The sequence below is a fragment of the Eptesicus fuscus genome, chromosome 3, assembly GCF_027574615.1.
Source record: "Eptesicus fuscus isolate TK198812 chromosome 3, DD_ASM_mEF_20220401, whole genome shotgun sequence".
Lineage (NCBI taxonomy): Eukaryota > Metazoa > Chordata > Mammalia > Chiroptera > Vespertilionidae > Eptesicus > Eptesicus fuscus.
This window is the reverse complement of record NC_072475.1, coordinates 113891957-114036135: the sequence shown is the minus strand read 5'-3', so window position 1 is coordinate 114036135 and position 144179 is coordinate 113891957. Positions and strand designations below refer to the sequence as shown.

The 144179-nt window shown below is 42.0% G+C and overlaps 1 protein-coding gene, 1 long non-coding RNA gene and 1 pseudogene across 5 annotated transcripts; 2 read left to right on the top strand and 1 right to left on the bottom strand.

Annotated features, from left to right (window-relative positions):
* Positions 1–27380: 27380 nt before the first annotated feature.
* Positions 27381–41472, bottom strand: LOC114229517 (uncharacterized). Its single transcript, XR_008555625.1, has 2 exons — positions 40669–41472; positions 27381–27679 (listed from the first exon to the last, which is right to left on the bottom strand). It is a non-coding gene; the product is annotated as an uncharacterized LOC114229517 (long non-coding RNA).
* Positions 41473–41551: 79 nt separating this feature from the next.
* Positions 41552–118439, top strand: U2SURP (U2 snRNP associated SURP domain containing). Of its 4 annotated transcripts, none has more exons than XM_028138471.2 (28): positions 41552–41610; positions 63202–63246; positions 64899–65030; positions 70361–70459; positions 74375–74489; positions 74887–75020; positions 80489–80556; positions 81072–81166; positions 81249–81281; positions 81383–81465; positions 82357–82522; positions 82716–82927; positions 83874–83917; positions 87241–87345; positions 88821–88887; positions 88964–89127; positions 91605–91767; positions 92796–92875; positions 93787–93874; positions 96912–97034; positions 101558–101714; positions 103237–103332; positions 103991–104057; positions 107215–107374; positions 110344–110454; positions 113604–113722; positions 115758–115934; positions 117912–118439. In XM_028138471.2, the coding sequence occupies exons 1-28, from the start codon at positions 41566–41568 to the stop codon at positions 118048–118050; spliced, it is 3087 nt and encodes a 1028-aa protein (XP_027994272.2). In that variant the 5' UTR covers positions 41552–41565; the 3' UTR covers positions 118051–118439. The 4 variants fall into 4 exon arrangements, with proteins under 4 accessions (XP_027994272.2, XP_008159396.2, XP_054570100.1 ...); XM_008161174.3 differs by having other exon boundaries at positions 81249–81284; XM_054714125.1 differs by lacking the exon at positions 115758–115934 and having other exon boundaries at positions 81249–81284.
* Positions 89671–90192, top strand: LOC103304242 (60S ribosomal protein L13a-like; annotated as a pseudogene).
* Positions 118440–144179: the final 25740 nt, after the last annotated feature.

The window sequence follows — 144179 nt, the reverse complement described above, 5'->3', positions numbered from 1 at the left end:
TTTTCTATTTTTCCACTTCTATACCTTTGTTATTTTAAAGAAAAACCTAATTTTATTTCACATCTGGACTACAGACCAGGCTAATTTGTAAAAGAGAAAGATTCAGGCATTTATAAATCAGGCCTAGGAATGATAAACCTGAATAGACCAGATCAGAAAAAAAATTTTTTCATATTCTCTTTGTTACTCCACAAACAACCTGAGCAGTTACCTGTAAAAAATGTTGATCCTGTAATAATTGTCATATTTGCCAATCTGTTAGTTGCATAATCAGCTCACTTACATAATTGGGGAAAATATAATAGAAAGTTCACTTTAAGTAAAATAACAGAATTAACTGTAAATGAATGTGTAAAACTCTAGATAGAGAAAATAATATTTATCTTTATGACTAAGAGCGCCGAGACTTCCCTGACCGGTTTGGCTCAGTGGATAGAGCGTCAGCCTGCAGACTGAAGGGTCCCAGGTTCGATTCCGGTCAAGGGCATGTACCTTGGTTGCGGGCACATCCCCAGTAGGGGGTGTGCAAGAGGCGGCTGACCAATGTTTCTCTCTCATCGCTGTTTCTAACTCTCTATCCCTCTCCCTTCCTCTCTGTAAAAATCAATAAAATATATTTTAAAAAAAAGAGAGAGCCGAGACTGCTGTAATACGGTGTTCTTTAAAACACTCAGTATATTACAAAGTCAAAAATCTGTTGTAACCTTCTTATAAGTTTTCAGAAAAGCATTGAGATTTCTGCTTTTTTCTTTTCTCAAACTTCTCCCACCTCACATTAGGCACAGCTCAGCCAATGCCATGAAGTGGGGTAGGGTTCATGAAAGTTCTCTGGTGTCAACCTAGATAGCTGTTCTTGCTATACCTTGACAAATCCAAGTAAAAATAAACTGAGGAAACAGGAAAACTGATCTAACTTTATTTTTTATTCATTTTTAATCCTCACCTGAGGATATTTTTTCATTGATTTTTGAAGAGAGTGGAATGGATGGGGAGAGACAGAGAAACATCAATTAGTTGCCTCTCACATTCTCCCCAGGATCTAGCCTGCAACCAAGGAATCGAACTCAGACCCTTTAATCTGTGAGCCAACACTCTATCCACTGAGCAAACCAGCTAAGGTCTAATTTTATTTTTTAAAACTCCAGCAATATGACTTCCTTAATTGCTACCAATCTATAGAATTAATTTTTCTTAAGTTTTTTTTAATTTTTTAAAATATATTTTATTGATTTTTCACAGAGAGGAAGAGAGAGGGATAGAGAGTTAGAAACATCGATGAGAGAGAAACATCGATCAGCTGCCTCCTGCACACCCCCCACAGGGGATGTGCCCGCAACCAAGGTACATGCCCTTGACCGGAATCGAACCTGGGACCCTTGAGTCCACAGGCCGACGCTCTATCCACTGAGCCAAACCGGTTTCGGCAAATTTTTCTTAAGTTTTTTTGATATATAATAATGTGTCCTCCGAACCCTCAGGCTGGGGTTTGTAGTTTGTTGTAACTCCAGTAAACGAACTGCCTCTTGTCAGTGAGAACCATGCTCACCTCCCCTGGGCTTGGCTAAACAGATAGAAGCAGCAGGCTTGCTGCCATTCCCTGAAGGTGCACTAGGAGATAAAGCATCTCTGAGCTAACTAGGGCTGTCTACCAAGTTCTTGGCAGAGAAGAATAGCCAGGTGCCATTAAAAGCTAGTGCCAGCATTTAGAGGCAGAAACCAGCTAGTTATCTCAATTGAAAGCTTATTAAACCAAGACACAATTTGTGGTTTGGGTAGTTCTGTGGAGGCCCTGTACATTTGGGAGCTGAGGGGCCCTGCCTGCAAAATACAGTCATGTATAGGAACTAGAGTAAACAGGACAAATACTTTTGCCCATATAGTTTGCTTTGGTGATGTTCTTACAGACCAACGATAGGTTTATTTGTGCTTCTCTCTACAGTAATAACATACAGTACATATTAAAATTCCACAGCAAATTTGATGTTCTCTAATAGGAACAATGAGCTATATGTAAAACCTGCATTAAAAAATATGCTATGTAACATTTACAGATAATACACCTGTTTTAGGAGGAAATAATTTTTCTAGTCTCATTTATAGCCAAAACCAACCAACCAAACGAAACTCAGTGCTCTATTGCACCCACAGCTCTATACAGAGAGCTCTACAAGGTTCAGTCCCTCTTCTCAAAAGATAGTCCAAACAAAGTGCTTTTCTTCTCCCCAAATTGAAAACAGCCACCACCTGAATAATGTTATCATCCAAACTGTATCAGATCAGATATGATTACTACCAGATTATAGGGTCTGAGTTTCCTAACTGTAGAAAACCTCCTGGCAGTGGCATCAGGTATAACTATGGCAACCTTTGAGGAAAAGTGGAATCCAAAAGCCAGGTAGAGGGGCTGGAAGCTCGAAAGAGAGTGGTGGGCAATATTCCTGCCTGTTTACTGAAGTGGTTACAGGATTCTTTCTCTTTTGAAGAACAGCTAAGGAAAACTTGTTCGGATGTTTTTGCCTTTTGAAATTCTATGCAGGGAGTAACAACTCCATACCCCCTCCCTCCCAACAGTTCACTTGTTCTTTCCAAAGCGGGGTACACACAAAGACTGTTTAAGATGAAGAATAAAATGTTACAACTTCTGTTTCAATAGATATCTTTTTAAATTCTATAGTCTGTGAAGGTTTTCACTTAATATGCAGTATATGGAGATAACTTATAAATAATACGTTAGAGCAGGGGTGGGAGGCGTCAAAAACCTGGCGGATAAAAGGTGTGTGATCAAAACTTCATTGACTTCTCCCTACAGTCCATCGCTCTTGTTTGTCCGATCTGCTTCCATCTGCTCTCATGGATCCAAGATGGAATTCCCCTTTCCTGCCCCTCAGGTTGTTGTAAAGGGTGTTTTGGGATCACCATCTGTCAGCCAACAGTCCCTAAGCTCTGACCAGATCTGCCCCTGCTTTCAGCCTCTCCCATAGCTTTCCTTTTCTGCACATTCTTTTCTCTACATCCTTGCCAACACTTGTTTCTTGTCTCTTTGATGATAGCCATGCTGATGGTGTGAGGTGACATCTCATTGTGCTTTTGATTTGCCTTTCCCTGATGATTACTGATGTTGAGCATCTTTTCATGTGTCTATACATTTATACTTCAATATGATGATTTTCCTTTTCTTTGAGCTACAATATCTGTTGAAAAAGTTTATCAGCATAATTATCTAGGTGCCAATCACTAAGATAATTGAATGGTATATTATATACATTGAGTTAAAAAAAAAAAACAACCTTATGACAACACTGAGGGATAGAAACTTTTTTTAAAAATAATTTTTTATTTTTCAATTACAGTTGTACAATATTATATTAGTTTCTGTATATAGTGTACACCAGTGATTAGACATTATATAACTTATGAAATGATCACCCCGGCCTTGTACCCACCTGGCCTTGTACATAGTTATTGTAATATTGTTGACTATAATTCTCTATGTTGTACTTTATATCTCTATGACTGTTCTGTAACTACCAATTTGTGCTTCTTACTCCCAGTGTTGGGCATGCAGGAAGCAGCTGATCAATGATTCTCTCATCATTGATGTTTCTATCTTTCTCTCCCTCTCCCTTTCTTTTTTACCCCAACCCCAATACATCCCATTTTCAATTTTAGGGGTAATGGGTCCACAATGTTATGTTATTTTATTTTGACTGCATTTATTTTTCATCACCATTTATCCCCTCTACACAGTGATAGAATATAACCACTTTGAGATTACTTATTTAATATAGCCATTTTGAAATGAGGAACATTTCAATGCTACTTCAAATACCGTTAAGCTTTCAGTGGTTTTCTTTTAAGTAATGTGCTAGACAGACACCTTCACCCCATCTCTGACCCCCCCACCCAGGGAGTGCAGAGCTGGGGTGAGGGTTAAGCATCATCTGGCAAGCAAACCATGTAAAACTAAGCAAGTCAACCATGCTTGTTTCTCTCAGAGAATTGTCAGTCCTGAATTATTTATCTGTCCCTTGCCTTTTGTCTCACTTTTTCTGATTTCTCTTTCCCCATAACAATGCTGATGCTCACTGACTTTTGATTGACAAATAGATTTGAATGCCGGAGAATGGAACTTAACTTTGTTTTACATGTTAAACTGGGTGACTGGCCATGGCTGTATCTTGGAGGCTCCCTGATTGTACTAACTTGGTTCATTTGGGTCTGTGTGGGGAGTAGAAGGGAGTGGGAATGAAGCAGCTCTTCGGGCTACATTTCTATCTCATATGCCCAGCTCCAGACTGCATCAAAAATCCTCAAATAACATTTCTAACAGGCTTTTCAGCAATGTACATATCCTCTATCTACAGTCATCAACTCCTTTATAATAACCACTTAGGGAGACAGGCTAACTAACCCAGGTCTAGTAGATGTCAACACCATACAGCACAACAACTTTGTTTTCTCAAATTATCTTTTTAAAATAATATCAAGTACTCAAATGTGAGCTTGTCAAAGCAATAGATTTAGAAAACATTTTAAACAATCCAGAAATAAAGCAGAAAATAAAAGTCATAAAGAAAGACATTAAAGGTGGAAAAGGGGTGAGAAAAGTCTATTCACTGGTGAGGTGACAGCTGTCCCTGGACTATTGCACGGTTTCTCTCTGGCTCCTTCTGCCGCAAATGCTTTCTGCCCTGACATTCTTCCTTCATTTAGGTCTCTGCTCAACATCACCACTTCTCAGATAATTCTGCCACCACCTTTTCTAGAATAAGAGCTTTATTTTCTTCATATTTCATTATCTGACATTATATAATACATGATGTAATATATAGTTATTCATTCTTTTCCCCTGCTGAGACATACAGACTGTGAGGCCTTTGCTCACTGCTCTAGCCAAAGCACCCATTGGAGTGCCTGGCACAGTGTAGGCACTGAATAAGTATTTGTGGGATGTTTAAGAACAGCCACCCCCAAGGCTTTCTAAGCTCAGAGTTAAGCTCAACTCAGAATAGTTGTGTTGGCCCTGCTCAGGCAGAAGCTGACTGACCTCCACAACCCAGAGAAGCTGAACCAAAAATAGAAAACACAAAAGCTGCTGGCCCTGGACCTCAGTGACTGGGAAGTGGTTTCTGCACTTCAGAACCAATCACCCGGGATCCTAACAACAAAACAAAGCCCCCAAACGATGCTGCCCCCCTGTCCCAGAGCCTCTGAAATGGGCATGTTCACCAGTGGACTAGTAATTTTTCTGGAAAGAAACAATATATAACATGGGCTATTCTGATAGGAAAGATTTAACAATGCTTTGATTTGAATTTTAAATGTCAATTCTAACAGCGTAGTTTGTATCAGAGAACTCTTCAAATCTCTTCTATTAATAGCAGCATGTAGCAGTCCGAAGCCTAGCATGCTGCGGTCCATGGCCCAGGATGCTGTGGCCCAGCATGCAGCTCAACAGAGACGTCCAGATTGTCCCCCACGGTTTCACCTTAACCGAGATCCTGAGAAGCAATCAGTCCTGAGAATGTGCCTTGGAGCTAGAAAAAAAAACGTACACACCCTCTTTGCCTACTGTTTGAGCTTTTAGAATTTACCAGATCTTCCTCCTGCAGTCTGGTTTAGAAATGCTTTGAGTTTGGCAAATGTCCCGAGAACTTTCAGAGCACTGCACACTCATTATTGACCCGGGTGAGAGCGCCCGTGCCCGCGGCTTCTCCCGCCCCACTTGGCACCCGAGCACCCAGGCACGGGGTCCTGCCAGAGCCCGAGGACGCCCCTTGGGACAGAACAGAGGGAGTAGTCCAGCCCCCACTGCTTGCTGTCAGCTTTGTTGACACGTGCCCTCTCCTGGACCTGGCAGCTCCTGCAGATGACATGGGCCTGGACCCTCCATCCGAGCCAGGCTAAAGGTCCACGCCAGCCCAGTGCGTGCTGCAGAGACTCTGAAGGGTTCATGGCTTCATGAGAGGTGGAGGAAGGTTTGAGTTCAGCGACAGTAATTGATGGGTTGAACTGAATTTTAAATGCCTTCCAGCTTGATGGAGATTGGGTTTTGTCTAGTGTGCTTAATAAAACTTAGGAAAGTGTGGTCTGTGTTTTTAAGAGGGGTTATTATCGGTCTGTGATTGAGGATACAGGAAGGTTGCCCCTGGTAATAGTTCTTGGGGGAAAGAACAATTGTGCCCATGGCCTGACCTGTTCAGGGGGTTTTGTTGCAATTGTAATGCTTCCCTCTCATGCGCATTCTGCATGTTTTCTTCTATGGCAAAGCTTATATTGACATTATTTAGTCAGTCCTGGGTGCAAAAACTATATCCTGGTGTATTTCCTCCTTTAAACCCTTTCTGCAAATTCAGAGCCTGGTCCGCGAAGACCTCCTCATCTCTAGTTGTGCACCCACAGTGATGGTCAGTAGCATTCCATCAGGACTTTCCCCACATCATATGGGAAGGTATTTATATTACAGCTTAAAATTGCCAGCTCAGAGCTGTCTATCAGAAAGCATTCTCTTTCCAAATGTGTACTAGTAAGGGGTCCTGTGCTTGTTTCTTCAGGTCATAACTGGGATAATGTGACTGTGGTGATCACGCATGGCCCTTTCTCCTTTTCTCTCCAGTGAATGGATAACGTGCCACATGAGCACCTTTGATGTCCTGTCACTGGTCCCGAGGGTGAAATGGGAAAGGAAGGCCTTTGGGGATAACTAGACTTAAAAAGCTGCCCACTAGGAAGAAATAGAAATAAGCCATTTCTATTTCTTCCTAGTGGGCAGCTTTTTAAGTCTAGTTCCCTCACTTTACAGATGAGGAACCAGAACCTAGAGAAGTAAAACTGTGTACAATGCCACACAACTGGGCTTCTGACTCCCAGCCCTGTGTTTTCTCTGAAACTACATAAGGTACACAATGTGGGGTGGTTGAAAGAGCCCTGGCTTTCAAGTCAGATAGGCCTGGGCTTAAAGTCTGACTTTGTAGCATACCAGCTATATGGCCATGGACAAGTTGTTTAACCTCTCTGATCTACAAAGGGAAACCATAATGTTTTCTTGCAAGTTGTTGTGAATATTGATGTGAAAAAAGTGCTAGACACAGGCTAGGTATTAATAAAAGGTAGCTGTTTCTGTTATTCCTATGCCTCCTCCCTTCCCCTGCTTACTCCAGGAATGACAAACCCAGACACAATCTTGCAAAATACTGACTTAAGATGGTATAGCATTAAAGGATATTTATCTTTTAGTAGAGATATTTAAAAATGAAAAGCCATTGAGCTATGAAGGGATGAACTTTGGTCAGAAGAGGGCATCTGGGCATAAGCTAGCTCAATGCAATGGAATAGGTAAGTGTTAGGAGACAGCTCCACTTGAAGGTGCTGGGAGGAAGCCCATGTGAAAACATGAAAGGCATGAAGACAGACATGGTAGTGTTCTAAGCACACTGTCAGCCTCAGGGAAGGTTGCCATAGTCAGATAATTAGCTTTACTAGTCAAACTGAAGAGGGACAGAGGGCAGAACCAGAAATCCAGAGAAACTGATATGCATGCTTATAGATCTGACTGAGCAGCTAACATCTGCACCATTTGTGGCCAGGCCTCAGAACCTGGTCTCTGTTCAGTACCTGGAGAGGTCGGAGGTGAGCCGACTAACAAATCCCAGCATCCCAGCAACTGCTTTTGCTCTTTGCTTTTAATCTGGCCTGAATAGGTTGTGTATGTTGATGTCAGTTGCCATTTATTCTTATTAACATATTGAGTGGGTTTCTTAAGAAAAAAAAAAGAAAGAAAGAAAATTCTAGGGAAAATACTGGCTAAATTCTAAACCAACAGCAATATTCTAAATTCTCTTCTCACTTGCCTTGATATCCTACTGTTTCATACAATTATAATCCATGTGTGAATTCCATCTTATGTTCTTAATTCCATGAATTAACACATACTTTTCTTTACTTTACTTTTTATTTTTAATCCTCATCCAAGAGTATTTTTTTTCCATTAATTTGTAGAGAGAGTGAGAGAGAGAGATGAGAGGGAGAGAGAAAGAGAAACATTGGACACGGACACATCAATTGATTGCCCCCCACATACACCCACACTCCTATGGGGGCTGGGGAACCTGTAATGGAGGTACATGCCCTTGACCAAGAATCAAACCCTGGACCCTTTGGTCTGCAGGCCAACACTCCAACCACTGAGCCAAACCAGCCAGGACCCTTTTCATTTGTAATACCTCTGCAATGTTTCGTCCAAGTTACATTACAGTTCTCCACTGGAAGTATTTGGGATGCTAAGAATTTATCTACTTATTACACTATTATGATAATATCTTTGGACATTTTTTCTTTTAGGTCATTTTCTCAAAATAAATTCTGCAAAATGGAATTATGAGAAATCTATGAACAGTTTGATAGCTCCCATTATGATTAACAAATTTCTTTTGGGGGAAAAACACACAAGATAGTTCTCCTTATTACCCTGCGAACCCAGAGCCCACATGGATGTGCCCGCACTGTGCCTGGACCTTGGGCACCCACACTCCATGTGTGCGTCAAACTTTTAGCAAGGCCAGTCTCCTGGCAGGGGGGTGAGTCCCGGCTGGACAAGCTGACTCATGCTGGCCTTGGCCCAAGGCTGACCTCAGCCCAGAGAAGGCAAAGAGGAAGTGCTGCTTCTCTTTCTGCTTAGAAACCATGTGACTCATGCAGTAGAGGGGAGCTGACACAGAACTGAACTGAAAAAGGACTTTCCTATGGGGGCTATTAGAATTGACTGTAGTATACTAGTATACTATTATCTGGTCTTTTCATTTAAAAAGACTGTATTTGTTCTGTTAGAAGTGGAGATAACTATTTCTTATTCACCCCTTGGTCTCCTTTTTGTTGTTCCAAAGGAAAGTGGCAAGTCTGTCACAAGTTCTGTGGAGCACTGTCCTCAGCCCACTAGTCTGTAAGCTCCACACAGGCCTGACCTGTGGTGCTGCTACCACGCTCTCCCCAGCACAGGTGCAGTGCAGGCGTGCAATAAACATCTGTTAAACCCTTAAACAGATAAATGCCTTCCTGGAAATAGGAAACTTCCAAAAAGTAAAAAAACCCAGTTTTTTCTTTCCAGGGAACTTTCTATCCATGCTATATCTGAAGTGTTGTTTGTTTGTTTGTTTGTTTGTTTCTTTTAAAATAGTTAACAGTGACAACACAATGTTTAGCTGATTTAGTGAACATCAGCTGTGCCCTGATGTAAAGACCAGCCTATACAAAAGGAAATTAATTCAGAAATTCTCTTGGGGAGTGCAATTTAATCAGAAAATTTCAGGGACACTAAAGGGCTGTTTGGAATTTGGGGGGTGGACTTGTTTGGATGATGAGGCAGCAGTGCACCCACTGCCCCGCCTCTAAGTGGTCTGGCACACACTAATCATTAGACAGCACCCAGGGCCCACCCATGTTTACTTTCCATTTTCAAGAGTATGTTTCAGAAATCCACAGATAACACTAAAAATAATTTTTCTTTCAAATATTTGGTTAAAAAAAACCCTATGGTATGAACAGGACAGGTTTTTTTCCCCCCCATTTCCAATTCTAACTGGCTACTGTTACTGTGTAGGAAAGCTATCATTTTTTGATATTATTAATTTTTTATATCCAGCCATTTTTTGAAATTCTTTTACTTATACTTTTTGTTGTTGTTCTTGAATATCTTAGGTCTTCTAATTATACTTCATATAATTTGCTATCATTTTGTAACACAGTTAGATTTAATTTGCTAATATTTGAGAATTGTTTATATCTTCACTAGAGGCCCAGTGCACAAAATTGACGTGCATGGGTAGGGTCCCTAGTGGCTGCTGGCTGCCGACCTGGGCCTCCCTTCCCCTGGCTGCCTACCATCGCCACAGGCCAGGGACTCCCTTTCCACCCATCTTGGCCTGGTGCCGCCCGCTCACCTACTCCAGTATCCTGCCATAGTACCGCTCTCATTGGGGCCCATCAGGGCTGGCAGCACCTCCACTGCCACCCACTGCCTGCGCTGTGTTGCCGACACCTGCCATGTTCTGTGCTGCCCCTGGCAGTCAGAGCAGATCTAACCCCTGAGTGGTCGAACTCCCACCTGTAGGGACAATTTGCATATTAGCCTTTTTTATATAGGACTAGAGGCCCGGTGCATGAAATTCGTGCACTGGGGGTGGTGTCCCTCAGCCCAGCCTGCACCCTCTCCAATCTGGGACCACTCGAGAAATGTCTGACTGCTGGTTTAGGCCCACCCCTGCAGGTCTGGGCCCTCCCCAACTGCCTTTCCCTGCAAGCCTGGGAACTTCCCTCCTCTGCCGGCCTGGTCACCCCTAACTGCCCTCCCCTGCTGGCCTAATCACCCAAAACTGCCCTCCCTTGCAGGCCTGGTCCCTCCCAACTGTCCTCCCCTGCTGGCCATCTTGTGGTGGCCATCTTGTGTCCACATGGGGGCAGCCATCTTGTGTGTTGCAGTGATGATCAATCTGCACATTACTCTTTTACTAGATAGGTGGAGGCCTGGTGCATGGGTGGCGGCCGACTGGTTTGCCCTGAAGGATGTCCTGGATCAGGGTGGGGGTTCCCTTGGGGCATGGGGCAGCCTGGGAGAGGGGCCTGTGGTGGTTTGCATGCCGTACATGCTCCCCAGTGACCCAAGAGGAGGCCCTGGTATCTGGGATTTATTTATCTTGTATAATTGAAACTTTGTAGCTTTGAGTGGAGCCAAGCCTCCTGCTTGCTCCGTGGCCACAGCCATTTTTGTTGGGATTTATTTATCTTCTATAATTGAAACTTTGCAGCCTTGAGTGGAGGCCTAGGCCAGCCAGGGTGTGTGGAAAGCTTGGCTTCCTCCATCGCTGGAGGCAACTAAAGCCTCCTGCTCTCTCCAGCTCCGTGGCTGCCGCCATTTTTGTTGGGATTTATTTATCTTCTATAATTGAAACTTTGTAGCCTTGAGTAGAGGCCTAGGCCGGCCAGGGTGTGCGGAAAGCTTAGCTTCCTCCATTACTGGGGAAACCCAAGCCTCCTGCTCGCTCCGTGGCCTCAGCCATCTTGGTTGGGTTAATTTGCATACTCGCTCCTGATTGGCTGGTGGGCATGGCTTGTGGTATAGCGGAGGTACAATCAATTTGCATATTACTCTTTCATTAGATAGGACTAGGAGCCCGGAGCACAAAATTTGTGCACTGGGGAGGGGTCCCTAAGCCCAGCCTGCCCCCTCACATACTGGTAGCCATCAGGGGATGTCCTATTGATGGCTTAGGCCCGGTCTCCATTGGGAGCAGACCTAAGCCACAGTCTGGCTTCCCTTTGCTTGAGGCAACCGGGCTGATCAGGGGAAGGTGCCTGCCCCATCACCCCTCTGCTGCAGCCACTGCCAGTCACTGCAGCCGCCCAGGTATTTTCATCAACACGGACCCCAGTCCCTTCACCATGAAAAAATGACAACTTTCTTTAGGCATTTTCAAGATGTGTCTTTCATAGAATATGACATTTCTTTATTTTTCTTTTTATCTCCACCTGAGGATATGTTTCCATTGATTTTTTTCCCCTTCCCTTTGATCCCAAGCTCTGCCCCTTCCCAAGCCAAAGGCCAGGTTTAGGCTTGGGAAGGGGTCCCCCCAACCTCCGATCTCAGACTCTGCCCCTTCTTAAGCCTAAAGCCTCCACCCCAGGCTTTAGGCTTTGGAAGGGGTTTCCCCCAGCACCTCCCCAAGCCTAAAGCCTCTGCCCCAGGCTTTAGGCTTGGGAAGGGGTTCCCCCCCCCCGGAACCTCCAATCACAGGCTCAGCCCCTACCCAAGCCTAAAGCCTCCGCCCCAAGTTTAGGCTTGGGAAGGGGTCCCTCCCCACCCCCCGCACCTCCGATAATAGGCTTGGCTCCTTCCTAAGCCTAAAGCCTCCACTCCAGGCTTTAGGCTTGGGAAGGGGTTCACGCCCCCCCACCCCCACCCCCGATCACAGGCTCGGCCCCTTCCCAAGCCTAAAGCTTCCGTCCAGGTTTAGGCTTGGGAAGGGGTCATCCCCCTCACCCCCTTCCTGGAACCTCCAATCTCAGGGTCCGCCCCAGGCTTTATGCTTGGGAAGGGGTTTCCCACCCGCACCTCTGATCACAGACTCAGCCCCTTTCCACGCCTAAAGCCTCTGCCTGATGGCCGGCTGGGAGTGACCTGGGTGCCGAGGAGGTTCCCCAGACCCAGGTATGGATGCAAATTAACCGCCATCTTGTCTGGGTTAATTTGCATACTCATCCTGATTGGCTGGTGGGCATGGCTTGGGTGTAGCGAAGGTGCAGTAAATTTTCATATTACTCTTTTATTACGTAGGATATGTAAAATTGTTCTATAATTTTTGTGTTACATATTTTGTAGCAGGTTTTGATATTAAGGACATGGCAACATATACAGTGAACTAAAGAGCTTTCTATCTTTTTCCTGGTCTAGGAATGGTTTGAAAAGCATAGGGGTAATCATGTAGTGCTTATTTCAGAATTGTAATGTTTTAGAACATTAGGAAAACATCAACGTAACTTAAAATATCATCAAATTTAAGGTAAAAATTATGTGATTATAGCAATAAGTGAAAAAATTTGATAAAGTAGGTTTTCTAATACAAATTCCAAGTATTATAGGAACAGAAGGAAACTATCTAAGCCTGTAAAAGACTGTGAAGTACAGTTAATAGGAGCATCTGATTGAGTGAAACATTAAAGCAACTGCTATTAAAATCAGTGACAAAGCTGGGATCTTTACATTCAATACTTTTTGAAAGTTTTAACTAATGTAATAGGACTCCTCCATAAATTTAACAAGTGGAATAAATATTGAAAATTAAGATAAACTTTTGGCAGTAGTGTGTCTGGATATCCAGAAAATGCAAAAGACTCCAATTAAAAAAACAATTAGAACACTTAGAAATTTTAGCTCAAATAATAAATATAAGATATATACACTCAAATCATTAACTTTCTTCTATATTAGCAATTACCTATTAGATATGGGGAAGGGGTAATCACATTCATAGTAGTGATAAAATAACTTAGAACAAATTCAGTGATAAAGGTACAAGACATATTTTTATAAAGTAACATTTTATTGAAAAACCTAGATAAATGGAGCATTACACCATATTTATGGATAGATTTAAAGATCAATTCTTAGTAAACTAATAGACTCATTTAATGCAATACAAACCAAAACATGAAGACACATTTTCTTAGAAATTAGGCAATGATTTAAATATTTGTATAGAATAAAAATATGTAAACATTTATTTGATAAATTTAGAAGAATAGTGAGGAAGCACTTGCCTTACCAGAGAGTGAACAAAACATCCTATGAAACTACTAAAACCAAAATAATATGGTTGCAACACAACACAACTACAATAGAATTCAGAGACATACTAACTATATTTGAGAACTTGTAACCTGAAATTTGTATTTTAATTATGTGGGAAAGGATGTTTATTAAATGGGGTTGGCATAATTAGCTGTTCATCTGGATAAGTAGAAGGATAAGATCTTGAGTGAGATTGCTTGGGTTCAAATCCCAGTTTTGCATCTTAGCTGTGTAAACATGGCTGGTTCCTTAAATTCTCTACTCCTTAATTTTCTTCTCTCTAATTCTGAAGTGCATGAAGTACTTACAGAGTGCTAGTTGTTATTGTTATGCATTATTATTATTAACTAGTAGCCCATTTGCAGGAAGAATCCTGCAAGCAGCCGCTTCGGCGGAGTGCACTGCCACTGCCACCGCCTTTGTGGCTGCCACGCCTGCACCTGCACACCGCTTCTGCCCGCCCCGCTCCATCCTGTCTCACCCAGCCTCGCCCCGCCCAGCCCTGATCCGTCCCGCCCCGCCCCACCCAGGCTTTCCCTCTGGCAGCCACCTTGCTTTCCACTTTTCCTCCCTCTTCCTTCTAAATTGTCTTCATTCTTCACTCCTCCCTCCCTCAGTGTATGCAAATTAACAGCCATCTTTGTTTGGTAATTTGCATACTCGCCCTGATTGGCTGGTGAGCATGGCTTTTGCTGGTGGGTGTGGCTTGGGCGTAGCGAAGGTGCGGTCAATTTGCATATTACTGTTTTATTAGGTAGGATTCTTCATATTATATAAAAACTAGGGCCAAAACCGGTTTGGCTCAGTGGATATAGCATCGGTCTGCGGACTGAAGGGTCCCAGGTTCGATTCCGGTCAAGGGCATGTACATTGGTTGTGGGCACATACCCGGTGTGGGGTGTGCAGGAGGCAGCTGGTCGATGTTTCTCTCTCATCGATGTTTCTAGCTCTCTATCCCTCTCCCTTCCTCTCTGTGGAAAATCAATAAAATATATTTAAAAAATAATAATAATAATTATTATAAAAAAAAACAATTAGGGGCCCAGTGCACAAATTCATGCACCTTGAAAGGAACTGTGGGCCACAAGGCTGCAGTGGGCAGAGGGGCTGGTCTTGGCCCATCCTCTGTGACCCCACTTGACCCCTCCCGGCAAGGCCCCCGGTCCCCTGTCTGCCAGCAGCCCCTCTCCCACCACCGCTGCTCCCACACGCTGACAGCGCCAACCCTGCTCGCACCCACTGACAGCGATTGGGACCGGTGCCAGCAGCAGGTGCAAACAGCAGCTGCCGGCCCTGATCACCCCTCAGGAGCAGGGGGAGGTGGAGAAGCCCTGAAGAGGGATCAGAGCCTGCAGCCACCATTCGCACTCACTGATGGCGTCAAGGGATTGGGGCTGGAGCCGGAAGCAGGTGTAAGCGCCAGACAGGACCACAGTGCATGGAGCAAAGAATTTTCAGTAACCACCAGAGGCTCACCCCAATGACAGCGCCCAGCGCCCCGCCTTGGTCTGGTGCCCCCACTCACCTGCTCCACCATCCCATCACAGCTGACACCAACCATGTTCCGCGTGCACCCCTGGTGGTCAATGCACATCATAGCAACTGGTTGTTCAGTTGTTTGGTTGTTCAGTTGTTCCACCATTTGGTCTATTTGCATATTAAGGTTTTTTATAATATATAAATCCCAGCTGATTAACAGTAGGAAATATAGGAGAGTATTCGTATGGTCTCAATTTGGGGGAGCTTTAACCTACAGCAGACAGAACACCCAGCCACCATAAAGTAAAAATTCGATGAGTTTAACAACATAACAATCAGAAACTTCTGCCTAGAAAACTGTGGTATATCCCTCATGAACATAGATGCCAAAATCCTCAACAAAATCCTAGCAAATCGGCTCCAGCAATACATCAGAAAGATCATACATCATGACCAAGTAGAATTTATCCCAGGAATGCAAGGATGGTACAATATCCGCAAATCAATAAATGTGATACATCACATAAACAAATTGAGAGATAAAAATCACATACTCATATCAATAGATGCAGAAAAAGCATTTGACAAAATCCAACACCCTTTCTTGATAAAAACTCTCAACAAGGTGGGAATAGAAGGAGCATACCTCAACATAATAAAAGCCATATATGATAAACCCACAGCAAACATCATACTCAATGGGCAAAAACTAAAACCATTTCCCCTAAGATAGTAAAGAACATTATAAAGTGGTGAACAAAAAGATAGATACAGAGACAGTAAAGCATCAAACAGACTTTCAAATTACAGGGGGAAAGTTTGGGAAAGGTGGGGGAGTTATGAAATCAAACGAAGGACTTGTATGCATGCATATAAGCATAAACAATGGACGCAAAACTCTGGGGGGGGAGGGCATGTGTGGGTGTGGGGTGGGGGGGGGTAATAGTAAGATATGTACACATATAATACCTCAATAAAAATATTAAAAAAAAATAAATAAATAAAAATAAAACCATTTCCCCTAAGAACAGGAACAAGACAGGGATGCCCACTCTCACCACTCCTGTTTGACATAGTACTGGAAGTATTAGCTATCGCAATTAGGCAAGAAGAAGAAATAAGAGGCATCCAAATTGGAAAAGAAGAAGTGAAGCTGTCCTTATTTGCAGATGACATGATATTGTACATAAAAAACCCAAAAGATTCCATCAAAAAACTAATAGACTTAATAAATGAATTCGGCAATGTAGCGGGATACAAAATTAACGCCAAGAAATCTATGGCATTTCTATACACCAATAATGAACTTACAGAAAGAGAGACTAAAAAAGCAATCCCATTTACCATCGCACCAAAAAAATTAAGATACCTAGGAATAAACTTAACTAAGGAGGTAAAAGACCTATATGCAGAAAACTACAGGACACTGAAAAAAGAGATAGAGGAAGACGTAAACAGATGGAAGAACATACCATGTTCATGGATTGGTAGAATCAACATCATTAAAATGTCCATACTACCCAAAGCAATCTACAGATTCAATGCACTCCCCATCAAAATACCAACAGCATATTTCACAGACCTAGAAAGACCTCTCCAAAAATTCATCTGGAATAAAAAAAGACCCCGAATAGCCACAGCAATCCTAAGAAAGAAGAATAAAGTAGGTGGGATCTCAATACCAGATTTCAAGCTGTATTACAAAGCCACTGTTCTCAAAACAGCCTGGTACTGGCACAAGAACAGACATATTGATCAATGGAACAGAACAGAGAATCCAGATATCGACCCAAACCACTATGCTCAATTAATATTTGACAAAGGAGGCATGAACATACAATGGAGTCAAGACAATCTCTTCAATACATGGTGTTGGGAAAATTGGACAGATACATGCAAAAAAATGAAACTAGACCACCAACTTACACCATACACAAAAATAAACTCAAAATGGATACAGGACTTAAACATAAGACAGGAAACCATAAAAATACTACAGGAATCCACAGGCAACAAAATCTCAGTCATATGCCGAATGAACTTCTTCACTGACACTGCCCCTAGGGCAATGGAAGCTAAAGAGAAAATTAACAAATGGGACTACACCAAAATAAAAAGCTTTTTTTACAGCAAAAGAAACCATCAACAAAACAACAAGAAAGCCCACTGTATGGGAGAACATATTTGCAAATGCTATCATTGATAAAGGTTTAATCACCAACATCTACAGGCAGCTTATGCAACTTAATAAAAGGAAGATAAATGATCCAATAAAAAAATGGGCAACAGACCTAAGTAGAATATTTTCAAAAGAAGACAGAAAGAAGGCCAAGAGACACATGAAAACATGTTCAAAGTCACTTATTATCTGAGAGATGCAAATCAAAACAACAATGAGGTACCATCTCACACCTGTCAGAATGGCTATCATCAACAAATCAACAAACGACAAGTGTTGGCGAGGATGCGGAGAAAAAGGAACCCTCATGCACTGCTGGTGGGAATGCAAACTGGTGCAGCCACTGTGGAGAACAGTATGGAGTTTCCTCAAAAAACTGAAAATGGAACTCCCATTTGACCCAGTAATCCCACTCCTGGGAATATATCCGAAGAAACTAGAAACACCAATCAGAAAGGATATATGCACCACTATGTTCATAGCAGCACAATTTACAACAGCTAAGATTTGGAAACAGCCTAGGTGCCCATCAGCAGATGACTGGATCAGAAAACTGTGGTACATCTACACAATGGAATACTATGCTGCCATAAAAAAGAAGGAATTCTCATCATTTGCAGCAACCTGGATGGAATTGGAGAGCATTATGCTAAGTGAAATAAGCCAGTCAATGAAAGAAAAATACCACATGATCTCACTGATTTATGGATAGTAAAGAACATTATAAACTGATGAACAAAAAGATAGATACAGAGACAGTAAAGCATCAAACAGACTTTCAAATTACAGGGGGAAAGTTAGGGAGAGGTGGGGGAGATAAGAAATTGAACCAAGGACTTGTATGCATTCATATAAGCATAAACAATGGACGCAAAACTCTGGGGGGTGAGGGCATGTATGGGTGGGGGGTGGGGGGGCAAATGGTAAGATATGTACACATATAATACCTCAATAAAAAATAAATAAATTAATTAATTAATTAAAAAAAAAGAAAACTGTGGTATCAAAGTAACATAGGACAGACAAGAAAATACCTGTAAAATACAAAGGACTCCTACAATTGATAATAAAGTAAAAAAAGAAAGAAAAAGAAAATGGGCAAAGGATATGAATAATCAACTTACAAGTGAATTTCATTCAGCTGATAAATGTATTAAAATGTTAAACTATACTAGGCAAGGGAAATGAAAATTACAATAGTAGTGAGCTTTTAAAACACCCATAAAACTGACATTAATTGGTAAATTTATTGATTTATGACATTGATAATATCCACCTCTGGCTAGAAAAACAGGCAGTTGTCAGCATTGTTGACCAGAGTGTGTCTGCTATAGTTCTTGAAAAGTTAATCAGTTGGCTAATCACTTAAAATAAAACTTGCACATACATTTTGACCCAGCAATCCCATTTTTGAAAATCTAGCCTATAGAAATAAAAGTGCCAATAATTAAAGGATAAATATATAAGGGAATTTGGATCACTTTTTTTTTTTTGTAGGCTACTCCTTCAAAAACAAAACAAACAAAAAAAAAGCAAAAAAAGAACCTGAAAATAATCTGAAGGTTTCTTAAATAAGGTAGAATGAACTGGTGTCAAAGCCTGTGCTCTGTTCTCTATTCCACTGGGCTGTTTCACACCAGTAGAAATGATTTGCTTCATCTCTGTATCCCTTGCTAGAGAGTAAGCACCTTAAGGGCAGAGGCTGTATCTGCCCTGCAGATTCATGTGCTCCTCACTGCACTCCACAGATTCTCTCCTGGGAGCTGGGCACTTCCTGTTCCATTTAGTTTCCATTTGGTGCAATCTGCTGAGGATTTTCCTTTCACTTCAGCCAGGCCTCTGGTGCCCCTTCTTACAGTCATCATTGCTTGGTCTCCGCTTCCACTTTCCCTCAAAACCATTTTCCATGAAGCAGATGGAGGGATCTTATAAAATGCAGATCAGGGCCCTTGCCAGGTATCTCAGTTGATTAGAACATTGTCTTGATATGCCAAGGATTCGAGTTCGATCCCTGGGGTCAGGGCACATACAAGAATCAACTAATGAATGCAAAAATAAGTGAAGCAACAAATTGATGTTTCTCTCTCTTTCAAAAATAAATGAATAAATAAAAATTTTAAAATCAAAGCAGATAACCTTGATCTTAGAATCAAAAAGCAAATCCTTACCAATGGCCATGGCCCTATTAGGGAGCTGCCCTAGCCGCCCCCCACCCCCATCCCCCACCCCCACATCGATGCGTGCCCTGTGGTCTCCAGCTTCTCCTGTGCTCCAGGCGCATCAGATCTCCCTTCATTTCACAGCACTCTGCGCTCCGTTCCACCTTGGAGCCTTTGTGCGACAGCTGCTCCCTTTGCTTTGTTTTATTTAATTGTCTTAGAGAAATAGAGGCACAAGGGAGCACGTACAAGGATGATTATTGCAGCATTGTTTGTAATGCAACAATGGAAACAACCTAATGGCCTGTGTCAAAAGGGCCTCTACACTATGATGTACATCCTCTGTGCTTCAGAATATTATGTAGCAGTTAAAAACGTGGACATATGCACCCATGGGAGTATGAATTGGTGTAGAACCTCCAGAAAACAATTTCACAATATCTATCAAAGTTAGCAGTGTAGATACTGTTTCACTGTGCAGTTTTCCTTTTGGAAATTAATCCTACAAACATACTTTCACACATGGAAGTCCTGGTGTATAGAACAATCAGTGGCCTCCACTGAAAATGCCTGAGGGTGGTACAGTGACCTTCAGAGAGGGCCTGGGCTTCCTCTTCCTGGAGGAGGAAGGAAAAGTGCTTTAGGGAAAGACTGACTGTATAGTAGGTTAGAGGGTATTTAGGGAACACAGATCTAACATTGCAGAAAGTTTTATTAAACAAGACAGGTCTAGCCATATGCCACTATTGGGCCATTAAAATGTGGCTTTAGGTGTGCTATGAGTTTAAATACACATTGGATTACAAAGACTGAATTCAAAAAGAATGTAAAATATTAATAATTTTAATGTTAATTGCATGTTGAAATCATATTTTGGGTTTATTATGATATATTAAAATATTAAAAGTAATTAAATTGTTTCTACTTTTTTAAAAATGTAGTTCCTAGAAAATTTTAAATTACCTATGTAGCTCATATTATATTTCTATTTGATGGAATTAATTTAATTATTTCATTGATTTGAGAAAGAGAAAGAGAGAAACATCGATGAGAGAGAATCATTGATTGGTTGCCTCCTGTATGCACCCAAACCTGGGATCAAGCCCACAACCTAGGTAGTTGCCTGACTGGGAATCAGCTGGCCACTTTTTGGTATACATGATTACACTCCAACCAATTGAGCCACACTAGCCAGGGCCAGACAGAGTTAATTTAAAAATTTCAGGGGCAAAGACAGAGAGGGGAATCAGGTCAGAGCAGGGATGAGGATTGAAGGGATGAGGCATTTTGGAAATGATGGCCTCACTTTGGTACATTTTGGTACCGGGTGATGTATGGAGTTATCTCAGTTTGATGGGCAAGATTCCTACAGCATCTGCTGAGAGCTGGGGCCCAGCATAGAGAGCAGTAGTGTGGATAGAGAGGTGATGTTGAGGGCCTTGTTTGTGGGGACAGGTCAGGACTTTTCCAGGTTCTCTTTCTCCCATGAAAATGTATTCTCTTCTGGTCTTACCTTGGCTAACATTCTACCCCTTTTTATATTAGAGTTCACCCTGATTAAGACCAATCCTTCTCTTAAACATGTAAAAAATGCTCAACTCACTCATAATAAGAGAAACACAAAGCAAAATCCCAGGAGATACTATTTTTCACCTAGTTGATTGGCCAAGATAAAAACAATATGCAGAAACTGGGTGGACAAGGTTTGGGAAAAGTTTAGTTAGTACAACATTTGTGGAAGACAAATTGACAGTGTCTATCAGAACTTTAATTGTGTATATTCTTTGACTCAATCCTGTTATTTTTCCTAGAGATATACACTATGTAAAATGGTATATATTAAAGGTTATTCATCACAATCTATAATAATAAAAGTACAATATGCAAATCAACTGAATGACCAAACGGCAGAACGACCGTCCAGATGACCTCCTGGAAAACCATGCTATGACACCCACTGGCACAAGGCCAGCCAAGGTGGGTGTGATGCAATTGGTCAGGGGCTCAGCCATCACCCCATGATCGCCCTGCAGTGGGAGGCCAAGGCCACTGACCAGCGGGGCGATCGATAAATCGGGGGGCTCCATGATAGCCCCAAAGCGGGAGGCCCAGGCTACGGACTGGCAGGCTGTGGTGGGTGGGCAGGGCCTCCCTCTATGGGGTGTGATCGATCACCCCAAAGAGGGAGGCCTAAGCTACCGGCTGGCGGCACTGCAGCAGGAAGCCTGGGCCTCCCTCTGCGGGGGAGATTCATTGTGGAGCCCTGCCAGGTGGGAAGGGCCTACCTCTTTGGGGCAATCGATCACGGGGCTCCCGGACTGTGAGAGGGCACAGGCCGGGCTAAGGGATTCCCCCCCCCCCTTCTCCCAAATCCACAAATTTTGTGCACCGGGCCTCTAGTCCTATGTAATAAAAGGCTAATATGCAAATAGACCAAATGGCGGAACAACTGAACAACCGGTTGCTTTGATAAGCACTGACCATGAGGGTGAATGCGTGAAACATGGTAGGCATTGGCAGCAGGCAGCAGAGCATGGAATATGGCAGGCATCGGCTGCGGCGGGATGGTGGAACAGGTGAGCGGGGTGCCAGACCAAGGCTGGGCACTGGTCATTGTCATCAGGGCCAGCCTCTGGTGGTTACTGAAAATTCTTTGCTCCCATGTGCCACAGTCCCGCCCAGCACTTGCACCTGCTGCCAGCGCCAGCCCTGCTTGAACCCGCTGCTGGTGCCAGAGCTGCCACTGGCACCCGCTGCTGGTGCCTGGCACTGGCCCTGATTGCTCAGTGCAGTCAGTGGGTGTGAGCGGCAGCTGCTGGCCCCAATTGCCCCTCAGAGCTTCTCCACCTCCCCCTGGTCCTGAGGAGTGATCATGGCAGCAGCCACCACTTGCACCTGCTGACAGTGCCAACCCCAATCACTCCGCGCCATCAGCAGGTGCGAGCAGGGCCTGCGCCATCAATGAATGGGAACGGCAGCAGTGGAAGCGGTGCTGCCGGCAGACAGGGGACTGGGGGCCATGGTGGGAGGGGGAGGTGGGGGTGCAGAGGATGGCCAAGACCCACCCTGTGCCCACTGCAGCCTCGTGGCCTATAGTGCCTTTATAGGTGCACAAATTCATGCACTGGGCCCCTGGTAGAGTTTATACAAGAAAAAAATTGAATATAACTTAAATGTCCATTAATAGAGAGTGATGAAATAAATGCTGGGTATAATTTCAATAGAATTATAAAATATTAACATACCTTCAATAGCAGGCAGTCACTAAAATAATAAGTCAGATCTGTATATACAGAGAAAGATCTCTAAGATATATCATTAAGTTCTTTAAAAAAGAAACAAAGTGAGATCAGTGTATGCAGCACACTGCCATTTCTGTGGGAGGAACACTCAATGTATTTGCTCACTTATCTATATATATAAAGAGGTAATATGCTAATTGGTCCTAATGGTGTCCCAGTCACGACCGGGCAACAGTCTGCACGTGCACAGGAACTGGTGGGTGGGGATGGGGGTGGGGATTCCTCCCCTAGCAAAGGCATGCGCAGGCCTGCCCAATGCTGACATCACGCTGCCTTGGTGGCAGAGGCCGCTCCTGACAGAGGCATGCACAGACAGGAGCTGGTGGGCAGGGACACAGACGGGGGGCCTGCTAGAGCTGCCGCGGCACGGCTTGAGCAGGCCCGGAACAGACACAGACATTTTTTCGTGGTGAAGGAACTGGAGTCCGTGTTGATGAAAACACCTTGGCGGCTGCAGTGGCCGGCAGTGGCAGCAGCAGTGGGGTGATCGGGGTGGCACCTTCCCCTGATCAGCCCAGTCGCCTCCCTCAGAGCTGTCAGTAGGACATCCCCTGAGGGCTCCCAGACTGTGAGAGGGGGCAGGGTGGGCTGAGGGATCCCCCCCCCCCAGTGTATGAATTTCATGCACCAGGCCCCTAGTATATTTATAAATGTATAGATTTGGGGTGAGGTTGGATCCCGGGCCCAGGTGAGGCCACACGCCCCCGGGTCCAGGTGAGGCCGCACGCCCCTGAGTCTGGGGGAGGCCGCGCGCCCCTGGGTCAGGGTGAGGCTGGAGCCCGGGTCTGGGTGAGGCTGTGCGCACCTGGGTCCGGTTGAGGCCACGCGCCCCGGGGCCCAGGTGATGCTGGGTCCCAGGTCCGGGTGAGGCCGCGCGCCCCTGTGTCCAGGCGAGACCAAACCAGAGGGAGTCAGACCTGCATTACCACCATTTGTCCACCATCTAGAGCTGAAAAGTCAGTGCCGACATGTACACATAAGGAACTGGTGGACATTGAGATTGGGTCTCAAAAGAACTGTTGGTCCAGAAAAAAACTCACTACAGACTGATTCATTTGCCTGTCAGCATAACTATTATTGTTCGTCTCACATTCGGTTCTTATAAGTATATTTCTAGTAACACATGATCTCACTCATCTAGGGGAAATGATGAACAACATAGACTGATGAACAAGAACAGACCCAGAAACAAGGAGGCATCAATCGGACTGTCAGGCCTCAGAGGGAGGGTAGGGGTGGGTGGAGGTAGGGGGGAGAGATCAACCAAAGGACTTGTGTGCATGCATACGAGCCTAACCAATGGTTAAGGACAACAGGGGGGTGAGGGCATCCGTGGGGAGGGGTGTGGGATGGGAATGGGGGGATGAGGACAAATATGTGACACCTTAATCAATAAAGAAATTAAAAAAAAATAAATGTATAGATTTTATTGAAGGGTATATAAGAAATCAGTAGTAGTGGTGGCTTCCAAGGAGGAGAAGTGTATTATGGGAGGAAGGAGCCTTTACTTTTCATTGTGCACTATTTTGTACCTTTCAAATTAAATGACTTACATATATTGTCAATCCAATAAAACTAAATAAAGCATTTAATGTCTTCTATTTAAGTAGGGTGTTTCTTCTTATCACAACTCTATAGCGCTTCTTTTGCCAACACTTCAAATTATATACCTTCCCTGGTCCTGCAACTCTCAGAATTATAGTATTTCCACTTATGTATTAAGGATATTTTTTTGTATTTATTTATTTGATTGCAAAGTACAGTATATGGATTTATTAAAATTTAGGTTTTAAGGATTTTTATTTTGTCCCTTGTACCATACTAAAACCATTTATTAAGTTAATGAAAGTTTTTAAAAAATTGAAAAATCAAAGTTCTCCTATTATTTGACATTCTCTTGAAATATACATTTAAATTATACAGAATTGGGGGGGGAAACCAAACACCTTCTGTTTATAAAAGAAAACTCTCAAGCTATTCACTAGTCCCTCATTTTTTCAAAAATCAAAGACTTCTGTGTTTTTAAAATCTGAGTGAAAACTCTGTTTAAACACAGCAGACACCACAGTCCATTAGGGCTGCTATAACAAAAACACTGTGGGCTGGGTGGCTTAAAAAACAAACGTTTATTTCTCATAGTTCTGGAGGCTTGGAAGTCCAAGACCAAGTCTAGCAGATTTGGGGTCTGGTGAAGACCCACTTTCTAGTTCATAAGTGGCTGCCTCCCTGCTGTGTCTTGCGTGGTGGGAGGGATGAGGGAGATTTTTGGGTCTCTTTTATAAGGGCATTAATCACATTCAGAAGGACTCTGCCCCCAAGGCCCCACATTCTAATACCATGCATTGAGGGTTAACATTTCAAAGTAGGAATTTTGTGGGGATAAAAACATTCTGCCCATAACAATAGGTACATTCCTAAAATCAGAAACAAATAGTAACTAAAGAAGAAATTGATAAAAAAATATATACTTAATTTGCTTTACCACCCACCTTTTTGAAGCCAAATACAAAGATTAAATTTGATTCTGCAAAGTCTAGATTTAGTTGTGTGGATAACTTAATTAAATTGAAAGCAGAAAACTAAACTGATTTTAATGTGCTCATAAAAGAAAGAAAGGATGCATCATAAAGTAAATAGCCATTGGGATTGGTTAATGAAAGAAATGGCTGATTTAGTAAATGATCTAAATTCATACAAAATTTTCAAAAACTGTCACAGAGTATGATGATCAAGGTCCTTCCTTTGCAAGGTGTCCTTTGGCCTGGTCATGGTAAACCAGGGTCTCTTTAATGAGGCCTGGGAAGCCTCTGGAGAGTGAGATTATCTTCTGAGGGAATTTTTTCCCCAATAGGACTGGAAGTTCAGGTCAGAGTAGGATAAGTCAAGAGATCAGAAGACTGGACTGCCCAGCCATGGCCAGTCCAAATTTTGAAGACACAGAATTGTGAGCTAAATGAAATGGTTGTTGTATTAAGCTACTAAGTTTTGGGTGCTCTGTTATGCAGCAGTAGGTGTGAAAACTCCCCATCAGCAGGGCCTGATATATCTCACATTCCCACCAACACTTGGCAGTATCAAGCTTTCTAATTTTTACTCATCTTACAGGTAGGCATATACTAGGTATACTAGTAAATGATATCTTAAGTTGGATTTCTTTAAGTTTATAAATGAAATTAAGTATCTTACCTTATAATAGACAAATATGCAAATTGACCGCACCTTCGCTACGCCCAAGCCACACCCACCAACCACGCCACGCCCATCAAACCACGCCCACCAGGAAACCGTTGCAGGGACGTTGGGGTGTGGCGGAGCCTGCGCCGATCACAGGAAACCACTGGGGGTCGGCTCCTGCGATCGGTAGCAGGGAGGCTGGGTGCGGCCGAGCCCAACGCCACCGCCCGGGGCCAAGCCCCGACCCTGAAAGAAGGCACAAGGCTGTGGCCATAGCCAAGGCCTGGGTCCCCGGTGCCGGCAGAAAACTGGTGCAGGCAGCCAGGTGAATGAAGGTCTATTGCACGAATCTTCGTGCAAACGGGCTACTAGTCTTTTTATATGGTTGGTGGACTTTGGGCTTCCTCTTCTTAAAGTTGCTGTCTTTTTCTTGATATATTCTAGATGTTAATACCTTTCCATTTTAGGTACAACAAATATCTTCTACTACCTGTAATCTATGGTCTTTGCCCATGATGGCCTTTGTTGAATAAAACTCTTGAATTTTTTATGTAATCAAATGTGTCAGATTTTTGCCTTATGGTTTGTGTTTGTAAAGTTTTATTTAAGAAATGCTTTCCAACTCCTAGGGTCACAAAGACACCTTATTACAATTTCTTCCGTCTTCCTTAGAGTTCCTAGACCATTAGATCTTTCATTAATTTTGATAGTTTGGAAAGTGCATTTTCAAAAGGGCATTTTCCACCATGTGGTCATGATCCCATGGCCTTGCCTTGGCACATGGTGTTTGATAGGGGTCAGGTTTTCTTTTTCTTCACAGTGAGTCAGTGTATCATCTATTGTACGATTCACCCTTTCCACCATTGATTTGTTGTGTATCAAGTTCCCTTGTGCAAATGGCACTATGTTAGAGATCTTTCTTCTCTGCAATTGGCAAATCTAAGGAGCTTATTGTCTAAACAGAAAAATGACAGTACAGTGGGTGCAGATCTATATGGAACTAAGTATAAAATACAGGCATAGTCCAAAGGAGTGAGAGACCAATTTACCTGGGATGCATATCCAGGAACAGAATTGCTGGATTCATGGGGCAGGAATGAGAGGGTGTTGGGGTAAGAGTGGGCTCTGTCAGAGGAAGAACCTGGAGTTGGGTCTTGTATTTTGCACAAGAATTAGGGAAGGGACCTGGGAGGGAAAATATTCAAGTTGAGAGGATGTTTGAGCTTAGGGACAGAGCTGGGAAACAACAGGCTCCAGTTGGGGCTTGGAACATGGGTGTGGGGGACCACGGGGTCGTAAGGCCAGGAGAGGCAGATGATGAGGCTGTCAAGAAGGCATTTTTCCTGTTTTCCCAAAAAAGTGAAAGAAGAGAGAGTCTCTTTTTTCATGTGAAGTGATGTGATATGTACCCAAGTTAAAGAAAGTTTGTAAAATTTTTTTTGTAATTAACCAATGCATATAGATATAGAAAAAAAATTAATATGTGAATGTTAGAAATAGGCCTTTAAAATTATTGTTTATTGAAGGGGATTTAAAAATGTAGTTTTTTGAATAAGCATTATATTAAAAAAGACTAAAGGGTATACAGTAAAAAGTAAGTTTCCTCTCACCTCTGATCCCCAGAATTTTAAATTTCCTTCCCCAGTGGCAAGCATAGTGGTCAGTTTTTAAGGACACATATTGCATAAACAAACATAAATCTTATACTAGTTACCTACTGCTGTGCAACAAATTGCCCCAAAACTTAGTGGTTTAAAACAACAAATATTTATTGTCACACATTTTCTGTGGTCAGAAATCCAGCAGCTTAGCTGAGCCCTCTGCTCAGGCTCTCCTAGGTCATGGCCAGTTGTTGGCTGGGGCTGCAGTCACCTCACAACTCCACTCAGGAGGCTCTGCTTTCAGGCTCACTTAAGGGGTATTGGGAGATTTGGTTTCTCACAGGCTATTGGCCTGAGGCCTCCTTCAGTTTCTTGCCACATGGGCCTCTCCACTGGGCGCCTCACAGCATGGTAACTGATGTCATCAGAATAAACAGCAAGAAGAGCTGGAAAAGTAAGGGAAGAAAAGAAGCCAATGTTTTTTTATAACCAAATCTCAGAAGTGACATCTCACCTTTGCTGCAATCTTTTAATGAGAAGCACTGTCACTAGATTGAGGCCACACTCAAGGAGGAATTACATAGGCCATGGTTACCAGGGCTGAGAGATCTTTGGGGCCACCTTAGAAGCTGCCTAACACACGTGTATGCTCTATTTCTACCTACAGGTACCTTTTTTTTTTTTAAGCTCAAAGATTCACACCTTGCTTTTATCATGAGCAGTGTATGTTGTGTAAGTCTGTACATAAAGATCTCTCTTTTCCGCCCCGCTTCCATACTGAGCATTCTTTGGATGGGCCATACACTGGTAAACAGCTCCTTTCTGAGAGACCTACGTTTATGGCTTTTTTGTGTGTTAATCCTCACCAGAGGATATTTTTTCCATTGATTTTTAGAAAGAGGGGAAAGGAGGGGGAGAGAGGAGAAAGGAGAGGAAAGGAGAGAAAGGAGAGAAAAGAGAGGAAAAAAGAGGGGAAAGGAGAGGAACATCAATGTGAGAGAGACATATAGATGGGTTGCCTCTCACATATGCCCTGATGGGGGCTGGGGATCCAGCCTGCGTGCCTTTGACTGAAAACAAAGCAGAGACCCTTCAGTCCATGGGCTAACGCTCTAACCACTGAGCAACTGGCCAGGGCAGTTAGGGCATTTTTGATCTTTTGCTGCAATGACTTGCTGTACATGTTCCTTATTGATGTGAGAATGCATCAGGAAGGCAAATCCCTACACAGAGTTGCTGAGTAAGTGCACTTCACATTTTGATAACTGGCTGAATTGCCTTCCAAGGGAGGTTGCACCAGCTTATTTTCCAACCCCAAAGTGTAAGCTTTGTCTAATTCACCACACCACCTTCAGACATTGTTTTCACAAGTTTTGATGAAAAAGAAAAAGAGGAACGAAAAAAACTGAAAACAGAAGTTTAATAAATAGCACAAATTGGAACAGGAGTCTGCTATTTGCTAATTTGATCTGGATTTACCAGGGTATTTTCCTAGTGTGATAGACAGATGAGATCAGGCCCCAGTGTATTTGGAGACCTGCTGTGGCTCCTATCACTGTTATCTCAGAGAGTATTTCCCTTCTGAGGCATGAGGTTCTCTAAGAGCTCTCAACAGCTCATCAGATTCCAACTTCTTCTGGAGGAGATGACACAAATGTCAAACGAAGTTTATACTGATTTACTTTGGAAACTAGCTTTGATCATTTTTGTCTTTTTCTACTGATATACTTCAAGCATCAGAAAGACAAAGACAGTCTTGGCGAAGTCGTGCTGTTTCCTGCTTCAACAGTGCTTGTAATGTTACTGGAAAAAACCATCGAAACCTGTAAACCATTTTTGTGAGTTTATTTGAGCCAAACAGTCGACATATGCCGGGAAGCAGAACCTCAATGAATTGAGATAATGCTCCGGAGAATGGAGGGTTACATCTGTATTTACACATTGCAATCAAAGGAAAGGGACGTAGGTGAGTTATAGGAAATCCTTTGGTGATAGATTAGGGAGGTGGGACAAAGCAAAGCGGGGAAACCTCTGGGATAGGGTGAAAAGTGAAATGATGGACATATGCTTCTTTTACAGAGATGGATACAGGATACTTTAACGTAATTAACAGTTGATAATTAACTTGATAATAATAACAGTGAGGGAATGTTCCGGTGCCATTTGTTGTGCCCTGAGGGGCCTGGGGTAAAAAGGAAGTTACAAGTTACCCAGACATCTCACAGATATGTTATCTTAGAGGCAAAAAGGCAAATGGCTCAGTAAAGATCTAATTTGATCTTTGTCAGGGAAAATATCGGCCTAGGACATGACTACCCACTATGACCTGTTTATAGTTAAATATTTAATTTTCAAACCATCTTTTGTGGTTATTTCAGGTCTCTGAGTTTGCAAGACTGCCACGCAGGCCTCCCCTGAGCTTGTCAGGTTAGCATGTGGCTCCTTTCGTTCACAGGACCAACCGGAGCTCAACCCATCCCAGCCAGCTACCCCGATCAGCCTACACCACCTCCTCACAGCACCCTTGGATGCCCCAAGCCCCTGGCATGAGGACGGTGTCCTCCTTGCAGGTGCACCAGAACTGCCAGCAAGACTCACAGATCAGCCGAAACCGGTTTGGCTCAGTGGATAGAGCGTGGGTCTGCGGACTGAAGGGTCCCAGGTTCGATTCCGGTCAAGGGCATGTACATTGGTTGCGGGCACATCCCTGGTGGGGGTGTGCAGGAGGCAGCTGGTCGATGTCTCTCTCTCATCAATGTTTCTAGCTCTGTCCCTCTCTCTTCCTCTCTGTAAAAAAATCAATAAAATACATTAAAAAAAAAAAAAAGACTCACAGATCAACCTGCAGCTCCTATATCTACTTGTCCAGATCTTACTGCTTTAACTATGATGATATAGCTTTTCTGAAGACCTTTGCCAAATATTTTCTTCACCAATCTCATGAGGAATATGTGAGAAACTGAAGAAGCTGCAGGATCACTGTTGTGGTGAACCTTCCTTCAGGCTCTCAGGAAACCAGGCCCCAGGACTGGAAAAGGGGCTGGATGTCATGGGGTGTGCGTTACAATAAATCAAATAGAATAGAAAGACAGTGTTGGGATAAAAGCAGTCTTAGAGCCCAAGGATAGCTCTCCTCCAACTCCCCTCACAACTCTGGAAACTTTTCGGTAATCACCCAGCTTCTGTCTGTGTATTTTCACTGAAATACTGATTTCATGAAGGTAGATTGTTCCACTGTTAAACAGTGTAGAGGTTAAAAGTTATTTTGTACATTGAGTTGGAATGAGAGAAATCTTTGCTCTTTGTCTGCATCCAGTGCTCCCTCCCCTGCCCAAGCGCAGGGAAGTCTTTGTTCTCTGAAACAGCTCCCAGAGCCTCCTCCAGACTGCCCTCCCCCAAGCTGCCTTCTCCCAGGTGGCCCACTTTACTCTTCGTTATTCCTTCTTCCCAGGAATTGATTTTCTGCTGATCCCCACAGGATAGACGTGTACTTTTAGGGCCATTGGTTGAGTGTTTGCATGACAAAGAGCTGGTGTGATTAAAAAAAATGTTATGACAATATTCATAGCAGCACGATTCACAATAGCCAAGAGCTGTAAGCAACCCAAATGTTCGACGCATAAACAGATAAACAAATAGTGTCATAAACATAGAATGGAATATTATTTAACCTTAAAAAGGAAATTCTCACATATGCTACATCACAGATGAAGCTTGAGGCCATTATGCTAAGTGAAATAAACCAGTCACAAAGGGACAAATCCTGTATGATTACACTTATATGAGATATATAGAATTATCAAATTTATAGAGACGGAAAGTTTAGAATGGTTTCCTGGGGCAGTGGGCAAGGATGAGGATGAGAATGGGGAGTTAGTGTTTGAGGGGAACAGAGTCTTTTTGTGTTTGTTTTTAAAAAATCTTTATTATTGAATTATTACATATGTCCTCCTTTTTTCCCCATTGACCCCTTCTAGCCCGCACCTGCTCTCCACCCCAGGCCTTTACCACCCTATTGTTTGCTTAATCTCTGTCACCTACCCACTCACCCGGGCCTTCCCTCTGAGATTCATCAGTGGGAACAGTTTTAGTTTGGGAAAGATGAAAAAGTTCTGGAGATGGATGGTGGTGATGATTGCACAATAATGTGTGTGTACTTAACCCACTAAACTGGACACTTACAAATTATTAAAATGGAAAATTAAATTGTATATGTATTTGAGACCCATTATTCATATACTGAGTAATTTTGGCTCACATTCCCTGTCCCCAAAATCTTCATTCATCCTGGGATGAATGTCTCTGGGAGCCACTTCCCTGGGCTCAGATGATTAGACCAAGGACAAGCATCTAACCTGAGCTGGATTATTCAGAATCCATGGCTGCGATTTTGGAATTTGATTTCAGGAACTTCTTGTTAGTTTGTGTGAGGTGAGACAGAATGTGTTTTGTATAGGTGAGAGCTGCAAGGTTGCCATCTCCATGTTGATTTATTTTTTATTTCACAATGTTTACTGTTCACCTGTTGTATGCCAGGCATGCTAATATGTGCTGGGATTCAGCCCCATTCCTGCCTTCCTGGAGAAGCAGAGTAAGCCTGGGTCAAAGGTATTATCTCTAATATTATCTAATATTTCTATTATCTCAAATATTTTGTTCTCACCTAAGTGAACATCATAGTATTACCTCCTTTTTTTCACATTTAACTTCCCCTTCTAAATTATTTTAGCACATTTTTCAGACCAGCACTAGCACAATCAATGTATTGGTTGACAATGACAGGATATTAGACTTAATTGTAATAATAAATGTGACAAGAGCACCAAGATCATTCATAGAAGCTCTGCTTGTATTCACTGGACACCAATAAAGGATGGTGGGTGTTTTTTGTTTACCAATGGCAGCAGCACCACCACGTGGCAAAATAATAAACAACATTTGCAGTCGCTGGAACCTGCCTGCTTAGAAATTACACAATTAGTTATTTTTTTAATTTGAAGATCTAATTATTTTTTTAAAGTGATTCATGAATTGGGCTACATCTCATCTAGCAACTAAAAGGGCACTCCCAAAATTACACAATTCTTGGGGGAAAAGTTTTTCATTGGGGGGTTGAGAAAAGCACATTATTTTAAAATTTGTACAGAAGGGAGACTTTAAATTTAGCAAAATTTTAATTTTCTTAAAACTAGACAACACTGTGCCAAGGTTTCCAGCCTGCTCTCTGAGAAGTCTCTAGTGACTCTGAGAGTCAGCCCCAAAGGGAGACTCTTGTGAGCAGCACACACCCCTCAAAGGTTCTGCAGCATCCTGACTTTTCCTAAGCAGTACCAATCTTTTGTGCTCCCCAAAACCTGCCTCTGGTGTAGGATTTATTCATCAACAAATATTTATTGAGTGCCTACATGGTGCTTACTCTGCTCTAGACTCTGCAGATACAGCAGTACACAAACTGGACTAAAATTTCTCTTCACTGCTTACTCTCTGATTGTGACACATCTGTTTCCTTTACACCTTGGAAGTCAACAGAGACCTGTTTCATCCCACCTTCACTGGAACCACACCATCTACCCACTGAATAATTTCAGAACTTGGCTGATTTGAAATCATTGTATTTATTAGGAGCATCCACATATCAGTTTTACTGTGGGATCAAAGCTGTGCCTGTGAGCCAGGGACAAAATACAGAAGTAGAAAGTTCATTTTAGATCCTGTGGCCAGTAAATAATGGCCCTTCAAAGAGGTCCACATTCTTATCCCCAGAACCTTTGAACATGTTAATTTACATGGCAAAGGGACTATGTGAGTGTGATTAAATTAAAAGTCTTGAGATGGGGAGATTATCCTGAATTGCCCTGATGAACCCAATGTAATCACAGGGTTCTTTCTAAGAGGAGGGAGTAGAGTTAAGAGTCAGAGAGCAGACAGAAGGATGAGGCAGAGTCAGAGAAGAGAGGAGATACTATGTTGCTGGCTTTGAGATGAAGAAGAGGACTACGAGCCAGTGAACTCTAGAAGCTGGAAAAGGCATGGAAATGGATTCTCCTCTAGAGCCTCCAAAATAAACAGGCCTGCCTGCACATTTGGATCTCTGACCTCCAGAACTAAGTCAATTTGTAATGTAATGCACATAAATCCTATATAATAAAAGCCTAATATGCTAAGTGTCCGATTGACCGGTTGGCCGTTCAACCAATCAAAGTGTAATATGCTAAGGCCGCTCAACTGCTCACTATGACATGCACTGACCACCAGGGGGCAGACACTCCAACTGGTAGCTTAGCTTGCTGCTGGGGTCTGGCCATTTGGGATTGGGATTGGGCTAGACAGGCCAGACACACCCTGGAGCCCTCCCGTGGTCCCTCCCCAGCCAGCCAACCTCCTGCATCTCTCCCTGGCCCTGGTCGTGTACCGGTGGGGTCCCTCAGCCTGGCCTGTGCCTTCTTGCAATCTGGGATCCCTCAGGGGATGTCAGAGAGCTGGTTTCAGCCCAATCCCACAGTGGGAGCACCGCTCAGCCAGAAGCCAGGCTCACAGCTGGCGAGCGCAACAGTGGTGGCGGGAGCCTCTCCCGCCTCCATGGCAGCACTAAGGATGTCTGACTGATGGCTTAGGCCTGCTTCCCAGGGAGCAGGCCAAACCCATCAGTTGGACATCCCCTAAGGGCTCCCGGACTTCGAGAGGACACAGGCCGGGCTGAGGGACCCCACACCCCCATAACATGAGTTTTGTGCACCGGGCCTCTAGTGTTTATATATAAGCCACTAACTTGGTGGTAATTTGTCATGGCAGTAACATTACACTAATACAGATATTTACCTGTCCTCCCCTAATCAGTCCGTCCTGCTGCCTACTTTCTCTGGTGCACAGAGCAGGACACTTCTAATATGTTCCTATTTTCCAAAGTAATGGAGTTTTTCTCAACACAAGCCAATAACTGCTTCTCTAACAGGGTTGTCCTTTGGCATTCTTTGGCATATCCTAGAGTCTTTGAGTTTTCTATGAGAATTAAAAATTCTGTATATTCACTTCCAAAGTTAGCTAAAAAATTAATATATAATTCAACTTAAAATCCAGAGGTCAGCCTCACCTTCATAAGAACACTCAAAGCATTCTCATGAAAGTCAGGAACAAGATAAGGTAGCATAAGCAGCAGTCTTACAGCCATGCTGGAGGTGTTGGCAAATGTCATCACCCAAGAAAAAAACAAAAGATAGAATGGGACAAGACGAGGTAAACTTGTATTTGTTTGCAAATGATATGATTGTATACCTGAAGGTCCAAGAGAAAAAACTAAAAAACTACACAAACAATAAAAGAACTCAGAGAATGGCTTGGCACAACACTAATGTATAGTAATCCTATCTAATAAAGAGGGAACATGCTAATTGACCCTCACACTGTCACAAAGATGGCCGGCGCCCACAGCCAATAAGGAGGGAATATGCTAATTGATTGCCCTGCCCTCAAAGATGGTGGTGCCCACAGCCAGTAAGGAGGGAATATGCTAATTTACACCCTCAAAGATGGAGGCACCCACAGCCATAAGATGGCGGGGCTCAGTTCCCTCAGCCCCACCAGGGTGGCAGGCATGCGGCAAAGCTGGGCTCAGCCTTGCCGCGCACCTGCCTCTGGAGTCCCCCAGTTCTCTCAGCCCCCCAACCACCCAGGGCCAGCCCAAGGTGCAAGCAAGCCTTAGATGGTGACTGCCCAGCCAATGCCTGAGGGGCAGGCAAACCTCGGATGGCAGCTGCCCAGCTGCCCAGGGCTGCCCGAGGCTCAGGTAACCAGGGCCAGCCAAGGCTTGCACTGCCAGCAGTGGCAGCAGCAGAGGTATGATGGGGTGTCACCTTCCCCTGGTCACCTCCTGCTCTTGAGGGCTCCCAGACTGTGAGAGGGGGCAGGCCGGGCTGAGGGACCTCCCCTCCAGTGCATGAATTTTCATGCACCAGGCCTCTAGTCAATATATAAACAACAATTACTTAGGGCATATAAATAATGGAAAAAATTATTCTATTCTATTCTAACAACAGAAACAAGAAAAGTAACAAAAAACATGCAAAATCAATATGAAGGAAATAAGCTAAACTTGAAAAAGAAGGAAAGTATGCTATGGTGTTTGATACAAAGATATGTTTAAGAACACTACAGTTAGATATGTTATTGGCAACCAAATAAAACTGATGAGAAATTTTTGTCTTGTTCAAAAGTTTATTGTACATCCAGCCTTTTATATTACCTGGTATTGTCTCAAGAATTTCAGTCTTCATGAAGATATGTAGGCTCACCACTGGTGGAAGGCAGGGCACAGGTTAAGTGAGGCCTGATCTCTGTTTGGTCCAAGCCAAGCCCACCTTTGGACTATCAGGCCATGGTGGGAACTCCTTAGATATTGCCCTCTGCTAGTTGTAATGATTTGCCATGGGCAACTTCAGTCCTCCTCTGTCTCCTTCCTCTCTCACTCAAACACACATACACACTCTACTCCATCTGGACCATGCTAGGTTTCATTATCTTATTGATATAACAATTGCTACATGGTAAGGGTAATCTTCTCACCAGGATCATAACTAAAATAGCAATTTTTATTATCTTCAACATGTCTCTAGCCCATCCTTGGGCTATAGGTTTTTTGACATCATTTTTACTTGTCTCATTTCCCAGGCATCTGTAGTTTAACAAAAATGTCACTGCTAATTACTATTGTCAAAAGAACTCTAGATATGATCAATAAGTAAACTGGGTATTTTTTTGTGTGGGGGACATGAGGGGAGAAAAGGGAGAATCTGCTATTACCACTGAAATCTTGTCAGGCTGGCTTTGTGGGATGGACTGGGGCAGGCAATTAAGTTCCACAGAAAGAATCTTCCATTCCACATAGACCACACTCTTCTTAAAAGCTGTTTCCTGACTATTCCTAGAAGCAGCTAGACTCTCTCAGCAGAAGAGCTAAGGTTGATTTTTAGTTGTCTCTTCCTTTCTCTTTACCTTCCTGGCACATGCTAGAAATTCAGTAACTGCCAAAAGAACAAGTGGATGGAACCATGCTTTCACCAAGCTATATGCTGAAGGCTAAAGAGCAGGGAGGAGCTGCTTAAAAATTCTTGAGAATGAAAGTACCACCACGTAGGAGCAGTCTGTTGGCACAGAAGATTTTAGCTTTGTTTAAGGTCTCTTTTATTGTGTACTAGTGGCCCAGTGCACAAATTCGTGCCCATTCAAAGGAAATTAATTAGAAGAAATATTTTAATATCGCTATTCACCCTTTCTCTATAATAGAAGTGTCAACCAAATTCAAGATTGACAATAACAGATTAAAACACACCTGTGTGATTGGCGCCAGCAAGAGCTTTATATATATATAGGTAAACTTGCTTAATTAGACTTGCTTTCTGATTTAAGGAAACTTTTTCCAACCCAGTGAAGCACCCCAACTTCTTTTTCAGGTAATTGTCAGCAACACAGCAGTAAATATCAACACAAAGCAGATTATTATCGTAGATCACACAGGGAGAACAAAGGTTAAAATATTTTACCGCAGCAGTGTTTGAGTATATTCTGCGCAGTGAAAAAACCTGAAATCATTTCTTACTTCTTTTTAGTCGGGTCAAGTTTCTAAGCTTTCTAAATGTCCATTTTCTGGCTAATGAAAAGAAAGCAGGATTCTACCAAGTCTTCTATCTACCTACTCTAGGATTTCTGAGAGGTTCAAATGAGATAAGGCATGGGAAAATGCTTCACAGATATTTGGTTAAAGTGTAAAATGTTTCCACCTGGCTATAATGCAAGTTGTGATCCTGGGCTGAAAAAACTCCAAGGAGGCTAGTTGCTAGGGAGAGAAAGCCGGGCATTGCTATGTGACGTCATTGCCCGGCACCCACAGCCACCATTTTAGGGCTGGGCTGGGCTGTGGGCCACATTTTGCACCATGGCAGCATTGGCTTCGATTTGGTGGACTGTCACTCTGGGGTGGTGGTGGGGCCTGTGTCCCACCTGGGGGAGGCCGAGTGTTGCTTTGTGGACAACAGGTCCACGCTGCCATTTCTCTGTAAATGGCCAGTGTGCGTCACAGCAGCTCCCATGTTGTGCAGCTGCCCCCTGGTGGTCAGTGCATGCCATAGCGACTGGTTGGACAGTCGGACACTTCGTGTATTAGCCTTTTATATATATAGATATTTAACAATATCTATATTGTTATATATATGCCTTTGTTGTAGCCTTTCCACTCCTCCTTTCTCCCCCGCTCCCTCACTTATTTTAAAATAAATCAATACATTTTGGGAGATTTTAAAAGTATCTGTGGGCCCTGGGTTCAGAACCTTCCTTGCCAAATGGACGTTAGTTCTCCTTGGTGGCTGGGAGCTGACTGTTAAATGTTTTTGATCATCACCCTTGATAAGACTTAAATTTGTATCTGAGAAGTATGTGGATGGAAAAAAAAAGGGATCCTTTGGAAAGTAACTTCACAGGGTGATCTAATCATAAAATCCTAACTGGGCAGGTCATGGTGGGTAGTCTCATCCCAGGCATAAAACTTCTTTAGTGAAGTTTTTAGCCAGCCCTGTCCATAGTTCTTATGCCTCTAGATTAACACATTTGTGAAATACCAGAATTCCACTTAAAGGAGATATTAATCCTCAAGAGATTACATATCTTATCACTATCCTGTAATCCAATTAATTCCTGCCTTGCTTTCTCCTATCTCCATGTAATCGTCCTTACATCCCCTCCTTAATTTCAAATGCAGAAGCTGCAACTGTTATTCACAGAAGCATTTGAGATCTTGCTCCCTGGCATATGTAGTCAGTTTGGATCAAAAAAGCTTACAAAAATTCTCTAAAGGTTGGGATGTTGCTTACACTGACAAGTAGGAAACTCAAATGATTTCAAGCAGTCTGGCTGTGGGACATTTATTTGTTCACAGCATGTGTGTGGTGACAGCCTGGTGAACTGGAGTGCTCAGTCCGATTTTCCCATTTTTCAAGAAAAGTTGGAAATCCTGAGTATTAAAACAAGTAAATTCTCCCAATTTAAAAATGCCAACTCAGATTTCAAAGAAACCAAAATCTCCCTGCTTGAGCCAAGCAAAACCTCTGGGCCCCAGAGGTTTTGGGAGGACTGCATCTGGCACTGCTCTGTGGTTGATGTTGAGCACAGCTGCAGGGAGAACCCTGAACAGATAGATGGCAGGTGTGGGACAGAAAAGTGACTTGGTTTTAGTATGATTGTGAAAAAGTAATGCTAATTGCAGTAAATTGTATTATGTCCTTACTATTTGTGTATAGTCCCTTGGCAAGAGTAATTTTGAGTCTAATTAAAAATTTAAGATTCTGTAAAAATTCCACTTGTATATTCATGCTCTCTCATCCTCCTTAATTTGTGGTTTGAGTAATAGGGCCAAGATTTCATGATATATATATCCAGGGGAACTATGCTCATTGCCGACTATGAGTTTTTATAAGTATACTTAATTAGGCCTTAATAAAGGCCTAGGTCAGTGTTGGGCAACCTTTTGAGCTTGGTGTGTCAAACTTCGCCAAAAAACTGAGCATAACTCGGGTAGTGTGTCACTTTGAGGAAAAAACATTATTTCACAAATGTTTCATCCTCAGGAGCAGCAAATGTTTCATCCTCGGCATGCGGCCGCCTCAGCAGCCGCGTGTCATCAGAAATGGCTACGCGTGTCAGTGCTGACACGCGTGTCTTAGGTTCGCCTTCACTGGCCTAGGTATGACTTCTAGTCAGATCACGTGTCTGACTTCCTTCAGGGCTTTATTTTATGAAAAAGAGAGGGAAGAAGTCTGCATTGACTTTAACTCTTTTGGGGTACACATTTAGTAAAAATTATTTTTATGAGAAGCAGGACTTTAGGAATTGAATGAAAAGCATGCATATTATATATTCACTTTATAGAGACTAACTCATCTTCAGTGGAAAAGTGTAGGTTCCTGTGGATCAGAAGCTTGATGGGGGAAGAAGGTCTGTAAAGTCCTGGAGGAAATACAATCTTCAATAACAGTAGCCTTCAATTAGAGGCCAGCATGAGGATGGGAGAAGAAGCACAAAACTGAAAAAGCAAGATCTGAGATTGAAAATAAATTCAATTGGACTGGAGGTTGCAAAGCATTGCTCCATTTTAATTTCAATGTATAGCAATTGTCACTTTCTAATTATTTGCAAGTCTATTTTGAAGAAGTGATATTAGAAGAAGTTTAAGTTTAAAAAATTGGGCTCTCAAAAGAAATTTCAATCGTTGTACTATTGATATTTGGCTCTGTTGACTAATGAGTTTGCCGACCACTGCTTTAGGTCTCTCTGAGTTTGCAAGACTGCCATGCAGGCCTCCCCTAAGCTTGTCAGGTCAGCATGTGGCCCCTTTCGTCCACAGCATAAATGAATTAGAGTGAAGTCATGAACTTGTACTCTTCCCTTCCCCCAGTCCTCAGAGCCATCTTTAAAAACTTAAAATCTGCCCACGTCACGGTCCCAAGTTAACTCTGTTGAAGGCTCTCTATATCCTCAGAACATACTTCTAAATCCTAAGCACCTGGTTGCCTCAGGGCCCTGTATTAACTTATTTAGAATATAGTATCTTTATGATTTTCTCTTATCCTGTCTCTGTAGACCCCCTAAATAGATTCTATCCAATCTCCCATTGCCAGAACCTCAGGGTGGGTCAAAAGCTCCTCTTCTCCGCCTTCTGTGCACAATTCTATACTCAAGTACCTTGGGCAGACTGTAAGTTTCCCACCAGGGTGTGAGCTCGCAAGTGGTGCGAACAAGTCTGCACCAGGTTCCCCTAGGACAGTGATGGCGAACCTATGACACACGTGTCAGCACTGACACGCATAGCCATTTCTGATGACACGCGGCCGCATGCCGAGGATGAAACATTTGCGACTATAGTCTTGGAGTTAGTTTTTTCCTCAAAGTGACACACTATCTGAGTTATGCTCAGTTTTTTGGCGAAGTTTGACACACCAAGCTCAAAAGGTTGCCCATCACTGCCCTAGGTGACCAGATTCTAACATTGGTAAAGCGGGACACCATTGACCGGGGGAGTGGCGGGGGGTGGGGGTGGTTCTTGATTAAAAATTTGGTCTATATGGAGCAACAAAAATTTTCATAGAACGCAAAAATAGTATTGTAATATATTTTTTAAAATTTCAACATAAGTACAATTTACAAATATAATAAATAAAAAATTATGTATAGTATTATTTTATTCTTTGGCATATTTCTCATTTGAGTGAATTTTTATTAGTAGATTGCTGTAGTTGTTAAAAGGTCATGAATTTGCCGTAAGTCATAAGTGTCACTTTCAAGGCCGGTGCTAGACTTTTTGCTGCCACTATAAAATATAAATAATACGAGTACTGTCTGCTAAATTCAAGAAAATTCATGTATTTATGAAATAAATAAATAAATTACTTACCTAAATTATCTGAACAGCTGATTTGTAATGACATCACTTGTTTAACTAGCTTACTAGCACGCAGTACGATGTGTATCGTCTGAGAGACAGTTACAAAATGTTTTCGTCGTTGCCAATCCCCAAAAATGCCATTGTTCATTAAGTCCAAACAAGGGTGGTCGAATTCTAACAACTGATCAACAATGCGAACTTTGATAAGCAGTTCTCGATAACCAGTTCTCAACAATTATTTGTTATTATTAAAGTTTAACATTATAAAATTAACAAAAATAACATAAAACTCATATCCTGGCTAAATAGCCACATGGCCGCCGAAAACCGTCTATTCCCTTCCCGTTCTCCCGCCGTTCCCTAGCTTGTCGTGCATTCTTTCCAAAAATCGGGACTTTTTTAAAACGCCGCGGGACGCGGGACAAATTGTAAAAAATCGGGACTGTCCCGCCAAAAGCGGGACGTCTGGTCACCTCAGCCTAGGGCCTAGGCCGTTCCAGACCTATTTCCGGAATTGAAGTAAAATCCTGCCCAGCTGATGAGTGCCTTCTTCTTTAAGGAGACGTCTCCGCCTCTCCAGGAAGCAGAACCCGCTCGCACCCATCAGGGATTGGCACTTGAAAAATAGTTAAGTATCCGCAGCCCCTGAAAGCCAGGGCCAGAAGCTTCTTTAAATCCCCGGGTCCAAAAACACACCCAGCAACCCAGACAACCGGAAAAACCAGCGTAGGGGGCGGGGCCGGGAAAAGGAGACTCCGGAAGTCCTGTGCACACGAGATTGAATACCATCTCGGCAGTTGACTAGCCAGCCTTGCAGACCTTCCGGCGGGCTCCGCTGCGATCCACTCTTTCGGCGCTCGACTCGCCGGCGCTGCCGCCGCCGCCGAAGGAGGAGCAAAGCTCAAGATGGCGGACAAAACGCCAGGCGGCTCTCAGAAGGCCAGTTCAAAGGTAATTTCTCAGAGGACTGCGTAAGTCAGCGAGTCTCCCCCGGTCGCCTGGGGCCTGCAGATGCTCCTGGGCGGCGGGAGGGGTTGGGTGGGAGTCCGCATTTCGGTTGCGATGGCAGGCCGGGTGCCGACGCTCCGTGGTGCGCAGGTTGAGAGGCCTGGCGTCCCTCCTAGTCCCAGCCCGGACTCGGCTGGAGACTGGCGGGCCCGGGGTGGCGAGGGCTGCCGTGAGGAGGCCGGCCCGCGCTTGGCATTGTCATGAAGCCAGAGGTGTAGATTGGGGTCCGAAGCGGCGAAAAGGCGCCACGGTGTCTCACCTTGTTGCGCGCTGAGGCCGCTGATCACAGCTTGGGCGATTGCGTCCCTGCCCATCTTTTCTCGGTTCTTCGGTTTTGGGTCTCACGGTGCCGGCCTCCCTCCATTTCCTTCAAGTCCGCTTGGGAATAAATAACCCGTGGGGCGGGCAGTTGCGAGCGGAGGGCCCGCCGGAGGGCGCGGGGCGGGCGCGGCGGGGCTGCCTCCCGAGGTTCACGCGCGGCACGTGGCCTCGCCGCCGAGCAGAACCGAGCGAGGGTCGGGTGCGCCCGGCCTGCGCGGCGCGGTCCGGCTTCCGCGTGCGCTTCCCTGAAAGGGGGACTTCCGGGGCGCGAGGCCGCCTGGGTTAGAAAGTCGCCGTGGAGTTTGCCGAGCTGCGTGCGCCCGGCGGGAGACCTCTGAGCTGGAGAGGTGGTTTGGGGTTAGGTCGGGTCTTCGCTGCCACCGTGGGCGGGCCCTGTAACGGGGGGTTGGCTGTTTGCGTTCCTCACTTGGAACAGGGTGTAGGTATCGCCTGCAGTAGCTGTTAAGGTTTAACGGAGGTGGAAGACGTTTAACACGTAAACGCTGTTGCATCTAAAGCCGCTTGTTAGGAAGCTAAGTGTATGGTGGACCGGCCGACGGGCCTTGCGTTTAGTTCGTTGTGACAGACATTAATAACCAGCTTTGTAGTTGCTGTCTCCGTTTGTAATAAGTCATAGTCTTGTGCCATTTGCGGAATGATGTTCACAATCAGTTTGTAATTACAATGGCTTTACCAGACATCTTTTCGCTCTGTAAAACTATGGTAGAGGGCCAGTTTTGGCTGCTTTACATTATGTATTTACTCTGTCATTTTCTTCCCTCCCCGGTACATTTCCCCTTGGGGATTAGGGGATAAGTTGGATACCTCACTCTACCCACTTTCTAGAAACAGACTCCTGACAAAAACAGCCTTGCTTACTATCGGGAACTGTTGCTAAAGCTAGTTAAATCTATAATAATTCACGCATAAACGTCACAATTTTTTGTTTCTCCTCAAATAATATTTTAAAGTATCTCCTAGTTTGAGGCCTTGGATACATTTTAATGTCTGTTTAGTCTTCCTTTTATAATAGGACTTCTCGTGATTGTGTGTGACTGTTACCTATAATTAAATTATTGGATCTTCCAGTAAATTCTTTTGTTTGTTTTGTTAATCCTCACCCGAGGATATTTTTCCATTGGTTTTTAGAGAGAGTGGAAGGGAGGGGGAGAGACAGAAACATCGAACTCACCTCGATTGGTTGCCTCTTGCAAGCTGGGCCTGCTGGGGATCAAGCAAGGGTCATGCCCTTGAACAGAATTGAACCCACGGCCCTTAAGTCCGTGGTTCAGATGCTCTATCCACACCAGCTAGGGCAAATCTTTTTAGATATATTGTTTTTTATTATTATCAGTTGATGGCATTAAGAGATATTCTGATGACTGTAAAAGGAATTAATATCTCAGGATTCAAATAATATTAACATGATTTTCTCTATTAATATAGAGGCTACATGATGTAGAAAGATCTGGGATTTTGATAAATAAACTAGATTTGGTTCAGATCCTGTGTTGGTAATTAATTATATTTGCAATTTTAGGCAGATTTTATAACCCCCCATTTTTTTTTTTTAATTGACCTTAAGGAGGAAGGGAGAGAGAAACATCAATGTGAGAGAGATACATTAATGTGTTGTCTCCTGAATCCTCCCTGACGGGATTGAATCTGAAACCTAGGTATGTACCCTGATGGAATCAAACCCACAACCTTCGAGGACGCTTCAACCAATAGCCATACCTGGCCAGGCCAGTTGCATAAACTCTTTGTGAGTCTCAGTTTTTTTTGTAATATGGATACAATTCTTCGCTCTTTTACAGGGTTGATGTAAGGATTAAATGAGCTAATGTTTATCAAGTACACTAGAGGCTGGATGCACGAAATTCAATGCAAGAGTAGGCCCTCCTTTCCCTGGCTGTTGGCACCTGGGACCAGCCAGGGCTTCCCTCGTAGCCCCAGCTTTGTCTGGAAGGTCGTCTGGACATCTGGTCTAATTAGCATATTATGCTTTTATTATTATAGATAATACTAGAGGCCTGGTGCACGAAATTTGTGCATGGGGAGGGGGTCCCCTCACCCAGCCTGCACCCTCTCCAATCCCGGACCCCTTGGGGGATGTCAGACTGTCGGTTTCGGCCCGATCCTTGGGACCACTGGCTCCTAACTGCTCACTTGCCTGCCTGCCTGATTGCCCCTCACTGCCCCCCCCTGCTGGCCTGTTTTCCCGCAACTGCCCCCCTCTGCTAGCCTGGTCGCCCCCAACTGCCCCCCCCCCTGCTGACCTGGTTGCCCCTCACTGTCCCCCTCTGCCAGCCTGGTTGCCCCTCACTGACTCCCCTGCCAGCCTGGTTGCCCCCAACTGCCTCCCTTGCTGGCCTGATTGCCCCTAACTGTCGCCCTGCTGGCCTGGTCACCCCTTAGTGCCCCCCTGCCAGCCTGTTTTTCTGCAACTTCCCCCCCATTCTTAGCCTGGTTGCCCCCAACTGCCCCCTCCCCTCCTGCTGGCCTGGTTGCCCCTCACTGACCCCCTCTGCCGGCCTGGTCACCCCTCACTGCCCCCCCCCCCGCCAGCCAGCCTGGTTGTCCCAAATTGTCCACCCCCCCCCCCCCCGCCCGCAGGCCTGGTCGCCCCCAACTGCCTCCCCTGCTGGCCTGATTGCTCCTCGCTAACCCCCCTGCTGGCCTGGTCACCCCACGCAGCCTGCTGTTCAGTTGTTTGGTCATCCCTCACTAACCCCCCTGCTGGCCTGGTCGCCCCATGCAACCTGCTCGTGAGTCGTTTTGTCATCCCTCGCTAACCCCCCTGCCAGCCTTGTCGCCCCATGCAGCCTGCTGTTTGGTTGTTACTGTGAGGGTGTTGTGACCAATTTGCATATTGCCCTTTTATTAGTATAGATTAGTTCTTTTCCCTTATGTTAGTTCATATTCTCCTTTTTATGCTTTAGAGGAAATTAAAAGTACTTTTCAAAATGCCAGGATAATGTCTAATCCTGAGATTTAGACTCTTAAGACATGAACTATCATAATGACTGCCTAGGTTGTTGCTTTTTATTTTTAACACAAGTCCAGAAATGATTGGAGGGAGGATTAGACCGTTTTGGCTAATACTACAGTATTTAGAGTCTCTAGCCTTTGATTTCTGGTTTGATTTCACTTCCTCTTGTGACAGCAGGTGAGTGACATTCTACAATACAGACAAGATTATTCTGTTTCATGTTCATTCATCTTCTTTGCTACTTAAATTCCCATTGATATGTGAAGGGATGTTTGTAAATCATATTTCTAGACATTGAGAAAAATTTTAATTTAAAAATGTACAATATACAAGATTTTTGCATAGATAATGGCAAAATTATTTGACATGACTTGTTATAAAATACAGAAGTTATGTTAGATAACTTCTACCATTCCTTATAGCTTTAAAAATTACATTTTATGTATGCATAAAATGACTCACCTTTATGTGTAGTTGTGCCTAGTGAAGAGATCCCATGCCCTTTTGTCTTCTGTTTAATTTTTTGAAAGTATATTTTTATTGATTTCAGAGAGGAAGGGAGAGGGAGAGGGAGAGACAGAAACATCCTTGATGGGAGAGAACCATTGATTGGCTGCCTCCTGCATGTCCCCTTCTGGGGATGGAGCCTGCAGCCTGGGCATGTGCCCTTGACCGGAATCAAACCCGGGACCCTTCAGTCCACAGGCAATGCTCTATCCACTGAGCCAAACTGGCTAGGGCTCTTCAGTTTAATTTTAATTAAAGCCTGGCAAATATAGAAATTCAGAAATGTTTTAGGAATGAGCTAAGGTTTTCCTATGCATTATTCCTGTTTATCACCGGACTAAAATACTACTTTGGGGGAGAGGGACATTGATGCTATATTTGATTTTGGGAGGAGAGACAAAGACAAGTTTATAATTATTTGCTTATAAACTTGTTAAACATTTTCTTAGAATTTACCAAATTATCATATTAAGAGGTTTTTTTCTTTGCTTCTGCATCTCCTGTGCTGGTAATAATATCAATATTGAATTGTGTGCCCTGCTACTGCACTCTAACAATGCTTATTTTTTCCCACATTTCAAAAATTGGGTTATATAGGTAAATCAACAAAATATTGCTGGCTTCCTTGACGTTAAGTACTAAGTTGGTTTGGGAACAATTTTGATTGGTTGCTGATTAACCAAGTATTTCACTTATAAGAAATAAGTAAAATGAGCATTCAGCCAAGGCTTGTGATCCTTAGGTATTTATTACTGCCTACGTACACGTTTTTTTGTGGTTCCTGAAAATATGTAAGATTTAAATACGAAAATCTGCAAACAAAACACAAACCTTGAAAATTAGGCTCTGCAAAATTTCCAGTTTTAGATTAAACTGAATTTTCATTATAATATGGTCATAATCTTAAAATATAAGGTGATTAGCTTTATGTGTGGAAGCTTGTGTTTTGAGTGGAGAGTCGAATTATGAACTTCATATTTTTTTATCAGTGTTTTTTAGAAATGAATATTTGCAGCATTGGTGCTTGAATATGAATGTTGAAATGAATAAAAAAAATTCCTATCTTAATTGGATTGAATTATTTTCAGAAAGTCTTTTTTAACATTTTTTTATTCCTGAAGCTTTGTTTTTCCCTGGGAAGTATACTAATAAAAGATACCCATTTGCCTTACTACATCCCATTTGGGATGTGAGATGAAGACTCCTGCCTTTCTAATCCTTTTTACAGAAAGCATAAGTTTTGAAATAAAAATTAAAACTTGATACAGGAGAGTAAACTAAAAAACATTGATATTACAAATAATTTGTCTCATGTGCTATTATTAAATACCTTTAACATTTTATTACACACCAGGTATGTGCTAGAAATTTTGTGGAAATAACCTTTTTGAAAGCAAGAAACATTTGCCTGTAGCACTTGAGACTATTTGGTAGTAAGATGTCTCTTTGAGAAGTTTAAATTTTTTTCACTAGGCTCTTCCTCAGTTTAGATAAATTGCGGGACACTCAAAATGTAGTTACAACTTTTCATGTATTGGTATTGTTTTGGATGTAATTTTAAAGATTACTTCAGGTTTGTTATTTAACTTTATTGTACACTAGAGGCTCGATGCATGAAAATTCATGCACTGGAGGGGGGGGGTCCCTCACCCTGGCCTGCCCCCTCTCATAGTCCAGGGACTCTCTGGGGCAGGAGGCAACCCAGCAATCAGGGGAAGGCGATGCCCCCATCACACCTCTGCTGCTGCCACTGCCGGCAGTGCAAGCCTCGGCTGGTCCTGGGCTTGCCTGCATCTCGGCCCTGCCCTGGGTGGCTGGGGGGCTGAGGGACCTGGGGGACTCCTGAGGCAGGCACGTGGAACGGCTGGACCTGCCTAGGGGAAGGCCTGGCTGTGCCGCGCCTGCCGCCCCAGCGGGGCTGAGGGGACTGGGTGCTGCCATCTTTGAGGGCGTGGCAGTCAGTTAGCATAGTCCCTCTTTATTGACTGTGGGCGCTGCCATCTTTGTGAGGGTGTGATGGTCAATTAGCATATTCCCTATTTATTATATAGGACTAGAGGCCCGGTGAATGAAATTCGTGCACGGGGGGGCGGTGTTCCTCAGCCCAGCCTGAACCCTCTCCAATCTGGGACCCCTTGAGGGATGTCCGACTGCCCGGGATCGGGCCTAAACGGGCAGTCGGACATCCCTCTCACAATCCAGGACTGCTGGCTCCCAACTGCTCGCTTGCCTGCCTTCCTCATTGCCCCTAACCGCTTCTGCCTGCCAGCCTGATCACCCCCTAACCACTCCATGCTAGCCTGATTGATGTCTACTGGTCCCCTGCCAGCCTGTTTGCCCCTAACTGCCATCCCCTGCAGGCCTGGTCACCCCTAACTGCCCTCCCCTGCAGGCCTGGTCCCCCACAACTGCTCTCCATTGCAGGCCTGGTTCCCCCCCATCTGCCCTTCCCTGCATGCCCGGTCACCCCCAACTTCCCTCTGCTGGCCTGGTCCCTCCCAACTGCCCTCCCCTGCTGGCTGGCCATCTTGTGTCCACATGGGGGCAGGATTTTTGACCACATGGGGGCAGCCATATTGTGTGTTGCAGTGATGGTCAATCTGCATATTACCCTTTTATTAGATAGGATAGAGGCCTGGTGCAAGGGTAGGGGCCGGCTGGTTTGCCCTGAAGGGTTTCCTGGATCAGGGTGGGGGTTCCCTTGGGGTGTGGGGCAGCCTGAGCGAGGGGCCTGTGGTGGTTTGCAGGCTGGCCACGCCCCCTGGCGACCTAAGCAGAGGTCCTGGTATCTGGGGTTTATTTATCTTCTACAATTGAAACTTTGTAGCCTGGAGCGGAGCCAAGCCTTCTGCTTGCTTTGTGGCAGCAGCCGTTTCTTTTGGAACTTATGTATCTTCTATAATTGAAACTTTGTAGCCTTAAGAGGAGGCCTGGGCTGGCCAGGGTGTGTGGAAAGCTTGGCTTCCTGCATTGCCGGGGGCAACCCTAGCCTCCTGCTCTTTCCAGCTCCGTGGCTGCCGCCATTTCTGTTTGGATTTGTTTACCTTCTATAATTGAAACTTTGCAGCCTTGAGTGGAGGCCTAGGCCAGCAAGGGCAGGCGGAAAGCTTGGCTTCCTCCATTGCTGGGGAAACCCAAGCCTTCCTCCTGCTCTCTGTGGCCACAGCCATCTTGGTTGGGTTAATTTGCATACTCGCTCTGAGTGGCTGGTGGGCGTGGCTTATGGGTGTAGCGGAGTGATGGTTAATTTGCATATTACTCTTTTATTAGATAGGATGGCGCATGTCTCAGTGATCATATGGAGTTTTTTGGGTTTGGCTTAGAAAGTGGTATTAAGCTAGATAGCTGTTCCATGTTAGTGAGTGGACAGCATAGTATGTAAACAGTGTGTTGCAATTTTGTTATACAGGTTAAGCCAACAACTGTATCAAGTTCCTGTCACTTGCCAGATCTTGTGCTTGGTTTTGAGAAAGAAAACATTAAATAAGACCCTAGCCACTTTTGGGGCAGCATGCTATGCAGTGAAAGATGAGAGTCAACATCAAAAGTACCTATAAGTTGGGTGAAAGAAGTGACAGCTGGTTGAATGGAGGGTGGGTGGGGGAATCTTGAACCCTTTGCACTCGCTTGCCTTTTTCTCGATTCCTTTATTCTACTCGGGATTTAATTTTTTAAATACCCCAGATTTTACAAAGCGTGGCAGTAGAATAAAAAACTGGAGTTTCTTTTCATACAAACTTATTTGTTTGGATTTTTTTATATTTCAAATTATTGATACATTTAAAGAGTAATTTGCACTCGACATCTGAGTGCAAAAGGTTAAGAGCATAGAAGAATTTGACTGATTGAGTCATTTTGAACAATGAGAGTTTTGAACAATAGAGATAAGGGGTGTAAAAAAGATGGGTGAGGTGAAGAAAAAGAAATCTCAAGGAAGTGGATTGATAAGTGGTCTTGTTTAGATACGGTGCTTGCATACTATCTAATAAAAGAGTAATATGCAAATTAACCATCACTCCGCTACTTCACAAGCCGCAGCCAGTCAGGAGCGAGTATGCAAATTAACCCAACCAAGATGGCTGCGGCCACAGAGCAAGCAGGAGGCTTGAGTTGCCCCCGGAAATGGAGGAAGCCAAGCTTTCTGCACACCCTGTTGGGCCCAAGCCTCCACTCAAGGCTACAAACTTTCAATTATAGAAGATAAATAAATCCCAGATATCAGGGCCTCTGCTTGGGTCGCCGGTGGCCGTGGCCGGCCTGCAAACCACCACAGCGCCCTCGCCCAGGCCGTTCCGTGCCCCAAGGGAACCCCTACCCTGATCCGGGACACCCTTCAGGGCAAACCAGTTGGCCCCCACCCGTGCACCAGGTGGTTTTATTACTCTATCCTATGTAATAAAAGAGTAATATGCAAATTGACTGTCACTCCAACACACAAGATGGCTGCCCCTATGTGGTCAAAGATCCTGCCCCCATGTGGTCACAAGATGGCCACCACAAGATGGCCAGCAGGGGAGGGCAGTTGGGAGGGACCAGTCCTACAGGGGAGGGCAGTTAGGGATCACCAGGCCAGCAGAGGAGGGAAGTTGGGGGCGACCGGGCCTGCAGGGAAGGGCAGTTGGGGGGGATCCAGGCCTGCAGGGGAGGGTAGTTAGGGGCAACAGGCTGGCAGGGGAGTGGTTAGGGTGTGATCAGGATGGCAGGCAGAATTAGTTAGGGACAATCAGAAAGGCAGGCAGGCAAGCAGTTGGGAGCCAGCAGTCCTGGATTGTGAGAGGGATGTCCGACTGTTCAGGCCCCATCCCTTGAGGGGTCCCAGATTGGAGAGGGTGTAGGCTGGGCTGAGAGACACTCCCCCCCCCTCACCCTCCCCCACCCCCATGCACGAATTTCATGCACTGGGCCTCTAGTATGACATAAAAGGAGCTGAGATGGAAAGATTACGTTTTAGCTAAATTGTGGAGGGCTATGAATGCTACAGAATACAATTTAAAAGCCATTTTGGGGGCATAGTTTAGGAAAGATTTGGAAGTGAGGAGGACCAATTTGAAGATTATTGCAGTCCTGATATTAAGGATTGCTTCAAAAATCTCACCTCAGATTGTTTCTGGGAAGCTCTTCCTGACATCTTCCTCACTCCCATTAAGATTTGCCTCTGCTCTTGTGGCATAGCCACATTTTCACTTGTCTCTTTTATTAGCTCCTAATTACAGGAGCTGTGCCTTACTTTACTTTATATCTATAATGCAAGGCATAGTACCAGGAGATGGTTGCCCAGTAAACGGTTGAATAAAGGGGAGATTTGAACCACAATGGTGGTCTTTAGCAAGGGAAAGGTGTCTTTGTAGAAGAGCTATATTAGAGGCAGGGTGAACAGAATTTGACGCAGTTGGTTATAGGGGATAAGGAAGGAGTCCAGGATGACCCTGTTATTATGCTGCTGCTGGCTAACACTTACTGATTAATTATTTACCAAACACTGAGTGCTTCATTTGTATTTATCCTTCACATTATTGCGGAGGCAGGTGCTATTCAGCTTTACCCATGAAGGAACTAGTCCCAAGGCTACAGATCTGGTAAATCTGATTCCAGAATTTGCGCTTTTAACATTTTACTATTTCCAGATTATGAGTTATTGTGAGTTACCACCTAGTGTTGGAAGTAAGGTCCAGAGGATAAGATAGTTTGTGAGTTATTTCACATCTATTGGATTTGAGAATGACGATCCAGGGAGCAGTTTGAGAACAGACTGGAACCTATGAGGGGACCGAGGTTAAGATCAGGAATTGGCAGTCATCTCAGTACAGTAAAGGTGTTGATTTGCTTCTTGTGGGAGAGATTGTTAAACTTGGGGGAGATGTAAGTGGATGCTTTAGAGGATGAGAGGACAAAGACATCTGGGAGATAGAAATGAGAATGGAGAACTGAGTAGGCAGAATGGCAGCGCTGGAGGGGTGTTACTGTGGATAGCTTGCTAATTTGAAAACTCAGGTGTGGAGGCCTTTCACTTAAAGTAAAATAGTAGCAGCTAGGAAGAGAAAAAAGTTTTTATTCTCAGTCACCAAGATACAGGGTCATATGGCATGAGTATAGTTGGCCTCACCTTTATCTTGTATCCTCAGCAGCCATCAGAATGATCCTTTTTCCTTTTGGATTTTCTTGCTGTCCTTCTCCACATCTGTACTGTCCCTTGATAAGTTCCTCTTTATCTGCATCTTTATTTCCTCAAACCTCCCTTATTCTGCCCTTGCTTTTGGGTGTTTTCATTTGGATGAGGAATTGTTCTGTAACTTCAGAAGATCTTTAAGCATTAATTTGTTGTTTTTAGGTTCAAGAGAAAATAAAAACCCAAGCCCAAGACAAATAATATGGTTCAGTTCTAGGTTAAGAAGAGGGAGAAGCTCAACTTTTGAAGTAGCATTATATTTAAAGTTTACCTGGACCACTAGCTTAAGAAGTTGGCTATTCTTTTAAAAATTCTATTAACTACTATTTGAATTTAACTTGTCTTAAATGTCTGGTTTGCACTAAATATGATCAGTGCCATCTTCGGATAATTGAAATCAGCTAATGGCTCTTCTTAAGCCAGGCTGTTATTTTTAAATCTTAGAAACGATTTGGATGTGGTGGCATAGAAAATTAAAGACATGCTAGCACATTCTTAGGTACTCTCTTGTATGCTTATTCTTATTTTTGGCAATCCCCTTGCCCCCTTGCAAAGATTTCCCTTTGGGATTTTGAGCTGTTGAATGAAATTGTGTTAGAAATGTGAATAAATTTGCATATAATGGACATTTTCTTAATGAGTTTTCTCATGCAGGAATTTGATGAGTCTTTTCAAAAGGTGACTTGAATAACTGAGTCCTGTAAAGTTTGTGTTTTCACACAGGCTGTATACATTTTCTTTAGTTGGTTTCTAGGTGTTTTATGTTTCTGTTACTATTATGATTAGGATATTATTTTTATTACTTAGCAGATTAATAAATACGGCTATATTGGAAGGCAGTTGATTTTTTTTCCCCCCAGACCATTCAGTCTTGACTGAACATTTTTCTTTTCTAAGAGGAATTATTTATTTTCTTGGATTTTCTCAATGTCTGTAAATGGGCACATTTCAAATTGTTTTTGAAAGAGTGTTCCACAGAGTTAATCTATCCTATCTAATAATAGACAAATATGCAAATTGACCATACCTCTGACACACCCACAAGCCATGCCCACCATCCAATCAGAGCGAGTATGCAAATTAACCCAAACCAAGATGGCTACAGCCACAGAGAGCAAGGTTTCCTAGGTAACAGAGGAAGCCAAGCTTTCTGCCAGCTGTTGCAGGCCTAAGCTTCCACTCAAGCTACAAAGTTTCAATTATAGAAGGTAAACAAATTCAAACAAATGGCGGCAGAATGGAGCTTGAGAGAGCAGGCCAGGGTTGCCGCCTGCAACAGGGGTAGCAAAGCTTTCTGCACACCCTGGCCGGGCCCACCCGCTTAAGGCAACAAAGTTTCAATTATAACCCCAACACAAATGGCTGCGGGCCTGGGAGGGAGCCCGAGGCTTGGCTCTGCTCCAGGCTACAAAGTTTCAATTGTAGAAGGAAAATAAATTCCAGATACCAGGGCCTCCGCTTGCGTTGCCAGGGGGCGTGGCCAGCCTGCAAACCACCACAGGCCACTCGCTCAGGCCGCCCCACGCCCCAAGGGAATCCCACCTTGATCAGGGACACCCTTCAGGGCAAACCAGCTGGCCCCCACCCCTGTACCAGGCCTCTATCCTACCTAATAAAAGAGTACTATGCAGGTTGATCATCACTGCAACACACAATATAGCTGCCCCCATGTGGTCAAAGATCTTGCCCCCATGTGGACACAGGATGGCCACCACAAGATGGCCAGCAGGAGAGGGCAGTTGGGAGGCACCCGGCCTGGAAGGGAGGGCAGTTGAGAAGGACCAGGCCTGCAAGGGAGGGCAGTTGGAGGTGATCAACCCTGCAGGAGAGGGCAGTTAGGGGTAACCAGGCCGGCAGAGGAGAGAAGTTGGGGGCAAAGAGGCTGGCAGCAGAGTGGTTAGGGGGTGATCAGGCTGGCAGGCAGAAGCGGTTAGGGGCAATCAGGAAGGCAGGCAGGCAAGCAGTTGGGAGCCAGCAGTCCTGGATTGTGAGAGGGATTTCCGACTGCCCGTTTAGGGGTCCCAGATTGGAGAGGGTACAGGCTGGGCTGAGGGACAACTCCCCTCCGTGCACGAATTTCGTGCACCGGGCCTCTAGTATATATATAAAAGCCTAAGCAACTGAAACAACCGAATGGACGACTGAATAGGCTGCGTGGGGTGACCAGGCCGGCAGGGGGATTAGTGAGGGACAACCAAATGACTGAGCAGCAGGCTGCGTGGGGTGATCAGGCCAGCAGGGGGTTAGTGAGGGATGACCAAACGACTGAGCAGCAGGCTGCGTGGGGTAACCAGGCCGGCAGGGGCACAGCTGGGGGCGACCAGGCCGGCAGGGGCACAGCTGGGGGCGACCAGGCCAGCAGAGATGGGCAGTGAGGGGCAACCAGGCTGGCGGGCGGGGGGGCAGTTAGTGGCGACCAGGCCAGCAGAGGAGCAGTTAGGGGTGATCAAGCAGGCAGGCATGTGAGCAGTTAGGATCCAGTGGTCCCGGATTTTGAGAGGGATGTCTGACTGCCGGTTTAGGCCTGATCCTGCTCAGTCGTTTGGTCATCCCTCACTAGCCCCCCTGCCGGCCTGGTCACCCTACGCAGCCTGTTCGGTTGTTTCGGTTGCAACGGTCGCTTAAGCTTTTATATATATAGATTAACTGCGAAAAACACTTTCAAAAACAATTTGAAATGTGCCCATTTGCAGACATTGAGACAATCCAAGGAAATAAATAATTCCTCTTAGAAAAGAAAAATGTTCAGTCAAAAGACTGAATGGTCTGGGGGGAAAAAATCAACTGCCCTTCAGTATAGCTGTATTTATTAATCTGCTAAGTAATAAAAATAATATCCTAATCATAATAGTAACAAAAATACAAAACACCTAGAAACCAACTAAAGAAAATATATACAGCCTGTGTGATCGGGCCTAAACCGGCAGTCGGACATCCCCCAAGGGGTCCCGGATTGGAGAGGGTGCAGGCTGGGCTGAGGGGACCTGCTACCAATGCACGAATTTCATGCACGGGGCCTCTATTTTAAATGTAAAAAATTGCTTCTTCCATACCATCTTGCCATTTAAGAAAGGTTAGCTGGGAGAAGAAAGTAAATGAGGATCACAATAAAAGTTGGAAAAAGAAAACTGATGGATGGAAAGAACAGAGGTAGGAAGTATCTCCATGGTTGGTTGTTTTGGGCTGATTTTAACTAGGACCCAGTAAAGTAGAGTTCAGAGCAATAAACTGATTCAGTATGAAAATATGACCTGCTGTTCTTTTTTTATTTATTTATTTATTTTTATTTATTTATTTTTTATTGAGTTATTATATGTGTACATATCTTACCATTACCCCCCCACACCCCCCACCCATACATGCCCTCACCCCCCAGAGTTTTGCGTCCATTTTTTATGCTTATATGCATGCATACAAGTCCTTCGTTTGATTTCATATCTCCCCCACCTCTCCCTAACTTTCCCCCTGTAATTTGAAAGTCTGTTTGATGCTTTACTGTCTCTGTATCTATCTTTTCGTTCATCACTTTATAATGTTCTTTACTATCCATAAATCAGTGAGATCATGTGGTATTTTTTCTTTCATTGACTGGCTTATTTCACTTAACATAATGTTCTCCAATTCCATCCAGGTTGCTGCAAATGATGAGAATTCCTTCTTTTTTATGGCAGCATAGTATTCCATTGTGTAGATGTACCACAGTTTTCTGATCCAGTCATCTGCTGACGGGCACCTAGGCTGTTTGCAAATCTTAGCTATGGTGAATTGTGCTGCTATGAACAAAGGGGTGCATATATCCTTTCTGATTGGTGTTTCTAGTTTCTTCGGATATATTCCCAGGAGTGGGATTACTGGGTCAAATGGGAGTTCCATTTTCAGTTTTTTGAGGAAACTCCATACTGTTCTCCACAGTGGCTGCACCAGTCTGCATTCCCACCAGCAGTGCACGAGGGTTCCTTTTTCTCCGCATCCTCGCCAACACTTGTCGTTTGTTGATTTGTTGATGATAGCCATTCTGACAGGTGTGAGATGGTACTGCATTGTTGTTTTGATTTGCATCTCTCGGATAATTAGTGATGTTGAGCATGTTTTCATGTGTCTCTTGGCCTTCCTTCTGTCTTCTTTTGAAAATATTCTACTTAGGTCTGTTGCCCATTTTTTTATTGGATCATTTATCTTCCTTTTATTAAGTTGCATAAGCTGCCTGTAGATGTTGGAGATTAAACCTTTATCAGTGATAGCATTTGCAAATATGTTCTCCCATGCAGTGGGCTTTCTTGTTGTTTTGTTGATTGTTTCTTTTGCTGTAAAAAAGCTTTTTATTTTGATGTAGTCCCATTTGTTAATTTTCTCTTTAGCTTCCATTGCCCTAGGGGCAGTGTCAGTGAAGAAGTTCTTTTGGCATATGTCTGAGATTTTGTTGCCTGTGGATTCCTCTAGTATTTTTATGGTTTCCCATCTTATGTTTAAGTCCTGTATCCATTTTGAGTTTATTTTTGTGTATGGTGTAAGTTGGTGATCTAGTTTCATTTTTTTGCATGTATCTGTCCAATTTTCCCAACACCATTTATTGAAGAGACTGTCTTGACTCCATTGTATGTTCATGCCTCCTTTGTCAAATATTAATTGAGCATAGTGGTTTGGGTCAATATCTGGGTTCTCTATTCTGTTCCATTGATCAATATGTCTGTTCTTGTGCCAGTACCAGGCTGTTCTGAGAACAGTGGCTTTGTAATACAGCTTGAAATCTGGTATTGAGATCCCTCCTACTTTATTCTTCTTTCTCAGGATTGCTGTGGCTATTTGGGGTCTTTTTTTATTCCAGATGAATTTTTGGAGAGTGCTTTCTAGGTCTGTGAAATATGCTGTTGGTATTTTGATGGGGAGTGCATTGAATCTGTAGATTGCTTTGGGTAGTATGGACATTTTAATGATGTTGATTCTACCAATCCATGAACATGGTATGTTCTTCCATCTGTTTACGTCTTCCTCTATCTCTTTTTTCAGTGTCCTGTAGTTTTCTGCATATAGGTCTTTTACCTCCTTAGTTAAGTTTATTCCTAGGTATCTTAATTTTTTTGGTGCGATGGTAAATGGGATTGCTTTTTTAGTCTCTCTTTCTGTAAGTTCATTATTGGTGTATAGAAATGCCATAGATTTCTTGGCGTTAATTTTGTATCCCGCTACATTGCCGAATTCATTTATTAAGTCTATTAGTTTTTTTATGGAATCTTTTGGGTTTTTTATGTACAATGTCATGTCATCTGCAAATAAGGACAGCTTCACTTCTTCTTTTCCAATTTGGATGCCTCTTATTTCTTCTTCTTGCCTAATTGCGATAGCTAATACTTCCAGTACTATGTCAAACAGGAGTGGTGAGAGTGGGCATCCCTGTCTTGTTCCTGTTCTTAGGGGAAATGGTTTTAGTTTTTGCCCATTGAGTATGATGTTTGCTGTGGGTTTATCATATATGGCTTTTATTATGTTGAGGTATGCTCCTTCTATTCCCACCTTGTTGAGAGTTTTTATCAAGAAAGGGTGTTGGATTTTGTCAAATGCTTTTTCTGCATCTATTGATATGAGTATGTGATTTTTATCTCTCAATTTGTTTATGTGATGTATCACGTTTATTGATTTGTGGATATTGTACCATCCTTGCATTCCTGGGATAAATCCTACTTGGTCATGGTGTATGATCTTTCTGATGTACTGCTGGAGCCGATTTGCTAGAATTTTGTTGATGATTTTGGCATCTATGTTCATGAGTGATATTGGCCTGTAATTCTCTTTCATTGTGTTGTCTTTATCTGGTTTTGGTATTAGAGTGATGCTGGCTTTATTGAAGGAGCCTGGAAGTGTTCCTTCCTCTTGAATTTTTTGGAATAGTCTGAGGAGGATAGGTTTTAGTTCTTCCTTGAAAGTTTGGTAAAACTCTCCTGTGAAGCCGTCTGGCCCCGGGCTTTTGTTTGCCGGAAGCTTTTTGATGACTGCTTCAATTTCTTCCATAGTTACTGGCGTGTTGAGCTGTTTAGATTCTTCCTGATTGAGTTTTGGAAGGTTGTATTTTTCTTGGAATATGTTGATTTCCTCCAGGTTGTCCAGTTTGTTGGAATAGAGTTGTTCGTAGTATTTTGTAACAATCCTTTGTATTTCGTCGGGGTCTGTTGTTATTTCACCTCTTTCATTTCTGATTTTGTTTATTTGGGTCCTCTCTCTTTGCTTCTTGGTGAGCCTGGCTAGAGGTTCATCAATCTTGTTTATCCTTTCAAAGAACCAGCTCTTGGTTTTGTTGATCTTTTGTATTGTTTCTTTGGTCTCTATGTCGTTTATCTCCGCTCTGATCTTTATTATTTCTTTCCTTCTGCTTACACTGGGCTTATCTTGTTGCTCTCTCTCTAACTCTTTGAGTTGTTGGGTTAGGTAATTTATTACCATTGTTTCTTGTTTTTTGCAGTAGGCTTGTAGAGCTATGAAGTTCCCTCTCAGGACTGCTTTCAATGTGTCCCATAGATTTTGGATTGTTGTGTTTTCATTGTCTTTTGTTGCCATGATGTTTTTTATTTCTTCCTTGATGTCTTTGGTAACCCAGTCATGGTTTAGTAGCATGCTGTTTAGTCTCCAAGTGTTTGATTTCTTTGGGTTGTTTTTATTGTAGTTGATTTCCAGTTTTATGCCACTGTGATCTGAGAAGATACTTGATATGATTTCTATCTTCTTGAATTTGGAGAGATTTTGCCTATGTCCTAACATATGGTCTATCTTTGAAAATGACCCATGTGCACTTGAGAAGAATGTATATTCTGTGGCTTTGGGGTGAAATGTTCTGAAGATGTCGATTAATTCCATCTGTTATAGTGAGTCATTTAGGATTGATGTTTCTTTGCTGATTTTTTGTTTAGAGGATTTGTCCAATGGTGATAGTGGGGTATTGAAGTCTCCCACTATGATTGTATTGCTGTCAATCTCCCTTTGATATCTTCCAGGAGTTTTTTAATGTATCTTGGTGCTCCTGTTTTGGGTGCATATATGTTTACCAGAGTTATTTCTTCTTGTTGGATTTCTCCCTTTAGTATTATGAAGTGGCCTTCATTTTCTCTTGTTATGTCCTTCACTTTGAGATCTAATTTGTCAGATATAAGTTTTGCTACCCCAGCTTTTTTTTTCATTTCCATTCGCCTGGAAAACCTTTTTCCAGCCCTTTACTCTCAGTCTGTATGCGTCCTTTTTTTTGAGGTGGGTTTCCTGTAGACAGCAGATATATGGGTTTTGTTTTCTTATCTAATCTGTTACCCTGTGTCTTTTGATTGGGGCATTCAATCCATTTACATTTAAAGTTATTATTGATAGGTACTTATTTGACGCCATTTTTATTCTATACCCCTGTGTTCCTTCTTTGCTTCCTATTTCTTTCTCTTTTTTTTTTTTACAGCAGACCCTTTAGCATTTCTTTCATTGCTGGTTTGGTGGTGATAAACTCCCTTAGTCCTTTTTTGTCTGTGAAGCTCCTGATTTCACCTTCAATTTTGATTGATAGCCTTGCTGGGTACAGTATTCTTGGATTTAGACCCTTCCTTTGCATGACTTTGTATATTTCATTCCATTCCCTTCTGGCCTGATGAGTTTCTGTTGAGAAATCAGTTGCTAGTCTGATGGGGGTTCCTTTGTATGTAACTGTCTGTCTCTCTCTGGCCGCTTTTAAGATTCTTACTTTGTCGTTGGTGTTTGCCAACTTAATTATAATGTGCCTTGGCGTCGGTCTTTTGGGGTTCATTTTGCTTGGAACTCTGTGAGCTTCTTGGATTTGTGTGGGTTTTCCCCATAGCAGGGAAGTTTTCTGTTATTATTTCTTCAAACAGCTTTTCTATTCCTTGCTCAGTTTCCTTTCCTTCTGGTACCCCTATTATCCTGATGTTGTTTTGTTTTGTGTTGTCCCGAAGTTCCCTTAGGCTCTCCTCATGCTTTCTAATTTTTGTTTCTAGAAGCTATTGTAATTGGTATTTTTTTCCATCTTGTCTTCTAGCTCACTTATGCGGTCCTCTGCTTCTTCTAGTCTACTTTTGATGCTTTCTATTGAGTTCTTTACAGCAGCGATGTCATTTTTCATATCTTCTTGGTTCTTCTTCATTTCTTCTTGGTTCTTACTCATATTGTCGAATTTGTCTTCCATCCTTTTCAGCCACCTTATGACCATTTCTCTGAATTCTTTCTCTGATAGGTTGTTTGCCTCTAAATCGTTTACTTCCTTTTCTGGTGATGCCTGCTTTTCTTTTCTGTGGGGGCTATTTCTTTGTCTCCCCATGGTCTCTCTTCTCCGGATGTCTGGTTATATAGATCTCTCTCTCAGGCGTTGATTTAAAGGTACAAAATACAACACAACCAGGCACAACAGACAAGGCACTGAACAGAATTGTATTCACGATATTAATAACCTCCAATAAAGGTAACCACCAGAGAAAGACAAATTAGGGAATAGGAGTGGAAGAGGGAGGGTAAAAAGAAAGAACAAAAAAAAAAAAAAGAAAAAGAGTGTGAATCTGAACTTGGAAAAAGAGCAGAAAAAAAAGAAAAGAAAAAGAAAAGAAAAAAAAGTAAGAGAGACAAGACCGATACTAAGAGAGAAAAGGGGAACAAACTATATTTATGTGGAGTAAACTCCACTAGAACAACCACTATTCCCAGCAAATTCCAGCAACACAAGCCTGGAGATTAATACAAACTGCAACACGAGCTAATATCAAGTGAGGCAAGGGAAAACAAAATTAAAAACAAACAAAACAAAGCAAACAAAAGAACCAACCAAACAAACAAAAAGAATAATCAAAACAATCTCATAAAAAAGCATAAAAATTCAATCTAATCAACATTCAAGCAGACAACAACAAAAGGCCAGAGAGAAAAATAATTTTTTTTTTTGGTAGCGTATAGAGAGGTTTGTATGGATTTGGAGCAGGGGGTTGGGAATTAGATATATAAGTAGGGTGAACTTTTAGCAGAGAGTAATCTGAAAAAGTAGGGAAAATCTAAAGCCAGAAAGGGTTAAGATAAACAGGAGATCAAAAGGGGAAAGGTTAGGAGGAGAGTGATGGCATAATGTTAGCTTTGATATAGGGTAAAACAATTGTAAGGGAAAGATGCAAATAGAATGTAGGACACTAATCCCAAAATAAAAGAAAGAGAAAATCAAATGACATTAAAAAAAAAAAAGTAAAATAGTAGTACTAATAATCTTGATTGAAAATAAAAATGTAATAATTAAAAAGGTGAAAATCGAGTGGGGAAAAAGAAAAAAATTAGTTTCTTAAGTAAAAGACGCAAAAAATGAAAATAAAAAAATAAGAATAAAAAATTAAAAAAATTGAAAAAAGAATTTAAAATTAAAAAATAGGAAGACTAAAATGTGCAGTAGCGGCTGTCATTCACTTCCTCTATTATTCTGTTTGGTACGCCTGTTTCCCAGTCTGGGCGGTATTTCAGTTCAGCTTCATTCCAGGGCTCCTTAGTGTTGTAAGCCAGTCCTGCTTTTTAAGCTGGCCGTGTTTTAATTTCTCGTATTTATTTTTGATTACACCAGAGACAATTAGCGTTTCAGCCCCTGGGTGGCAGTGTTTCTGAATTGACTTCTGGGCCTCTCTAGCTTTTTTTTTTTTTTTTGTTCCCCCTCTATGGCACTCACTACCGGTTTGTGGAGGTGTGTGCCTCAGAGCTTGTGGAGGTGTGCGCCTCAGAGATGCCTCCCCCCTCCCCCCCCCATGGTCACACCCAGCTCTGCTCCCCAGGCTCCGAAAAAACAACTTCCCCTGCAGTATTTCAGGGATTTCCACCTGGGTTTTCCTATGTATTGGGCTTAGCAATCAGAGTCGGAAAGAGCCCAAGTGTGCCGACAGTGGGTCTGTGCGCCAGACTGAGGATCCTGCACTCCTTTGAAAATTCTTAGTCTGACCCTCCTCGTCAGATTAAAATGAGTTGCTTTCAAGAGGTCACTTCTGTTAGCAGCTCAGAGGACCCCCCTCCACATCACGGATCACGGCAGTTCCAACTGCCTCCGATTTTTCTAGGCACAGACCTCCCGGTTCCTGCCGGTCCTGCGGCTGCCGCGCTTCCCTCACCCAGTGCTTCCCTCACCCACCACGGGGATTAGAAACCACTCCTTTTTCAGGCGAAATCTGACCTTTACGTGGTGCAGTGAAGAGTTCCTTTGAATCCGAATGTTTGCGCCGATAGGGGACCGGTGGTCTGGTGATCGCAGCAGTTCAGTGTTTGCAGTTGTCGCGGAAAGTCAGGTTTCCAATAAAATCCTCCTTTCCTTGCAAGATGGCGAGGCGCCCGGTGAGCCCGCAGCTCCGGGAGGGGACCCAGCCCCTGTGGGTGCTGCGTGGTCAGAGGAACACTGCCCAGCACTCCCCCGCCTTCTCCTGGAGTTTAGCTGTCCCTTGGCTTGCCCACGTACACTCCCTCTGCGAGCCTCTGCCTTTCCTGCTCTCCGCCCCAGGACCAGCCTCCAAACACGACTCTATTCCGTCGCCATTTTTCTAATCTCCTGACCTGCTGTTCTTAGCCTTATGTTTAGATAAGATAAATAAAGAAGTATTGTGTGGATCCGTATGAATCTTATTTAAATAGTCTTGCAGCTTGGCTTTTTTGTCTTTAACCTTTTGCACTCGGATGTCAAGTGTGACTCGACACGGTTAGCATTAGAATAAAGGAATCGAGAAAAAAGCAAGCGAGTGCAAAAGGTTAATAGTACAAAACCAATAAAATGTCTGCTGAATGTAAACTGTAGATTAATGGGGGGAAAAAAGATAAAATTTTGAGAGTTGAAGACTACTTGTGCAATAGTCAGCAACAGTGGCATGCCAAAGTTGAAGCAGCCCCCTTAAAATGAGTTGCAGGGCCCTGGCCAGGTATTTAGTTGGTTAGAGCATCGTCCCTATATGCCAACATTGTGGGTTCGTTCCCGGGTCAGAGCACATACAAGAAATAACTAGTGAATGCATAAATGAGTGGAATAACAAAGAGGTAGATCTCTCTCTCTCTCTCTCTCTCTCTCTCTCTCTCTCTCTCTCTAATCAGTCAATCAATAAAGAATTTTAAAAAGCTGCAAATGGAGGCCTAGTGGGGATTTGATAATAGGATTTTGTTTTTCTTTAAAATTATTCTGCAGAATTGTAACTTTTGCTATATATCAAGAGTTTATATGTGTATTTTCTTGCTATTAGACTCTGCTTATATGATTTTTATGGGGTTGGAGAAAGGAGAAGTTTTTTTGCTGTGTAGTAAGTTGCTGCTAGGTCAGTGTTACAGCCGTGATGTATCATTTGTATCATATTTTGGGAAATACACATTCTGAATTTTAAAGAATGGACTTTCACATTTATTTTGGATCACAACTTTTTCATATTAGAGATTGCCCTTTGGTTTTATTAGTTGAAGAAATTGCTACAAATTTGGAAAAATTAAGTCAAAAATTGAGTATGAGAAACACTTGTTTTGTTAGTATAGTAAGACATTTTCTGATTGTTTAATATTGACTTACTTTTCATACTTGCAGACAAGATCATCAGATGTTCATTCATCTGGATCTTCAGAGGCACATGTGAGTATAAAAGGCAATTTTTGTATGATTTTTTAAAAATTTAATTTCTCTTTGTTTATATATCTACCCTTATGATTTTACTTGATAAGTACAATTATAATGTACTAGTGGCCTGATGCACGAATGAAGATTTGTGCAAGAATGGGCCTTCGTTCCCCTGGCTGCTGGCACCGCCTTTGCTCTGGCCGAAGCAGCCTTTCCGCTCCAGAGCTACCTTTCTGCCTTCCCATGCTGCCCAGAGGCCCGGAGTGGCTGGGGTGGTGCGGAATGCCTGCGTCGTTGCCATGGTGATGACGCAAACGTCCCACCCCATCCCTGGCCGCTCAGCACCTGTGTATGCAAATTAACCTGGCTTCTTTGTTGGGTTAATTTGCATACTCACTCCAGATTGGCTGGTGGGCGTTGCAAAGGTATGGTCAATTAGCATGTCACTCTTTTATTAGGTATATGTGCCTATTTGTTTTTATCTTATTTGTTAGATGCCCTTCTCTTTTTGTTCTGTTCAGATAAGTTGGAACAGAACATGTTAGAAACCCAGTATGTATATTTCCTTTTTTTTATTATGCTTATAAAATTCTATGCATACATAAAGGTGTATACTTGTACGTTAACTATGGCATTGCACTATATACTGTCATTCTTTTCTTATTGCACAATATACCTATTGAAATCCCTATAAGTTAACAGGCATAGTTCTAGTCTAGTTTTTCTAATGGCTCAAATTTGAGCATCATAATGTTCCACAGAAGAAGTACAATTATTTATTATGGTATTTCTCTGTTGATGGGCATATACTTTTTGTTGAAAGGGTTTTGGTATTTTGTATAGTACTGCAATGAACATTCTTTACATGTTATTACAGCAGTACTCAAAGTATGGTCTTCAGACCCCTGAGAGTCGAGAATCTTTCAGGGGGTCTGTGAGTTCAAAACTATTTTATAATAACACTAACACATTATTTGCCTTTTTCACTGTGTTGACATTTGCACTTATGGTGAAAAAAACAATTGATGGGTAAAATGTTGGCACCTGAACACGAATCAAGGCAGTGTTTCCAAAATGTATTAGTAGTCATTGTATTATTTTTCTTAGGCACAGAAAAATATGCTCGTTTCTCTTAAGACTGTTTTTGATGAAGCAGTAAAATTATTAGTAGATTTTGTCCTTTTATATGAGTCTTTTTAATGTCATATACGATGAAATGGAGAGTACCTATAAGGCAGTTCAACTTACCAAAGTGTAATGTTTATCTTGAAGAGAAAAATACTTGTGGGATTTTTTAAATTGAGAAATGAAACTGGCTTTTTGTTTTTTTTTTTTTCATGGAATACTATTTTTATTTGAAGGAGCAACTGAGAAAGCATGGTTGGGTGTTTGGCAGATATTGTCTTGAAAATGAAAGAACTGAACCTGTTACTTAATATTAAAAGTAAATAGCTATTTGTTACTGATATAAAATTTGAGCTTTCATTAAAAACTTTCCCCATAACTAAGGACCTTTCTGATGAAATTAGTGGTGATATTAAGGGATGAGTGTTTTGATAGTGTATAATTAAATTTGTCAGTATTTGGACAATGGGGTTATTTCTAGTTTTCAACACTACATATATGTTGAAACATATGAAAAAACTTACTTTCCTTTTCCTATAAAGATGGATGCATCTGGACCCTCAGAAAGTGATATGCCAAGTCGGACACGACCTAAGAGCCCAAGAAAACATAATTATAGGAATGAAAGTGCCCGTGAAAGCCTTTGTGATTCTCCTCACCAGAATACTTCAAGAGTAAGTTCTTGATAAAAGTAATAAAGTATAGTTAATGAATTTTTTTTTTAAGTTGATTTCAGAGAGGAAGGGAGAGGGAGAGAGAGATAGAAACATCAATGATGAGAACCATTGACAGGCTGCCTCCGGCACACCCCCCAGCAGGGATCGAACCCACAACCTGGAATCAAACCCGGGATCCTTCAGGCCACAGGCCAACGCTCTGTCCACTGAGCAAAACCAGCCAGGGCTAGTTAATGATTTTAATCTGTCCTTTAATTTGGTGCTTGGATATCTTGGTTTTGTACTTGTTTCATCTTGTACTGTTTGAAAATAGCATTTTTTGTTGTATTTGAGTTAACGATAAACTTAAGTTCATCCAAGGAAATGTTTTTTAGTTTTAAGTGAGGTATGTTTTATTTAAAATTTTCTTTTAAAAATCAACGGGTGTTTTGGATGTAAAATGGTTAAATGGTCACATTTATTGTCCCCTCCCCATCCCCCCATTTATACCACACATTTACTGAACCAAGTGCAAATGCCAGTCACATACACAGATGTTTAAAAAATAGATGGCTCTTGCTCTCAGAGAGCTTATAGTCTTGCCTTGGGAAGAAGACAGACAGGTGCTATTCACACTGGTTAGTGCATTGTCCGGGGCAATACGAGAACCCAGAGAAGGAGCTTCCTTACTGCATGTGTCTGAAAAGTGCTCTTTTTTCAGTTTTAAATGTTTTCTTGTGATTAAATTTGGAAAACATAATAATGAAGATAATCAGCACCAGCCAGTATTAACATTGATAATGCTTAAAAAGTTTTCCATGAATATTTCTCAGCATAAAAATATTTTTACTTTGTTGAGATCCATTTTACAGGAACACACTTAAAAATATTCTGTTTAGTTCAAATTTTTTTAATTTCGCAAAATAAAGTTTTTTATTTATTTATTTTTATTTTTATAATGGTAGTCAATAATATTATTTATTTCACTCCTGTTGTGTGGTCAGACATATTTTAGGCTCCCGATATACATATTAGAAACAGTGAAACTTAGTGGTTGGAGTGAGAGTCGGTAAACGACAGACTATGGACCAAATCCAGCCAGCCACCTGTTTTATTTTTTTTTAATTTCTTTATTGATTAAGGTATCACATATTTGTCCTCATCCCCCCATTCCCATCCCACACCCCTCCCCACGCATGCCCCCACCCCCCTGTTGTCCTTAACCGCTGGTTAGGCTCATATGCATGCACACAAGTCCTTTGGTTGATCTCTCCCCACTACCCCCTCCCTCCCCTCCCCTCCCTCTGAGGCCCGACAGTCTTATCCATTCCTCCTTCTTTCTGGGTCTGTTCTTGTTCATCAGTCTATGTTGTTCATCGTTTCCCCTAGATGAGTGAGATCATGTGCTACTAGAAATACACTTATAGGAACCAAAAATGAGACAAGCAATAATGGTTATGCTGAAAGGCAAATGAATCTATCTGTAGTGAGTTTCTTTCTGGGCCAACAGTTCTTTTGAGACCCAATTTCAATGTCCAACAGTTCCTTATGTGCACATGTCAGCACTGACATTACAGTTCTGGATGGTGGACAAATGGTGGTAATGCAGGTCCGACTCTCTGGTTTGGTCCTGGGCAACCTGCAGTGACACAAAGCTGCTGATTGCTAAAATAAAAATTTTTAATGGATGATTTTATTTCTTTGCGTGAATAGTCCTTAAGTACCTTAACCATTTCCATTTTGGGTTTAGCTCTTAGGCTATAAATAAAAATTGAGCCCAAACATTTTGTTTTATAAAATTATGTCTTCCATTGAATTTACATGCAATTTCATAATTTGTTTAAACTTTTTAAGTTGAAACCAAAGATGTTGACTGAATGATGGCAAAACATTTCTCTTCCTATTTCAGAGAAAAAATTTATCTTGAATCTGTTCCTGAAATCCAATATTGACTTTTGGGTTATAAGCTGCTTTATTTTATTTTTTTTTTTCAAAAGGAATTGAATGTAACTTTAAAATAGTTTGCAGTAATATTACTCTTTCATTTTGCATATTGCAAGGGGAAGCCTTTTTAACTGGGATTGATAAAGTCTAATTTTGCAGTTGGTTAACTTCTCATTTTAGTAGGTGCTAGGAAACCTTCAGATTTAATGGCAGATTAATATTTTCAGTTGTATTTAATAAACATTTTAAGTTATGAATCATAAGCTAACATTCAAATTAATAACTGAACAACTAAAGGTCTATAATTTATTCAAACCATATTTCAGAAGAAAAAGCTATTTCCTCACATTCAAAAGTAATTGATGAATGTTTACTTGTGCAAAAACCTGAAATATTGTTTATGATATATTCCCACCAAATAAAATGATGTTTATAAACATCACTATTGTTGATGAGGTGATTTCAGGTGGAGAAAAATTAGTAGTACATATAAACAAGAGAATATTACTGAGCCATAAAAAAGAATGAAATTTTATCATTTGTGACAGCATGGATGAACCTAGAGGATATTATGCTAAGTTAAATAAGTCAGTCAGAGAAAGACAAATACCATATGCACTTGTATGGAATCTAAAGAACAGAATAAATTAACCTTTTGCACTTGGATGTCGAGTGTGACTCGACATGGTTAGCATCGGTAGCAGCTCATATGTATTTGAAATATAAAAAAATCCAAATAAATAAGTTTGTATGAAAAGAAACTCCAGTTTTTTATTCTACTGCCACGCTTTGTAAAATCTGGGGTATTTAAAAAATTAAATCCCAAGTAGAATAAAGGAATCGAGAAAAAAGCAAGCAAGTGCAAAGGGTTAATAAGCAAAATTAAAATAGACCCATAGATAACTTAGAACAGACTGATGCTTGCCAGAAGGGAGGAGGGTTGAGGAACTGGGTGAAAAAGGTGAAGGGGTTTAGAAGTACAAATTGGTAGTTAATCTTATACTAGAGTCCCGGTGCACGAAATTCGTGCATGGCGGGGGGTGGGCGGGCAGGTGTATGTGTCCCTCAGCCCAGCCTGCACCATCTCCAATCTGATCGACGCCTAACTGCTCCCCTGCTGGCCCGATTGCACCTAATTGCCCTCCCCTGCCGGCGTGGTCATCCCTAACTGCCCTCCCCTGCCAGCCTGGTGACCCCAACTGCCCTCCCCTGCAGGCCAGGTCCCCCCCAACTGCCCTCCCCTGCAGGCCTGGTCCCTCCCAACTGCCCTCCCCTGCTGGCCATCTTGTGTCCACATGGGGGTCGCCATCTTGTGTGTTGGAGTGATGGTCAGTTTGCATATTACTCTTTTATTAGGTAATCCTATCTAATAAAGAGATAATATACAAATTGACCCTCACACCCTTGCCGGCAGGGGAGGGCAGTTGGGTGTGACCGGGCCGGCAGGGGAGCAGTTAGGGGGTGACCAGGCTGCAGGGGAGGACAACCCGCAGTGCACAAATTTCATGCACTGGGCTTCTGCCCTATATTATAAAGAGGAAATATGCAAATTGACCATCACTCCAGCACATAATATGGCCGTCCCCATGTGGTCAATGGTGGCTGCCCCCATGTAGACACAGGATAGCTGCCACATGATGGCCAGCAGGGGAGGGCAGTTGTGGGCAATCAGGTCAGCAGGGGAGGGCAGTTGGGAGGGACCAGGCCTGCAAGGGAGGGCAGTTAGGGGGGAACAGGCCTGCAGGGGATGACAGTTGGGGGCAACCTGGCCAGCAGGGGAGGGCAGTTAGGGGTGACCAGGCTGGCAAGGGAGGGCAGCTAGGGGTGACCGGGTCAGCAGGGCAGGATATTTGGCGGCGACCAAGCCTGAAGGGGAGGACAGTTAGGAGCGACCAGGCCGGCTGGGGAGCGGTTAGGCGTTGATCGGGCTGGCTGGGGAGTGGTTAGGGGTTGATCAGACTGGCAGGCAGAAGTGGTTAGGGACAATCAGGCAGGCAGGCAAGTGGTTGGGAGCCAATAGTCCTGGATTGTGAGAGGGTGCAGGCTGGGCTGAGGGACACACTACCTTCTCACACTCCCCCCCACCCCCACCCCCCGTGCACAAATTTCATGCACTGGGCCTCTAGTAATATAATAATGGGAATGTAAAGTACACTATAGGAAATATAGTCAATAATTTATAATAATAAAAGTGTAATATGCTAATTAGACCAGACGTCAGACGTCCTTCCAGACGAAGCCAGGGCTGCGAGGGAAGCCCGGGTCCCGGGTGCCTGCCAGCAGCCGGAGGGAAGCCCGGGTCCTGGGTGCCAGAGGGAAGCCGGTGCTGGCAGCTGGAGGAAGGAAGGCCTACTCTTGCAGGAATTTTGTGCATTGAGCCTCTAGTACTGTAATAATGATGTATGGTGCTAGGTGGGTACTAACAATATCAGGGGGGAGGGGAACACTTTGTAAAGTATATGATTAATTGCTATACTGCTATACTCTACACCTGAAACTAACCTATATATATAAAAGCCTAAGTGACCATCCGACTGTCTGACCGGTAGCTATGACGTGCAATGACCACCAGGGGGCAGACGCTCCAACTGGTAGCTATGGCGCACACTGACCACCAGGGGGCAGACGCTCAACACAGGAGCTGCCGAGCTGCAGTGACTTGGCAGCTGCGGTTCTCAGGTGACGCACCGGAACCAGAGAGGAGGGAGCCCGATTCCAGGGTGCATCACCCAAGAACCACCCTCTTGCACTCCGGGACCCTTAAGGCGATTTCAGAGAACCAGTTTTGGCCCAGTCCCCGCAGGTCAGGCCAAGGGACCCCACCAGTGTACTTACCTCTAGTAAAAGGTAATATTGAATGTAAGCTGTAAGTGAAAAAAAAAAAAAAAAAATAGAAAAGCATTGAGAAAAAAAAAGAATGAGGTAATTTACTGAATTATACAAGGAAGTGATGCAATTTGTGGTACCTGAACTGTTGGTTATAAAATTTCTGCTTAACCATGGAAACGTATGCCTCTTTCTCTTTATTCGAAATGTCTATGTTCTATACTGCTTCTTTTACTGGGAAACATTTGTGCTTTCCCTCCTCGGTTGCTTTTTCATTCTTGCTGCCAACAAGCAAGTTGAATGAGTTCGAAGCCTTTTTTTAAAAACCTTTTGTATGTTGGTAACCTTCAGCTAACAAATGAAGGTATTCTTTGCTAGCTGAAGGAAATGTATATTTACATCAGATTTAACCTTTAAGGTATGCAGGTACCTGATGCTTAGTGTATTCTCAACTTTTTTTTTACAATGATTTTTTTTTAAGTTGTTCTGAAGATTTGGTTATCAGTTTAGGTCTATTAGTTAAGTTATAGATAGTATTAAGACTATGTAAAGGTATGCTTTTTCTTTTCTTTTCATAGCCTCTTCTAGAAAACAAACTGAAAGCATTCAGTATTGGAAAAATGAGTACAGCTAAGCGAACTTTAAGTAAGAAGGAGCAAGAAGAATTGAAGAAAAAGGTAATGTTTAAAATGTATTTTGAGTGACCCTTGGACATAAATGTATCCAAAGGGACAGTAAGTGTATGGGCAGTAGAGACACGTTTTTCAGAGATTTTTGACTTCCAGGGTATTCTCAGCTGCTGCCTCCAATTCAAGTCTGTGACACAAGGTCTATTTAGAGGAGTCCGGCTTCTGTCCCTGTCTCCTACACTGTTTTCTTTCTGGTCTATTCTTTTCTATAAGCAAGTGTGTACATGTATATCGTACCCCACTCCTCTTTCTTAGGTGCACAGTAGCATATAATTTACCTTTTTCATCTTGCTTTTTTCACTTAACATTATGTCTCAGAGATTACTAACAAGTATATTGAGGTATTTCTTTCTTTTTTTTTTTTTAAAGTATTTGTGTAGATATGCAATTGTTTATTCAATGAAAATCCTATTTGTTTTGGTCTTTTGCCATTTCAGATAGTGCTGCTATGGATAGTTAATGTGCATATGTTTTTTTCTTTGCTAGTGTATCATTGGGACATATTCTATAAGTGAGATTATTGGGTTGATGGTAAACACGTAAATGTAGCTCTGCTAAATATTGTCAAATTGCTCTCTCTCAAGGCAGGGCCAATTTGCTTTCCTGTCAGCAATTACTGAGAGTTTCCTCATAGCCTATCAACAAAGGATGTTATCAAAGTTGTTTTGCCAACCTGGCTAGATGAAAATAGTATTTCAGTATAGTTTTAAATTTGCATTTCTTGTATAAATAAATAAGGTTGAACAACTTTTCTTGTGTTTGTTTCTGTGACGGTCTGCTCCTAACTAAACCAATCTTTCTGTAAGATAGTAGGTTACCTATATTTTTAGAAACCTTGTATATTATGTATATTAACACTTGGTCTATGATATATGGTGCAGTGTTTTGTCCCAGTTCCTCGATTGTCTTTTTATTTTGCTTCCAGTGTTTTCTCATGTATAAAGTACTTATTATGTAATTAGATTTATGGGTCCTTCCTTTAGGGTTCTTTTTTTTCCATTCCCATCTTATAAAGGAATTTCCTCATTTTTTCCTAATACTCACATGGTTTTATTTTTTAAAAAATTAAATCTGTGTATAATGTGAATAATTGGTTCATTTTTATCTCTTTTAAAATAGCTATTAAGGTAGCCCCCACCATCATTCATTGAAAAGTCCATCTCTTCTTGGCTGTTTTGAGATGCCACTTTTAATGAATACTAAATTTGCACATGCTGTTGGATTTATTTCTCTACTTTCTATTCTGTTCCAGTGGCCTTTCTATCCATACATTTTGAAGACATTTGGCATAGTTTTAATGGAAATTGTCAAGGTTCTGAGCTTTTTTTTTTTTTTTAATGCCAACTGTCTAGATATAATGCTGCTTCAATTTCTAATATTTTTTTATTAAGGTATTATATGTGTACATACCTTACCATTGCCCCCCCCCACCCCACTCCCATACATGCCCTCACCCCCCAATATTTTGCATCCGTTGGTTATTCTTATATGCATGCATTCAAGTCCTTTAGTTGATCTCTTATCTCCCCGATCTCTCCCTAACCTTCCCACTGTAATTTGACAGTCTGTTTGATGCTTTACTGCCTCTGTATCTATCTTTGTGTTCATCAGATTATAATGTTCTTTACTATCCATAAATCAGTGAGATCATGTGGTATTTTTCCTTCATTGACTGGCTTATTTCACTTAGCATAATGTCCTCCAATTCTATCCAGGTTGCTGCAAATGGTAAGAATTCCTTCTTTTTTATGGCAGCATAATATTCCATTGTGTGGATGTACCATAGTTTTCTGATCCAGTCATCTGCTGACGGGCACCTAGGCTGTTTCCAAATCTTAGCTGTTGTAAATTGTGCTGCTATGAACATAGGGGTGTATATATCCGTTCTGATTGATGTTCCCAGTTTCTTAGGATATATTCCCAGGAGTGGGATTACTGGGTCAAATGGGAGTTCCATTTTCAGTTTTTTGAGGAAACTCCATACTGTTCTCCACAGTGGCTGCACCAGTCTGCATTCCCACCAGCAGTGCACGAGGGTTCCTTTTTCTCCGCATCCTCGCCAACACTTGTCGTTTGTTGATTTGTTGATGATAGCCATTCTGACAGGTGTGAGATGGTACCGCATTGTCGTTTTGATTTGCATCTCTCGGATAATTAGTGAGGTTGAACATGTTTTCATGTGTCTCTGGGCCTTCCTTCTGTCTTCTTTTGAAAAGATTCTATTTAGGTCCGTTGCCCATTTTTTTTATTGGATCATTTATCTTCCTTTTATTAAGTTGTACAAGTTGCCTGTAGATGTTGGAGATTAAACCTTTATCAGCGATAACATTTGCAAGTATGTTCTCCCATGCAGTGGGGTTTCTTGTTGTTTTGTTGATGGTTTCTTTTGCTGTGAAAACGCTTTTTATTTTGATGTAGTCCCATTTGTTAATTTTCTCTTTAGCTTCCATTGCCCTAGGAGCAGTATCAGTGAAGAAGTTCCTTCGGCATATGTCTGAGATTTTGCTGCCTGTGGATTCCTATAGTATTTTTATGGTTTCCTGTCTTATGTTTAAGTCCTTTATCCATTTTGAGTTTATTTTTGTGTATGGTGTAAGTTGGTGGTCTAGTTTCATTTTTTTGCATGTATCTGTCCAATTTTCCCAACACCATTTATTGAAGAGACTGTCTTGACTCCATTGTATGTTCATGCCCCCTTTGTCAAATATTAATTGAGCCTAGTGGTTTGGGTCCATATCTGGATTCTCTATTCTATTTCATTGATCTATATGTCTGTTCTTGTGCCAGTACCAGGCTGTTTTGAGAACAGTGGCTTTGTAATACAGCTTGAAATCTAGTATTGAGATCCCTCCTACTTTATTCTTCTTTCTCAGGATTGCTGTGGCTATTTGGTGTCCAATTTCTAATATTTTTATCTTCAGTGGTTTGGAAAGGAAATCTTTGTATTTGTATCCACTGAATTAAATCATTGTGCCTTGGAAACAATATAAACATTAATAGAGTAATGTATTTTCTGAAGTCAATTGTCATACAGTTTGACCTTAGAATTGTCTCTAAACAAATTTACTTAGTGGGTCCTTTTCTACTTGTACCAATTATAGTCAAACCTCGTTTCATAAATGTCTCCCATCTCTAAGAATTCGGTTCTCAATCAAGTTGTTCACAGAAAAGATGTGGACCAAAATTTCAGTTTTCCACCTGACAAACCCTTTCATGCTGATACCTCAGCATAACAGAAAGCTTCCCTCAGGCAACAAAGGGAAGAATGCTTTTGTTGCTGGCCAAATCAGTTGATGATTAGCACAATTTTAAAACATGATGACACCATCAAGAGTGCTAATGTTGCTAAAGGTGTGAAAGTGCTCACAAAACAACTATCACAGGCTTTTGAATAGGTAGAAAACCAGTTGATTAAATAAATGAAAAGCAGAAAGCAGGTAGCAGCCATATATGAAAATTTCGTTTAAGGCTAATAGGGGATTGTTTGATAAATTTAAGAAAAGAATTATTTATTTGTAGATTATACAGCATATTAGACATGTACTGTGTATAAGAAAGGTTAAAATGGAATAATTTGAGGGTCTGAAAATGATTAATTCAATTTACATTATTTCTAATGGGAAAGAATGATTCTATTTCTGAACAAATCACTTCTTAATCTTTTGGAATGAATTATATTTGAGAACTGAGGTTCCACTGTACCAGTAGAAGAGCAAAGCCTCTTAGTTTCAGTGTTAATTAATATGTAATATCTATGTCTTAAATTACCCATTAAGACTGCTTAACCTACTTTCCCCATCAAAGGGAGAGGTTTTGTTTATATTATTCCTTGATGAGTTTAAGCCTATGTACAATAATAATTTTTTTGTATTAGGCTATATTAAAGTATTCATGTGTATTTAGGAGGATGAAAAGGCTGCTGCTGAGATTTATGAGGAATTTCTTGCTGCTTTTGAAGGAAGTGATGGTAATAAAGTGAAGACATTTGTGCGTGGAGGTGTTGTTAATGCAGCTAAAGGTAAGCATGAATATTATAGCCCTTGTGTAAACCTAAAAGCCTTGGTTGAATGACCAAGATAATTATGAAAGAAGTTTGGTTGCTTTTGAATTTAATGTTTCCTTTCTATCAGCACCCTCTAGTGGTGATATTAATTATCAAAATAAGTGGCCAAATGTGGATTAATGAGAATTGGAGCCAGATAAGTTTTAAAAATATTTACTACCTTCCAAATTTTAATACAGCAGAACACTCTGCAAAAACATTAATATACTTCAGTTTTACTATAAAATTATAAACTTAGTATTTTTGAGACTATTGTGTATCAGTACTAAAAGCATTTTTAAATACAAATAGCAAGTAAACAAAATTTAAATAATGTGAAATTAATATTGAAACTTAGTATTTTAAATTTCAGAAGAACATGAAACAGATGAAAAAAGAGGCAAAATCTATAAGCCATCTTCAAGATTTGCAGATCAAAAAAACCCTCCAAATCAGTCATCCAATGAAAGACCACCATCTCTTCTTGTGATAGAAACCAAAAAACCTGTAAGTCCTTCTTAAATAAGTGATCGTTGAGATGACACTGTCAATGGTACTTTTAGTACTTCCACTGTAAGCAGGACTTTGGTTTCTTTTTAATTCTTTTGGGACTAGATGTTGAGTTTTGGACCTTAATCTTCCTAGATGAGAGAGAATAATTTAGAATAGGACGTGTAGATAATAGTTCGTGCTCTTTGAGTACTGAGCATTTGCTATTGCAATAGTCATAGCATTGAAAAGCAAGTGAAAAGTTGACTATATTTTAGTTGTAAATATAAAATAATGGGATTGTATTTTTAAACAATTCTGAACTGAGATATTTGTATACCTTGGAAGACTAAATATGTCCCATGTCCCACGGTGTGTCTGGTGCTTGGTACATTTTTGGAATTTATTTGGAATTACTACCAGAATTAGTGACACTTGTAAGTATCCTCAATGCTAGAAAAGTTTTTATTTTTTGAGGGTGAGCTTTTTATGTGGGAAGGTAGATAGATGTCATTTACAAGTCATCCTTATAAACTATACAATTCAGTGATTTTATTTTTTTATTATCTTTAGTTGTACAGCAATCACTGATCTCTAATTTCAGAATATTGTTATTATTCCAGAAAGAAACTTTATACCTATTTTTAGTCATCACCAATCCCTGGCAACCACGAATATACATCCTGTCTCTTTGGATCTGCCATTTCTGGACATTTTACACAGATGGAATCATACAACACAAAAAACTCAGCCTTTTGTGTCTGGTTTCTTACATTGTGGGTTCATCTATGTTGTGGCATATATCAGTACTTCATTCCTTTTTATGGTTTGATGATATTCCATATTATGGATATATCACATACTGTTTATCCATTTATCTCTCTTTTTTTTAAAACATATTTTTATTGATTTCAGAGAGGAAGAGAGAGATAGAAGTATCAATGACGAGAGAGAATCATTGATCGGCTGCCTCCTGCATGCCCCACCCTGGGGACCAAGCCCACAACCCAGGCATGTGACCCCAACTGGAATCGAACCTGGGACCTTTCAGTCTGCAGGCTGTTGCTGTATCCACTGAGCCAAAACAGCTAGGGCTCCATTTATCTCTTGATGGACATTTGGATTGTTTTCACTTTTGGCTATTATAATAGAACTAGAGGCCTGGTGCATGAAATTTGTGCCTGGGGGAGGGTGGTCTCTCAGCCTGGCCTGCACCCTCTCCAATATGGGACCCCTTGGGGGAAGTCCGACTGCCAGTTTAGGCCCGATCCCAGTCGGACATTCCTCTCACAATCCGGGACTGCTGGCTCCTAACTGCTTGCCTGCCTGCCTGCCTGCCTGCCTGCCTGCCTGGCTGCCTGATCACCCCCTAACTGCTCCCCTGCCAGCCCAATCGCCCCCAACTGCCCTTCCCTGCAGGCCCGGTCGCATCCAACTGCCCTCCCCCTGCAGGCCTGGTTGCCCTCAACTGCTCTCCCCTGCCAGCCATCTTGTGGTGGCCATCTTTTGATGACATGGGGGCGGCCATCTTGTGGCAGCCATCTTGTGACAGTATCTTGGCGGCCATCTTGTGATGACGTCCTGCAACACCACCTAGGCTTTTATTATATAGGATAATGCTAATGTAAACATTCACATATAGCCGAAACCGGTGTGGCTCAGTGGGATAGAGCGTCGGCCGGCGGACTCAAGGGTCCCAGGTTTCGATTCCGGTCAAGGGCATGTACCTTGGTTGTGGGCACATCCCCAGTAGGGGGTGTGCAGGAGGCAGCTGATCGATGTTTCTCTCTCATCATTGTTTCTAACTCTCTATCTCTCTCTCTTCCTCTCTGTAAACAATCAATAAAATATATTTAAAAAAAGAAAAAAAACATTCACATATAGGCTTTTGTGTGGACATGTGCTTTCAATTCTTTTAAGTATACCTGGAAGTGGATTTGCTGGGTTATATGGTAAATATTTGTTTAACTTTTAGAGGAACTGCCAAACTCTTTTCCAAAGTAGCTGTATCAGCAATGTATGAAGATTCCATTTTTCTATATCTTTATCAACACGTGTTGAAGTGTCTGTCTTTAAATTTATTATAGTCATCTTAGTGGGTGTGAAGTTGTACCTAATTGTATTTTTTTAATTTAGATTTCCCTGATGATGCAAAACATTTTACATGTTTATCATTTATTTATAACCTTCTGTGGAAATGTCTTTACAGATTCTTGGCCCATTTTTTAATTTGCTTATTTACCTTTTTTTGTTTGATTGTAAGAATATTCTACACCTTTTGGAGTCAAGTTTGGTTTATCCGTTTTTTTCTTTTGTCATTTGTGCTTTTGGTGTCATGTCTAAAAATTGTTGCCTAAGGTCATGAAGATTCACTCCTGTGTATTTCTCTAAGAATGTTATAGTTTTAGCTCCTATGTTTAGGTGTGTGAAACAGTTGAGTGAAATTTTTTATACAGTGGTGGGCAAAAGTCGGTTTACATTTGTGTGTATGTGAAACACAGTTTATTCTTGTATTTTTATTTATTGTATTCTAACTATACACCTACTTTTGTTCACCCCTGTATGGTGTGCAGTAGAATTCCAACTTCATTCTTTTTTGCATGTGCATATTCAGTTGTTCTAGTACCATTTATTAAAAAGACTATCCTCCTTTGAATTATTTTGGCTCTTATAAAAGGTTATTCTAAAAGCACTTTTGAAAATAATTTTTTTTAGGACTGTTACATGCAACTTTATTTATACACACACACACACACGCACGCACACACACAGACATATTTTTTTAAATAATTCTTTATTGTTGAAAGTATTACATATGTCCCCTTTCCCCCCCATTGACTCCCTCCAGCCCACCAGCCCCAGGCCTTCAGCACCCTATTGTCTGTGTGCATGGATTATGCATATGTGTATACAAGGTCTTTAGATTACCATCCAACCTCCCACCCTCCCCCATCTTCCCTCTGAGATTCTGCACTGTCTTCCATGGTTCGATGTTTCTAGACCCACTTTGTTCAGCAGTTTATTTTGTTACTTAGATTCCACATATGAGTGTGATCAAGTGATACTTGTCTTTCTCTAACTGACTTTTTTCACTTAGCATGATACTTTCCAGGTCCCTCCCTGCTATCTTAAAGGGTAACATACTCTTTTTTTACAGCTGCATAGTATCCCATGGTATAAATGAACCACAGCTTTTTTTATCCACTCACCTACTTGTCTGTTTCTAGATCTTAGCTATTATAAATTGTGCTGCTATGAACATAGGTAGGGGTACATACATTCTTTCTGATTGGTGCTTTGGGTTTCTTAGGATATATTCCTAGAAGTAGGATCACGGGGTCAAATAGCAGTTCCATATTTAATTTTTTTGAGGAAATTCCATACTGTTTTCCATAATGGTTGCACCAGTCTGCATTCCCCCTGGCAGTGTCCTAGGGTTCCCTTTTCTCCACATCCTCACCAGCACTTGTCAGTTGTTGATTTGTTGATGGTAGCCATTCTGACAGGTGTGAGGTGATACCTCATTGTCGTTGTGATTTGCATCTCTCGGATAATTAGTGACTTTGAGCATTTTTTCATATGTTTCTTGGCTATCTATGTGCCCTCTTTGAAAAAGTGTCTATTTAGGTCCTTTGTCCATTTTTTTTATTGGATTTTTTGTCTTCCGTTAAGTTGTATGAGTTCCTTATATATTTTCAATATTAACCCCTTATGAGATGTATCATTGCCAAATATGTTCTTCCTTACAATGGGCTCTCTTTTCGTTTTATCGATGGTTTCTTTTGCTCTGCAGAAGCTTTTAAATTTGATCTAGTCCCATTTGTTTATTTTCTCCTTTGTTTCCTTTAGCTTAAGAGATGTATCTGTAAACATATTGCTATGAGAGAAGTCTGAGATTTTGCTGTGTATGATTTCTTCTAGGATTTTTATGGTTTCCGACTTACATTTAAGTCTTTTATCATTTGAGTTTATTAGTGTGTATGGTGTCTAGTTTCATCTTTTTTGCATGTATCTGTCCAATTTTCCCAACACCATTTATTGAAGAGACTGTCTTGACTCCATTGTATGTCCTCGCTTCCTTTGTCAAATACTAATTGAGTGTAGTGGCTTGGGTCGATTTCTGGGTTCTCTGTTCTATTCCATTGGTCTATATACCTGTACTTGTGGCAGTACCAGGCTGTTTTGATTACGGTGGGTTTGTAGTATAACTTGAAATCTGGTATTGTGATTCTCCAACTTTTTTCTTTCTCAAGATTGCTGCAGCTATTCAAGCTCTTTTTTAATTCCATATAAATTTTTGGAGTATTTGTTCTAGGTTTGTGAAATATGCCATTGGTATTTTAATAGGGATTGCGTTGAATCTGTAAATTGCCTTGGGTAGTATGGACATTTTAATGATGTTGGTTCTACCAATCCATGAACACAGAATATTCTTCCACTTGTTTATATCTTCTTCCATCTCTTTTTTTCAACATCCTATAGTTTTCTGAGTACAGGTCTTTTGCCTCCTTGGTTTAGTTTATTTCTACGTATCTTAGTTTTTTTTTTGTTGCAATGGTAAATGGGATTGTTTCTTTAGTTTCTCTTTCTGAGAATTCATTATTGGTGTATAAAAAAGCCATCAATTTTTGGGTGTTGATTTTGTATCCTGCTACATTGCCAAATTCATTTATTAAATCTAGTAGTTTTATGATGGAGTCTTAGGGTTTTCTTTATACAATATCATTTCATCTGTTGAAAATAATTTTTTAAAAGGAAGTCTAAAGATATTAATGATTGTTTTTAGTAATTCATATCCTCCCAAGGTAATTGTTTTGAAGAGTGCATATATTTGGTAGTTTTGTTCATGGAAGTTCAGTTACTTTTGCACCTCCTCCCCCTCCCCTCATAGCTCAGTTGTTTATAGCCTTATCCTAATACCCCAAGGTTGTGGGTTTCATTCCCCCCCCCCCAAACCCCCAGTCAGGACACATTAAAAAATCAACCAATGAATGTGAATGCATAAATAAGTGGAACAATATACCCCTCCCCCCCAAATCAATAAATTAAAAATAAAAGAACTTATTAAATTTTTTTTACCCTACTTCTTCCAACAATACTCAGGCTTGATTATTGCAGGCTTTTGAGGGCTAATATTAGTGGCTCCTTTACTTTAAGACTGATAGTTGTCATTTTGTTTAGTTGTTTTTATTTGTTTTTTAAATTTAATTTAATTTTTTCCATCACCATTTATCACCTCTATATCCTCTTCCAACTCCCTTTACCCTCCTCCCTCCACAATCACCAACCTGTTTAATTGTTTTTAAAATTGTTAAATACTTAGTTTGAGAGAACAGAAAGGGAAACTGATAAGAGAAGCATTCATTCTAATTTAAACAATTAAAACATAATGGCACTAAAATAAAAATTATTTAAAATGATTATTGAACCATTGGTTTTGCTTAACCGTCTTTTGTTTGAAGTATAACTTGTCATATCCTTCATAGCCACTGAAGAAAGGGGAGAAAGAAAAGAAAAAAAGCAATTTGGAACTCTTCAAAGAAGAATTGAAACAGTAAGTTTACTAGTGCTGAGAATGGCTATCAGAGGTATACTGAGCTGATACCTACAGATGGCAGGTATGAAGAATGGAGCATACCAGTTAGCTGCTGCTAACTGGTTTACCATGAGGTTTCTTTAAATATTATAGTGGTGTTTTGTGGAGTATGTTTGAAAATGTATCATCCAGCATTTGGGTTGCTTGCATTATGTGGATGCAATTAAATTAATTAATGTCCGGAGTCCTGTTTGCAGTGGAAACAAAAGTTACTAAAGAGTGGGGATAAGGAATGGTCAGACTTAGCCAAGAAAGAACAAATTCTTGGTTTTAATGTTGAATTTCTTCCTCACCTTCAAAGTGGGCTTTGTAGTTCATTGATTATATGATATATCAGAAATTTTCTCATAACTCTGTTATAGCTGAGGGACTCTAATCTTATTTGAAGGTAATATCTGGGTAAGTTCTGATTTTATTAAATGTGAACAAACAAATTTTGGCTCATTATTAGTGATTTTAAATATTTTCAACAGAATTCAAGAAGAGCGTGATGAGAGACATAAAACAAAAGGCAGGTTAAGTCGATTTGAGCCTCCTCAGTCAGATTCTGATGGTCAGCGGCGTTCCAGTAAGTGACATTTATTTTAATGTTTATATTTGTGATTAATTATTCTGAAAACTAAGAACTGTGTTTTGTTTTGTTTTTAAAGTGGATGCGCCTTCAAGAAGAAATAGATCATCTGGTGGTAATACAGTTTTTTGCTCTTTTAATTAATCAAAATTGTCTAGACTTTGTATTTTTCAAATTATAATTTTTATTTTATAATTTTTGCTCTTTGCTTAGTTCTCGATGATTATGCACCTGGGTCACATGATGTGGGAGATCCAAGCACTACTAATTTATACCTTGGGAATATTAATCCACAGGTAATATTAGAAAAGTACAATGAATGTTGGTTTATTTGCTTTTATACTTTTTTGAAGAAAACTGCTTTGTGAATCAGTAAAAAAAGTAAAGTCAAGAATCTGCTGTAAGCAGATTTGATAGAACTAGAGTCTTTAAGGTTATCTTGCTGTTATGGGCTGAATTGTCTTGCTGTTCTTATTAAGGGCTTGTTTCCTCTCTATAATTGCATTATGTGCACTCTGACTTTGAACTGTTTTACTAGGCGCTGATTTTCATTATTTATCACATGAGCATATGGCCAGTGGTGGACAATATCTTCCTGATGCATATTTGTATTTTTTGTCTTTTATATGTTAATTCTTTTTCCCACATCCGTGTTAATTATATTATGAGGGATTTATAATATAATTATATATATAGTACACTCTTTCTTAAAAATTACATATCTTCTGGGACCCATTGCATATTTATCCTTTTCTCTGTTCTTGATGACACTGGTAGCTGGGTGCTGGAAAAAGAAAAGGTGATGAGATCCTTTTTTTTTCTTTCTTTCATTGCCAACAAATAAAAAATTCTTAACCTAAATGTGGTAATTACTGCTGCCTGAGAAAACATTCAGCAATGCCCAAACAGACTTATTTTAGATGCAGGGATCTCCAAAGGAGAAACGGGAGGTAGAGGTGTGCTTTGACTTCTACTTGTTTACATAAAATAGTGAATGTCTGGTATGAAAAGATTTGGGAATGCCCCATAAGGGCAGGATTTTATTTGTATAGCACTCCTAGTGAATGGAAAAATGTAGCATTAATATGTCTCTCTTCATTCTGCAAAAACTACTTTGCCTTCTGTTGCGTAGAATTCTTTCTTCCCTTTCTTTTTGGCATTCAAAAAACTCTTATGCTTTTGAATAGATGAATGAAGAAATGCTGTGCCAAGAATTTGGAAGATTTGGACCATTAGCCAGTGTGAAAATTATGTGGCCTAGAACTGATGAAGAAAGAGCAAGGGAGAGAAATTGTGGCTTTGTGGCCTTTATGAATAGAAGAGATGCTGAAAGAGCTTTAAAAAATTTAAATGGTAAGAAGGTTTTTATTTTTCATTTATAGAATTCAGACCTTTTCTTTTGGTTCTGGAAAGTATGATATAAAGATTTTGGAGAAATAAATGAACCAGAAATGGAAAGGTTAAAAAATTCATTTAAATCCCTGAAATCTTTTATTTTCTTTTGTGAGTTATTACCAAGGTGATCTTTCTTTCTTTTTTCTTGTAGGAAAGATGATTATGTCTTTTGAAATGAAGTTAGGTTGGGGTAAAGCTGTGCCTATTCCTCCACATCCAATATACATTCCGCCTTCTATGATGGAACATACGCTTCCCCCACCTCCATCAGGACTGCCTTTTAATGCGCAGCCTAGAGAGCGGTTAAAAAACCCCAATGCTCCCATGTTACCACCACCTAAAAACAAGGAGGATTTTGAGAAGGTAATTTAAAAAAATGTACATAGGGCGCATATATTTGTAAATACAAATCTGTGGTAGTATTTCTTTTCAACAATTATATAGAAAATGTGTAATTCTGTTTGGCAACTCTTAAGTAGATGTGTGTTCCCTGCCTTAGCCCATGGATACCCTGTTTGAAATACTAGGTCCTATTTTTATTGTGGCTACCATTTCTTTTTGACCACTTATTAAGTCCAGCTCCCCCCACTTCCTCATTTGTCCATTCTTGTATCCTGGTTTGCTTAAGTGCAATATATAAATTTACTTTGTTCTGAGAAAGTGATACTTTGTATTTAGTTAAGTGACTTTTCAGTTAGAAATACCTCCTAAATAGCTAAACTGTTTGGATGGCAGCTAGCTAACATAGTTCTCAAGATGAGGTATTAGAATATTTAAGAGCATATGTGATTTTTAAAAACATTAACTACTCTAGTAAAAGCAAAGGGTGAGTTTTTAATTAAACATAAAACCAACTTAATTTCAAGTTATAAGAATTTGTTGGTTGCATTATGAGTTAATTGCAACTGGCTGGTTTTAAAGGCTTGGGAATTTAAAATGACAGGGCTGGTTTTAAAGGCTTGGGAACAAAGTAGCAAACTATATTATGGTCAGAAGCAAAAGTTAATTATTTCGCAAATTAAAATCTTTATCTGATAATTCTCAGTGTAGTACCTAATCAGTGCATTGATGTGCATTCTGGCAGGAATGTTCTGATTCTTTGCATTTGGTGAACATTTATTGTTCACTGGACACATCCATTTGATTTTATGTAATTGCTTAGTGTATAATTACTTCAAAAGCAGTGATTGCCTGCAAAACTTGTGATTAGATGTGTAGTATTTTCATTGCATATGTATATTTTTGCTTGTTACTTGTTAACAATACTCACATATTCTATGTTTATTATCTGATGTGACTTCATATACAGACTCTGTCGCAAGCCATAGTCAAAGTGGTTATCCCAACAGAAAGGTACATGTTTTTCTTTATTATTACTGATCTAAATATAGACAATATCCCCTTCTGAATTAAAAGAAAAAATGGTGTTGAGGAAAAGGTGATATCTTGACTGAGCAATGGTTCCTTCCCAGTACTTTTTTGGGGGATATGTGAAATTTAACTAACAAGTATACTGTGCAGTTTTATGCCATTATCTGTTTTGCTTTTGTTACCATTGTAGGGAATTTTATAGCTTTGGTAGTTAGAATGTGTTTAATAGATTTGATCTGGTATTTTTAGTTGAATCGCATTAGATTATTGTGATGGGAAAATAAGGATTTTAAATGTATCTTAAATCTTAGATAACTTTCTAGTTTGACCTAATCTGTTATTTTTCTTTGTTTTTGTGTTTAATATGCAACCTTAGTTTGAGTTTCCTTATTGAAGACATAGCTTTGTTTTTTTCTGATTGAATTTAAGAAGGAATTCCTATTAGTTTCATGAACACTAAACCTATTAGAAACTTTTAAAATGATAATAAAGTTTTTTGGAATTCTTTTATTTTCCTTTCTTTTTTCTTTTCAACATAATGTTGAAGCAGAAGAATTCATGCTGTAGGTATGCTCTTGCTCAGTCAAGTTAAGCCTTTTCCCAAACACAGGAACACAACACTGGTTGAATAATAAATGAACACAAAAGAATACCAAATTCTCTTTGACATTGGCCTTGGTGAGCAACACCAGCTGAACTGTCTGCGGCAGCGGGGGACCAGGAAACATCATGGGATGGATTGGGAAAGTATACAGTTTTTGACCAGACATTGGTACGATCGACTGCAATAAATGTGGTTTTATTATAACTGAGAAACATTTTTTTTGTGTGTTTTTTTTGTTGTTGTTGTTGCCCAGAATAAGATAATTACCATTTTAAAATAAAATAGTACACTTAAAATATATCACCTTTTTGTACTACACTGTTTCATTCTGATAGTAAAGTCACCCTTCTTAAAAGAAGAAACACAATCTTAAGGAAAAGAGTGTGATTACAGTTATTTAATAATGTTGGGTTCAAATTAGAAATAACTAATTGTCAGATTCTGATTTTAAATAATTATATGCAACATTTTTAAACTTTAAATTTTCTAAAAATAGATTTTATCAGTTACAAGCCTATTTAAAACTATAAGTGGGTTTTTTCTTCCACTGATAAGTCATTCACAGGAAAGTATTTTGTAGCATTCAAAAAGCATATATTAAGTAGTAGCTTTACATGTGGCTCAGCTTCTTTGTAAACAAAATTTTGAGTACATTTTGCTAAATGTCTTGACGCACTATTAGAACGAAACCTTTCTTTTAAACTTGCTAAACCATTTTTAAATCTATCTTTAATACCTAAGTCAAGTTAGTTTTTACTTAATTCATACAACTTTCTGAATGTATAGCATTTATCCACCTAGAAAGTGACTTTATACTGTAGTATTGTGACACATAAGATTTCCCTTTATTGTAATTTGACACATAGCAGTAGGAGTTTTGGGACTGAATCATAACTTTGAACTAACCATAGATCTGAGAATATGTTCATTTTCATTTGGAAATCAAGAACTGCAAATTTGCAGAACAATTAATACTCCCGTGAAAGAAAAAAAAAACAACAACACTTAGGTTTAAAATTAAATAATGCTTTTTGTTTTAACAATTTAAAGTTGAATCAATAGTTTATAAGTATGTAGTTCCCCTTTGGAAAGATTAAACCTTCATAAAATTTTTTTACCTCTTTTAGGTTCCTTTAGGAGGTGAAAAAATTCATTTTTTCCCCCCACTATGTAGAGATTTTAGTGTCCACTTAAGTAGGTTTGTTTGAAAACTGAGAGAAAATAATTATAATAACCATGAGATAAATTATATTACTGTTCATGTACTCTGAAGCAGGCATTCTAGAGCCAAAAAAATTCTGTCTTATTCTATAACTATATATATATATATTCTGACAGTTACATAAACTTAATTTCTTGATTTGAGCTGGGAATGCTAAAGGTGTAATTTTTGTGTGCCTTGTACCAAGAGCCAATATCCTTTTGCTTTTCCCAATTATTATTTGCCAATTCTATACTGGGGGACTGGTGAAATGAGAAATTAAGAGCAGCTTATAGTAAGTCGGGTCATTTTGCCTGACATCATAACCAATGTCTAAAATTCTGTTTGGAGTCTAATAAGGTATCATATGATTTTAGAACCCAGCTACAGATTTTAAAAATAAAGATTGTCTATGAGCCCAACCCATAAAATGAATGTATTAAAAAGCTGCATGTTTATTTTTGGCTTAAATATTGGAAAGTAATTGAAAAATATGAAGGGTATCCCACCATGTCCCTTATTTTGAAATATTTTGGAAAGAGGACTCCATTTATTTGAGGCTTTGTCAATATAATTGCTTCATTGATACACAGGCAGAATTGTACATGTCATGAATTGTGTGAACTAGTTTAAAGTGTGGTCCAAAGAGTTGTTGCCTCATTAAAGGTCAGGTTCAATAAAAACTCTATCTGCTATACGTGTACCAGAAAAACACAGGAGTTGGATGGATTTTTTATTAAGTCAGGCCTTAACCCTTTGCACTCGCTTGCTTTTTTCTCGATTCCTTTATTCTACTCGGGATTTAATTTTTTAAATACCCCAGATTTTACAAATCGTGGCAATAGAATAAAAAACTGGAGTTTCTTTTCATACAAGCTTATTTATTTGGATTTTTTTATATTTCAAATTATTGATACATTCAAAGAGTATAAAAAGAGCTGCTACCGATGCTAACCGTGTCGAGTCACACTCGACATCCGAGTGCAAAAGGTTAAATTTGTTAAATAGTTTTGCATTTTTATAAGTGATAGTCATGTATATAACATTTCAACACCACAAAAAGTGCTTGGTTTAGGAATATTTTTCTTTTAAAACTGAGATAGTGTGTAAGATTTTAGATGGCTGTGATAACATGTAAGGTCTAAATTACTGACACTATATATTTGCAGCTTTTTAATTAGTTGTGATTCATAATTTAATGTTTTGCATTTGGAAAATGAAATTAAGTGGCATTTAGAAAATTAAATCTTTATTGTTATGAAGCTGTGTTGTGATTTTCTACCCTTCCTTTACCATTCCTCCCCCTCCCTTTCCCCTATCCCTCTGTCCTCACTCCCTCTTAATGCACAAGGCATTAACATGCTCCAGGTTACTTTTTTGGTATAAAATTCTGTATTAGCAGAATAATTTTTTTCTGCACAATATAGTAACTTAGGTCAAGTGTAGTTTTATATAGTGTTAGGTCTGAATCCATTTTCTTTAACTGTGTTGTTGTTGTAGGAATTTGCTCGCCCTGATACATCGAATGATAGAGTTTGTTGTACGTGAAGGGCCAATGTTTGAAGCTATGATTATGAACAGAGAAATCAACAATCCCATGTTCAGGTGTGCATTTTTTTTTTATTGTGTTAAAATCCTATATAATAAAAGGCTAATATGCAAATTGACCAAATGGTGGAACAACCGGTCGCTATGACACGCACTGACCACCAGGGGGCAGACGCTCCATGCAGGACTGCCCCCTGGTGGTCAGGGCTCTCCCACAGTGGGAGCTCCGCTCAGCCAGAAGCCGGGCTCATGGCTGGCGAGCGCAGTGGTGGTGGTGGGCGCCTCTCCTGCCTCTGCGGCAGTGCTACTAAGGATGTCCAACTGACGGCTTAGGCCTGCTCCCCCTGGACCCATTAGTTGGACATCCTCTGAGGGCTTCCGGACTGCGAGCAGGCACAGGCTGGGCTGAGGATCCCCCTCCTCCCCGCCCCAGTGCACAAATTTCGTGCACCAGGCCTCTAGTACATATATAACAAAATTTACCATTTTTATGTGTACAGTTCAGTAGCATTAAGTATGTTCACATTGTTATATAACCATCACCAATAATTCCTTTCCAGAACTTTTATCATCTTCCATAACTGAAACTTTGTGCCACTTAAACAACTCCCCATTCCCTTGATTCATCTAGCTTCTGATAGTCACCATTCTGCTCTCTTTGAATTTGGTTACTCTAGGTACCTCATATAAGTGGAATCAGATAGTATTTGTACTTTGGTGACTGGTTTATTTCACTTAGTATAATGTCTTCAAGGGTTATGCATGTTGTATTTGTCAAAGTTTCTTCACTTTAAAGTCTAAAATATATTCCATTGCATGCTTTACCACATTTCATTTATAATCAGTATGAATTTTAAAAGTACTTTTCATTTTTGGAATTAGATATAGTTCCAAGAATAAAGTTACAAAAGTATCAGGTTATTTTTGCAATGGGATGAAAAGGCAGATTCAGTAATTGAACTAGAATGTATTTTGGTCAGTTTTCCATCTGATTTTGCTTTAGTTAATAAAAAAGCATTGTTTTTAGCATTCTCTAGGAGGAAAATGCATTTCATTATGCTTTTCAATGAAAGAGTTTTTCATAAGTGAGATAGTAGAATAAATGAGGCTTATAGGAAATTGCTTTCTTCTAAGACATTCATTTAACACTTTTTTTGGTGTGAATGAATCAAAATTATACCTATTTCACTTAATACTCTTAAGTAGTTTTTTAAAAAAAAACCACCGTTTAAAATTATATCTTGGGAAAATACCTTTATTGTCAGATACAGTATCTGGCACATTTTATTGAACACAATAAAATTGTAAGATTTAGCAAGATTCATATATGCCTTGTGAGTATTAATATCAGTCATGAAGGCAGTCTGGGGCTGGGTGAGGAAGGACATAGATGGCACATGACATGAATAGGAGTTTCTCTTCAGTGATCTTGCTTTTGGTTTTATTTAGAACTAAGTAGGCAGATATTTTTCATTTGATGATAATTACTTGAATGCAATTCTTCCTTACATCTGATGTTTGTTTTATTTTAGATTCTTATTTGAAAACCAGACACCAGCCCATGTTTACTATAGGTGGAAGCTTTATTCTATTCTTCAGGCAAGTAGAATCAGTTACTTTGTTCATTTTGACTGAGGTATTGGAGCTTTCTAATAACATTCTGGGTGTTTATTAGGGAGATTCTCCAACTAAGTGGCGGACGGAAGATTTTCGTATGTTCAAAAATGGATCTTTTTGGAGGCCTCCACCATTAAATCCATACCTGCATGGGATGTCAGAAGAGCAAGAAACAGAAGCTTTTGTAGAGGAGCCTAATAAAAAGGGAGCACTTAAGGAAGAGTAAGATTTTATTCCCTTTCTTTTACATATTCAGAAAAGTCCTTTAATGGTGCTTTAATTAATGGTTTTAGTAAGATGTTAATCTTAAAGTTTTTAAATGTGCTTAAACATCTTAGCAAGAGTAAATGTGTATTTTATTGACCTTGACCACTTCCTACTGATAAAATTGGTAATACAATTTGTGATGATTTTTTAAGCAGTGATTCTCTAGCAGTGGAATACTTCATATTCTTACAGAAACTATCTCAATAGTCCTAGAATTCTTGTCTCTCTGAATGCAACATAAAGAGGAAAAATTGTTGTCTGGTTTAGTAAGGTCAGATGGTTGACTGTTGAAGCGTCTCTACAGTGTACAGTGTATGGCCACGATGGGTACATATGTTCTTCACAGTGCTCTGCCAGCTCTGGGACAGTGAAGTTAGCCTGGTTTAAGAAGCAAAAACATCTTTTCCCAAGCGGCTGATGAAGATGGTGGGGGGGCAGGTCCTGGTGCTCGGTGGTCAAGGCATCTCTTGGGCGCCTGGCGGCCATCGTCACTGTGAAGACGTCAACATTTCTGGCAATTTTTACAGAAACAAGTTGAAGGAACTGGCCTTCCTCTGCAAGCAGATGAACACCAACCCATCCCAAGGTCCTTACCCCTTCCCAGCCCCGGCCGCATCTTTTGGTGGACTGTGTGAGGCCTTTGGCCTTGGACGGCCTCAGGGTGTTTGATGTTGATGGGATCCCGCTGCCCTATGATAGGAAAAAGCTAATGGTGGTTCCTGCTGCCCTCAAGGGTGTGCATCTGAAGCCTACCAGGGAAGTTGGCCTACCCAGGATGCCTGGCTCGTTAGATTTCCCTGAAAGTACCAGCAGTCACAGCCAGTCTGGAGGAGGAGAGGCAGGAGAAGGCCAAGATCCATTACAGGGAGGAAAATCAGCTTGTGAGGCTATGGAAACAGGAATGTGGAGAAGAAAACTGACACATACACAGAGGTTGCCCTCAAGAGTCATGGACTTCCAATCCGAGTGCAGTTAATTTTTCATGCTGGGCCTGGCCTGCCCTTCCTCACTGCACCATAGGATAGTGGTCGGCAAAGCCAAATTTCAACAGGACAACAATTGAAATTTCTTTTGAGAGCTGAAAACCGACTTCTGCGCATGGGCCACAAGTTTCAGTTGCACTGTACGTGTGCGCCCGCACGTGGTATTTTGTGGAAGAGCCACACTCATGGGGCCAAAGAGCCGCATGTGGCTCGCGAGCCGCGGTTTGCCGACCACTGCCCTAGGATATGGGGCCCTCCAGAGGCTGTCATCCAAGGCTACAGGCACCGTGGACAGTAGTAGACTGGGAACAAAGAAGGGGCCTTAGTCACTGCTGTTTAAGAAACGCCTCCTAAAAGGTTTAAATGGCTCTAAGAGCAGTACAGGCATAGTTTGCCTGTGACTTACTCATTCTTGAGAGCTTTAGGAAATCAGTTAGAATAGCTAGTTCAGTTTCAGTATTTACAAATAAGCTGGAAAACAAATTTAAACTTCCCACATGGTCAGATATTGTATTCTGCAGCAGTTAGGAAGTGAGTGAACGCTTTGGATCAGGATGAGCCTGGTGTACGAGCTATCACATGCTTAGACTGGGTTGGACAGCATGGGAGTCACAGGCATTGCCCTTGCATCCTCCCTGTACCTTGTGATCAGAAACGAATAAATTATTTTTAAAGGAAAAAAAAAATGTAACTACTAAATATTCAGTGCAAGTTCTGTATACCTCATGGAAAAAGAATTTTTAGCATATGGGATTATATACTTCACTGCATAGTCTATAAATCTGGATCTAATTGCATTGATGCATTGTTTATGAGAGCATTTGGTAATGGAGAACTATAGTATTTGAAGTATATTTGCTTCTGAAGATGTATGTTCATTATTTTGACTAGGGGTCCACAAACAGCCCACAGGCTAAATCTGGCTGCCTTCTGTTCTTATAAAGTTTTATTGCAACACGGTCATGTCCATTCCTTTCCATGCTGTCAGCTGTCAAGTAACTGTGACAGAGACCATATGGATTGCCTAAACTATTTACTATCTGATCCTTTACAGGAGAAGTTTATCAGTCCCTGTTTTAGCCTTTTCTAATGCTATGTAGAAGTGCTAAAGTAACAGACTTCCTTCAAAGGAGGGTAAAGAACAGGAAGGTTCTTTTTCAATGGAGGCATAAAAGGACTGGGATGCTTTTAAGTACTCTTGAAAAAGTGCCCATAATTTAAAAATGACTTAATTTGTAAACTAAAAGTCACTGGAATTGTTTATTAGTTTAAGGCCAGGAAAATTATTCTTCCTCGTATAAGTTCTTTAAAAAAAAGTAACATATTTGGGGGGCTTATTACAAATCAGATTTAACACACTTTAATTGTCAGAATTATTTTACTGATTGGGTTTTAAAGAAATTAAGTTTATGAGCAGTAACTATAATGACATTTGAAATTTGTATTTAGACAGAGGGACAAATTAGAAGAAATCCTGCGGGGGTTAACTCCAAGGAAAAATGATATTGGAGATGCAATGGTTTTCTGTCTTAATAATGCTGAAGCTGCTGAAGAAATAGTGGATTGCATTACTGAGTCATTGTCAATTCTAAAGACACCCCTTCCCAAAAAGGTATGTTTTTTTTTTTTAAATATATTTTATTGATTTTTTACAGAGAGGAAGAGAGAGGGATAGACAGTTAGAAACATCGATGATAGAGAAACATCGATCAGCTGCCTCCTGCACACCCCCTACTGGGGATGTGCCCGCAACCAAGGTACATGCCCTTGACCGGAATCGAACCCAGGGACCTTTCAGTCCGCAGACCGACGCTCTATCCACTGAGCCAAACCGGTTTCGGCTGTTTTTGTTTTTTCATGAAACCATTTAAGCAGTTGTTTATTCTGATAGACTTTGGTTAATATTACATTGACATTTTTAAGTCTAATTACAAAATTCAAAAATACACATTTTTAAGAAAAGAAAGTAATCATATGGATTATATAAACCACTTAACAAGTTAACTGTTTATAAGATACTGCTTAATTCCTAACTGAGTAGATTATTGAGTTATATATCTAATTTAAAAATTATAATCCTTCTTGAATTTAGAAATTCCAACAAGTAAAAGAAGATCTGCTTTTCATTCCTAGATCTTATCACTAGCTAACTAGTCTTAGATGGCTTATAAGTTAAAATGAATGCTTACTTTGCCAAGGTTCCTCATCATATAGTAATTAATGAATCATTTTGTCATTTATTCATTTAGACAACATTTATTGAATTGTGTGCCAGCTGATTTTTCTTAATAGACAGATTGGTTAGATAAAAGGGGAGATAATAGTTGACTCTTTGGATTGAAATTGGTTTCCTTTTTTATATGAAGAACTTGAGCCAGGAAATCTTTTCTATTGCAGTCTTGTTATGTTAATTGACAGGCTAGTTAACAGGTTGAAATGTAAATGAGTTAAAGTTTTATCCCTGCAAAAGTCATGATTGTGGAATTTCTTATAACTATTCTAATTAGTCACGATTATTAAATTGTAAAGCCTTGTTACACTGATTCCAAAATAATTCAGTATGTATTTTTTTTTTTAGATATGTTGTTTGCTGATGGTTTTTATTTTTAATTGGTTTTATGTTATCTTTTGGTATTCTAGATTGCCAGATTATATTTGGTTTCTGATGTTTTGTACAACTCTTCAGCAAAAGTTGCCAATGCTTCATATTATAGGAAATTGTAAGTATAATGATGTAAATTGATATTTCTGAAATAAAATACTTTAGGGTAAGGAGTTCAGAAGAGAGAGCACTGTTTTGTTAACACCCTCCAATAATAAATAATTTGAATTTCTTTATAGTCATAGAATATTCTAAAAAATTGGATTGCATTCTTTGAACTAAACCACTTTCAAGCTAAAGTAGCAGTTTTTTAAAAGTTTTTATTGGTTAACTTGGTAACAAGACAAATAGGACCAGTTAAAAAGTAACTTTTTTATTGATTATATAATAAATAAACTGAAACAATGGCAAACAAAGGAAGAGGCAAAAGACAAAGCATTAACTATCTAATATGTGTGTTTTTCTGATCATCATTATGTTGTTGTAGTTCATTGCTAATGTTTTCCTCGGCAATAGGAAATTATGTTGCTTAACTGTAATTAATTTAGAACTCTTCCATAATTCCCCAGAGTTCCTTTTGGTGTTTATTTTATGAATTAGGGAAATTTTTTCTCCCTTAACAGACTCTGAGAGGAAATTTGGAGGTCTGGGTTCTAATCTTAGCTCTCTTGTTTGTTTTTTTGCCTTGGAAAAGTCACTTAACTCTTTCATTTCCTTTTTTATAAAACAAAGAGTTCAGACTAGGTGGCTCAAGGTGTCAGATGTAAAGTTCCTTGCTAATCAAGAAACTACTACTTATGACTCTTTTGGGGGATTTTGCAGGAGAAAAATTTAGAATTAGGTGTTAAAGCAGTTGAATTACAGTTTTAGAGGTTAAGCACCTAATTCTTGATTTTCACAAGATTATTTAATTTATTGGTAGGTTTTGTTGTTGTTTTTTTAGGTCCGGGAGGGGTTTGGCTAGCACACTGAAGTAGATAGGGATTTTTAAACAAATTCTGTTTTAAGAATATATTATTTCATTTTCAGTTTTGAAACAAAGTTATGTCAGATATTTTCAGACCTCAATGCTACCTATCGTACAATTCAAGGCCATTTACAGTCTGAAAACTTTAAGGTATGTTTACTGTTTTATTATTTTTGCTGGCTTAAGTGTTGAATATGGGGGATGGGAACTGAGAAACACATTGGAGGGCTAGAAAAGTATATAAGACATACTAGAATTCCTGCACCAGTGGGGTAACTCGGCCTGGCCTGTGTGATCAGGCTGAAACCAGCTCTCTGACATCCCCCGACGGGTTGCGGATTGCGAGAGGGCACAGGCCGGCCAAGGGACCCCACTGGTGCATGATTGGGGCTGGGGAGGGATGCGGGAGGTTGGCCAGCCGGGGAGGGACCTCGGGAGGGCTCCAGGGTGTGTCCGGCTCATCTTGCTCAGTCCTGATCGGCCGGACCCCAGCAGCAAGCTAACCTATTGGAGAGACTATCCCCTGCTGGTCAGTGCACATCGTAACAACCAGTTGAGTGGCCTTAGCATATTGAATGGCTGACTGGTCAATCGGACACTTAGCATATTAGACTTATATTATATAGGCTATAAAACATAACTTGCCTGATTCAGAAACCATTCTGAAATTTACTGTGATGTTACCTTCATTTCAAAATATACCTGAAATTTAAAATGTGTTATCTAGTGTTATTTTGTTGATTGTTTTAGCTTTTAAGTACTTTTTGCTGAAAATAGGTCTGCACTTTTCAAAAAACACACTCAGAAGATCCCTTGTTTTGCAGTGTTATACAGTAATGCATTATAAGACATTTCAGTAAAAAATGATGGTGGGCCCTGGCTGGTTTGGCTTAGTGGAAAGAGTGTTGGCCTACAGACTGAAGGGTCCTAGGTTCGGTTCTGGTCAAGGGCATGTACCTGGGTTGCAGGCTCAAATCGCCCCAGTCCTGGTCGGAGCATGTGCAAAGGCAACCAATTGATGTGTCTTCCTCACATCGGTGTTTCTCTCTCTCTGTCTTCCTTCCTTCCATTCTCTAGAAAATCAATGGAAAAATATCCTCAGGTGAGGATTAACAAAAAAAAAAAAATAAGTTTTTAAAATATAGTGTTTCTTCCACAAGATTATAGTGGAACTGAAAAACTCCTAGCCTAGTGATATCATAATGACTAGTGCAGCATCTTCTCACATCTTTGTATTAATGCTGGTGTAAACAAACTTACAGTGCTGTCAGTCACATGAAAGTATGTTACATTCTATTATGTATAGTCATAATACTTGCTAATGATAATAAATGACATACTCGTTTATGTATATACTTAACTTTTTGATAATGTATTTTTTGGGGGCATTAATCCTCACCCTAGGGTATTTTCCTATTGATTTTTAGAGAGTGGAAGGGAAGGAAGGAGTGGGAGAGAAAGAGAGAGACAGACAGAGACGGAGAGAGAGAGAGAGAAAGAGAGAGAGAGAGAGAAACATCTATGTGAGAGAGACATCTATGTGAGAGAGACATCAATTGGTTGCCTCCCACACTCGCCCCAACTTGGGGCCTGGATCAAACCTGTAACCCAGGTATGTGCTTTTAACTGGGCATCAAACATGTGACCCTTTGGTGCTCTAATCACCAATACACACCAGCCAGGGCACTTGTATGGTTATTTTAGAGTATACTCTTGCTGCTAAATAAAACGTTTGCTATAAAATAGTATGTCGTGTTACCTGCCAACAGCCGCATAAATCTCTTAAATATTGTTGTCTTGTGCTTGATTTAATCTCATGTTTTGTACAGTAACATGCTTGCACAGGTGTGTAGTCCAGGAACAATAGACTATACCAGTATTTGGCAAACTCATTAGTCAACAGAGCCTAATATCAACAGTACAACGATTGAAATTTCTTTTGAGAGCCCAATTTTTTAAACTTAAACTTCTTCTAACGCCACTTGTTCAAAATAGACTCGCCCAGGCCGTGGTATTTTGTGGAAGAGCCACATTCAAGGGTCCAAAGAGCCATATGTGGCTCGCAACCCGCAGTTTGCCAACCACGGCTCTAGCCTATCTAATAAAAGATTAATATGCAACTTGACCGTCACTCCAACACACAAGATGGCTGCCCCCATGTGGTCAAAGATGGCTGCTCCCATGTGGACACAAGATGGCCAGCAGGGGAGGGCAGTTGGGAGGGACCAGGCCTGCAAAGTAGGGCAGTTGGGGGCGATCAAGCCTGCAGGGGAGGGCAGTTAGGGGTGACCAGGCCAGCAGAGGAGGGAAGTTGGGGGCAACTGGGCCTGCAAGGAAGGGCAGTTGGGAGGGACCAGGCCTGCAGGGGAGAGCAGTTGGTGGGGGGGACCAGGACTGCAGGGGTTGGCAGTTAGGGGCAATCAGGCTGGCAGGCAGAAGCGGTTAGGGGGTGATCAGGCTGGCAGGCAGGCGAGCAGTTGGGAGCCAGCAGTCCTTGATTGTGATCAGGATTGGGCCTAAACGGGCAGTCGGACATCCTCGAGGGGTCCCAGATTGGAGAGGGGGCAGGCTGGGCTGAGGGACACACACCCCCTGTGCACGAATTTCGTGCACCAGGCCTCTAGTAATTGAATAAATAGATATATTTTCTTTGGAGGAAGACTTTTGTAAGGAAATTTTTTAGCTTGGAATGATGCCCAATGATAGCACCATTTAGGGGATTCAAACAAATCAACAGCACTTAAAATATTTTAATCTTAAATGACCATAAGTCAGAGTTTATATAGAGAGGTTTAGGGATGGGACCAAAAAAAAGTGTTAGCCAGAATTAGGAAGTACTTCTTTGGGTTGTAAAGGAATTTGGGTCCCATCTTACATACCTTGATATCCAGCTTTCATAAGTTCCTAAGATAATGTTTCCCAGAATGTGGCCTCATGTGTACCACTAGTGAGATGTATGGGACAGTGATCTTAGGTGATCAAGAGCAAATAGTGCTGCTTTTTCATTATTTTTAATTAAATAATGACATTGATTTGTTTATAAACATGCCAGTGATAGTTATTTTCTTTAAATTGTAAAAAGAATTTTGACTTAGTGAAAAATTCAACAAATTGTGATATTTATTTTCATGAGATGAAGTTTGAGACGTTGTCATAAATAATTTGTTATGTTTTCCTATTTGTTTAGCAACGGGTAATGACCTGCTTCAGAGCATGGGAAGATTGGGCAATTTATCCAGAACCATTTTTGATCAAATTACAAAATATTTTCTTAGGACTTGTAAATATTATTGAAGAAAAGGAAACAGAGGTAGGTACTCAGTGTATTTGTCTGATTATTATATTTAACTAGTGGCCCGGTGCACAAAATTTGTGCATTGGGTGGGGGGTGGTCCCTCAGCCCAGCCTGTACCCTCTCCAATCTGGGACCCATTGATATCGGGCCTAAACCTGCAGTCGGACATCCCTCTCACAATCTGGAACTGCTGGCTCCTAACCACTCGCCTGCCTGCATGCCTGATTGCCCCTAACTGCTTCTGCCTGCCAGCCTGATTACCCCCTAACTGCTCCCCTGCCAGCCTGATTAACACCTAACTGCTCCCCTGCTGGCCCAATTGCCCCCAACTGCCCTCCCCTGCCAGCCTTATCTCGCCCCCAACTGCCCTCCCCTGCTGGCCTGATGGCTCCTAACTGCCCTCCCCTGCCGGTCTGGTCGCCCCCAACTGCCCTCCCCTGCCAGCCTGGTTGTCCCCAAGTGCCCTCCCCTGGTGGCCTGATCTTGCCCCCAACTGCCCTCCCCTGGTGGCCTGATCTTGCACCCAGCTACGCTCTTCTGTGGGCCAATTTGGTTCTGATTGGTCAGTTTCTATGCCAGTCAGCGTCTCTGGGCGTGTATCAACAGAGCCTGATCAGAAAGGCGGGGCTGATCAGTAGCCCTGGTGGAGGCCTGGAGAGAAATGGAGGTGGAGCTGCTGATCAGTCCTGGAAAGAAAGAGGGAAGCAAGTGCTGATCAACAGCTGCCACAGAGGCTATGAATCAGACCCTGCTTCTCTCTTCAGGCCTCTCTCCAGGCCTGATTTGTAGCCCCCTCAACAGTTAGTGCTGGGTCTACATGGCAACCCAGCGCTGACTGCAGGACTGACTTCTGGTTGGTCGAGCCTCCCAGTCGTTGCGGATGTGACGGACCCAGGGTTTTTATATGTTAGGATGATATTTATATGTTGATTTCAAAGAGAAATAGAGGAAAGGAGAGAGACAGAAAACATTAGAAATTTTGATTTATTGTTCCACTAATTTATGCATTCATTGGTTGATTCTTGTATGTGCCATGACTGGGGATCAAATGTGCAGCCTTGGTGTACCGGGGTGATGCTCTAAACCAGCTGAGCTACCCAGCCAGGGCCTTGTCTGATTATTTTAAAATTTATTTCTGGGCATGCTATAGAGGTGGGATATGTTACAGATAGAACATTTCTTCATGAAAATATTTACTTTTTACTACTAAATAGTAGATTTTGTTGCTGGAATTACTAGAACTCACTACTTGAGATTATTTGTAACAGAAATTCTCTGTTTTGTGTCCTTATGTGAAAATCGGTGACTGGTTTTTTATTTGATGACATGAAAAGATTTACTGTATACCAGTAGAAAACAAGTAATTGAGAATCTTATGTAGTAGGATTTTATTTTGTTAGACTAATGATCCTATGTAATAAAACCCTAATATGCAAATTGACGGAACAGCAGAAATACTGGCACAACTACCGGTTGCTATGATGCGCACTGATCACAAGGGGGCAGACACTCAAAGCAGGAGCTGCCCCCTGGTGGTCAGTGCACTCCCACAGCTGGAGCACTGCTCAGCCAGAAACTGGGCTCCCGGCTGGTTAGTGCAGCAGCAAGCCGAACAGGTGAGCGCTAGAGCGAGGGGTCCCGGATTGCAAGGGGGTGCAGGCCAGGCTGAGGGACTTCTCCACGCCATCCCCACACGAATTTCGTGCATCGGGCCTCTAGTAGCTATATAAGTATGTATATACATGAAAAGATGTACCACAATGATAGTGGATTCTATTCATCACCATTCTGTTGCTTTTTACCTCCTCAGTAGTTCTTGAATCCTTCATATTTATAATTCTAATCCAGCTGTCATATTTTCACTTTCTTCTTTACAAAATACTCCTAATTGGCATCCATACTCCAACCACATGGTCCTTGTGTCAATTTCTTTTTATTTTTCTTCAATGTACAATGTTTCCTCCTACCATAGCTCTTTCTGGAACATCTTTTTTATTTTACCTGAGATCTTCATACCTCAGTTTAAGCATAACGTCAGAATCTTCTCTGACCTCTTTAGGTGAAACTACTTATTATGTTCTCTGATAGTATGATATACCTCCTTGTTTTAGCATTCATCCTAGTTGCAGTTATATGTATACTAGAGGCCCGGTGCACGAAATTCGTGCACTCGGGGTCCCTCAGCCCGACCTGCGCCCTCTCGCAGTCCGGGAACCCTCAGGGGATGTCTGACTGCCAGCCCAGGTAGTGGGCCTAAGCTGGCAGTTGGAATTCCTTAGCGCTGCTGCGCAGGCAGGAGAGGCTCCCGCCACTGCCACTGCGCTCGCCAGCCGTGAGCCCGGCTTGTTGAGCGGCACTACCCCTGTGGGAGTGCACTGACCACCAGGGGGGCAGCTCCTGCACTGCCCTCTGGTGGTCAGTGCACATCATAGCGACTGGTCATTCTGCCATTCGGTCCATTTGCATATTAGCCTTTTATTATCCTACCTAATAAAAGAGTAATATGCAAATTAACCATCACCCTGCTACGCCTACCAGCCAATCAGAGCGAGTGCAAATAAACCCAACCAAGATGGCTACAGCCACAGAGAGTAGGAGGGAGGCTTGGGTTTCTCAAGTAATGGAGGAAGCCAAGCTTTCCGCCTGCCCATGCCAACCTAAGCCTCCACTCAAAGCTACAAAGTTTCAATTATAGAAGATACATAAGTCCCAAAAGAAATGGCTGCCAGCCACGAAGCGAGCAGGAAGCTTGGCTCCGCTCCAGGCTACAAAGTTTCAATTGTACAAGGTAAATAAATTCCAGATACCAGGGCCTCCGCTTGGGTCGCCAGGGGGCGTGGCCAGCTTGCAAACCACCACAGGCCCCTCGCTCAGGCCACTCCACGCCCCAAGGGAACCCCCACCCTGATCCGGGACACCCTTCAGGGCAAACCAGCTGGCCCCCACCCCTGCACCAGGCCTCTATCCTATCTAATAAAAGAGTAATATGCAGATTGACCACCACTCCAACAAATAATATGGCTGCCCCCATGTTGTCAAAGATCCTGCCCCCATGTGGACACAAGATGTCTGCCACAAGATGGCCAGTAGGGGAGGGCAGTTGAGAGGGACCAGGCCTGCAAGGGAGGGCAGTTGGAGGTGATCAACCCTGCAGGGGAGGGCAGTTAGGGGTGACCAGGCTGGAAGTTGGGGGCAAACAGGCTGGCAGGGGACCAGGTAGACATCAATCAGGCTGGCATGGAGTGGTTAGGGGGTGATCAGGCTGGCAGGCAGAAGTGGTTAGGGGAAATCAGGAAGGCAGGCAGGCGAGCAGTTGGGAGCCAGCAGTCCTGGATTGTGAGAGGGATGTCCGACTGCCCATTTAGGTTCGATCCCAGGACTGCTGGCTCAGACTGCTGGCTCACTGGGATCGGGCCTAAACGGGCAGTCGGACTGCTGGCCCACTGGGATCGGGCCTAAACAGGCAGTCGGACATCCCTCGAGGGGTCCCAGATTGGAGAGAGTGCAGGCTGGGCTGAGGGACACCCCTCCCTCCCCCGTGCACGAATTTCGTGCACCGGGCCTCTAGTATAGGATAAGATTGTTGTGATTATCTGGTTGCCTGGCTCTCCCCTCCCCCCAAATTCTAAGCTCTATGACAGAAGAGACCAAGGAACCAAGCTTGTTTTTCACTCATCATTATATACTCAGTGCCTCACATGGTACCTGGCATCAGTAAACACTTGGTTAATATTTGGTAAATAATACATGAATGAATGACTGGTGTTTCTTTGTCAGACTGGATGATAAAGCATATTCTTTCCCATTGATTTTTAGAAAGTGAAAGGGAGGGAGGGAGAGAGGGAACGTGAGAGAAACATCGATGTAAGAGACACACATCGATTGGTTGCCTCCCTCACAAGCCCCAACTGGGACGGGGATTGAACCTGCAGCTCAGCTATGTGCTTCTGACTGGGAATCAAAACCAGAGACCCTTGGGTGCTCATGTCGACACTAACCACTGAGCACACTGGCCAGGGCATAAAATACAAGATGGGGCAAAGTAGGTTTATAGTTGTGAGTACTTAAAACACAGTTTATTCTTGTATTACTACTTATTAAGTACTAGAGGCCTGGTGCATGGCATTCCTGCAATGGATAGGTTCCCTAGGCCTGTCTGGCAATCCGGGCCAGTCTGTGGGGCCAATGGCAGGCCGATCGGGGTCCCCCCCCCCACTGGCACCCACCTTGGCTGGCCTGGGGCCTGTGGGCTGGGGGCAGCTCCTGCGTTGAGCATCTGCCCCCTGGTGCTCAGTGTGTATCATAGCTACTGGTCATTCCGCCGTTCAGTCGATTTGCATATTAGGTTTTTATTATGTAGGATTGTATTATTTTCCATACAAACAACGTAAACCTACTTTTGCTCCTCTCTAGTCCTCACATTGGACCTGGGAATGTGGGTATCCATTTGGTTGGTTTATTCTATACTGCGAATTCATCTTTAGCAATATGACTTCAGTAAGTTAACGAAAACGTTACTGTTGTGTGTGTTTCCATAGGATGTACCAGATGACCTTGATGGTGCTCCTATTGAAGAAGAACTTGATGGTGCACCTTTGGAAGATGTGGATGGAATTCCTATTGATGCTACTCCCATTGATGATCTTGATGGAGTCCCTATAAAAAGTTTTGATGATGATCTTGATGGAGTGCCTTGTAAGTTCATACTTCAGGCTGATTAAATCTAAATCTGTTAATACCTAAGTTTTATTACAAAACTCTTGAATGTCCACACAAGCTGTTATGGAAAAAGGTTATAATTTCTGAATAAGATGTCAGTCATTGACTTTTTTCTTTTTTATTTCTGCCTTTTCCAAATTCAAATACAAGTAATACAATTGACTGTGCGAAGAAAAGATATTCTTTCTGGTCACATTTTTTTGTTGGGACAGTTAGCCTATTATATTAACAAGCTTCTCTTTTTGTCTTTTTTTTAAATTATAATTTTATTGATTTCAGAGAGGAAGGGAGAGGGAGAGAGATAGAAACATCAGTCATGAGAGAGAATCATTGGTTGGCTGCCTCCTGCACAACCCCCTCTGGGGATCAAGCCTATAATCCGGGCATGTGCCCTGACCGAGAATTGAACAGTGACCTGGTTTACAGGTAATGTTCAACCATTGAGCCGGTTGGGCTCTTTTTTTGTCTTAATTGTCAAGAAACTAAAGGTAAAATCTTGTGCTCAATTGTATTTATAATCCCAGGTGCCTGGTATTATCAGTTCTGTTTTTATTATTAGTCTTCCTAACAAATAGGCTGTTTTCTTAGCTCCCAAAAATCAGTTTTGGAAATAAGAATTGTATGCAATCTCCATTACATTTGAATTATGTTAAGATATTGCAAGATATATGCAATCTGTTGTTTAAATGGTAATTTAAGTAAAGGTATTAAAGATTCTTTTACTTCTCCATTTGCTTGAAATAAAAATAACCTACATGTTCTGAGTTGATTTATATGCTATTTAAAAATTTGATCTTAGAGAGTTGTATAGTCATAAACCTTGTTTTTATTTTCTATTATTTATTTATTTATTTATTTTTATTATTTTGTTGTTGTTGTTAATCCTCACCTGATTATATTTTTCCATTGAATTTTTAGAGAGAGTGGAAGGGAGGGGGAGAAACAGAGAGAGAGAAACATTGATTGGTTGCCTCCCACATGCGCCCCACACAGGGCTGGAATCAAGCCTGCAACCACTGTATGTGTGACGGTGGTCAGAATCAAACCCGGGACCCTGAGACCCTTTAATCCGTGGGCTGATTGATGCTCTATCCACTGAGCCAAACCAGCCAGGGCATAATCCTTGTTTTTGACACTAGAATTATTAGTCCATGTGTGGCCTTATTTTTATTATTATTATTATTTTTAATACATTGTAGTGATATTTCAACCTTTTCATCTCATGGCACATACATAAACTATAATTACTAAAATTCTGCATGCAGCACACCAAAAATACCATTTTATGTCAATCTGACAGAAAAAAGGTATAATTTTGATTCATTCACACTGGACAGCTATTGTGTTATCTGTTGTCGTTTTTTAATTTGACAATCTAAGAGAAAAGAGGTCAGGTATTGGCATGTTTTAAAAATAGCTGATACAGTGAATACCCATAAACTCTTTAATTTAGGTCATCCCCTAGAAGTCAGGGTTAATGGCTTATGTTTCCTCATAGTGGATGCCACTGAAGACTCAAAGAAGAATGAGCCTATATTTAAAGTTGCTCCATCAAAATGGGAAGCTGTAGATGAATCTGAATTGGAAGCACAGGGTGAGTAAAAAAACAAATAATGAATTTTAGAAAATTCAGTACTTAAAAATCAATCATTGGAATATGTGAGTATGTTTTTATGTTTTACAGTATTTCAACCTTTAAGACCCAGATTTATGTCTAGTGGCTAAGTTGTCATAGTGGTACCTGTTATAATTTCCTTAGATCTTTCCATTTTTATGCTTTGAGAGTAATTAGAGAAATCACTAAAACCCTTTCAGGTTAAGGCATCTCAGTAGAAAATGTAGACGGGAGGCTGTACCTTTGCGGAAATCTACTTAGAAGTCAGTTTCAGAGAAGCCAAGGTTCGACCCTCCCATAGTGCTTGTCTTCGATCTGCCTTTCATACTTACTTGGACATGTACCTGCTGCCTGTAATCTGTATTTGTTAAAACTTGTAGGTTCCAATGAAATGAATCTCACCATCTAGCACAGAAATAAGGATAACATTATTTGTCATTTCATGAATTTGAATAAAAGTATGTGTAGGTGTGAGGAGGAAAGAAAGAGATTTTGGCATAGAAATGGCCAAAGAATAAATAAACGTAGATAACCTCTGTAATATAAAATTTCAGTTCTACAGCTGGGCTTCTACTAAGCTTCTGCAAAAATGCTAACTTACCTTACAGAAATAGATCTTTTTTTCCCTTCCATCCAGCTGTAACAACTTCTAAATGGGAGTTATTTGACCAGCATGAAGAATCAGAAGAAGAAGAAAATCAAAAGTAAGAATCTAAGGATCTAAGTTTTTAATATACTCTGTTTCTTATTGCATATGTGCTCCCTTTTTTCATTTTACTGCATAGTAAAGAGGGAAACTTCACTTTTAAAAACCTTGTTATGAGTATCAATTTTAGTTTTCCATTGTTTTTCCAGTGAATGAGGAGCTTTAGATTTCTGGTCTTGCTGCATCTGGTTTCACTTTGTTGTTGAGTTTATTTTTCTGTGCTAGGTATTACATTCTCACGTTGTGGTTACTAAATGGTCACCCACATTTATTTTAAATCTTTTTTTTTTTTTTACTTCACAGATTATTATTAAAATGTGAAATAGGAAGATTATGCTTCTTTTCTTTTGGATTGTACATTGCTGGAAAAATACATATTCAATCTTTTATGTTATTTAAATGTAAAAACCTCAAAAGAACTAAGATTAAAAGGAAAAAAATATTCCTTAATGCATGAAGAAATTGTAATTTTGAGTTTTGCTTATTGCTCGTCACTCCAAAATTGTTTTTGCATTTGACACCAAATATAACTATAGGAATCCCTGCTCCCAAATTCTGCAAGTTAATATTAGTAGTTTTTCCATAGCACTTGACACCTTTTTTAAATAATTGCACAGGAAGTTAACTTTTTAATTAGGAAAAGATATGGCCTAAAAAACACAAGAAATTTCTGATTTTTAAATCTTTGGTTTTTTTATTGCTCTCAAATGGAAGAATGAACAAAGGGACCTTTGTGTCCCAGCACAATTTGAGCATTTGTATGGATTCAATAAATGGATATTAGTAGCATTTTCAGTGTTGGGCAACCTTTTGAGCTTGGTGTGTCAAACTTCGCCAAAAAACTGAGCATAACTCGGGTAGTGTGTCACTTTGAGGAAAAAAACATTACTTCACAAATGTTTCATCCTCAGGAGCAGCAAATGTTTCATCCTCGGCATGCGGCCGCCTCAGCGGCCTCGTGTCATCAGAAATGGCTACGCGTGTCAGTGGTGACGCGCGTGTCATAGGTTCGCCATCACTGATTTAGATTATTAAGGAAATATGATTGATTAGCATTTGTGGAAACAATTTTTAAAAATTTTTTTATTGATTTCAGAGAGGAAGGGAGAAGGAGAGATAGAAACATCAATGATGGGAGAGAATCATTGATTGGCTGCCTCCTGCACGCCCCCTACTGGGGATCAAGCCCGCAACCCAGGCATGTTCCCTTGTCCTGAATCAAACTTTGGCCCCTTCAGTCTTCAGGCTGACGCTCTATCCATTGAGCCAAACAGGCTAGAGCCACTTGTGGAAACAATTTGATATAATGAGGAAAACATGGCAACAGTAATGCCTTTCCATAAATGTCAGTGCGCATACACACACACACACACACACACACACACACACACACAATTGAGCTATTAAAAGCATCTGAAACACTGGTAAAAGTTTTATGTACCATAAAACAAATTCTTGTGTTTAAAAAATTAAAAAATACATTTAGGAAGTTTTTGACAGATTAGTGAGAAATATTAAGTGAAAAGTTTATTTCCAAAAATAAAGTGTTTGTTTAATAGTTGGCCTGGATTTTTTTCTCCTTACCTAAGTATTGTGTTAAGTTGTACCTATATACAGTACTAATGATTTGTGGGTTCTGAGAGTCTTAAGTTTATAAAGCATAGTAGTAGTATACTGGAAGGGACCTTTGGATGAGAAATTAAAAAGCTAGTTTTCTTTAAAAAAAAAAAAAAAAAAGCTAGTTTTCTTTTAGTATCATGTCTTTTTTAATTCTAAATTGCCAGTACTTTATTTTTATCTGCTTTGCTTATGTTTTTCTCATTCATTGTGCAAATCTTATCAGACTCTAAAATAATGAAATTCTTATTTGGAAAGAATTTGTTTATAACTGTTTTTACATTATCTTGGATAGTTTTCTATATACTAAAGGACTCCTACTTATAGTAGAATGTATTTAGTACCCAAATACCAACATATAAGGACTTCTCAGCTGAGACTTTAAACATTAAAGATAAATGGCATATTTGCTAATATTGTTTTACAATATTGTTTATAAGGAATTTTGTTTATATACATAAACATTCTGAGTTTGTTTGTACACGGAGGACTTGCTTTGCCCAGATTTAACATATATACACAACAAAGCCCAGGCGCAGAACACACAACTTTTTCTTAAGTCCCTTCATTTTTTGTGTGCTTAAAGAACATTTTGTTAATCCTGTGGTAGTAATGATACACATGGTTGCCTGCCTGTCTGTTTCCATTAGATTGTAGCCAGCGGGATGGACAGGCGAAATTTCTTTTTCGTATCCCTATCCATGCTAGTCACGGAGTTTTTCATTTTCTTCTTATCTGACATAGAACCAGCACAACTTTCAGTATCATTAGTGTGTGCCAGTATTTAAAATTTACACATTGCTTTCTTTATTCCTAGGGTTATATGCTAATCAAATAATTTCTCTACATGCTGCATTGATTGTTTCATAGCAAATCTGTGTGCCTCAAACTGATGTTTCTTCTCGTTTATAGGTTCTGCTGAGGAAGGGTAAACCCTTGGCTTTTTAAACATTAACCCTTTGCACTCGCTTGCTTTTTTCTCAATTCCTTTATTCTACTCGGGATTTAATTTTTTAAGTACCCCAGATTTTACAAAACACGGCAGTAGAATAAAAAACTAGAGTTTCTTTTCATACAAACTTATTTATTTGGATTTTTTTATATTTCAAATTATTGATACATTCAAAGAGTATAAAAAGAGCTGCTACCGATGCTAACCGTGTTGAGTCACACTCGACATCCGAGTGCAAAAGGTTAAGCTGGTTGAAGTCACTCTGAACTGTGATTTCATTTAACTGCTGCAGGGAAAGTTTGGTGCAGAATGAAAGGCACACATAACATTAACATAAGCAGAATTTTTAAAAATATAGTTATGTTTAAGCCCCAACTTTTTCTGTGGAGGAAACAGTTTTATAAAATTGTCTATATTATTTGATCAAATATTTTGTAAAAAAAATGTTTTTGTGATGAATTTCCCTCTTATATTAAGTTATTTATATAACTTATTTATTTAAACTCTAAGGCAGTTTAAGCCAGACTGTTAAATTTAACTTTTGTTTTCTGTCTTGATATGCAATGTATTCTGCTTATTTCCAAAGTCAAGAAGAAGAAAGTGAAGATGAAGAAGATACTCAAAGTTCCAAATCTGAAGAACATCATTTATATTCTAATCCAATCAAAGAAGAAATGACCGAGTCCAAGTTCTCTAAGTACTCTGAAATGAGTGAGGAAAAACGAGCCAAACTTCGTGAAATCGAGGTTTGTATTGCATTGAAATTTAAAACTGCACTGACCTTTCAGTTTTTCTACTGAACTAGGCTTCCTCTTGGCATTACACGTTGGCACATCCTGTTCCCTCTCTGCCTCAGTTGACTTCCTTCAGGCCTCTTTGTTCAAGCATCCCTTCTCCCCCTATATCCTTTTTCTTATCTGGATTTTCTTACGTCCCCCTATTTATCTCTGTTATGATTAGTGATTATGCTTTATGGGTTTTTTTTCTTGATTGCTTGCTTAATTTCTGTAACCCCCCACCTCTTCCCAAGACCGATTTCCATGAGTCAAAGAACCATGTCTCTCCAGTGCCATGGAGAGATCCTCTGAAGATATTCTAATGAATAGATTACATCTGACATTATGCAAGTCATTACATTTTGAGTGTACAAAGAATATAACTCAGAAAAGTTAGCTACTTTGTGGCATGGTCAAGTTAGGTGTACATTTATTACAGTACTAGAGGCCCAGTGCACGAAATTCATGCACGGTGTGTGTGTGTGTGTGTGTGTGTCCCTCAGCCCAGCCTGCACCCTCTCCAATCTGGGACCCCTCGAGGACAGTCGTACATCCCTCTCACAATCCAGGACTGCTGGCTCCCAACCACTCACCTGCATACCTCCTGATTGCCCCTAATCACTTCTGCCTGCCAGCCTGATCACCTCCTAACCACTCCCCTGCCAGCTTGATCGACGCCTAACTGCTCCCCTGCCAGCCCGATTGCCCCTAACTGCCCTCCCCTGCTGGCCTAGTCACCCCTAATTGCTCTCCCCTGCTGGCCTGGTCGCCCCTAACTGTCCTCCCTTGCAGGCCTAGTCATCCCCAACTGCCCTCCCCTGCCAGCCTGGTACCTCCAACTGCCCTCCTCTGCCGGCCCGGTCACCCCTAACTGCTCTCCTCTGCTGGCCTGATTGCCCCCAACTTCCCTCCCTTGCCAGCCATCTTGTGTCCACATGGGGGCAGCCATCTTGTGTGTTGGAGTGATGGGCAATTTGCAGATTACCTTTTTATTATATGGGATGCTAACTTTTAAGTGTCTGCATCCTTTAGTGATGGAGAGACAGTAGACATTAAGTAGGGCTTAACAATAAGAAGGAGAAAAACTTACGGGAGAGTCCAAACTGTCTCCAGCAGAATCTCCCCTCCCCCTATCTCTCTCCTTATGCCTCTATTATCAAAAGTATTCAAATATGTCAGGGAAGAATTCTATAATGGGAACCTTCTTTCCTGTTCCTTGCCACAAGGTTTTGAAACATGCCCAGTAAATAGTGTAGCAGTCCAGAATCTCAAAAGTGTACATGAGTGGCCTTTGCCATTGTTGCTCAGTTGTTTGGGAGTCATCACATGCACCAAAAGGTTGCCAGTTCGATTCCTGCTCAGGGCACGTACTCCAGTTGCAGGCTCCACCCTGGTAGGGGGCATGCAGGAGGCAACCAATCAGTGTTTCACTCTCACACTGATGTTTCTCCCTCTCCCTTTGTCTCTCAAAAAAAAAAACACACAAAGCACAAAAAAAGTATACGTGAGTGAATGTTAACACTCAGTCCATTCATTTAACAGTATTTATTTTTTAATGCATACTCTGTCATTGCTATTCCTTTTACTGATAATTCGTTACCTTATTTCCGTTTCTCCACCTACTCACTGTTGTGCTGGTATAAGTTCTTGTTCACCTCATTCTCAGATATCACCAAGCCAAAAAGTTAACAGAGAAAGCATTTTGTCTACTTTACACAGAATCATATGGTGTTATTGTAAGTTTAGAGGCTAGATTTCAGAGTTCGATTGATTCATTTTTCCTGGGATGTGTTCAGTTACACTCTTTCTAGAGTTTTTAGGGGCGCAAGGTGATGGGTGTCAATGAATACACTCACGGTTGCCCTTTTCAAGCCGCATGTGCCCCATTTTAACAGCCTTGCTGGACTCCGCCTTACTGACCTGATGGGATATTGGAGTAGAAACAAAGACTGAGTTCATTAAAAATATATTTCCTTGATAATTGAAGTGACATTTCGATAATTACAAATGCCAAAATAGACTTCGATCATTCTTAAATATTCTATTTCCTTATTGGCTTAAAGAGAAAAAAACTTAATTTAGCTTTTTTGTTAATTTCTATGTATTTGTATATGTGTGCTCTCTGATAATCTGACCTTTCCTTTCTTTGCTAGACACTCCTCGATTGTTTCTCTTGCTCTTGTAGTGCCTACCTCTCACAACTTAATCTTTGGGGATTTGCATTGTGAACCAAATTCTAATTTTAAAATGTAATTCTTTGGGGAACCAGATACCAGTTTCATTATCATTGTGTTGAGATAAGTTCTTAAGGGCATGAACCACATTCAGATTTTTGAGTCATCTTATACGGTTGTACAGAGATCATGTGGATCCATGCTCAGTCATTTGAGTTCTGCATAGTTGGGCTTGTCTGACATGTGCTACTTTGCTGTATTTATGTTTTTCCTTTTAATATGCTTGTTTCAAAGAAAAGACTTTTTTCTTATTGAATTTATTGGGGTACAGGTTTCAAGTGTACAACTCAATAAAAGATCATTTACACATAGAATCATGTGCCCCATTACCCCAAGCAAAGTCTCTTTCTGTCCCCATTTCCCCTCTTTGCCCACTTCCACCACAATTCTCTTTCCTCCTGGCCATCACTACACTGTTGTCTTTGTCTATGTGTTATATGTATATGTATATGTATATGTATATGTATATGTATATGTGTATGTATATGTGTATGTGTATGGGTGTGTGTGTGTATGTGTGTGTGTGTGTGTGTGTGTGGAAATAAATGGGAGGGTTTACTTACTTCACTTCTTTCATCCAGACCCTCTGCCCCCCTTCCCTTTGACAGCTGTCAGTCTGTTCCATGTATCCATGCCTCTGTTTCTATTTTGTTCATCAAGCAGTACTTGAGAAACTATAGTGATGAAAAAATTTTGTCTTCACAGCTCAAAGTTATGAAGTTTCAGGATGAATTGGAATCTGGAAAAAGACCTAAAAAACCAGGCCAGAGCTTTCAGGAGCAAGTAGAACACTACAGAGATAAACTTCTTCAACGAGTAAGGAATAAGAATACTCAGTAACATGCATTTTCCAAAATTATTTGTTTGACTCCCTAGAATATTGGTATCTATACTAATATCTATACTAGTATATAATCTATACTAATAAGAGAGTAATATGCTAATTAGACCGGGAGACCCTTCGGAGACCTTCCGGACAAAGCTGGGGGCTTGGCCAGCCTGCAAACCACCCCCAAATGGCCCTCAGCCCCTCGCCCAGGCTGGCCACGCACACCCAGCAGGGACCTTCACCCCGATGTGGGCGTGGACAGCCTGCAAACGACCCTTAGCCCCTCTCCCAGGCTAGCCACACCCCCCAGCAGGGACCCCCATCCCGAAGGGTGTGTGGCCAGCCTGAAAATGGCCCTCAGCCCCTCACTCAGGACGGCCATGCCCTCCCCCCTGCAGTGGGGACCCCCACCCATATGGGGGCATGGCCAGCCTGCAAACTGCCCCAGCCCCTCGTGCAGACCACACCATCCCCAGTGGGGACCCCCAACCCCATTGAGGGTGTGGCTGGCCTGAAAACTACCCCTCGCCCAGGCCGGCCCCGTCCCCCAAGGGGACCCACTTCAGGGCAGACCAGCCAACCCCCATCCATGCACCAGACCTCTATCTTCTATACTAATAAAAGGGTAATATGCTAATTAGACTGGGAGACCTTCCCAACAAAGCCATGGTGTCGGGGCTGAGGCAGAGGCAGTTAGGGGCGGTCAGGCCAGGAGGGGAGGACAGTTGGGGGTGATCAGGCTGGCGGGGAGGCAGTTGGAGGCAAGCAGGCCAGCCGTGGGGCCAGTTGGGGAGAGCAGGCCGACACGGGGGGTAGTTGGGGGCGAGCAGGCGGGCAAGGGGGGGGGGCAGTTGGGGGCAAGCAGGCTGGTGGGGGAGATCAGGTCGGCTGTTGGGGGCAGTTGGGGCGAAGCAGGCCAGCAGGGAAGAGCAGTTGGAGGTCATCAGGCCGGTGTGTGTGTCGGGGGGCAGTTGAGGGCGAGAAGCCTGGTGTGGGGGGGTGACAGTTAGGGGTGAGCAGGCCGGCAGGCAGAGAGGTTAGGGCTATCAGGCAGGCAGGCAGGCAGGTGAGCTGTTAGGAGCCAGTGGGATGTCTGACTGCCCTGATCCTGTGGGATCGGGCCTAAACCGGTAGTTGGACATCCCCAGAGGGTTCCCAGATTGGAGAGGGTGCAGGCTGGACTGAGAGACACCCCCCCCCCCACCTCACACCCCCTCCCCCCCAAGAATTTTGTACACCAAGCCACTAGTATTGGTATATTAGGAACATTATTTCAAATTGCACCCTTTGGTGTATAAATGCTGGATAATGGTAGATAACTAGGAAGACTGGAAATTTCATGTTTTACAATTATTTCAACTTGTAAAAGGGTTAGGGCCACAGCATAATACTTTATTGTAGATATTACCTATAAATATGAAAATCCTGCTAAGAATATGATTTCAAAACTGGAAGACCCTATAGAAAGAGTATTTGTGACCATGAGATACCAGAAACCATGAGAAGTGGCATAGAGACAAAAAGATGAAGTTAGGGTTTAGAAAGTTCATGTAGGACTCCTTTTCCATTGTTTTCAAGGAGGGACAGCAAGTGGTAGACTACCTTATCAGTGAACTCTAAACTTTTGAAGGACCTGATATTCTTGTTCATTAAAAACTATGTAGGGATACACAGAATTTTAGGACAAGGAGACCCACATGATAATTATTGGGAGAACCCAGGGATTTTTATTGGCACTGCTATATCTTTATTTAAAATATTTTAACTATAGTTTGATTTCTATAAATTATGCATGAGGAAACTATATTTTACAGACCATCAGCCTCACTTTTAAAATTTGTACTCTATATGATATATTTTGAATAAAATAACTTAGATTTAAAAAAAGATGTTATGTATCTGTACCACATGAATCCCTTTGGAGATGGTGGCAGGTGTTTGATCTTTATGGAAGACTCCTCTACTTTGGAATGCTTACTGGTCCTGATGGTAGTAAGACATGTATGTTTTAGTCTCCTGCATTCCAGGTTGCATTTGGGGAGGAGGATGTGTTTCTTGAAGGTGGATAGGGTTGACAGACTAGCCATCACCTCATTTTGTAAATATACATGGCTCACAGCCATTCTCCTTTAGCAGAGTTGAATATTTTTGACAGTCTTTGTGTGGCCCACAAAACAGAAGATATTTTATATTTTCTGGCTCTTTATAGGAAATGTTTGCCAACACCTCATACAGGCTTTTTATCAGCTATCAGATAGCTTTCTTGATGCACAGAAATCATAGAGCAGTTAAATTCCCTATTAATGAAGATCTGAGTGGGCTTTGTGGGTTCATTGTCTATAGCTACTCCTTTAATTATATAATCAATAGAAATTATAATTTCAAGTGAGAAGTGGCAATTATAGCATCTGAAGATAAGGATATAGTTTTCCTGGTTTATATAATTGTATAGTCACATAGTTTTTACTTTCATAAATTAGGATTTAAAATTTCCAATACAATTGGTACTTGTCTCTCACCAATAAGATTTTCTGATGGACGATTTTTGAGAATAGCTATTTCTCCTTTTCAGCCTATTGCTTTGGCAAGGCTCTCTTTTGATTAAATCAACTTGCTGTGTAATTAATATCACTGCTATTTTATTGTCATCTGAAATGGCAGGGTCAATGCGTTGTTATCTTGTAAGGGATAGCACTCTGCAGGTGGTAGTTATGAACCTTAGCTCCAGAGCTTGGGCTCAAATCCTAACTTTATTCTGTGTGACCAGAGGCATGGAACTTAAATTTTCTGAGTCTCAGCTTTCATCTCTAGAACCAGGATAAAAGTACTACTGTGGGTGATTGGAAGAAATATATGAAATGGTGTGTGAGGGTTGTTTACTAATTACCTGGCCTATGGTAAGCACACAGTAAATGTTTAGCTGCTGTCACTGGTATTACTGTTGTTATTCAGGGTGAGTAGAAGAAATGGCTAGCTTTTCTGGAAGAGGAGGTGTGTTTGTTTGTTTTTTTAATGTTATTTGTGATTTAAAAATTAGTCAAGTAGAAGAGAACATATTATTATATAAATGAGATTAACCCAGATTGGTATGTTTTCATGACAAAATATTCTTTCTTTAAAAAAAAAAAATTCACAGGAGAAAGAGAAAGAATTAGAAAGAGAACGAGAAAGAGATAAGAAGGATAAAGAAAAATTGGAATCTCGATCCAAAGACAAGAAGGAAAAAGATGAGTGTACTCCAACAAGGAAAGAAAGGTATAACATTTCTAATTTAATACCTATACTGGTTTTAGGATTTAGAATGATGTTCCATGTTATAATATTTTCAACACCGATTCCAACAAACTAGAAAAGTATTTTTTCATGATAAATATGTTTGGCTCTTGCCTATAGGAGGCAGAACTAACTGAAAAATGGAACCATTAGTTAGCACTTGGCTTAGTTAACTAAGACATCATCCCTTTATATCCTTTCACATGGTTCACAAGTTACCTTATCCTTAGTTCAGTACTAAGAATTTAGTTACCATACTAGGTATCAAGCTTAGGCTTGAATAACTAAACAGCTTGCTAGATCTTTCTTGTTGTCTCCAATATAAGCATTCTGTGCTGAGTTTGCTACGTATAAACTTGAGTCTTCCAGTCCTACCTGGAAAGGAGATTATGCACATGGACTGTAAGGACTTGCTGCTTACTTTATCTTCATTCCAATAAACATTGCTTCTCTTTTAATTTTTATTTTTTATGTTAATAATCCCCAAATCTGATTTAGTAGAGAAAATTGCTTCCATTAACAGTTAACTTTTTCCTAATAAAAATCAAGTGAATGCAAATTTAAAAATTATGGCTTAGTCACTACAAATAGTTACAAATAGCATAGTTATTAGTTAAATAGTAAATCTATTTTTTCTTTCTTATTATTTTGATATTTTAGATTTACAGAAAAGTTGCAAGAATAGTATAAAGAATTTCCAAATGTCTTTCATTTATGTTCCCCAAATGTTAAATATTTCTACTTTTGCCTTATTTTCTTCTCCTTTCCCCTTCCCCCAACAATTTCAGAGTAACTTGGTGCCCCATCCTTCCTATATAATAAAAGGCCAATATGCAAATTGTCCCCTCGACTGGGAGTTCGACCAGGGGGCAGGGCTGGCCGGCCCTGCCCCCCAATAGGTCCCGCCCCCGATTGCTCTCCACCCTGATCCTCGATCGGGGGTGGGACTGGCTAGTCAACCTCCCATGGATCAGCTGGACCCCACCTATGCACGAATTCCTACACCGGGCCTCTAGTCTACACTAATAAAAGAGAAAGATACAAATTGACCGTACCTCTGCGACACCCACCAGCCAATCAGGAGTGAGTATGCAAATTAACCCAACAAAGCTGGCGGGTTAATTTGCATCCACAGGCACCCAGTGGATGGGGGCAGGACAACTTGTGTCATCGCCAGGGCGATGACGCAGGCGTTTCGCACCGCCCCAGCCGCTCAGGGCCTCTGGGCAGTGTGGGAAGGCGGAAAGGCAGCTCTGGGCCAGAGCAAAGGCAGAAAGGCAGCTCTGGGCCAGAGCGAAGGCTGTGCCGGCAGCCAGGGGAAGGAAGGCCCATTCTGCACAAATCTTTGTGCATCGGGCGTCTAGTTATCTATAAAGGCCTAAGCAACCGTTCGACCAGTAGCTGTGATGTGTTCTGACCACGAGGGGCCAGACACTCCACGCACAGGCATGGAAACATGGAACAGACTGATGAATCTCAGAGGGAAGGGGGGGAGGGGAAGGGCAGAAAGAGATTAATCAAAGATCTTATATGCATACTAGAGGCCCAGTGCATGGAATCATGCACCAGTGGGGTCCTTCAGCCTGCCTGCGAGGATCGGGCTGAAACCGGCATTCCAATATCCCCCAAGGGGTCCCAGATTGCGAGAGGGCACAGGCCAGGCCAAGAGACACCCACCAGTGTATGGGCCTCTAGTCCTATATAAACCACAATAAAAGTTTCAAGATTGTGAAATTAACATTTAAAAACCTACCTGATTAGAGACCTAATGAAATTTTGTCCATTGTCTCAGTAATCTCTTAATAGCAAAAGAAAATCCAATATCCTTGATTTCAATTTTTGTCTTGATCAGTCTGTCTTTAAGATTTAATTGGATGTTTTTGGAAAATAACATCAGTAAGGTTAGTGAAATAAAGCTAGTACAAACTGGTAGGAATTAATAGCTAATTTAGTAGCAGGAACTTGAATGCCTGATCCTTTACTCACTTATGGAATGTTTTCGGGCTTTGTTCCATAGGAAAAGGCGACACAGTATGTCCCCTAGCCCATCTCGCAGTAGCAGTGGTAGACGAGTGAAGTCCCCATCACCAAAGTCGGAGCGATCAGAGCGTTCGGAAAGATCTCATAAAGAGAGTTCGCGGTCCAGATCATCTCACAAAGATTCTCCTCGAGATGTTAGCAAAAAGGCCAAAAGGTAAATGCAAATCATTTTTGGCAATATTTGAAATACTAATTTCCTTATCATTCCACCACCTTTTGATAATGATTTGGTTGGTAGCTATGTTTTACCAGCAAGCATGTCAAACTCGAAGGCTATCACCAGCCAAATAAACAAGGTTTAAGTTTATGTGGGCCGCAAAAAACCAAAAGCTTCAATTTTCATAGAAATGTAGGTTTATTTTGATAGAGAAATGCTAAATACAAAGGGCTGAAATAAATGAGTAATCTATACTAGTAAAAGGGTAATATGCAGATTGGTCAGGATGCCCTCACAATAGCACTGAACAGCAGGCTGCATGGGGCTACCAGGCTGGCAGAGGGGTGCATTGAGGGGCCAACAGGTCGGTGCGGGGGGGAGCAGATGGGGGTTGACCAGGTTGGTTGGGGTGGGGGGGGTGGCGGTCTGATTGGAGAGGGTGCAGGCTGAGCTGAGGGGACACCACCCCCTCCCTGTGCACAAATTTTGTGCACCGGGCCTCTAATCATTAACATAAAATAATAGAACATTTTAATAAAAATTAATATTTTTTTCTTGAACATTAACTTACCAGACACTGAATAAGTACACAAATTAATAAGTGTACTGAAAGCAAAATATTTGCTGTTGCACACACCAAACAAGTCAGTCCAAGACTAATCACATGGCAGTCAGCTGCTAAAATATTCGCTGCTATTATTAGTGGAGAGAAATGGTGCACCTGTGCGTACAGGAAATGAATACAACATGATTATTGTAATCAGTCATTAATGGATGCTGTAGTTTGTTATTAATAGTTATGTATAATAGGAAATTGTAAAAATTAAGTTACAACTTTTTTATTAAAACATTTCTTACAACTGTTATATTGGCTGGGCCTCAAAAATACTCATTGTGGCCACGAGTTTGACATGCTTGTTTTACAGGGTTTTAGAAAACCAAAAAAAGATACTTTCATTTTAGATTATGCCTTCCCATCTCCCAACACCAGGCTTATGACTAAAGCACAAGAAGGCTTCCAACAAGTAAAGCCAGCCAATAACTTTAACATCACATCCAATGTTTCCTATGGAATAGCGATAGCTGCTTTACTTTTCATTCTGTTCTTTAGTTTCTATAGAACATTTTTTGATTTTTGTCAAGGCTGAAAGAGAAATACATCCTCCTTGCCCCGTATATTTCTCCTGCAATCTTAATAGTAAGTTTTTGGGTAGAGACTTGTGAAAATAAACACCATTTCTTCAGTGTATAATTTAGTGTATACTTGTTTCCTTGTAGTTCCAGAAAAGTGGTTCAGAAATATTTTATCTGGTGTTATTTTCCTAAGAGCTAAAACTTTATCTCCTAAAACTTTATTATTGTAACCATTTTTAGTAAAATCTTTATGAAATCTTTATAAAATAGATAAGTTACTGGTGTATGTATGCACACACACATAAATGCATTATTTATTTATTTTGGTAATCTTCATGAACAGCACTTATAAAATTATGCTGTTTTACATGATTTCCGTGAATGATACTGCAATAGTTGGAGCCTTTTCCCTCAAGGAGATAGGCTTCAAAGCTGTCTTCTGTTTAAAATGTCATGAATGCTATTAATTAGATGTCATTTTGAACTTTATCTTGTAGATTTAGAGATTCAGACTTGGAGGTATATCACTAACTTGGGGAACTTTTAAAACTGCAAATCCCCAGTTCTGCCTTGAGATTTTGATTCAGTAGAGCAGTGTGGTAAGGCTTAGGATCCTGGCTTTTTAAGCAAGCGCACTATTGATGACTGATGCAATGCCCAAGTAGTACAAAATCTGTGTGTGAGCACGTAGGCAGTGTAGACCTGGGAAATTTACAACCTTATGTATTTTAGTGACTTTTGTTGTATTCAGTTAAAGCTCATTTTAGATAATTTAAGGAGTCAATTTTGATCACAGAGTACTGTGGTAAATTGTTGTTTTTTGTTTGTTTGTTTCCTCAGATCACCATCTGGTTCAAGAACACCTAAAAGGTCTAGGCGATCACGGTCCAGATCCCCTAAAAAATCAGGGAAGAAATCCAGATCCCAGTCCCGATCTCCACACAGGTCTCATAAAAAGTCAAAGAAAAACAAACATTGACATACATTTTTTAGATGCTGTCACTTATTGGAAATGCAATTTTGTTTTGTGCCTGAACAGTCTGTTTTAAAAAAAAAATCAAATGAAAGAGCATTCCTGGGATTTTTGTTTGTTTATTTGTGAAGCATGTATAAACTCATGAGTAACTGCATATGTAGACCTGTCATTGTTTTATATTGTGTAAATTACTTTCGTTGTGGCTGTTTTCAAGATGAAATTATTGTGGTAATAAATTTCATCAGAAATGTGTATAATGGATCTGCTAGCAGTAGTAGTATTTTGTTTTAGAATGCTGTGACTTAGCAAAACTAATACAGATGTCTTTTCCCATTTTGTAGCTTTGGCAATTTGAATTAGATTTCAAATAAAATCTGAACAGAAAACCATAATGTTGTTTTTTTGCCCTATTGGTAACATCAAGTCCCTTAAAGTCCTAGTCCTACTTAGTGAGTTTAGCACTTCTGTTGTATTTGTATACCTAACGCACTATACCTAGCTCCATTGTTCACGCAGCTAAAGTTTTATATTTACTAAGGTGACCATAAAAATTAGGGAACCTGAGACTCCTATTTGGTAGGTTTGCTAGCCAATTTCTTTGATAAGGTTATCTTGGGTAATACTAGTACCCAGAGGTCAAAAGATGAGGTGAATGTGGCATGGTCTATTGCTGGCTAGAGTATATTTTATTTTTTCAAAGAAGCAATGTGATTTCAATACACTCAACATATGTCCTGAACAAAGTGGAAGGGAGAGAGAGAGAGAGAGAAACATCACTGTGAGAGAGACACATCAATTGGTTGCCTCCTGCACTTGCCCCGACCAGGCCGGGGATTCAGTCTGCAGGCCAATGCTCTATCCACTGAGCTAAATCTGCCAGGGTGATAGTTGCCCCTTTATAGCCTTCCATAGGCTATCTTCAAACCCCTAATGTTAGTAAATTTCTATAATATTCTGTTTAAAGTACCTGTGTGTGTGTGTGTGTGTGTCAGGGAGGGGGGGTTGGTTTAAAGATTTAGTTTTAGCTTTAAGTAAAATTTAAAAATAAAATAGTTTTAAGGAAACTTAACACCCAATGGTTTGTAAATTCAAGGTGCAGAAAGTTGATTATAACCATTTGCAGAGTTGAAATCTGTTATGAGGTGGAAGAAATACTGCTGCCATCTGAGGAAGAAATAAACCTTGTATGATGTTGATCACAGTATTGCTATAAATGTAATGGGATTAAGGGCTTTGTAAATGGAACAGAGACTGCTCTTTTTTAATCTATCTCTGTTTCACATTTAGGCCCTGATTTGATGGGGTGGGGGAGGTTCCCCTTAAAAGAGAGTAGAAAACAATCCCAAATAAAAAGTTGTTTGAGTTACTTGCTTTTTAAAAATCTATTTTCAATTGTTTTACTTAATCTTGCCTAGTCACAAAATAAAATAAGTTGTACCCGTTTTGGAGGGAGTTAGGTATATTAGCTGAGCAGTGAGGCATGCTATTTCCAAACTGGTCAAACCTACAATAGCTTTAGAAGTGAGCCAGTCATATTATTTTACTTAGTGATTCTTACCAACATGCAGTATTGTTTGGAAGTTATTCTTTTATTGTTCACTTTTTTGTTCATATTTGTTAATTTCTAAATGTTGCTCAGAATAAACATGAACATTTGGTGCTGGTTTTTAAAAACTACATATACAGCCATTTAAAAAATTATCTTTTTCTTTGTTCATTGCTTGAGAGAATAGAATATTATATAACTAGAGGCCTGGTGCACGAATTCATGCATGGGTGGGGTCCCTCAGGGTGGCCTGCGGAGACCGGGCCCCAGCTTGCACCCTGTCTCGCAGCCCCGCCTGGCACCCCGCCTTGGCCTGGTGCCGTTGTCTCACCTGCTCCACCATCCCAACTGCGGGGCAGTCGGTCAGAGCCCAGCCCCTCAGCTGGCTCCCTCAGTGCCTGGGAGCCAGGTGGTAGCCCCGCCCCCATCCACCTCTGCTGGTCACGTCTGTGGGGCAATCAGGCCCCCGCTTGCCTTGGCCTGGCGCCGCCCACTCACCTGTTCCACCATCCCGCTGCAATCCCATTCTCCTTAGGGCCCATCGGGGTCGGCAGCACCTCCACTGCCACCCGCTCCCAGCACCGCATCGCTGACACCCACCGTGTTCCGCAATGCCCCCTGGTGGTCAGTGCACATCCTAGCAAGCGGTTGAACAACCACTGGAGGGGACAGTTTGCATATTAGGCTTTTATTATATAGGATTATTTGGGGGGCAAAAATGTTGAGTTTCTGCTGATTTGGGCATTCCATCATTCTCTGGTATCCTATCTAATAATAGACAAATATGCAAATTGACCATACCTCCGACACACCCACAAGCCATGCCCACAAGCCACACCCACCATCCAATCAGAGCGAGTATGCAAATTAACCCAAACCAAGATGGCTACAGCCACAGAGAGCAAGGTTTCCTAGGTAACAGAGGAAGCCAAGCTTTCTGCCAGCCGTTGCAGGCCTAAGCCTCCACTCAAGCTACAAAGTTGCAATTATAGAAGGTAAACAAATTCAAACAAATGGTGGCAGAATGGAGCTTGAGAGAGCAGGCCAGGATTGCCGCCTGCAACAGGGGAAGCAAAGCTTTCCGCACACCCTGGCCGGGCCCACCCGCTTAAGGCAACAAAGTTTCAATTATAACCCCAACACAAATGGCTGTGGGCCTCGGAGGGAACCCCAGGCTTGGCTCTGCTCCAGGCTACAAAGTTTCAATTGTAGAAGGAAAATAAATTTCAGATACCAGGGCCTCTGCTTGGGTCACCAGGGGGTGTGGCCGGCCTGCAAACCACCACAGGCCCCTCACTCAGGCCGCCCCACGCCCCAAGGGAATGACACCCTTCAGGGCAAACCAGCTGGCCCCCACCCCTGTACCAGGCCTCTATCCTATCTAATAAAAGAGTACTATGCAGATTGATCATCACTGCAACACACAATATAGCTACCCCCATGTGGTCAAAGATCCTGCCCCCATGTGGACACAAGATGGCCACCACAAGATGGACAGCAGGAGAGGGCAGTTGGGAGGCACCCGGCCTGCAAGGGAGGGCAGTTGAGAAGGACCAGGCCTGCAAGGGAGGGCAGTTGGAGGTGATCAACCCTGCAGGAGAGGGCAGTTAGGGGTGACCAGGCCGGCAGAGGAGGGAAGTTGGGGGCAAACAACTTTTGATTGTATTTCAAACTTTTAGATTGTATTTCTTACCAAAGAGAGACCTATGATTGAAAGAATCATGTTTGGGAATTTTTTTTGACACTGTATTTACTTATTACTGTTAGTGTATGGGCATTTCTGAACTGTAATATGTTGAGTACTTAGAGATTAAGGAACTAAACAAAAAGCCCTGACCCCAGAGAATGCTCTTATTTCTCTCAGGATGTTTTTGGCTTTCCAGATAAAGTTTGAAGAAGTTATTATACCCTGACCTAATTTTTCTTTATTGCAGACCATTCCTGTGGGCTTACCCTGAGACTTTCATCCTAATTAAGGAATCTCAGAGGGAGGAAAGATTTGTATTTTGCCTAAACTTGAGTATTCTTGAGCACTTGAAAATACTTTTTAAGAAGTTCCAGTTGTACCCTAGCTGGTTTGGCTCAGTGGAGAGAGTGTCGGCCTGCGGACTGAAGAGTCCCGGGTTTGATTCTGGTCAAGGGCACATACCCGAGTTGCAGGCTCGGTCCCCAGTGGGGGCTTGCACGAGGCAGCTGGACAATGATTATCTCTCATCATTGGTGTTTCTATCTCTCTCTCCCTCTTCTTCTCTGAAATCAATAAAAAAATTTTAAAAAAGCAAGTAGTGAAAAAAAAAGTTAGTTGTGATCTAATTGAGGTTTATTAGAAACTAGCTGCCTGGTGTACGAAATTTGTGCATGGGGGGGGGGTGTCCTTCAGCCCAACCTGCACCCTCTCCAATCTGGGATCCCTCTCACAATCCAGGACTGCTAGCTCCCAACTGCTTGCCTGCCTGCCTTCCTGATTGCCCCTAACCACTTCTGCCTGCCAGCCTGATCACCCCCTAACCACTCTGCTGCCAGCCTGATTGATGCCTAACTGCTCCCCTGCCAGCCTGATTGCCCCCAACTTCCTTCCTCTGCCAGCCTGGTCACCCCTAACTGCCCTCCCCTGCAGGGTTGATCGCCTCCAACTGCCCTCCCTTGCAGGCCTGGTCCCTCTCAACTGCCCTCCCCTGCTGGCTGGCCATCTTGTGGTGGCCATCTTGTGTCCACATGGGGGCAGGATCTTTGCCCACATGGGGGCAGCCATATTGTGTGTTGGAGTGATGATCAATCTGCATATTACTCTTTTATTAGATAGGATAGAGGCCTGGTGCAGGGGTGGGGGCCAGCTGGTTTGCCCTGAAGGGTGTCCCGGATCAGGATTGGGATTCTCATAATTGAAACTTTGTAGCCTGGAGTGGAGGCCTAGGCCGGCCAGGGCAGGTGGAAAGCTTGGCTTCCTCCGTTACTGGGGGTAACCCTGGCCTGCTCTCTACAGCTCCGTGGCTGCTGCCATTTCTGTTTGGATTTATTTACCTTCTATAATTGAAACTTTGTAGCTTGAGTGGAGGTTTAGGCCGGCAAGGGCAGGCGGAAAGCTTGGCTTCCTCCGTTGCCTGGGAAACCTTGCTCTCTGTGGCTGTAGCCATCTTGGTTGGGTTTATTTGCATACTTGCTCTGATTGGCTGGTGGGCATGCTGGTGGGCATGGCTTGTGGGTGTAGCGAAGGTATGGTCAATTTGCATATTACTCTTTTATTAGGTAGGATATTCTGTACACATTTATCTCTGGTGATGTAAATTCTGAAAAATTATATGGCCATGGTAATTTATCATTTTGATCATTAAAAATGAGAGCAAATTAATCTGCTTGCCAAAGTTGCTTAACCTATTCTCAGATGACAACATAGTATGATTTTTAAAAAATATATTTGTATTGATTTCCCAGAGAAAGGGAGAGAGAAAGATAGAAACATCAATGATGAGAGAGAATCACTGATCGGCTGCCTCCTACACGCCCCCTACTGGGTATGAAAGCCGCAACCCAGACATGTGCCCTTGGCTGGAATCAAACTTGGGACCTTTCAGTCCGAAGGCCAACGCTCTATCCACTGAGCTAAACCAGCTTGGGCCAGTATTATTTTTTTAGCAGAAAAAATTGTTTTTGAAAATAAATAGTACCACTTTCCTAATACTATACATTTAAGAAATAAGAGCTTTTTTTCCTTTGTTGTTTTCCTCTTATACTAGGTGTACCAGTTAGTAATGGCGGGCTTTGTAATAAAAGAAAACACGATAATTTCAAGAGAAACATCAAAAGTGCTTTATTCAAAGTTATGTCCATCGCTAGCTACACATTTCCCCCATCTTTCAGGTAATTTGTGGATGCCGTCCCAATGGAACTTTTCTTGTTTTGAGGCAAACCATTCAGAGACTCAATTTTCCAATTCGTAAGTTTTGAAGTGCTGCTCAGAAAGCATGTGTGCCATCAATCGGGACAAGTGGTAATCTGAAGGAGCAAGGTCTGGTGAATATAGCGGGTGGGTTAATACTTCCCAGTCAAGATCTTTTAACCTGTCTTTAACTGGTTTTGAAGTATGTGATGGTGCGTCATCATGAAGCAAAATTATTTTGCCGTGTCTTCTGGCACATTCTGGTGGTTTCACGATCAAAGCGTGGTTCAAATTGATTATTTGTTGTCAGTAGTGATCAGTATTAACAGTTTCACCTGGTTTTAGAAGCTCATGCTACACCACACCTTCCTGATCCCACCAAACCCAGAGCATTGTCTTCTTTCTGAAGCGATTTGGCCTTGCAGTCAATGTTGATTGTTGACCTGGATCAACCCATGACTTTGTGCATTTGGGATTCTCAAAATAAATCCACTTTTCGTTGCCAGTCACAATTCGATGCAAAAAAAAAAAAAAAAAAAGACTTCCTTTCGTGCCATTGAAGCAATGTTTTACTGATGACTTCGGTTTTCCATTCGTATTTTGTTCAGTTGATGTGGCATCCATTTTCCTTCTTTTAAAATCTTGCCCATTGCTTGTAAACAATTGGAAATTGTTTGCTGAGCAATGTTTAATCTTTCTGCAAGTTGTTTTTGAGTTTGACATGCATCTTCATCCAATAATGCTTGTAATTGTTGGTCTTTAAACTTTTTTGGTTGACCTGGACGTTCTTTGTCTTTCACATTGAAATCATCACTTTTAAAGTATTTAAACCAGCGTTCACAAGTATCTTGAGATGGAGCATGTTCACCTTAAGCTTCCCGAAGTATACGATAACTTTTTCTTCAACATAAAGTTATGAATTAAAACTTCCCACAAATGCTCTTTTTTTGGCACAAAATTCGACATTTTTAAGCGTAAAAATATCTATGATGTTAATACCTTCAGCGAATTTGACATATGAAGTTTTTTTTTTTTTTTTTAATTTCTTTATTGATTAAGGTGTCACATATTTGTCCTCATCCCCCCATTCCCATCCCACCCCTCTCCCCACGCATGCCCCAATCCCCTGTTGAACTTAACCGTTGGATAGGCTTATATGCATGCATACAGGTCCTTTGGTTGAACTCTCCCCCTCCCCCCCACCCTCCCCCTACCCTCCCCTATCCTCCCTCTGAGGCCCGATAGTCCGATCGATGCCTCCTTGTTTCTGGTTCTGTTCTTGTTCCTCAGTCTATGTTGTTCATCATTTCCCCTAGATGAGCGAGATCATGTGTCCCTAGAGATATACTAATAAGAACTGAATGTGAGACGAGCAATAATAGTTATGCTGACAGGCAAATGAATCAATCTGTAGCGAGCTTCCCCCTGGACCAACAGTTCTTTTGAGACCCAATTTCAATGTCCAGTAGTTCCTTATGTGTACATGTCAGCACTGACCCCTCAGCTCTGGATGGTGGACAAATGGTGGTAATGGAGGTCCGACTCCCTCTGGTTTGGTCTCGGCCGAACCCAGGGGCACGGCGTCACCCGGACTAAGGGGCACGTGGCCTCACCCATACCCAAGGGGCGCGTGGTCTCACCCGGGCCTGGGACCCAGCCTCACCCGGATGGATCCAGGGGCGCACGGCCTCACCCGGACCCAGGATCTGGCTTCACCCATACCCAGGGACGCTTGGCCTCTCCCAGACCCAGGGGCACATGGCCTCACCCGGGCTTAGTTGCACAAGGCCTCCCCTGGATCCAGGGACACATGGTCTCTCCCGGACCCAGGGACGCTTGGCCTCTCCCAGACCCAGGGCCACTTGGGCTCACCCGGGCCTAGGTGCACGAGGCCTCATCCGGATCCGGGGACGCATGGTCTCACCCGGACCCAGGGACGCTTGGCCTCTCCCAGACCCAGGGCCACTTGGGCTCACCCGGGCCTAGGTGCACGAGGCCTCATCCGGATCCTGGGACACATGGTCTCACCCAGACCCAGGGACACTTGGCCTCTCCCAGACCCAGGGCCACTTGGGCTCACCCGGGCCTAGGTGCACGAGGCCTCATCCGGATCCAGGGACGCATGGTCTCACCCAGACCCAGGGACGCTTGGCCTCTCCCAGACCCAGGGGCACGTGGCCTCACCCGGGCCTAGGTGCACGAGGCCTCACCCGGATCCAGGGACACATGGTCTCACCCGGACCCAGGGACGCTTGGCCTCTTCCAGACCCAGGGCCACTTGGGCTCACCCGGGCCTAGGTGCACGAGGCCTCACCCGGATCCAGGGACACATGGTCTCACCCGGACCCAGGGACGCTTGGCCTCTCCCAGACCCAGGGGCACGTGGCCTCACCCGGGCCTAGGTGCACGAGGCCTCATCCGGCTCCAGGGACACATGGTCGCACCCGGACCCAGGGACGCTTGGCCTCTCCCAGACCCAGGGCCACTTGGGCTCACCCGGGTCTAGGTGCACGCGGCCTCACCCGGATCCAGGGACACATGGTCTCACCCGGACCCAGGGACGCTTGGCCTCTCAGACCCCGGGGCACGTGACCTCACCCAGGCCTAGGTGCACGAGGTCTCACCCGGATCCAGGGACACATGGTCTCGCCTGGACCCAGGGGTGTGTGGGCTCTCCCAGACCCAGGGGCGCTTGGCCTCGCCCGGGCACGGGATCCAGCGTCATCCGGGTCCAGGGGCACTTGGCCTCACCCGGACCCGGAGTCCGGCCTCACCTGGACCCAGGGGCATGTGGCCTCACCTAGACCCAGGGACGTGAGGCCTCACTTATACCCAGAGGCGTGTGACCACACCCTAGCCCAGAGGCGCGCAACCCCTCCCGCACCCGGGTCTCAGCGGGGCCCCGTCTTCCCGATCCCAATTCCTGCCGGTCAATCCCCCCTCAGCAATTCCCCTGGCCATCCTTCCAGAGCTCCAGTATGGCTGCTGCAGAACTCGTCGGGCGGCGGCTCGGCGAAGCTCCGGTGCGCCCGGTGCATGGCGGTGGGCCGGTCTGGCGTCGCTGCGTCGGCCCTTGGGTCTGCATCGGTGGCCGGTCGCCGAGCATGCGCACCTGGCCGCTTCCGGGGCGTTGAGATTCTTGACGGACTCGGAGGTCAGCAAGCGCGGAGTCTCCCACCCCATGTCTCATAGGGGCTCGTCTGTCCGTGCTTGGCTGCCAGTGGAGCCGTCCCCTCAGCCGGAGACCGCCGGGGGAACTGCGCCGAGCACGTTCCAGGCCGCTGTTGTATCGCCTGAGACATAGTTCTTTTGTGTCGCCTGAGCCGTAGTTCTTAAAGTGTGGTCTTTGGGTCACCGGCATCAGCATCATCCCACATACCCCTCTTTTATTCTAGTTGTAGAGCATCTACTCAGCCAGCCCTATGGTGGTCTTGGATGGTGTCTGCTCTGCTCTCTTGTCGTAGTCTCAAAGTCGTTGTGGTAGGCAACAATCAGGCTTCCGCCCTATGCCTCCATCTTGGTCCTCCTTTGTATAGTTGAGTCTTGATTGCTGTTGGTGTCACTGGGGGGGCTCTCTTTGTCTATAAAGGAAGAGTTGCTGTGCAGGAGACACGTCTATGGGCCGGGTCTTGGCGCAGCAAAGCTTTGGCGCTCACTGAATATTCCTGTTGAATGTGTCCCTTATGCACGTGGTTGAAATCTGGTGTCATCTCCCACAGACCACTAGATGCCCTCGTTTCTGGGTCTCCAATGGGGTGTAGATCAGCTACTGCCTTAGGCACTCAGCAAGGATTACAGCAAAAACTGTAGTTTCTTCCTCCTGTCTGAGTGGCCCTGGAGCAGTCCGACTAGAACAGCAGTTCATCTGGTCCGCTGCCAGAGGGCAGGCCACCCATATGCATAAGCCGTTGCTTGGGGCGCAGGTGTGCCTGCAAGACTTGCGGGGCAGGTCTTCAAAACGTGCGGGGCGGGTCCCAGGGCGGGGCGGGGTCTCAGGGCGCCAACAGGCCTTGGTGCGGCGAGCCGCGATTGCTGTGAGTCTGGTCCTTCTGCCTTCCACGTATCTAAGTCCCCTCGTTCCGCACTCCAGCGCAGCAAACACTGATTGCTGGGCGCACCTCCGCAAGAGTCCCGCCTCTCCCCGCAGGCATCTGGGTCTCCCGCGGTTCGCCAGAAGATGGATTTCAGGGTGATGGAGAGCTAATCTCCCCTAGGTTTAGAACAAAAGCCCCTTTCCCCCGCCACCAGCCAGACCCACGCGCCTCCACACCTCATCCCCTCCGATTTCGCTGGGTGCGAGGCAACAGAACAGCCTTTAACCTCCGCCGCCATCTTTTTCAAACTTCCCAATTTGTATTTCTTAATCCCTTCATTTCAGTCAACTCTACTGAAGTCTAGCGCCGCCGGGAGGTGCACGGAAAGGGCGCCCGGGCCTCCGTCCGGTGCGCGGTGCGCGCGTCCCGCGGAACCAGGCGCTTAAGGGGCCGCGCGGCGGGGACGGGCGCTGGGCGGCCGCCGAGCTCCAGGCGCCGCCATCGCTGCGTTCCTGGCGTCGCCGCCGCGGCGTCCCCCCAATTTGTACTTCTTAATCCCTTGAATTCAGTCAACTCTACTGAAGTCTAGCGCCGCCAGGAGGTGCACGGAGGGCGCCTGGGCCTCCGTCCGGTGTGCGGGGCGCGCGGCCTGCGGCACCAGGCGCGCGGGGGCTGCGCGGCGGGGACGGGTGCTGGGAGGCCGCCGGGCTCCGGGCGCCGCCGCTGCGGCGGCGTCCCCAGCGTCCCGGGCCGGGCGGCCTGCGGGGGCGGCGGAGTTGCGAAAGTGAGTGAGTTTCCCAGGGTTTCGCCCGGAATGGGGTTCAGTGCAATCGGAGCCGGCGCTCAGCGCACTCCGGAGCCTTTATCTCCTTCCTGCCAGTGAACGCCGGCCAGGTCATCAGCCGCCCCTTCCTCTCCGGTTCCATCCTCCCCGCAGGCGCGTGTGCTCGTGTCTCCGCCCGTTTCTCCATACCTTAGGCTTTTACGGCTTCCCCGACTGTCCCCGTGGCCTTCTCCTTCCCCCCAGCTGTGGGCATTTCAGTCCACCAACTTTCCTGTGGTTCTGGACGATGTCCGTTCTGACCTCTAGTTGTATTTTTGAAATTGTTGTGCCCGGCTGCAGGTTAGGTGTTTAACCTATGGCGCCATCTTGGTTCCTCGACATATGAAGTTTTGAAGCTTGCTGTCAATGCAACAAAATAGCATACATATCAAATCGCATATATATCAACATGTGTACTCGATCTATTGAAAAAAATCTGCATTATTAACCAGTACACCTGGTATTTTAATGGAAAAGTTAATTACAGAAAATTCAGTGTAGATACTAATGAAGGCATTATTATAGACTTAAAGGAACATGTGACTAAAACTCAGAGATTGGTTTATTCACACTTCATATGCACGTTTTAGGATAGAGTTCAGAGGTCTTTAATTCATTATACTTGTGGCTTTTTCTTTATTTTTTGTTACCAACTTCCCAGGACTTAGATAATATACAGATGCAAATCCCAGGGGAAGTGCTGTGATGACAAGACTGGGAACTGCTGCTGCTCAAAGTGAGCCCTGTCCCAGGTGAGGATGTAGCAGTGCTCCCTCAGTGCCACCACCTGAGCTTCCTATACATGGGTTACATGCATAACTTGGTATCATAAAGTTTTACTAGAAGCCCAGTACACGAAATTTGTGCACAGGGGGGGGTGGGGGGGCGGTGTTAACCCTCAGCCCAGCCTGCACCCTCTCCAATCTGGGACCCCTCAAGGGATGTCAGACAGTCAGACATCCCTCTCACAATCTAGGACTGCTGGCTCCCAATGGCTTGCCTGCCTGATTGCCCCTAACCATTTCTGCCTGACAGCCTAATCACACCCTAACCACTCCCCTACCAGCCTGATCAATGCCTAACTGCTGACTTGCTGGCCTAATTGCCCCTAACTGCCCTCCCCTGCCGGCCTTGGTTGCCCCTAACTGCCCTCCCCTGCTGGCCTGGTCACCCCCAACTGCCCACCCCTGCTGGCCTGGTCCCCCCAACTGCCCTCCCCTGCAGGCCTGGTCCCCGCCCCTCTCCGCCCCCAAGTACCCTCCCCTACAGGCCTGGTCCCTCACAGCTGCCCTCCCCTACAGGCCTGGTCACCCCTAACTGCCCTCCCCTGCTGGCCTGGTCATCCCCAAACTGCTCTTCCCTGCAGGCCTGATAGCCCACAACTGCCCTCCCCTGCTGCTGGCCTGGTCGTCCCCAACTGCCCTCCCCTGCTGGCCTGGTTGTCCCCAACTGCCCTCCCCTGCTGGTCTGTTCACCCCCAACTGCCCTCCCCTGCTGGCCTGATTGTCCACAACTGCTCTCCCCTGTTAGCCATCTTGTGGCAGCCACCTTGTGTCCACATGGGGGCATCCATCTTTGACCACTGGGGGCAGTAATCTTGTGTGTTGGAGTGATGGTCAATTTGCATATTACCTCTTTATTTGATAGGATAGTTGGAGAGAATGACCTCACTCATTTCACTTGTAATTATGCTTGGAGTATTTGTGATTTATCTTTTTACTTCAACAGGCTCTCATACATTTTACCTTTGGTGATTTTAAATATCAGGAAATACAGTTTTTCAGAAATGAAAATAATATAGTTGGAACCAGCTCAGCTGAAATGTTCTCTAGTAAGACAATTTCTTTTGGGTGAACCGATTCCATGATTTACTCACTCTTGATGTCGGGGCTAAGTATATTTTGGAGCTGCTCTCCAGACTGTCACTTTATGGTTTTTCTGCATAAGGATTATCCATTTACAGACAAAGGTGTAGAATTCCCCTTTTGTTGTTTTTTGACTTTTGATTAATAAAAATATGTTCTTTTCATAGCAAACTATAGACTGTTTCACATAATTTTCTCTGTATAGTTTTCTAGTGCAAGCCCAGAAACCATATCTAGTTTTTGGCAGCTTTCTTCCAAGAGAAGTAAGTGATGTGTCTGTCATCTTTATCAGTGGTAGCTAAAGTGTTACTACATTTCACATGTTTAAACTACAATAAAATATTTTCTTGAGAGATTATTCTCTTGATTAGGAAATTTTATTGGTTCTTTCTTTTTTGAAGAGTTACTTTGTTTTATTTCATTGAGGAAAATTTAAAGCATACAATTTTAGAATTAATACTCATCAACCTGCAAATATCAACCTATTAGTATATATTTAAGTGTTTTGTTTTTAAAGCATAACTACGGTATTATTACTACATTAAAAATAATTCATTGTTTCCTTTAAAATTAAAAAAAAATTTCAATTGTGAAATATTCAACAAAATTTACCATCTTTAAGTATACAGTTTATAAGTATTGAGTGTATTTACATTGTGCAACCAGTTTCCACAACTTTTCATCCTACAAAATTGAAACTTTGCCTTAAACAATTCCACACTTCCCCCTAACCCCTGGCAACCTCCACTTTACCTTCTGTGAGTTTGATTGCTCCCGATGCCTCACGTACATGGAGTCATAGTATTTGACCTGTGACAGGCGAATTTCACTCAGCATGGTGCCCTCAAGTCTCGTTCATGTGGTAGCAGGTGCCCTGGCTCTCTTTTAAAATCCACTTTTTTTCAAGCTTCTGTTGTTTCCTTATAGAATTTTAAAAGGATTTTCCCCAAACGACATGTTAGTATTTTCTGAGTAAAACGTAAAGAAAAAAAAGTAATGCCAAAGTAATTCATCACTTTCCCTTGCTAGGTGCAGATGCATTAACTACAGTATATACCACCTACTCCACACCACTTTCTTTACCATTTTATCACTTTTTATATGGTTACTAGAGGCCCGGTGCACGAAATTCGTGCACGGAGGGGGGTTGTCCCTCAGCCCAGCCTGTACCCTCTCCAATATGGGACCCCTTGAGGGATGTCCGACTGCCCGTTTAGGCCTGATCCCACCGGGATCGGGCCTAAACGGGCAGTCGGACATCCCTCTCACAATCCAGGACTGCTGGCTCCCAACTGCTTACCTGCCTGCCTTCCTGATTGCCCCTAACCGCTTCTGCCTGCCAGCCTGATCACCCCCTATCCACTCTGCTGCCAGCCTGTTTGCCCCCAACTTCCCTCCTCTGCCGGCCTGGTCACCCCTAACTGCCCTCTCCTGCAGGGTTGATCACCTCCAACTGCCCTCCCTTGCAGGCTTGGTCCCTCTCAACTGCCCTCCCTTGCAGGCCGGGTGCCTCCCAACTGCCCTCTCCTGCTGTCCATCTTGTGGTGGCCATCTTGTATCCACATGGGGGCAGGATCTTTGACCACATGGGGGCAGCTATATTGTGTGTTGCAGTGATGATCAATCTGCATAGTACTCTTTTATTAGATAGGATAGAGGCCTGGTACAGGGGTGGGGGCCAGCTGGTTTGCCCTGAAGGGTGTCCCGAATCAGGTGGGGGTTCCCTTGGGGTGTGGGGGGCGGCCTGAGCGAGGGGCCTGTGGTGGTTTGCAGGCCGGCCACGCCCCCTGGTGACCCAAGTGGAGGCCCTGGTATCTGGAATTTATTTTCCTTCTACAATTGAAACTTTGTGTCCTGGAGCGGAGCCAAGCCTGGGCCTCTCTCTGAGGCCGGCAGCCATTTGTGTTGAGGTTATAATTGAAACTTTGTTGCCTTAAGCGGGTGGGCCCGGCCAGGGTGTGCGGAAAGCTTTGCTTCCCCTGTTGCAGGCGGCAACCCTGGCCTGCTCTCTCAAGCTCCATTCTGCCGCCATTTGTTTGAATTTGTTTACCTTCTATAATTGAAACTTTGTAGCTTGAGTGGAGGCTTAGGCCTGGCAAGGGCAGGCGGAAAGCTTGGCTTCCTCTGTTACCTAGGAAACCTTTCTCTCTGTGGCTGTAGCCATCTTGGTTTGGGTTAATTTGCATACTCGCTCTGATTGGATGCTGGGCGTGGCTTGTGGGTGTGTCGGAGGTATGGTCAATTTGCATATTTGTCTGTTATTAGATAGGATGTATGATGTAATTTAATCTCAATACTTCATAGCATGAGTACAAAATATATTTTCAAAGAAAACTATGTGTTTTGAAATAGTACTATATTAATGTCAATGACCATGATAAATGTTTTTTTTTAGTTTTATTTATTGCCTCATGAAAAGGAAATGAAAATTCTGGCATTTAATAAACTCAAAGATTGGATTAGATATTCATTTTTGCTGTGGAGTCATATTTGGACTTAAATACCAGCTCTTCCTCACCATGATTTTTGAAGCCTTATTTTCTCTTATAAAATGGGGTGAATAACCCTGTGTGTTTATTATAAGGATGAAAACACATGTAAATTATTGGCACATGGTTGTCATGCAGTTGTATTTGAAATTCATAAATATTCAGTATTTCTGAAAACTAATGATGTGAACATCTTTTAAAATAAAAACACTATAATTCCATGGCACTGGTACCTTTAAAATATATTTTCTTGTACTTGATTTGTACTTATTTAACAGATTTTACATTTGGGTATAGTTGGTTTATTGTACACTGAATATCATTTTGTAACCTGCTTTCCCATCCTTCTGGACATTTAATTATTAATCTCCTTTGAGAAAAAACTTTTATTGGGTGAATTTTTAAAAATATGTTCTATTACTTGTCCTTTATTGTAGAATTGCATAAATCAAAAGTTCCTGAAAGGAAATCCATAAAAGAAAGTCTCAATGTAATAAACAGCTTAAATCAGATATATGCAGAGTGGAAAGAGCCTGGAGAATAGTATGAAATATACCGCACTGGATTTTGTTGTCCAAGTTCAAAGTAAAATAGAAAAATTTATACAAATCATCAGAGCTGAGCAGTAATGTGCTATTTTCACAAAATGAGTGGACAGAAGACTCAGAAGAGGGTTAATAATGTGTACTTGAACTTACATTTGTGTGTATTTGCAAGTTATAATTTTTATTTTCAGATTACACAGAAATACGACCTGTACCTTAAAACTACTTTTAGAATAGAGAGCTGAAACTATAGAATTTGAAAAGGAAATTACACTGTAAATTCTGCTCAGGACATCTGTGAAGCTCTTTGGAGTTGTAGAAACTCCCCACACATGAGTTTGGAAAAACAAAAGTTTGATTTGGTCTTGGTCTTTTATCTAGCAGAGACCTTGGCATTGAATTAAGTGCCTCCCTGTCTGTGTACTGCTATCAGCTGAACAGCAAAGCAGTTCTAGCACGTGAAGTGCTATTAGATGATCTTTCTTGCTCAGTATATTTTGTTTTATTGCACTTCAATAGCTATTGGGTGTGAGCAGTTTATTAAGAGTATTTAGGCAAATGCTTTCAGATGTTTTTTGGCCATGCTAACATTTTAATAAAGGATTTGTCAAATTCTTAATTTATTTCTGGGAGAATAAATTGTCAGGGCCTAATGTAGGCCTCCGTCATGGGGGTGTATTGAGCTCTCAAAACTAAAAGGTGTTCTAAGTAGATTTTTATATTTATATTCTTCAATCACAATAGTTTAGCTAATGTGAATTTCAACTCAGTCTCAAGACCACATATGTGTACCTCATACGTGTTTTATAGGGTGCTTATCCTCAACTCCTGACATATCCCATTTTAACAATGTTTCCTCCCCAGAAAAATCTGCAGCATGTCTAGCTCTGTGCCAAACACTATATATGTGTGAGTGCGACAAGCAGAAATCTCACTCATGTGCCCGTCAAGATACTGGCTTAATTTTGAACTGATTGTCCTAAAAGCATGATTAATTTTACTTATATAGCAAGCAGATGTGAGAAAAAGTTTTAAAGCGGGAATGTTTTTTTTTTTGTTGTTCTGACATGAACTTGTCCAAGCCACTCAGATTATTTTTTATTTGTATGTACTTTGTAATACAATGGTGTAATCTTTATTTTTGTCTATTCTATATAATAAAAGGCTAATATACAAATCGACCAAATGGCGGAACGACTGGTCGCTATGACGTGCACTGACCACCAGGGGGCAGACGCTCAACGCAGGAGCTGTCCCCTAGTGATCAGTGCACTCCCACAGCGGGAGTGCCACTCAGCCAGAAGCTCAGAAGCTGGGCTCATGGCTGGCAAGAGCAGCAGTGGTGGCAGGAGCCTCTCCCACCTCTGCAGCAGTCGGACATACCCCAAGGGTAGCTGCAGGGGATATACCAGTATGATTAAGAGTTGGACAGTCTAGTTATCTTTGATCATGGAATGTGCATATTAATGGGAGAAACCAGATAAGAAAAATCAAATATTTCAGATGGTAAAATGTACTGGGAGAGAAAAGAGTGGTGAGACAAAATGGGTGAGGATTTCCTCTTAGTATAGTCAAAGAGGGCCTCACAGTGGTACCGTTTGAGCTGAGACCTGAGTAATGAAGTGGAGCTGACTAGTGTTGCAGGCCCAGGTAGCTGTATGTATGGACGTTTTAGGAGTGGGGACAGTGTTGGTGTTTGGAGGAATGGACAGCAGTCAGTGAGGAAAGTGTGGCATATCATGAGGTTAGGTAGAACTGGACATTTTAAGCGGAAAGTGGAGTCGTTTTGTTACAGAGAACCAGAATAATCAATGTCGGAGAGTTTGGAGTCACACTTTATTCACCGTGGTGGGCTTAGAGAAAATGAATTCAAATTCTAAGCAAGTCTACAAGCAGAACTTCCCTTTTTATTAAGGAGCCAGCCCTAGGTGCACTTAGTGGTTATCTCGCTGCTGGCCTTGAAAACAACACAGTTCTATCCAATTAAAAAATGCACCTGGCATGGCATAGAGATTATGGGCATATCTAGTGTCTGGCCTACAAGGTCAGGCAGCTAAGTTTATCTTCCTCACTATTCAAGCAGGCTAGAAAGCAAAGTTATTTTTTTTAGAATAAGAGGCCGTCTAAGAAAAACAGCAGAGAATTCCAAACAGTAGTTTTACAAAATAGGGGTTAGCCTTCTCAGTTTCAGATCATGGCCGCTGCCAAGAGCATGGGAGTGGGGCAGGAGGAGAAGTGGGAACCAGCAAGGAAACTGTTGGCTGTGAAGAGTCAAAAGGATCATAAAAGTAAGTGGCGTTACCCCAAGCACATAGCAGCTTCCTAATAACTAATCCAACAGCTCCTCTCATTTTCTTGGCTCTTGTATTCATTCTAAGATTAATTTCACTTCATTCTTAAACATCTAATCAGATCAGGACACAGCACCCTGTGGCTCCTAGGCTGACCTCTGAGGAGATTATAAACAACTACAGAGCACTCTTTCCTGTCTTTAGTACCCACTGCTTGGCTACTTACTGCACTGAAGGGTGATAATAGGCGCTGCTTGAAAAAAATTGTGTGATTAAGTTGGGAAACAGGGCTTTGCAGTAACCCATCTCAGAACCTTGAATTTGTACTGTGTACTCCCAGGTAGGAGATGACTTATTGTATTTCCCAAACTTACCTGTCTGAGAAAGGAGGGGTGTTATCCAAGGCATCCCTTGAGATAAACTTAACCGTGCAGGTATTCGGACATTTTAACACGTTAAGCACCCAACCTGTTTTGTCTTCCAGATGGAAAGTATAGTGTCAGTCACCGGTGATTGACATGACACTTAACATGTTCAGTAGTTGCTATCAAAGAGACTAAGCCAGCAGGACCAAGGGTAGGCTTAACACTTAGGATCATTAAGAGTTATCTGGCCATCTGGCCCTGACCAGTTTGGCTCAGTGGATAGAACATCGGCCGTCAGACTCAAGGGTCCCAGGTTCGATTCCGGTCAAGGGCATGTACCTTGGTTGCAGGCACATCCCCAGTAGGGAGTGTGCAGGAGGCAGCTGAATCGATGTTTCTCTCTCATTGATGTTTCTAACTCTCTATCCCTCTCCCTTCCTCTCTGTAAAAAATCAATAAAATATATTAAAAAAAAGAAAAGAAATGAAGGTCTCTAAATATGCTTTAAAAAAAAAAAAAGTAACAGAGACTTGGCCGACAGCAGCTGCCCTCTCACTGCAACAAGACTTGTTTGAAATGTCTTGTAGCCATGGCGTGGGGAAGTGGATTTTTGATATCCAAATCCAGCCTAGAACCAGGAATGCTCAGGGCCTACTCAAGAAGGCAAATAATCCTTTCCACTAATATACACAGGGTAAAATAAGATTGTTGTTAGAGTGTTGAGTTGGACAGTAGAATTGTAGTCAAATTTTCAGAGTAATTTAAATTGGCTTATTGAAATAAGCGAATATTCTAGAAAAATTGAATGTACCGTGCAAAAAGCTGTTCTTAAAGTGTTAACAAAAATTTTGATTGGCAGTTCATCTCATGGTAAAATTGCATAACATGTAATGAACCTAAAGCAGTCATATTTTATTGAAAAAAACTAAAATGTAAAAGCTATCAAACATTACATTATAAAACTCCCCAAAGCCTCCTAATATTTAAATTAAAAAACGGGGGTGATAGTAGAAGAATATCATGTAAGGAAAAATATCCTGTAAGTAAATTACATCTAGAAAATTTTTACTTTAGAAAATTGTTTCATTTGTAATGCTAACAGCAAGAAACCTATGAAAAACCACACACGGTGTCAAAACAAGCCAGAGGAAAGTCATTTGGGCAAAAAATGAAAAAGGACCCCAAGTCAAATTTATAGAAAATATTCCTTTACTAACTTTTGGTCGAGAATATGTTTGTATATTTTCAGAAAATAACCAAGACCATGTGGATTCCTGCAATAGAGAGGAATTGACAGGACTGCTCCAGCCATGAAGACAGAAGAGAAACAGTCCAGAGATGGAAGACGCTGACAACGCCTTGCCATATTAACAGACAGCAGCTGTGAGCCACCGAAGGATACCCAGGACCAAACCAGAGATGGTCGGACTTGCATCACTACTATTTGTCCACCATCCAGAACCAAAATATCATTGCTGACATGTACACATAAGGAACTGTTCGATATTGAAATTGGGACTCAAAAGAACTCTTGGCCCTGAAAGAAACTAACTACATACTGATTCATTTGCCTCTCAGCATAACCATTATGGCTTGTCTCATTTTCGGTTCTTGTAAGTGTATTTCTTGTATCATATGATCTCACGTATCTAAGGGAAATAATGAACAACATAGACTGAAGAACAAAAACGGACCCGGTGACAGGGAAGCATTGATCAGACTGTTGAACCTCAGAGGGAAGGTAGGGGAGGGTGGGGGAAAGGGGGAGAGATCAACCAAAGGTCTTGTATGCATGCATATAAGGCTAACCAGTGGTCATGGACAACAAGGGGTTGGGGGCATACGTGGGGAGGGGTTTGGGATGGGAATAGGGGGATGAGGACAATTATGTGATACCATAATCAATAAAGAAATTTTTTAAAAAAGTAAATTATGAAACATCCATACAATAGAATATTACTCAACACCTAAAATAATGGTGTTGATCTATATTTACTGACACAAAGATGTCTATAAAAAATTATCCACTTAAAAAAGCAATTATAGAAACATATAAAAATATAAATATTTATCATTCAGACATGCAAAGCAAATTTTCTGGGTATTTGTGAAAATGATAATAGTGCTCATTTTTTAGGTTATGGAATTTCTGGGAGCTTTTACTTTCTTTTGTGTATTTTTATGTATTGTTTGACTCTCTTTAAGTAACATCTATTGTTTTGACAATGATAAGCTTATTTCCAAGAGAAAATAAATTCACATCTTCCATTTTCTAATTAAAAAAAAAAAGGTAAAATAGTAGTAGTAATAATACTGATTGAAAATAAAAATGTAATAATTAAAAATGTAAAATCAAGTGAGGAAAAAAGAAAAAAAATTAGTCTCTTAAGTAAAAGATGAAGAAAATAAAAAACAATAAAATATTTTAAAAAATAAAAAGTAAAAAAATAAAATGTGCAGTAGTGAAGGTCATTCACTTCCTCTGTTGTTCTGTTCGGCACGCCTGTTTCCCAGTCAGGACAGTGTTGCAGATCCCTGTGTTCCACTGCTCCTCAGGGTTGTAAGCCAGTCCTGATTTTTAAGCAGGCAGTGTCTTAATTTCTCGTATTCCTTTATTTGTGATTACACAAGAGTCAATTTGTGATTCAGCCCCTGGGTAGCAGTGTTTCTGGATTGACCTGTGGGTCTATAGGTCCTCTCTAGCCAGTACTTAGATCCTGCTTTCCCTGTGGCACTCAATACCGGTTTGTGGGAGTGGACTGCGTCAGAGCTGGCTCTCTGACGGTCACTCCCCGCTCTGATCCCCAGGTTCCAGAAAAACAACTTTCCCCTGCAGTCTCCCAGGGTGTCCCCAACTGGGTGATCCTATGTATTGGGCTTAGTAATCAGAAGCAAGGATTTGAAGAGGAAAAAGCCCAAGTGTGCGAACAACAGGGCTGCAGGCAAGTCTGCGCATCTCCTTTTTCCCCCCTTGTGTCCAAGCAGCCAGCACACTTTTAAGATCCTTAAGCTTTTCTTTTGCGTCAGGACAAAATGGGTTGCTTTTTAGAGATCCCTTCTGTTAGCAGCTCTGAGGACCCCTTTTCACATCCACGGATCATGCCAACCCCAACAGCCATGGACTTTTCTAGGCACAGACTTCCCAGGTCCTCCAGCTCCCACAGTGCACGAGTTTCTCTCTCCCACCAAGACCAGAGACCTCACCTTATCCCAGGCGAAATCTGACCTTTCTGTGGTGGAGTGTAGAGCTCCTCTGAATCTGCGTGTTTGCGCCAATTGGGGACCGGTGTTCTGGGGCTCCCAGCTATTTGGTGTTTGCCTCAAGTTGTAGCTTTTCAAGCTTCTGATAAGATCCACTTTCCCCTTCAAGATGACGCGGTCTCCAAGTCCGAGCCAGTCGCTCTGAGAGGGAACCCAGCAGCAGTGGGGGCTGCCTGGTCAGGGGAACCCCGTCTAGCAGTCCCCCACCTTCTCTTGGAGTTTAGCTGTCCCTTAACTCACCAACAAATACTCCCCGTGTGAACAAATACTCCTCAGCTGTTCCTTCTTTCTGCTCCGGGACCAGGCTCAGGACCTGTCTGTCTATTTCGCTGCCATTTTTCCCCTCTCTGACTGCATACTACCTCTTAATTAGATAGGATCCCCTATGCTGACTTTACATCCCTGGGACTATTCTGTAACTACCCATCTGTATTTCTCAATCCCTTCACCGTTTCCACCCATCACCCAATACTCCTCTCCTCTGGCAACCATCAGTCTGTTTTTTGTTGTTGTTGTTGTTCATTTATGTTGTTCTTTAGACTCAATATATAAGGGAAATTGTACAGTATTTGTCTTTCTTTGACTGACTTATTTCACTGAGCAGAATACCCTCTAGGTACATAAATGCCTTCTCAAATGGTATGATTCCATTCTTTTTTGTGGCCGAATGATATTCTAGTGTATATATGTACCACAGCTGTTTCATTTACTTGTTTATTGAAAAGCATGTGGGTTGCCTCTATAGCTTGGCTATTGTAAATAACTGCAATAAACATAGGAGTGTACGTATTCTTGTGAATTAGTATTTTGGGTTTCTCCAGATATTTACCCAGAAGTGGAATTGCTGGGCCAAAAGGCAGTTCTATTTTTAATTTTTTGAGGACCCTTCATACTGTTTTCTATAGTGGATGTACCAATCTGCACCAACAGTGCCTTAGGGTTCTCTTTTTTCCACATCTTTACCAGCACTTCTTTTTTTAAATTTAATAAATCTTTATTGTTCAGATTATTACAATTGTTCCTCTTTTCCTCCCCCATAGCTCCCCTCCACCCGGTTTCCACCCCACCCTCTGCCCTTACATCCCCCCCTTTGTCCTCATCCATGGTGTATGATTTTTGTCCAGTCTCTTCCCAAACCCCCTGCACCCCTTTCCCCCTGAGAATTGTCAGCCCACTCCCTTTCTATGCCCCTGATTCTATTATATTCACCAGTTTATTCAGTTCATTAGATTTTTAATTCATTTGATTTTTAGATTCACTTGTTGATAGATATGTATTTGTTGTTCATAATTTTTATCTTTACCTTTTTCTTTTTCCTCTTCTTAAAGAATACCTTTCAGCATTTCAAATAATACTGGTTTGGTGTTGATGAACTCCTTTAGCTTTTTCTTATCTGTGAAGCTCTTTAGCTGACCTTCAATTCTGAATGATAGCTTTGCTGGGTAGAGTAATCTTGGTTGTAGGTTCTTGCTAATCATCACTTTGAATATTTCTTACCACTCCCATCAGGCCTGCATAGTTTCTGTTGAGAAATCAGCTGACAATCATATGGGTGCTCCCTTGTAGGTAATTAACTGTTTTTCTCTTGCTGCTTTTAATATTCTTTGTCTTTTGCTCTTGGCATTTTAATTATGATGTGTCTTGGTGTGGTCCTCTTTGGATTCCTTTTGTTTGGGTTTCTTTGCGCTTCCTTTCTATTTCTTTCACCAGGTCGGGAAAGTTTTCAGTCATTATTTCTTCAAATAGGTTTTTAGTATCTTGCTCTCCTTCCTCTTCTGGCACCCCCATAATTCTGATGTTGGTACGCTTGAAGTTGTCCCAGAGGCTTCTTACACTATCTTCAAATTTTTGGATTCTTTTTTCTTTTTGCTTTTCTGGTTGAGTGTTTTTTGCTTCTTTGTATTTCAAATCTTTGACTTGATTCTTGCGGTCCTCTAGTCTGCTGTTAGGTCTCTGTATAATATTTTTTTATTTCACTCAGTGTATGTTTAATTTCTAATTGGTCCTTTTTCATATCCTCGAGGGTCTCGCTAAATTTATCGGCCTTTTCTGGAAAATTCTTGAAAAACCTTATAACCGTGGTTTTGAACTCTATATCCAGTCGTTTGCTTTCCTCCATTTCTTTCATTTGTGATCTGTTTCTTTGTCTCCGCATTTTCGCTGCTTCCCTGAGTTGGTAGGGTGGCTTTGTGTGCTAGGTGTCCTATAGGGCGCAGTGGCTCAGCCTCCCCAGTTACCTGAGGTGGACACTCTTGGTGTACCCCTTTGTGGGCTGTGTGCACAGCCTTGTTGTAGTTAAGCCTTGATTGTTGTTGGTATCACTGGGAGGAATTGACCTCCAGGCCAACTGGCTGTGAGGATCAGCTGTGTCTATGCTGGGAGAACTTCAGTGCTGGAGACACCCTTATGAGATAAGACTTGCAAAATTGCAAAAGCCTCTGTGCTCAGCTTGGATGGGGTGGAGTCTCAGGGCAGAGCAGACAGCCTTGGCTTCCCATAAGCCCTGCCCTATGAGGCCCCTGGGTCTCAGTGTCCCTCGGTAATTGCAGCAAGCACCTCTGAGAGAAAGCTGCCCTCAAGTTTCGCCTGCTGCCAGACAGTCCAGTTTCTCCCCAAATGAGTCTGGGTTCCCAGATTCTCTCCTGGAATTGGAGTTCAGCGCAGTCGGAAGCTTCCCTCTCCCTCTCGCTAGAGAAAGCCAGCGGCGCACTCAGCAGTCAGTCCTCTCTGCTCGCGCTAGCACACACGCCTCCAGACCTCTGCCTTTTGCAGCTCCCCTGAGTCTCCATGTGCTTTTCTCTTTTCCTGACAGTCCAGATTCCCCCTGTATGAGTCTGGGTCCCCAGGGTCTTGCCCAGAACTGGGGTTCAATGTAGTCAGGAGCTTCCATCTCCCTCCCGCTTGGGATAGCCAGCCAGGCACTCAGCCACCCGTCCTCTCTGCGCACACATCTCTGTACCTCAGCTTTTTGCAGCTCCTCTGAGTCTCCCTGTACTTTTCTATTTCCTTCTAGTTATAGAATTTCCACTCAGCCACCTTTTCTGGATGATGTCCGTTTTGTCTTTTAGTTGTAGTTTGAAATTGTTGTGCGAGGCAGCAGTTTAGGTGTTTACCTATGCTGCCATCTTGGTTTCCTCCTTTACCAGTGTGGGAACCCCTTTCACGTCCCATGTGGTTCAGGGTTCAGGTTCAGGGTTCAGGTTCTGGAGAAGGCCGCACACAAATGAAAGACTAGAAAAGTATTAATTTGGGAATATTGGGGGCCAGGCAGTAGCCCAAGAGAGGACTACACACCGCTCTGGCCTTGCTATCCCTTTTATTAAGACTATGGGATACACCCATAGTCTTTAGGCAGGAAATTCCAATAACAAAAATACATAAGACAAACAGAGGTGGAGGCTGCTTCAGCTAACAATGTTTCAACTAAACAGTGAGTGGTTAGAGCAATTAAGGTTGTTGACCAGCCTTCTGGGTTTCCTTCCACATCTTTCTATTAGTGAGACAATGATCGGTTTCTGGCATCCCAGCACTGCTTGTTTGTGGATTTATTGATGATAGCTATTCTGACAGGTGTGAGATAATAACTCACTGTGGTTTTAATTTGCATCTCTTTGATGATTAATGATGTTGTGCATATTTTCATATGTTTATTAGCCATCTATATGCCTTCTTTGCAGAAGTGTGTATTAGGTCTTCTGCCCGCTTTTTAATTGGGTTGTTTGTTTTTGGGTGTTAAGTTGTCTGGGTTCTTTATGAATTTTGGATATTAACCCCTTATGGCATGTATTATTGGAGAATATGTTCTCCCATTCAGTAGGTTGTCTTTTAATTTTGTTGGTGGTTTCCTTTGCTGTGCAAATACTTTTTAGTTTGATGTAGTCTCATTTGTTTATTTTTTCTTCTTTCCCCCTGCCCAAGAAGATACATTAGAAAAAATATATATTTTTTAATTTAATAAATCTTTATTGTTCAGATTATTACAATTGTTCCTCTTTTTTCCCCCATAGCTCCCCTCCACCTGGTTCCCATCCCACCCTCTGCCCTTACTGCCCACCCCCACTGTCCTCATCCATAGGTGTACGATTTTTGTCCAGTCTCTTCCCGCATCCCAGACATCCCTTTACCCCTGAGAGTTGTCAGTCCACTCCCTTTCTATGCCCCTGATTCTATTATATTCACCAGTTTATTCTGTACATCAGATTTTTAATTCATTTGATTTTTAGATTCACTTGTTGATAGATATGTATTTGTTGTTCATAATTTTTATCTTTACCTTTTTCTTCTTCTTCCTCTTCTTAAATAATACCCTTCAGTATTTCATATAATACTGGTTTGGTGTTGATGAACTCCTTTAGCTTTTTTTAATCTGTGAAGCTCTTTAGCTGACCTTTAATTCTGAATGTCAGCTTTGCTGGGTAGAGTACCCTTGGTTGTTCTTGCTACTCATCACTTTGACTATTTCTTGCCACTCCCATCTGGCCTGCATAGTTTCTGTTGAGAAATCAGCTGACAATCATATGGGTGCTCCCTTGTAGGTAATTAACTGTTTTTCTCTTGCTGCTTTTAATATTCTCTCTTTGTCTTTTGCCCTTAGCATTTTAATTATGATGTGTCTTGGTGTGATCCTCTTTGGATTCCTTTTGTTTGGGGTTCTCTGCACTTCCTGGACTTGTAAGTCTATTTCTTTCACCAGGTGGTGGAAGTTTTCTGTCATTATTTCTTCAAATAGGTTTTTAGTATCTTGCTCTCCTTCCTCTTCTGGCACCCCCATAATTCTGATGTTGGTACACTTGAAGTTGTCCCAGAGGCTTCTTACACTATCTTCAAATTTTTGGATTATTTTTTCTTTTAGCTTTTCCAGTTGAGTGATTTTTGCTTCTTTGTATTTCAAATCTTTGACTTGATTCTTGCGTTCCTCTAGTTTACTGTTGGGTGTCTGTATAATATTTTTTTATTTCAGTCAGTGTATGTTTAATTTCTAATTGGTCCTTTTTCATATCCTCGAGGGTCTCTCTCATATTCTTGAGATCTCGCTA

What these genes read in the sequence shown, in the direction of transcription:
- U2SURP (XM_008161174.3), top strand. Translation starts at nt 41,566, where the DNA reads ATGGCGGACAAAACGCCAGGCGGCTCTCAGAAGGCCAGTTCAAAG. An exon ending in TTGGGAATATTAATCCACAG is followed by an intron (nt 81,466 to 82,356) that starts GTAATATTAGAA and finishes GCTTTTGAATAG; the next exon opens with ATGAATGAAGAAATGCTGTG. An exon ending in AGCTTTATTCTATTCTTCAG is followed by an intron (nt 88,888 to 88,963) that starts GCAAGTAGAATC and finishes GGTGTTTATTAG; the next exon opens with GGAGATTCTCCAACTAAGTG.